General features: G+C 29.2%; 9 protein-coding genes across 9 annotated transcripts; 5 read left to right on the forward strand and 4 right to left on the reverse strand.

Moving 5' to 3' along the window:
• The first annotated feature begins 20,761 nt into the window (after positions 1-20,761).
• Positions 20,762-23,897, forward strand: LOC114183343 (jasmonate-induced oxygenase 4-like). The gene is made up of 3 exons (XM_028070341.2): positions 20,762-21,462; positions 22,960-23,293; positions 23,498-23,897. Exons 1-3 carry the CDS (start codon positions 20,780-20,782, stop codon positions 23,753-23,755), a joined length of 1,275 nt encoding a protein of 424 aa, XP_027926142.2. The 5' UTR covers positions 20,762-20,779; the 3' UTR covers positions 23,756-23,897.
• A 4,748-nt stretch (positions 23,898-28,645) lies between these two features.
• Positions 28,646-33,279, reverse strand: LOC114184333 (myb family transcription factor PHL6-like). Its single transcript, XM_028071644.2, has 6 exons — positions 32,357-33,279; positions 31,166-31,251; positions 30,120-30,159; positions 29,969-30,026; positions 29,781-29,850; positions 28,646-29,130 (listed from the first exon to the last, which is right to left on the reverse strand). The coding sequence occupies exons 1-6, from the start codon at positions 32,466-32,468 to the stop codon at positions 28,780-28,782; spliced, it is 717 nt and encodes a 238-aa protein (XP_027927445.1). The 5' UTR covers positions 32,469-33,279; the 3' UTR covers positions 28,646-28,779.
• Positions 33,280-33,425: 146 nt separating this feature from the next.
• On the reverse strand, positions 33,426-36,771 carry LOC114185858 (PHD finger protein ALFIN-LIKE 2-like). The gene is made up of 5 exons (XM_028073799.2): positions 36,435-36,771; positions 36,311-36,343; positions 35,427-35,649; positions 34,294-34,414; positions 33,426-33,935 (listed from the first exon to the last, which is right to left on the reverse strand). The coding sequence occupies exons 1-5, from the start codon at positions 36,523-36,525 to the stop codon at positions 33,681-33,683; spliced, it is 723 nt and encodes a 240-aa protein (XP_027929600.1). The 5' UTR covers positions 36,526-36,771; the 3' UTR covers positions 33,426-33,680.
• A 3,896-nt stretch (positions 36,772-40,667) lies between these two features.
• LOC114185556 (uncharacterized) lies at positions 40,668-43,109 on the reverse strand. Its single transcript, XM_028073361.2, has 3 exons — positions 42,756-43,109; positions 41,934-42,343; positions 40,668-41,277 (listed from the first exon to the last, which is right to left on the reverse strand). The coding sequence occupies exons 1-3, from the start codon at positions 42,918-42,920 to the stop codon at positions 40,836-40,838; spliced, it is 1,017 nt and encodes a 338-aa protein (XP_027929162.1). The 5' UTR covers positions 42,921-43,109; the 3' UTR covers positions 40,668-40,835.
• Positions 43,110-56,807: 13,698 nt separating this feature from the next.
• On the reverse strand, positions 56,808-68,286 carry LOC114184254 (E3 ubiquitin-protein ligase APD2-like). Its single transcript, XM_028071540.2, has 10 exons — positions 68,004-68,286; positions 67,587-67,693; positions 67,353-67,481; positions 67,134-67,227; positions 66,051-66,125; positions 59,628-59,707; positions 57,998-58,144; positions 57,856-57,925; positions 57,457-57,781; positions 56,808-57,180 (listed from the first exon to the last, which is right to left on the reverse strand). The coding sequence occupies exons 1-10, from the start codon at positions 68,269-68,271 to the stop codon at positions 57,105-57,107; spliced, it is 1,371 nt and encodes a 456-aa protein (XP_027927341.2). The 5' UTR covers positions 68,272-68,286; the 3' UTR covers positions 56,808-57,104.
• A 28,176-nt stretch (positions 68,287-96,462) lies between these two features.
• Positions 96,463-99,150, forward strand: LOC114183596 (GDSL esterase/lipase WDL1). Its single transcript, XM_028070669.1, has 6 exons — positions 96,463-96,668; positions 96,985-97,062; positions 97,788-97,928; positions 98,084-98,160; positions 98,525-98,668; positions 98,754-99,150. Exons 1-6 carry the CDS (start codon positions 96,558-96,560, stop codon positions 98,968-98,970), a joined length of 768 nt encoding a protein of 255 aa, XP_027926470.1. The 5' UTR covers positions 96,463-96,557; the 3' UTR covers positions 98,971-99,150.
• A 14,253-nt stretch (positions 99,151-113,403) lies between these two features.
• LOC114184010 (GDSL esterase/lipase WDL1-like) lies at positions 113,404-116,084 on the forward strand. The gene is made up of 6 exons (XM_028071235.2): positions 113,404-113,571; positions 114,412-114,489; positions 114,899-115,039; positions 115,127-115,203; positions 115,317-115,460; positions 115,563-116,084. Exons 1-6 carry the CDS (start codon positions 113,461-113,463, stop codon positions 115,777-115,779), a joined length of 768 nt encoding a protein of 255 aa, XP_027927036.1. The 5' UTR covers positions 113,404-113,460; the 3' UTR covers positions 115,780-116,084.
• Positions 116,085-118,641: 2,557 nt separating this feature from the next.
• Positions 118,642-121,821, forward strand: LOC114183471 (GDSL esterase/lipase WDL1-like). Its single transcript, XM_028070495.2, has 6 exons — positions 118,642-118,906; positions 120,248-120,325; positions 120,625-120,765; positions 120,906-120,979; positions 121,189-121,338; positions 121,469-121,821. The coding sequence occupies exons 1-6, from the start codon at positions 118,796-118,798 to the stop codon at positions 121,674-121,676; spliced, it is 762 nt and encodes a 253-aa protein (XP_027926296.1). The 5' UTR covers positions 118,642-118,795; the 3' UTR covers positions 121,677-121,821.
• A 573-nt stretch (positions 121,822-122,394) lies between these two features.
• LOC114186034 (GDSL esterase/lipase CPRD49-like) lies at positions 122,395-132,856 on the forward strand. Its single transcript, XM_028074032.2, has 6 exons — positions 122,395-122,605; positions 131,013-131,090; positions 131,773-131,913; positions 132,015-132,088; positions 132,172-132,321; positions 132,411-132,856. Exons 1-6 carry the CDS (start codon positions 122,498-122,500, stop codon positions 132,622-132,624), a joined length of 765 nt encoding a protein of 254 aa, XP_027929833.1. The 5' UTR covers positions 122,395-122,497; the 3' UTR covers positions 132,625-132,856.
• Positions 132,857-144,179: the final 11,323 nt, after the last annotated feature.

The raw sequence follows: 144,179 nt of genomic DNA on the forward strand, positions 1-144,179 counted from the left end.
TACTATAATAGTATTATAACTATTATTTAAATTTGAAAAAAAAATGTGACACCAATCTAAAATCTCCTGTGAGAATCCAATAAAATTTTCCAGAAAACTCTCTTTCACAAAACATTTTTTCTTTTATATAAATCGTAACTCTCAATAACATTCTTTTTATATTCAAATTTCTGATTTAGCTTTTATCCTTTTAAAGATTGGAGACCATAAAAGTATTTTTCTTGGTGAATACTATGAAAGCTCCCGATCAATTTCTTTATTTAGATAAGTCGATTTTTCCCTTCCTTTAAACTTCAATGTGATATGTGTATGAAACTTTCTCTTAGTTGCATGTAGTGTTTTATGCCCAAACTAAGTTTATATTGTACTATAAATTGAATGGTGTGATCCAATCGTCAAATGGATGTTTTTTGGTGTGGATAGAGGATTCTTTGAGGTGTGGGCTGTGTGAGACATACTAGAGGCATTATGGGAGGTTATCAAACAGGCAAGGGAAGGTAGTCAATTATTTATAAATTTAATTAGAATTGCATGCATGAATTAAAATTATAGTGAATATTGTTTGAATCTTGAGAAGAGATTGAATTGTGAGTATGAGTGATGAAATAGAGATAGATAAAAACTATTTTTTTAGAAGTTATAGAAAGAAAATGTTATGGTCATTGATGACACTCTTAGATGAAGAAGGGAACTATTTATATTGAGTAATATGGTAATATATTGTAGAAATGGAAATGGTATTTGGAGGGTTGGGTTATGGTTGAATCTATTTTTTCATAAAGGTTGAGTTTTAAGTTTGATAGAATTGCTATGTGATATCTTTATAATACGACCTCTTTATTTTATTTTATTTTCTTTAAAATCTTAAAAAGAGGTGACGAAGACAATTATGATAATTCAAAGGAGAGTTTTTATGGTATTGGATAAGAGAATCGAAGGAGAGAAAAATATTGTGATTGAAAGAAAAACACTATGTAAGCCAAGAGAAAATGGGGTTTGAAAGTCTATTAGTTTTGTATTTTATTATGTTCTCAATAGTCTTTTTGAAATTCTTTATCATAGAGACATGATTTCACCATTTAAAAAATAATGTAGTCTTTAGATAAGCTTACAAAAATAACAAAAATCTAAAATGAATTTGAAAAATTTATCAACAAAATATTCATCATATAATATTTCCTTTTCCTACCATCTCATCCCAACCTACCCTTCTTGTCATCCCACAATTTTTTTTCCCTTCTTCCTCACTCTTAAGAACTATCACTCCTAAGAACTATGTCTAATATATCTAAAAGTCTTACATTATTCGGAAGTCAAAATTTTTAAAACATTTTCAAATACTTTTAAAGGACAAACGATAAAGATACAAAGTTTCAAAGCAAATAATATTTTAATTGTGATAATGGACTCTAATTTAGCAAACTTGAAGTTGAAACATTAATATATAAATAAAAAAAATATTCAAATGTGAATAATAATAAAAATGAGAAAACTCTTAATGAGCAACATGTATGGAAACATGTTGAGACAACATCTACATTGGTACCTCAACAACCTTTAAACTCTTTAGCTTTTGAGATCTAGATATTGACACCTTCAAAATAATAAACACAACTAATTTATAATTTATAATTTATAATTTATAATGAGAAATAGTGTTATTGTTTACAAAAAATTTCAAATATATTTGAACAATTTTTTCTAAACAATATTTTTTATATTTAAACAAATAGTATATATTATGTTTATAAAATGTAAATATTAAGTTGTATTTGATTAAAATAAAAAAGAAAAATGTGAACATATTATACAAGAATGAGTGTACAATTAAATTGATTTCCTCCATAAATAAATGCTAAGAATATATTTACTTTATGATATAAAAACATGCTCAAATAGCTTTATTAATTATTATAAATGACGATTATACTAATTAATAAATCAAGAGGATTTATGTTGGACATTAAATGAATTAATAAACTAGAAACTTGTTAATCTTGTGAAAAAATACAAGGGTAATAAATACTCGTCTTGTAAACAAGTACTAGTCTTGTTTATAAGTATGGTCTCATCCAAAAATATAAAACAAGGCTTAAAAGTATTGTATTAGATCGACATGTACTAGTTTTGTCTATAAGTATCAGACAAAATCGTGAACTCCTGATGTTTATGTAACCGATTAAATAAGAGTTAAATATATTTTTGGTCCTTTAATTTTCAGTAAATTTTAGAATTAGTCCATTTCGAAATTCTGGATTAATGTAGTCATTCATTTTTCGAGATACGTAAATTTAGTTCTTTTAATCAAATTTTGTTAACTTTATTTGACATTCCATAATAGTATTTACAATGAAAGATTCTGACATTTCAAAAAATTAAATCAATGTATTTCCAAACATGAAAAATTAAATTAGTCCAAAATTTTAAAATAGACTACTTTCAAAATTTAATAAAAATTAAGAGACAAAAACATATTTAATCTATTAAATAATAATAGTTAAATAATAATAGAAATTTGAAATTAAAAAACAATTAAATCAAAATTAAAAATGACATTGACTTGTCTCGAAGATCCATCCAAATAAAGACTTTTACGAATAATATAAATATAGACGATTACTCTCAAGCTATTGACTACAAATACTATTGTTATTCTATGACAATATTATTATCTTAATATTTTTGTAGGTACCCCAGCTCTCAAATTGAGATCCAAAAACCAAGACCTTTGAGAAAAAAGACCCAAAAACCAAGATCTCTGAAATCAAGAAGCAATCATAAGTAGAAGACTTACATAATGCCATCATGGTATTATAAGTTCATCTAAATCTTGTTTTCTTTATCTGCTAAAAACAATAATATAATTTCCTTTTATAAGTACTTTAAAACTTTATTAATAAATACTTATTATTAATGTAAAACATATATTATCATATAATTAAATATTTGTATATTGTGAGTGTAATTAATTATTATCATGTAAAACAAACTTATTATATATTAGGTAGTCATGTTTATTTGTTTACAAGTATATATAAAAAAAGTTATTGGTAGACTAGGAACAATCTGATTTAGGTGTAGCATATATGAAATAGAACACGTAAGTACAATTACAACGATGACCCAAAATACAAGTCTTCTTCAAAAATATCTCTAGGCCTTGTCTAATATTTTTAAAGGTTTTTTTTATTTCATATTATTTTCACCTTTTTTTCTCATTATAATCACTTTAAAGATGAGTATGCCAGTGTTTTTGAAATATTACATTAGTTGACCATTTTCGGTGCACTTTTACACATTTCAGGTTTCAATCAATTTAACAGAGAATCTCATAGTATATTTTAGGTTTAAATTCTTCCTATATTCTTTTCAAAAATTTCAAATAAGTTTTAAGATTAATTTTAGTCTTAATTAAGTTTATATTTTTGAAAATGTGTAATAATTAGGCCGATTTCGTTAGTATGGTGTTAACGGTATTAAGGATGTGTCACGTGTCAGCTCCTCATTTTTTTGAATTTTTTTTTATTTTTTAAAATCTTTTAAAATTTTAAATTTTTTTAAATTATTCATGTCACGTGTCACGTCAATATTGTGTCACATGTCAAGTCAGTAAGGTGACACGTGTCAAATCATTGTTTGAATCTCAATTTGGTCTATATATTTGTTATTTTGATTATATTTCAGTCCATTTTTTTTTAATTTTCAATTTCATCCTCTTCAAATTGAGACCAAATTTAACTTTTATATAAATTTTATGATGATATTTTTATTAAACATTTTAATAATATTAAGTTTATTTAAATTTATATTTTACATTAAACTTTACTTATATTTTGTTTTAAAATTTTAAAATATTTATTTTAACATGTTACAAAATTGTTTTAAATAATTTATATACAAATGTTAGAGTTGGTTTAAAAATAAAAATTTATAAATTTAAATATAAAATTTTAAAACAATTTTGTAAAAAGTTAAAATAAATATATTTAAAGTTTTTAAAAAAATGGACTGAAATAATAAAAATAACAAATATATGGACCAAATTGAGATTCAAACAATATTTGACACGTGTCACCTTACTGACCTGACATGTAACACAATATCGACATGACATGTGGCATGAATAATTTAAAAAAAATTCAAAAAATTCAAAAAAAAATTCAAAAAAAATCAGAAAAAAAAATTTAAAAAAAATTATAAAAAAATGAGAAGCTGACACATGCCACATCCTAAACACTGTTAACACCATACTAACATAATGAACCTAATTGTTACACATTTTAAAAAGTATGGACCTAATTAAGACTAAAAAAAATCTTAGAACCTATTTGAGATTTTTGAAAAAAACATAAAACAAAGGAATATTTTAACCTATATTTTATATCAAATTTAGTATAAGCTGGTGTACTACATGTCACCTGTGTTATGAAATTGCCACCACTTTATTTACAATGGTTTTTACTAAATCAATGTAATTCATAGCCATAAAAAGGCAGTTTAGAACTAGTGAATTTTCCTCCTTTCTCATTTTCTTGTGGTGTTGTTTGTGAGTGTTTCTGGTAGTGTTAGAGGTTATATGCAGAAGCGGGACCTTTGAAGGGACATAGGGGTGTCCTGTCCCCCAAAATTTTTATATCTACATAATTTAATTAATATATAATTTTAAATATATATTTAAAAATTAATATTTTTATTATATTTAATATATTTTTATTCTATTTATTTTTTCATATTTTCAATTTTACCTTTTTAATATTTTTAAAAATAAAATTAATTATTTTATTAACATTTTATTTTAAGTGATCATTTATTTAATTTAATCATTTTTTTATTTGACTATTTTTATTTGAAACTTAATCATTATAAATAAAAATTAATTATAGTAAAATTATAAAAATTATTTGTATTTATTTTATAATTATAATGATAACAATAATTATAATTTTATTATTTTTTATTATTTTAAGAAAAGTAAATACAATATTTTTATCGGTTTATATAAATATTTTAAAATTACTCTTTTGATTTTTATTTTCGTTTAAAAATATAAAGTTAGTCATCTAGTTTTTTTTAATTTTAATTTGATCTCGGTTTTTGAAAAAATGATACAATTTGGTTATTTTTCGTTAAATTTTCTGAATCAAATCAAAGTTTTTTAATCAAAATTGAAATTGTGAATAAGGATGATTTGTTTTGTTGGTGTAACTGACATAATCTTAGAGTCAGTCATGATGAAAAATCTTTGCTCCGCTTCAAAAAATTTAATAAAAATAACCAAATTGCATCAATTTTTAAAAAAATCGGACCAAATTGAGTCAAAAAAAACTAGAAGAACAACTTGACATTTTTTAATAAAAAACGGACCAAAAAAATAATTCAACCAAAATTTTGACATCCAAAAATATTGGTCCAAGATTCGCCAATGGTTATATGCTAGTTTGTATCGGTTGCTGTGAAACTTTTGTTGTGTTGAGTGTTTTTCACCAATTGGATCCAAATCTGTCATTGAGGGTTGGTGATCCTTATCTTCATTGCACCATTGAAATTGAAACCATTGTTGTTTTTGGATCTTAGTCATGATAATATTGTATGAATGTCTTTATTGAAATTGTTTGTTGGTGTAATTTTTGTTTCCACCAATTTACTTACACGTCAGAAAACTAATCTTTGATCCCTCGTGTTTTGTATTGTGTTCCTAATCTTTTGTACTTTTTTTATTGCTTAAACTTTTGTTTTCCATTTCATTTTTCATATTCGATGTATCTGTTTTTCTTTGCTGTACTTTTTATGCATATATCGTTTGAGAAATGAGATTTGTTAGCTGTATATATAAATTTTATTAGGATAGACTTGAATCTGATTCTAATATTATTAAGAGATAAATTTAAGTTTAATTTAATTTTATAAACTTAATTTATAAAATAAGATAATTTATAATTTAATTTCGAAATAAAATATATTAATTTTTGTAACAATTTAAAAATTTAAGACATATTTAGCTATTACATAAATGTACTTGAAATAAAAATAAATACAACTTATGTGACTGCAAATGGGTAAGTTAGTGTGTCGCGTCATACCCCATCTTGTCATGCAAATTTTGGAACAGCGAAAACAAATGTTTCCCACGTGACAACAATGTCAAACTAGTTGCATTGGATTTTTTTTATCACATGTCGGCACAACTTTTAGTTTCTATGTCCTCTCATGTCCAACTTCACCGTACAAATTAAAAAAGATATATAAATACGATATAATTCTTTTTTATCCACATAAATACGAAACGCTATTATTTCATTGTACATGATCAAATGATAAAGTTAATACTTACATAGTATTATTTTTAAAAGTTACAATAGACTCTTGCATTTTATTTTATTTTTATATTGTATACAATTTTAGAGTTACAATACTTCCAAAATAAAATAAACACATTATAACTGTGGAAATGTTAATTAGGATTAACAGAAACAGTTGAACAGATAAGATAACTTAATGGTAAATATGAAAGGGAAAGTGTGAATGATTGTAAATTCAACTTTTTTTACCAAAAAAAAAAAAAGAAAATAAAAAATTGGTTTGATGAGTTTATAAGAAAGATCGTAAGTTCAACTTATTCACTCAAAAATTTTAGTAACTAACGATAAACAAAAATAAGAGAGATAAAAACTTAAATCTCATAAATGTTAATTTAATTTTTAAAAATTTAATTTTTATTTTTTCTTCTCAAAATACTTCGAAACTTGTTTAAATAGTTTTTATAAAAATTTACAAAATGGTATGAATATTTGTAAGACATTAAAATTTAAACAATGATAAAATAAATTTAAAATAAATATTTTTTCATTTATTTATATTAAAAATAGGTATTTTGAAAAGAAAAATACTTGAATCGTTATAATTGTAGTTATTTTGAAATATAAAATTGAAACATTTTTTTTTGTTTATTGGTTAATTTTCAAGACAACTTAATTTATATAAAAAATCTAAAACATTTACTTTAGTTACATGAACTCGTTAAACTCTCGAAATCTAATTTATACAAATATTTATCCTTGACTACTATACATATATAGAAGCTAAGTGCGAAAATAAAATATATAGAAGTTTTGTTTGTTTGTTTATAATTTTTTATCCTTATAAAGTGGAATAGCCTGTGGAGATAAGAAAGTGCGTTGGGTTCTGCCGACTTATATATTAAGCTATTAAAAGTCCTATTTATCTAAGTGGGACGCTTTGCGTTCTTAAAATAACTTACAAAATTCAACTTATGTTTCTTTGATCACGTGTTAGTAAATCAATCATATATTATTTAGATATTTTATAAATAAGTTTTTATCACGAATGAAGAATTATTGGCTTTCGTTATATCTTTAATACAACCTATATAAATTAGAATCATTACAATATTAATCCTAAAAATAGTATTTTTTAAGATATATATATATATATATATATATATATATATATTATTTTGTAATATGGAGTTTAACTTCAACTAGTATTTATTTTTATATTTTTTATTTTTTTATTTAATTTTTTTTATTTGAGGATTTTATTAGCATATGAACATCCATTTGAGACAAAACTCGTTCTTCGTTTTATTCCCATCTTAACTCCAACATATGGTATATTTACATTTATAAATTAATCATCCAAGGATGTTCAACATCTCATAAAACTCTTCTTGATTGTATAAATGAATTGTTTTTTTCAAATTATTAAGAAATTACATGAAATTTGATAATTGTATTTTGGCTATTGTACTGTTAGAAATTTTACTTTTAATGAAGTATAATTACGGATTTGGTTCCTAATTTTTTTTTTAGTTCAATTTAGTCTCCATGTTATTAATTGGTTCAATTTAGTACCTCAATTATTTAAAAGGGTTCAATTTGGTTTTCTCCATTAAGTTAGAAATTTTTTATTCTTTTTAATTTTTTGTAATTTTTAATTTTTTTCTAAAAATTTATAATTTGTCACGTGTCAGGTTACTATCGTGTCACCTGAGAGTTTACAGTCATGACGCATGATAGTGGTAATAGTTGTTTTTAATTTAGTCATCTATTTAATTTTTTTTTTCAATTTAGTATTCCTATTTTTTAAAACATCCAATTTTGTCATTTCCAATTTGAGATCAAATTAGTAAATAACTTTAATTACAACTTATATATACATGTTACAATAATTATTTTTAATATATACATCAAATCACTTCACCTAAATACTCAAATTATTTCATTTTTTACACTTTTACCTTTGTAATTTTTTACACTTGAAATTTTTGCACTTGTAAAAAATAAAATAATTTGAATATTTAGGTGTAGTGAGTTGATGTAGAAATTTAAAACAATTATTTTAATATCTATATATAAGTTATAATTAAACTTATTTATTAATTTTGTCTCAAATTGGAAAGGATAAAATTGGATTATTTTAAAGAATCGGACTACTAAATTGAATTAAAATTTTAAATTGAAGACTAAATTGAAAATAATTATTACTACTGCCACGTGTCATGACTGTAAACTGTCACGTGGCACGAAGTAACTTGACATGTGGTAGTTTATAAATTTTTAGAAAAAAATTAAAATTAAAAAAATTAAAGTTTCCACGGCTTTACATGTGTCCTGTATGGATGCGGTGCAGGACACGACGTTAACTTAAACTTAACCGGAGATGACCAAACTGAATTCTTTTAAATAATTGAGTACTAAATTTAACCAATCAATAATATGGGAACCAAATTGAACTAAACCAAAAAATTAGGAGACCAAATCAGTAATTATACCTTTTAATAATTAATATGCGTTGTACATATTATTTATAGTATTTATCTTAGTTATTTATAGTTATTTACATTTAGTTAGGCTCAATAAAAGTGTTCTAAGTTCAGTTGATCTTTTAAGACTACCTATGGTAAAAACTGACATGAGCTTAAATAAATGGAAACCATATATGGGTTCTTAGGTCTTAACGGGAACCCTACATGTTTAAAATTATAAGGATGGTCATAAGATGCCAAATTAGAAATACATGCATATTTGCCTCTCATCAGAATAGAAATACCATGTCCTAATTCGATAATAAAACTACTTCATTACAACCTTCCGTCAATACCAAAATGAAAATAGATATATTTTAAACTACAAAAGGATATTGATAATACGATGCGATACTTGTTTGTCTTTTATCGATAACAAAGAAATATTATTAAGATTGTTGCCAACAAATGATATGAGAACGACCATTGTTATCAAATTATTCATATATGTGGTTGTTCATTTTTTTCTACCATATATATATTTATAATTTTTTTTATATACGCATATTGTTTGTGCCTTCTCTATCAGGTTAAGAAAACATGCTTACGTAGCTTTCATTATTTTCTTTTTGTAATAAAATGGCTTCAAATACTTTACAACAGATAAGGTAAGGGATTTTATTTTTGAAAAGTTATATTTTGACTCCCACAATTTGATTTTCATTTTGTATTTTCTAAAAATAAAAAAGGAAATATTAGATTATGATTGCAATGAAAAAAAATAAATAAATAATTTTGACAAATTATAGTTTTTTGTTTGTGTCTGGTAAATTTTAGTTAAATTAAGTTTACGTAATATATTGTCAATGGAATTTCTGTTATAGAAAGTAATTTAATTAAGATTACATGGATGTTAGTATGAGATTATTTATGCATTTTGTGTTCATTCCAAAAGAAGACATAATCTAGTCAAATAATATATATATATATATATATATATATATATATATTGTATTTCTTTTGATCTTTATAAAGAATAATTTTTTTGGACACGTTGGAAACAAATATGACTAAGATCACATTACATGTGATTTTCATGTCACTTATCCATATTTGATTTATGTCATTGAGTAGGTACAACTGTGGTCATTGTGGTTTAATCACGTTGGGTTATGATGAAAGTTGGAGTGACTCTAAAAGTAAATAACATATGATTGTGAGCCTAAAGATTTTTTGTGATATAAATTCATAAATGAATATGAAGGGGGGAGATGATTAAAAATTTTATCTTTAATAATTAACATGGGTTCTACATATTATTTATAGTATTTATATTAGTTACTTACATTTAGTTATACTCAATAAAAGTGATCTAATTTTACCTTAAAAAAGAAAACTTATATGGACTTAAATAAGAGAAAATCAGATTTGGCCCATTAGGAGTTAATAAGAATCCTAAATGTTTTTTTTTTTTTTAATGAGAAGATGGTCTTGGTCCCAATATGTCAAATTATAAACACACCTATCTTTGTCTCTCCATTTCATAAGAGGAATATCATGTCCTGTTGAGGAATATGATGATTGATTTAACTGAGAAAGATTATTGCATCAAAAAACTATTCTGCAACAACCTTCTGTCAATACCAAAATGGAAACATATATATTTTAGAACATAAAAAATATTAATAATCAGATGTAATGTGTGTATGTGTGTATGCTTGTTATTAATAAGAAAGAAATATTATTAAGATTATCGCCAAGACTTTCATGTTGTTAAATCATGTGTATGTGTATATGTTATATAACTTCCTCATCATTCATGAACACTATTAAAAAAACTCATCTTTCCTACCAATTTTGATTTGAATTTTTTTTTTAGAAAATACTTAAAAATTTTGTTATGAAAAAAAAAATGCAGAAAATTGTTGTTAATATTTTTGCAAAATATTTTGTATAAAACACTTTTCACAACAAATTTTGTAAGAAATACTTATGAATTTTATAATTTTGTAAGAAATAATTACCATGAAGGAATTATCTACCAATTAAAACTCTTAAAAAAATAGTAGAAATCAGTTTTTTCTTACAAATTTTTTTAACATATTTGTAAGAAAAGTTTCATGTAATATGAGAATTTTTAGTAGTGGAAGATAATACATTGTTATAATTTTTTATTTTTATTATTTATTATTAAAATAATTATCTACATATAATATAATATTATTTCATCTTCACATAGAGTGTTTAAATATAATATGCTAATTATTTATCGACCTTAAGGATTTCATGTTTTGAAAAATACTTCAAAAGATGTTGAAAAATATTCTAAAAAATTTGATAATGACATTTTAATACGAAAGGTGTCTTATAGTTAGACAAACTAATTTTCATGTCTCTAATAAAATATTTTATATTAGTACATCTTTTACCTTTTATTTATTTATTTATATATATATATATATATATATATATATATATATATATATATATATATATATTAATAAATAAAAGGGGCAAACAAATAAATTAAAGATAAAAACTATTCAAACATTATTAACAAAACTCTGGTCTTAAAACAAATAAAAGTATCAATTTGCATGATTAAAATTAATAAATAATTACAGATAACGAATTATAAAGAAATGTTGTTGGTAGGGGCTGATCTTCATTGGGACACAGGGGTTGTGGTTCACCCAAATATTGTTTTATATTTATATAAATTATATATAATTTGGTTAAATATGTTTTTTGTTCTTTGCCTTTTAGTGAAAATTGGAATTAGTTATTCTTTGAAGTTTTGAACCACAATTTAGTCCTCTATTTTTAAAAATGCGAAGATTTAGTCCTTTAACCAAATTTTTTTGTTAAGTTTATTTGGCGTTTCAAACATGTTTCATGATAGCATTTGAGTTGTTTATACCATTTGACACATCCTCGCTTCAATGTTAGCTTTAATATTAGTTGAGAAATGCGTTTGAAATGTCAAATAACCTTAACAAAATTTTGATAAGATGACTAAATCTATGCATTTATAAAGTTGGAAGAATAAATTGGACCAAAGTTTCGAAGATGTACTAATTTCAATTTTTACGAAAAGTTAAAAGACCAAAAACATATTTAATCCTATATAATTTTTTTTTTAATTTTAATATATTTTATATATTCAGCATCCTCAAATTTTTTTATACATCTATGTAAATAATTTGGCACCTCTAAAATATTTGTCAAAGATATGCCAATGGTTGTTGATGGGGACAAAAACGAGGTTCCAAAAACAAACTATTGTTTTTCAAGGGATCTGAAATCTAGTTGATAGTCTCACGTCAATAGGGATGACAACGAATCAGATCGGGTAAATATAGTGTCTATCCGCAATCCGACCTGCAAAAAAAAAATATTCACCCGCTACCCACTCGTTTACTCTTCGAGTACTTGTTTAAAAAATACCCGCGAAATTTTTTAAAACTCTTGGGTACCCGTGGATACCCGTATATCTGCGAATATTTAAAAAAAATTATAATTTTTAAAAGAAAATTTAAATAAAATTATGAAAAAAATAAAAAATAAAATAAAATATAAATATAAATTACATTTTAATTTTAATTAAATTTAATCTAATAAAATATAATTTTAATTTTAATTATAATTAAATTTAACTTAATAAAATATAAATTAAATTTTAATTTTAATTTTTGCGGGTAATGATTATCCACAAGTACGGATAATATGATATCCGCACCCGATCCGTTTATAAGTGGGTATTAAAATATTCGCTACCCGTTACCCGCGGGTCGTTGATACTAACTATCCACAGCGAATTTTATCCGCGGATATCTGCGAGCGCAAGTATTTTTTTCATCTTTACATAGGAGTAAGGATGACAAAAATACTCGTGCACGTGAGTACCTCACGATGTATAGTTGACACCCGTAGATATTTATTATCTGCGGGTAATAGGTAGTGGGTATTTTAATACTCGTTTATAAACGGATTAGATGCGAGTATCATACCATCTATACCCGCAAGTATCCGTTACCCACAAAAATTAAAATTTTATTTATGTTTTATTAAGCTAAACTTAATTAGAATTAAAATATAAATTATATTTTGTTAGATTAAATTTAATTAAAATTAAAATTTAATTTTATTAATTTTTTTATATATTTATTTTTGTAATTTTTTAAAAATTTTATTTTTAAAATTTATAAAATATTTTTTAAAAAGATATTTGCAAGTATCCATAGGTACTTGCGAGTTTTAAAATACTTGGAGATATTTTTTGAGCGGGTACTCGACGAATAAACGAGCGGTTGTGTGTGAATTTTTTGTTGCGGGTCCAATTACAAATAGACACTATTTGTGTTTGACCTGACTTGTTGTCATCCTACTTAGGAATCAAGACTAAAACCAATTTTAATACACTTTTTTACCTCAACCCTTAAATATTCCTTTTAATGACAAAATTGAGATGGAACAAGCTCCAAATTCGGATGTGGTGATTGATGAAAATATTATCTCGATGAATTTGAAACTGAAATTCAACACTCAGAAATTATAAAGGTAAAAGAAAAACTTAGACAAAAAGAAAAGAAAAAGAAAGATGTGCATGTGAGTGATAAAATGAGAATATTGAAATGAAGTCTTCCTATCTTTATGTATTATAAGAGTAAGTTTAACTATAAATTTCCTTAAAATCAAATTTAAGAAATTGGTTACGTAATAAGTATTTTTTCTACTATAAATTTTTTTAATGTCTATTTACTTGCATTTAATTAGTTTATATTTATTTTTTAAAACTATTATATTAAGATCAAAATTAAATACGACTAGTCTTTATAAGTGAACTTTTTTTAAGCATGGCCTATTTTTGTGCTATTATTTTTGTGTAATATTATATTAAGCTTAGAATTTAATTATCTATTAGAAACAAACTTTTGATTTGAAGCTTATAGGATAAGAGATGTCTTCCCCAAATTGATATTTGAAATATTATTTTCCATTCTATTTACATATTATAAGAAAATCACTGAAAACAAACAATTTAAATAATAAGTAATTTTAGAGACTAAAAGAAATTATTAATATATTGATTAATTTAAATATAACTTTATAAATTAAAAATTATTGATATATAAAATAATATATATAGGAATAAAAAATTATAATTAAATTATGAATTAGAGTCTAAATCAATTTCTAATATTAGATAAAAAAATATTCTAAATTAATTTCTAAGAATTTTTTAATAATAGAAACTAATTTAGATTCTAATATATAAATTAATTATAATTTTTTATTTATAAAAAAAAGTATTTTAAATATAATAACTTTTAATTTATAAAATGATATATAACTTTGTGAATATAATGACTGATTATTTTGATATCTAAATTACTATTTAATGATTTTTATTGTAGTGACAATTTTAGTATTAAAAACACGTCTAAACTCGAAAGTCTTCTATTTCATCCAGTTTCCTCTCTTTCTTTTATATTGTATACGTATTATTATTTCCATATGTGTCAAGTTATTTGTAAAATACTTGAGCTATTTTCTTTGTCAAAATAAATTGTTTCTACTTCCGAATTTTAAGTTAGGACAAATGTTTTTAAAATTAGATTGATTGTTAATTTGATCGAGTTATTGGTGGAACTAATGAATTAATAATTGAATTCTATAAATTGTGTAAATTTTTTTATATATACTAGCTAAAACATACGAACTATGATTATTTATGTTCAAGTTTTCTTTATAATAATAAAAACTAATAAAATAATTATTATAAAAATAAATATAAATGATTTTTACAAATTTATTATAGATGATTTTTATTTATTTTATAGGTATTTTTTTATTATAAACAGTTATTTCGGTTTAAAAATTGGTTAAATTGAAAAAAATGTTAAATTAGGAAAACAATCACTTAAAAAATAAAATTAAAAAAAAGTTATTTTAGATTAAAAAATATTATCGAAAAAGTAAAATTAAAAAAAATGCATTGTTCATCATTCAATTAATGTGTGCCACATTGGATAGGGCAAATATTTGAACATATCCACTATTCAATTCATTTAATTTTTTTTTTTTGGTTATCTTGAATTTAGATTTTGTATTTCTATGTTAAAGTTAGTCTCATTTAACCCACTTTGAAATTGATTAAATTGGTTAGATCAATTGATTAAGATTTTGAAATTTTTTATATTGAAAATTTTAATTTATAAACATCAATCTAGTTAAATTTTTACAAAAATAATCGAAGGCCTCAAGTAAATCAACAAGTAAAATCACGATAAATTTATTTAACCTAATCAAAAGAAATATATAACATAATTTATACATAAGTATAAGAAACTGAATATTGAGTTAGATTAATTTGGACAAAACATAAGTATAAGATAGTAAATATTGAGTTAGATTCTAGATAATTTATACTAAACTTGTTATCCAACTTTTGTAAGAGTGCATTAATTTGGATTGAATTAGGTTTAACTCAATTATAAATAAAATTTAATACAATTTAACTAGGTTTAACTCAATTATAAATAAAATTTAATACAATTTAATTAGGTTGAATTTGATCAAATTGAATCATAAAGTAACTTGAAGACTATATTAATTTCATATAGTAGAACTTGAATTCAAATCCTTCTGTGTAGAGAAGTGACTTTGATAATCCAAACGTGTCTTTGAAATTAATTTATTGTATGAATCTTGAAAATAAAAAAAGTCAGTGAAAATAAGTATGACAGGCTAGAATTCATTAAGTACAGTTAGATGTCAAAACTCACCTAAATAATAATTTCCTTATGAATACATAGGCTACTCAAATTTGGCAGCACCTATATATAGAAGAACAACAACAACAAAACAAGAGATAAATCATAAAATTATATATCCATAAATGTAAACATCTAATTGCCAAAAAAGTTTTTTTTTTAACTAAAATTGTTGTATTAGATTATTTGTAATGATATGCAACAATTAAAAAGTTGATTTTAATTGATAGAAATGAATAGAAATATTTTTTTTTTTGAAAATATTAATTAAGAAATAATTATTTTTTGAAATAAAAATATTAAAAATGATTTAAAATTTAAAATTTAATTAATTAATTAATTAATTTAATTAATTAAAAATAATATCTAACTTATTTTTCTCATATCAATTTTAAAAAGTTAAAATATAATAAAATTAATTTACAAGTTAATTGATTGAGTTTGACAATATTTACAAAATTAATTATTAGATATTAAAATAATTTACTTCATATATATCAAATTTTAAATTATTTGATATTATTGTTTTATATTATAATATTTCTTATTTTAATTATTTATTGTATCATGACAAGAGATAAATATTTTATTTAAATTTATTTAATTATGTTTTGTTTTTATAGACCTAAACACACACATATCTCTTGAGGTAACATTTTTTTACCGTGATTCTCTCTTCAGTTCTAGATGTACCATATCTTCCTATTTCGAAGTCTGAGATGTTTTTCTATATCCAAAATGTTTGCAAAGACACACACCGATGTTCAGATAAGTGCGTAAGAAATCAATAAATATAATATTAAATACGTAAATTTTATAGTTTAATTACTCATAAGGTATTTATTTTGATAGAAATATCTCAATCTGGTACATGTTTTTAAAAAAATGTCAATTGTATCCTAATTTTTGAAAAAATATTTTAATTAGGTCTCTTTCATACGAGATGACTAACGTCGTTAATAGCGTGCCACGTGTCATGGTTTTTAATTTTTTTTTTAAATTCTTTTAATTTTTTTTAAAAAATAAAAATAAAAATAAAAATGTCACGTGTCAGATCTCTAGTGTAACACGTGGGATTGTCAGTGTTACGTGGTAATGTAATGTCAGGTGTCAATGTCACTATCAGATATCAGTGTATTGATTTCAATTCAGTCCTCACATATGTCTTTTTGATTCAATTTAGTCCATATTTATGTGTATCTGATTCAATTTTGTCCCAATTTTTTTAATAATTAAAATATTTTTGTAATCCATTTTTTATAAGATTAAAACTAATTAAGTATAAATAAATTTACAAAATTAAGTATTGATATTTATATTGTTTCTCTTCAATTTCAGACCAAATTTATTATTTGTATAAATGTTATATTAATATTTTTTATTAAAAACAAAATTTTAACATATTACTTTATTAATTACTTTTTATTACGTACTGATACACATAAATAGGGACTAAATTGAATAAAAAAAACATATATGTGGACTAAATTGAAATCAATACATTAATATCTGATAGTGACACTGACATGTGGCATTGAATTGCCACGTGACACTGATAATACCATGTGTCATACCAGAAACTTGACACGTGACATTTTTTTTTTAATTTTTTTTTTCAAAAAGAATAAAAAAATCAAAGAAATAAAAAAAAATCATAGACTGACACGTGGCACGTCGTTAACGACGTATATCCATATGAAAGAAACCTAATTGAAACACTTTTTCAAAAATTAGGATGCAATTGACACTTTTTAAATACTAGTATCAGATTGACATACCTCTACCATAATAGATACCATAGAAGTAATTAAACCTAAATTTTATCTAATGAAAAATATTATTTATATCTGTTGAGATTTTACCTGGATGTGGCTGGATGAGGTAGGTTAAGAGGGGGTTTAAAGTTTTGTTAACTTAACTTATTTGTCTAATCTTTAAATCTTTAATTAACCGTATTAATCTTGTTTTGGAAAGTCAACTCAATATAGGTATAAATTGTTGTTGTAATGTATGAGATATTTATACCGAAATGATGTCGTTTTGCAAGGACGACCTAATTTTGATTTCATATAATGCATGTTTTTATTTAATTTATTTATACATAAATATTAATAAAGTATTTATGATAATCAATTATATTTTATTTTTATTAGAATTGGTAGAGTGAATTGGTTAGACTAACAGAGAACGTTCACATTAATATATTTGTTTCATCTTTTATATATAAATAAGTATGTATAAATTTTAAAAATTAAACAAAAAATCATTTTTTTTCAACTTTGCAATTCTAAATATAGAAGTAAGTATGTAACATAAGTGTAACGATAAAAGAAAAATAAATAATATAGTTTTTAAATTATATAAGTAAATAAAAAAATACAATTATAAAAAATTAAAATAAATAAAATTTACATAATTTTAAATATTTAATATCAATAAATTAATAACACAAATATTTATGTGTAAATAATTTTACACAATAATAAAATATCATAAAAAAAGTGATGCATAAGAAATACAAACAATATAAACTTAACTGTCCCATCAAAGACTGATAAGCAAAGTTGTGCTGGAATACATTGTGGTTCCAGATTTTTATGGCTGAAAATTGTAAAAAAAAAAAATTATTATTCAAAAAATAGGATTAAAGAGATCCGAGCAAAATAGAAAAAAGTGATGAAGTAGACATTTGAGCTGGCATATATTAATTCTGTCATCTATATCCTATGTCGACAGAAACAACCACAAGTACATTATTGGACACCCTCTTTTTCTGTCACATTGTCAATTAATAATATCAACAATTTTTCTAAAAAACTTCAATTAAAATTTTGATTTTTTTTTAAGTAGAATAACTAAATCCGGAAAAGAAAAACATAGGAAGAGAAAATAATCAAAATTTCAATTTTGACAAACATATTGCATTTAGTAATTCCTTGACTTTGTTTGGTGTTAGGTCTCATATATACTATTATTATATATTATTATGGAAGACAATTCTAATCAAGCTTGATAGGACTGAAATTACGGGTAAACTTCCTTTCTAGCATATTTAACACATTTCTCTATTTCTCATCATATATTTATTCATAAGACCTGTTATTTAATTCACACGTTTTGTGATTTTTAGTTTCTTAAAGCAAAATAAAATATAAAAAATATTATTATAATAGCATTTTTAAATTTTGTTCCTAAAATCAAACCTATTACATTTTGCCTATATATATAATAACTATTTTTAATTAATTTATTGTAAGTTGAAAATATAAAATTACAATATATAAAATATTACATTAATTAAAGATAAAATTAAATTATAATATATAAATAATGATAAATCTCATATAACCAGTTTTATTAAATAATTTAAATTTAAACAAAACCGTAATACAATATCACATTCAAAATTGAATTAAACTTGAAAATATTATTTTGTTTTTATCAACAATTATATAGTACAAATTTTGACTTATTAGGACGTCATCAAATTTGTTAGAAACAATAGTTAGGTAGCAACACACAAACACAAACTTTGTTTTCGTTTATTTCACCATGTTTAATTAGAATACAAAAAGTGTGTAGTTCCACCTCCACGGTACCTTAAAAAGTAAGTATATATTAGTTATATAATACAGACCACAACTTTTATATTTATGTTTTATACTAAATGCCGTCATGTTATTTTCTGTCCCGATGTAGCATGTTTTCCATATGTTGTTAGACACAAAACTAATACACCAAAGATATTCTTTTTTTTTTCTTTTCTTTTTCAGAAATCCTACATATTTTTTCTACTGTATGGTTGGGGTGCACCAATTTCAAGTCAGTACACAGTTTTTTCCACATACCAAGCGGTATCCAAATTTTCAATACAAAAATTAAATGACCTGTTTATGACAAAAATAAAAAATCTTGTCTTGTATATAAGATAGGACCACATGTATAGGTTAAATATGATTTCAGTTTTTAAATTTGATACAAAATTAAAATTTATATATTTTGCCTCTTGAACTTTAAAAATAAGATGAAGATATAATTCTCTTAATCAACGATGTAAAGTTTATTTATTATCAAAAAAGATTTCAATGGTATAAAAGTCATTTTGAAATCATTCAAATGACACTTTGAAACTATTGTATTAAAATTCAACACAATTAAATTATAAGGATTATATTAATGAATGATAACGAAGAATCATACAGATTGTGTTTATTTTAGGAATGTCAAAAAAATCCGTATTCATGGACATTCATGGAGAATGAATATTATAAATGAATACTCGCGAATAACGGGTATGAGTATTTTTAATACATGCATATTAATGGAGTGAGTACGAGTATCATAGTATCCGTACCCATAAATACTCGTACTCGCTATACTCTAATTTAAATTAAAAAAATAAAAGATATGATTAAAATATTAATATATTGATTTTGAATGAGTTATTTTTTTATCAATTAGTTTTAAAAAAATTAATTTCTTTTTAAACAGTCATTCAACACTATTTAAATGAGTTATTTGAACTTTGTTTAAAATTTATGAATGTTATGTATTATATTTTATTTGAATTTACAATTAAAATATGTTGTTAAATATTTTTTTTTATTTTTTTTTGTAAATATTTGTTGGTACTCATGCATATCTGTGGATATAAAAAAATTATGCAAGTACCCGCATAACGGATACCTGACTGATATGGATACGATTACAGCGGGACAAATTATCTAGCGGGTAGGATAAATGTAATCCACAACGAAACATGTAATCCATTACTTGTTTTTTTACTTGTTAGATTCCCGTGAAAATATATTTAAAAATCAATAAATATTTTATAGATATTTAAAAAAGATAATTTATAAATTTTAAAATTAAATATAAGTTAAAATTAAATAAATATATAAAATACAAATTAAATTAAATTTAACTTAACAAAATATAAATTAAATTTTAATTATATATATATATATATATATATTTATAAATATAATTAGTATGATACTTACACTTATTTATAAATAGAATCATTTATTATCCATAGATATTCTTTTAAATGATCTATTTACTATGAGAATATAAATATTTGTTATAACTATTTAATTTTAAAGTTTGAATGTATGAAAATTTTGAAAGAGAAATATAAAAATTTATGTGTATGGACATGAGAGTGAGGTAAAGGCAGCAGAGCAGGCACAACAGAGACAACTCAATTTCATCACGGCGCCGAAATAATGTATATCATATGCCATCTTATGCTCTCTTATCTGTATATATACCCTTCTCTTACTTCCTCTCAACCACACTACACCATAAGCTAAGACCAAAAACACACACTCATACGCACTTCTCACAATTCTCTCCAATCCCTCTTAGTTTTTGTGCTTTCCTACTCTCTCAAAACATGTTGAGTTGCCAAGCATGGCCAGAACCAGTGGTTCGAGTCCAAGCCTTAGCAGAAAGTGGCCTCAGCTCTATCCCCTCACGCTACATTAAGCCACTCTCCCAGAGACCCTCCACCAACACTCTTCCCTCTGCTCAAACTCATCACCAACATGACCATGACCATGCCAACATCCCCGTCATTGATATGGAGCAACTCTTCTCGAAGAACGAGAGCGTTCGAAAAGAGGGGCTGAAGAAGATGGCAGAGGCTTGCAGCGAGTGGGGTTTCTTTCAGGTGGTGAACCATGGCGTTAGCCATGACTTGATGAAGAGTACCAGAGAACTCTGGCGTGACTTCTTCAACCAGCCTCTTGAGGTGAAGGAGGAGTATGCAAACTCTCCCTCCACTTATGAGGGCTATGGAAGTCGCTTGGGAGTGCAGAAGGGTGCCACCTTAGATTGGAGTGACTACTTCTTTCTTCATTACATGCCTCTCTCCGTCAGAAACCAAGCTAAGTGGCCTGCATTTCCATCGTCCCTCAGGTATATATCAACCGTTACAAGTCCCACATCAGTTAAAAATGAAATCATTACAGATACAATCATATATAAATAAAACATCTTTTCAAAATCTCTTCACGTTAGTTCTCTGTCTGTTTCATTCAAAGTAAAAACAGACTTGTTAACATAAAAGAGTTTTAGTATAAGAACTGAAATGATTTTGACACATGCAAAACTATGGGGTTGTACGAGTCATGTTAAAGATGTACTTATTTTTAGAATATATACTTTTTATGCATGTTTGTCTTCTCTCTCTTGTTCCTTAACATAGATGATGTCTACTTAAAAATAACCCAGGGAGAGCTCATTGCCAAATTATCCCAGACATTATATAGACTTGAATTTATAGGTAGCAAGTGATGTAGGTTGCTTGTTCAAACATCCTAGACTCAAATTAAGAATTAAAGTATGCGGGTACATATATTCCTTGCTACCATGTCTCTTCTTTTCTTTTCTGTTTCCAAGTTATAATGTTGCTATTTGTTTGGTATGATGCGACGCAGTACTTATATTTGCTTAATGTTAGTTGCTAAATGAAGGTGTACCCAACTAATTAAAGTGGTGTTGTTTTCATTGTGTAAGGGTACTTTGTAGGCAGGCATAAATAAAAGTGGGATATGAAATTAATATGAATTTGGACAGAGCCGTGATAGACATGAGTGAATCTCAACTTTATTAATTTTTTTTATCTAGTGGAAATTCAATTTGTGTATAATAATTTGAGGTAAAGCTTTGTTTTTTATGAGGGTAAAGCTGTTTTGACAAGTTCAGCCTTGAGAGTTTCTTCACAGGGTCTAGATACATGATTAACGTATAATTGTTGAACACCTTTTTCAAATGTAAGCACGTAGCACACTTGACCTTTGCATGTAAAACGTGTGGCAAGGCCAGATCTCTGCAGTTTATAAAAGAAGATTGAAAAAAAAAAATGGGATAAATAATAATTGTTGGGAAGCGTGGCACTGTGTGTTTCTGAATGCATCGATTAAAACTCTTATTCGCCACCGTTTCGGTCCAATGGCTCTATCTGAGAAATAACGCCACATTTAAAATATGACCTACCCATTTCAACTTGTGAAATGATTCATTACACTGTCTTTATCTTTGCAATTTTTATACACGCCACATGATTCAAATACACAATATTTGATGACCACAAGTTTAAAGTATGTTACACTGTCAACTAACAATAAAATGTTTTCTTTCTTGTTTTGTTCATGCACTGTGAGTAATATTTTTTGCTACTCTTGGAGCTAACTCACGAGAGGAACATAGTACATATTGTAGACAGGGTTAATTGGGACCCTATTAAGTATGGTAATGGTACATAATGAGAAAACATATATTGTTATTGGTTAAGGGTTTGTGTCTGATATAAATACATGTAGGACCATTTCCTTGGATGTCTTTACATTATTGATGATTCCAGTTGTTGTCAGTTTGTGAGGATGCTGTCTAATTCTGTTTGTGTGGTGCTAGGAAAGTGATTGCTGAATATGGAGAAGGAGTGGTTAAGCTGGGAGGAAGAATACTGCAAATGATATCAATAAACCTTGGTTTCAAAGAGGATTATCTGCTTAATGCATTTGGGGGTGAAAGTGAGATTGGTGCATGCTTAAGGGTGAATTTCTATCCAAAGTGTCCTCAACCTGACCTCACTCTAGGACTCTCCCCTCACTCGGACCCTGGTGGCATGACCATTCTCCTACCTGATGATTTTGTTTCTGGCCTTCAAGTACGCAAAGGAGATGAATGGATCACTGTTAAGCCTGTTCCAAATGCCTTCATCATCAACATCGGTGACCAAATTCAGGTCCTGACCCTCCCTAGACTCTTCAAACCTTTTACCAGTCAAGCTGTTATTTCGTGACCAATTTACCTTTGATTACTTCTTCTTTCACACACTATTCCACTCACATTACACATGTATGTTTGACGAAATAATGTGTTTTTAGGGCATAAATATATTTAACAAAAACTGATAATTACAAATGTTGAATGGCATGTTTAATTTCAGGTGCTGAGCAATGCAATTTACAAGAGTGTAGAACACAGGGTGATTGTGAACTCAAACCAAGATCGTGTGTCCTTGGCCATGTTCTATAACCCGAGGAGTGATCTACCGATTGAACCAGCGAAGGAGCTTGTGACAGAGGAGAGACCAGCCTTGTACTCAGCAATGACGTATGATGAATACAGACTTTACATTAGGCTAAATGGGGCATGTGGGAAGACACAAGTTGAATCACTCACTTCCAAATCCTCATCACAATAAGATATTAGTGTGTTTGCTTTTTCACTTTTCCAACTTAATTTCCCATGTTCAAGACCTTGTTTTTATGAAGTTAATAACTTTTAGCTGTTAAATGTAATCTCTTGTTTTTGTTAAGTTTATCCAAAGATGGTATGAGATGTGATGACTGGTGTTAGATGGGTAGATAGATAAAGATGTGTGATGTTTTAATTTTGGGGTGCAACAGTTGAAAAACTTGAAGAAGAGGTTGAATTGAAAGTGAGAGTGAGGTGTTGTTGCCTTGGTGAATTGGGGAAAGAATTGAATAATGGAAAGTGGTAGTGGAATGGTGAGTAGTATTATGGGTGATAAGAAGGGAAAAAGATAGCACCTTTGATGGGACATTATTTTTCCATCTAATTCATTTAGTTGACACCTTTCCATTTATGCACGTTTCAACTAAGAAACCTTATTATAAACATTAATTAGTTTAGGCACGTTGCAAATACCAATTAATTAATAATAATCACATTTTTAAATAATAGTTGGAGCTATCAACTTTCTAACTCAATATTGCTCTTAGGATCGCAACCGGGTGGCTACGTTACCCGCTACCTAACCTGTTGTTCTAGAGGATTGGTTTTATTTTATTTTATTATTATGTTAGATACGTGTGAAAAAATATTTAATTTTAAATAAAATTATTTAAAAACAAATCTTTATAATATAATTTTAATTAAATTGATTCGAGGAAATATAAATTTGGATGTTGCAACTTTTAGCCGTCCTAATTACCAATTTGGAAACGCGTGACAACTTCTGTGACTTTTATATTTCCAATTGAAACTTATATGATTATGTAAAATGAGTAGGTTTGGCTGTGTCCTATGAAAAACATTTTAAGTGTTTAAGGATCTTAAACTTTCTATATGTTGTCTTTTTTAAAATATTGTTTGTCAAATTGCTTTTTGCGTAATACACGTCTTTTGAGATACAAGATTGCTGGTAAATTACTTTTTGTCACTTGTGATAAGAACAAGTAATTGATTTTAACTTCTCTCCTACGTTTTTTTAGTATAACTCAATAAAAAAAAATCATAAGAACGTCAAAAGTTTTGGATTTTGGATTTATTATTTTAAATCCTAAATTAGCTTTTAAAATATAAAATATAAGAAAATATATTCTATTTTCTGAAAAGCTAAAGTGTAAACTTCTTTTATTAAAATGTGAATTTTGTTAAAATTATATATATATATATATATATATAAATATTAAAAAGTAACGAGTAAAATCGACATAAAATTAAATTTTATAACAACTTTTCATTGATGACATAAATAATTTGGAAAAAAATTATTAAGTAAATAATTTTTAAATATAAAAATTTAATTATTAAAATATCCAAGTGAGAAGAACATACATGTTGTATGTTACTAATTAAAATAAGGTTCAATTAGTCAGATGATACTTACTTTTATTTGAATGTATCAGTTTGATATCCACTTTTAAGAAGGTGTCAATTAAGTCCCAACTTTTGAAAAGATGTCTCAATTAAGTCATTTTCAGTTAAGAATGATTAACACTGTTAACCATATTGATATTTAAAATAACTTACAAAATTAAGTATTGATATTTATATTAAAATTTAGTGGTAGAAGTCATGAACTAAGTTGACGGCTTTAGTAATTTTTGTTTGAAAGGGACCTGATTAAGACACTTTTTCAAAAATTTGAACTAGATTAATACATTTTTAAAAGCGGATACCAAACTGACACATCTGAATAAAAGTGGGTATCATCTGACTAATTAAACCTTAGAATAATTTTGTGTTGTAAAGTATTATCAGCGTATTGAAGGTAATATGTAATAATACTTAGTTAGATAGAGTGATAAAGGAATTAAAATTTGAAAAAAAATGATGATAAGAATAGATCTAGAGAGAGTTTAATAATTTTTTGGAGTAGATATGAATTGAAAAGGATGTTTGTTATTCATGAGAATGCAGTGGAAGAGAAGAAATAGAATGTTGGTATGTGGTGGTTGATGAGTCAGCGCCATGGAATTGGATAGAAAGCTATAAAAGAGAAGATGTGTCTTAAATTCACTTGTTGAATCAACAAATTGAGTCAAGATGCACTAGTTCATTGTAAGTGATAAAGCTAAAAAAAAAGAAGACTAATTTGACTTTAAATATGTTTAGGTGTGAAATATGTTTACACTAGTATTTTTTTTTGCAAGGGAAAGTATACACAAGAACCACTATTATGATATTATTATGATGAAATAGATAAAAGATTAAGATTTAGAATGTTTTGTGTCGGATGTAAGGTAGTTGAAGAAAGGATCAAAATGATATTTAAATAGTTAACTTCTTAAGTAGAAAGAATTAATACAATATTTGTAAGTTGGATGTTAATGAATTTATGTCATCATGAGAATTTGAATGACTTAAAAGTACTCCATGATTTTTTTTTTTATATAGAAAACATTTAAGATTAGAAAAATCAACAAAAAAATATAATAAAGAAATTGTAAGTTTGGATAAAGAAAAGTAAAATCAATACATTTTCAATCTTTTAATATTTAAATAATTTAAGAACAGTAGTGATTTTAAATATGACACTTCATTATTTTATTAAATAAAAGTCAAATTATAAATATACTTTTTATTATTTGAGTTTTTTATAAAAAAATACAATTTTTTATCTTTTTAAAAAAATTTATGTGTCTTTTCACTAAATCTATTTCATTCTTTATCTGTTTGCATATTAGAGACAACATCAATGATCCTTTATGAAATTTTTAAACATCCAACCAATTGAAATTAAAAATAATACTCGAATTTTTCATGTTTTATGGGATTTTTTTTTGTTGCAAAATTGTTGTTAAATTTTGCAATACCTTTTTTTGACCATTTTTTCTAGGAGTTTTAATTCAGAGAGTTTATTTCTTCGTGGATAATTATTTTTTATAAAATTATAAAATTCACAAGTATTTTCTATAAAATTTGTTGTGAAAAATGTTTTATACAAAATATTATGCATAAAAATTAGTAGTAATTTCTTGCAAATTATTTTTCATAACAAAATTTGTATATATTTCCTACGACAAAAGTTCTAAAACAAAATCAACAAGAAATATGTGTTTTTTTAGTAATGATATTAAGTTCACTTTTTACTCATTTTTTGAAGTTAGTTTAACATTTTGAGTTGCATGTGACATCTGATCAAATGTATGTGACTCAAAATATGTGCTCACATCTCTAATCAGGGTTTTGTTTGTGTAGTTATAGCATCATATGATAATTAGAGCCTTTAGAAGCAACCTTTTAAGTTAGAGTTTTCCTACTCCAAGTGAGGGAAACTAGTAATCTTTAAGTGCATGATTGTCCTTGTTTGTATGAACTAATGAGTGAGTATTGGTTTCAATTGAATGATAAGTTTGATTCTTTGACCTTGGTTGAGATAAACTTATATAGGATGTATCATTTTGGTCAATTTGGATTATCTAAAGCATTAAGAACTTATGAGTATTCTTTTTTTTTTTATTAAGAAACATGTAAGAGTGCCTAGATGGACAATTGGTTGATATGATGGGGTTTTGATTTTATATAGACTCATTAGGCGAGCAAGTCACTCGCTGAATGAGAATTAAAATTCTAAAATCTAGTGAGCTTTAATGGTCTCCCTCGCAAGGTAAGTATGGTGAAATCAACTCCCAATGGTCTTGGTCATTGGAGAAGTGAACCCTCCCTGAAGGAAATTAGATTTTGAAAATTCAAGGTAGGTAGAGACTTGGTCGCTAAGCGAGTTTGAGCTCACTAGGCTTTAATGTCAAAAATCTATTAACACGTTTAGTTTAATGATATTGTAACTAATATGTGAATTGTTTGAATATGGTCATTTCTAAGGAGAGATATCATATTGTATAGTTAGTGTATATACTTTGATATAGGGATTACATGAAGTTATCCTAACTCTAATAAATTTACAGACGCATATAGAGAATAAAATTTAGGTGGTGAGACTTGAAAGAAATTCCTTGTCTACAAGATCAGTATAAAATAATGACACGATCTAGGTGATTGATATGAACTAACTTGTCATGATAAGTTAGGCTATATGGAGCCGAGGGTATTATTTTTCTACAATCCACCGTGGGATCACATGATAGGTGCAAAAATTCATTTTGGTACGACAAATTATGTATATGTATCCAAAACTTGAGTCGAGAGTACATGTCTATTTTGTGAATGCCTAGATTGAGATTGTAGTTATTGCATTGATAAATACTCTAACATATTATGTATCTACAAATCTTACCAGCTTACCCTTTCTTTTAATTAATTGTGATTTTTTCTCCGGCTATGATCACATTATATGCGTGAGGAAAGGAAGGTACAAGTGGTAGTAGCATACAATAGTAATGTTGTACTTAAAAGTGATCGATGAATATATATATATATATATATATATATATATATATATATATATTTTATACAACTTAATATCACTTATGAAATGACTTAATTAGTAGTACTATACATCCAATTGAGTTATTATAGTTAGGTTCTAGTTTCATGTTTATCAAAATACCATACAAACTTTGTCTGATTTATAAAAAACTTAATCTAGTACATTATACTTTTGTTGTCATCCTTAAAAATAACCTAACAATCCTAAATAATATGATATCATTTAGTGAATCATTAAAAAATCTTGATACCACAGTTTCTTTTATCATTTTTCTTATATCTCAATCCAACACATGAGCCTAAAATAACTGTTAGAAATTATTGGCCATTTGTAGAACTTTGTAAGGCGCAAATTTTCGTTTTATTAAGAAGCAAACAAAGTACATTATAGAGTTATTCCAAAACCAGAGTACTATCAACTTCATTCTACCCATCAACTCCAAATACAAACATGATATAATTCTAGCCAACCCCAAACTTTTATTTATTTATTTTTTCCAACACCATATTATACAGATAAACCAAACATTATAGTAAGATCAACATCATGATTCTTTTATTAGGCAAACACATATTATTAACATAGAAAACTCAAAATAAGAAAGTGGGATCCAAAGTTGATTGGCATGCTGCTGCAAGCTGACTCCAAGGAAGATTCCATGTTTGGTTGTAGAATTGTGGTGGGGTGGATGGTGCATCTTCAAAACTTGTCGGAAAAACACCCTCTTCTGAAATCCTTTGCTTTTTCACTGTTTCATTTTCTTTCTCACTTTGTGATTTCAATGATTCAGATTCCTGAGAAAGAGAAGGCAGAGGTGCAGTTGCAGAAGAAGCAAAAGGCTTGCATGCTTTTCCAGTTATTGTTTGGTTATCACTGCTTTGTCCAAGTCTCTCCATGTACCTTCCTTGTGCTTCACCTTTTGCCTTCATACTTCTCTGAACCTTTAAACCAATTCAACAAAATAAAATAGAAAAATCACTCAACAAATTCTCTCTATTTTTGTTTTTCATTCAAAGAAAATGAATGATTTTCATAAGTTAAGATGTTTGGTAACTTCATCATGGGTATTTCAAGAAAAAAATCATTTCAAAGACATAGCAATATATGAATCAAACTTAAATAAAAATAAATATGATTTTTAATCTAAAACCTTAAAGTAATAATAGATCTATGATCTTGATATTTATATGAAATTTAATTTTTTTATCTTTATTTAATATTAATAAAAGTATAAGTTCTTCTACATTAATATTTCTCTTGAGGGATCAACAAAACTAACATATAACTTATTAAGAATTCAAGTGTTATTAAAAATTCAAGTGTGAGTTTAAGTTTCATGTTAGTTAGAAATGAGAAAGTAGAACACTATATAAGAATAAAAACTCCTAAACTCATTCTCTTAAGATTTTGGGTTAAGAGTGACGTCAATAGTTCATGTGGTTTGGCTCATGTTTTATTGGTGTTTGTTCTCTTCGGTGAAACTCTCTTTCTCTGAAACCTAAGAAGACTTTTATACCAGTGACAAATCTTGCGAAAAAGGCTTAAGGGTTGGTAAGAATATTTTGGTAAAGTGAAGACTGAAAAGAAATACCTGTGTTTTTTCACTCAAGCGATTTTGCACCTCTGATTGCATCTGAAGCAGTTCCTTTAGTTGAAGAGCACTGCTAATTACAAACATTAACAGTAAAAACATAACTGAAATGTTGAAGGATGCAAAACTGAAAGTTGAAAAGGTAAGAAAAAAGAAAATAGTGTTGTTGAATAAAATTACTAACTCACGATATAGAGCTAAAATTTGGAAGTATATCTGATATGCTTCTCTTCTCAAGTTTTCCTCCTTCATAGATAATTAAGGAACTTGTTATGAATTCACAGGAATTTGGTGTTATTTGGAACTAAATTAGCATCAATACTCAAGGAAGAAACTTACTTGTGGGGGATTCTGGAATCAATTTGGAGATCCTGTATTTCTGAACAAATCCATGTTCAACTTATCACATTTCTGAACAAATTCTAACGTTTTACTGTGATTTTTCAACTTAATTATCTCGTTTCACTTTCTAGATATGAATTATGGCCTTTGAAGTTAAAGTTTCCTAAACATATATGTGTTATTCAACATTCTAGCAATTTTTTTTTATTTATATTGAATTAAATATAATTTTTTCTCTATATTATTTTAAAATATTTATGTTTTTTTGTTGAAAATAATGTAAGATACTTTTAATAAATAATATGAAAAATATTTATCACGTAACAAATAGAGTTTCGTAATGAATTATAATATAATATTTATATGTTATTTAAAAAATGTTTTAGATGTTTTTTTACGAAATACAGAAACAAAATAAATATTTATTTAATCTAAACTGTAACACTATCTTTCAAAATAGTTTAAGAAAAGATATTTAAACATCAATTCTTTTATTCTTAATTAGCATCCATTTTGCTGTTCAAAACTGATTTTTTTTTCCAAATTAAAAGAAAATGTAAGCATGTTAAAATTAAAATTGTGAATGGATCTCAGTCATTCGAAGAAGTAAAAGTAAATATAGTTTTTTTAATATTTCTTTTACTTTCAATTTCAAAGTGTATTAAAATTAAAACATTTGTTATTGGTAAAATTGGTTTGAGATTGTTTATTTTGGAAATTTTTTATAATTGGTATAATTTATTTCTATTTTGTGAAGTGTAATTTTTATTATGAATTTGGTGTGATTATTTATATTTTTAATTTAATTTAATTTTTTAATAAATTTTTATATAATAACAAATACTTGACTAGTTTTAAGATACAGCATAGTTAACATATCATGATATATTAATTTCTGTTGAAAACTAAAATTAACTTTAAGATATGGATATAGACTAATTAAAACATGATGTGTGTAGCCTTAATTTTAAAATAAATTTATTTAAAAAATTTAGTTGAAAAATGAAATTGGCATTAAGGTATTAATATAAAGTAATTAAAACCTGCAAGTGGCTTTTGACATGATAAATGTTTAGCTCTGAAATACCCATAGCCTTCATTCCTTTCAATATACCTTTTGGTGTTGCCCCTACACCAACAAATCAAATTACTGCCATTTAACAAATTGTCGATGTTTTGACATAAAAACACTCATAACTACCAATTTCTCTCTAACTAAATATTTCATTTCACTAATTTTATGGGTTATCACTCCAACTAAATTATGTTATTAAGTGTTTTTTTTAAAGGGTAATGTTAAAAATCCCTTATTTAACAAAACGAACACCTTTTAAAAAAAGAATAAAAAAGTGATTTTTAAAAATAAACAGAGAATATATTTCCCGTCTTTAAAACACAATGGTAAAATGCAAGAATCGTGATATTAATACCACAGAATATTGCTCGTAAGTATACAAAGAAATTAACAAAAAAAATCATATAATTTAAAGAAGTTTAATAAATTCATTTCTTTAAATAATCCAAACACAAGAAAAATCAATCAAAATTTTAAAATATTGCACGAAAACTTGAACCTGAGACTTTTTAATCAACAATAAAAGTTAAGGTTGATTTATAATTGACAAAGATTACTTATTGAGCTTGATTACAGATCAAATTCTTAAGAATATTATATATTATCACATTCTCTCAACAATTTTATCTAATACCTTTTATTTCTTTCTCACTCAACTAAAAACTACGCAATTTTTTTTTTTCTGTCCAGTGACCTAAATTGTCTGTTTCTCCTCATTATTTCTCTTAACCATTATTATTTTTCTAAAGACTAGCGAAAGCTAAAAATTGCTATTCCAACATTAATGGTTAGGCCATCAACAAAGGATTCATCATTTGACAGATTTCATAATTAAGAAATCTAACAATAAAAGAATCGTAAAAACCTTAACTTGTGTTCGACTATTTTTCATTTCACAAACAAGTTCCACACTTTTTTCAAGTTGTCACAATCTGGTTCGACAGAGAAGCAAGTAAGGTTTGATTGAAGATTATTTTCACCAAGAATCAAACTTGAACAATACCCAAAAGATTGAACCTTAAATTTAGCATATTATTATCCAGTTGTATAGAAGTTCATGGATAAAGTTCCAGACTTTTGCACCATTATTATATGATAATGATGATGATGATGCATGGTATTATTAAGAGACATTATTGTGATGCAAAGAAGGACTTACGATCAGGGCCACCTAGTCTATTTACAGCCACCACAAAGCGATCATGGAGTTCTTGTGTCCAACGTAGGCGTTCTTTGGCAGTGGCAGAGGCACGTGAACGAGAGGAACCCATGGCTTAACTTTTGGGGTCTAAGGCCCAAGCAAAGGGATTGTAAAGAGGAGGATTATAGCAGAGAAGGGTGCAACAAGGACAAAACACAGAGAATTAACCAAGGTGGCGATGTCAACTAAGCTGCATTGCATTTTCCTTAGATTCTGCTAACTGTCTATAGTTGTCCAGAAACTCCAACTCTCAAACTGTCTTAGATTTCTGGTTTATTCCTTTGTCCCTTGGGAATTATTGAATTGCTGGCGAGAATGCCTATGCTTCAGTCAATGTCTTTCATTACACGTATAGTTTTCCTTCCCATTCCATTTTCATTACTGCCTGTTGGTTGCTTTAATACATTTATTCATGAAATAGAAAATAGTGTTTGATTGAAAATTTAGAAATATTTTTAATAAAGAGTAAAATTATAACATCTGGGAATTATTGTCTGTCGAAAACATAAACAGATGGATATGAAAAAATGGTGGTGACATTGGTTTTTTCCTCTTCTTTTTGCTACACATGGATCTCTCTACCCTTTCAGTTTGATAAAATTGAGACCAAATTAAAGATTTCAAAACATTATTATTCCATAAGAAAGTTTTTTTTTTCTTTTTCCATAATACTAGAACGAAAAGCTCTCCTAAAAATATTCATTCTACAAGATCACACGCTTAAGAAATCATGCAATACCCACACGTAACAAAAAGCATTTCGGGATGTTAAAATAAGCTCATCTCAGAAGCAGGAAAACTAAAAGCTCCTTTAGAAATCCATTTCACTTTGGGTCCCGCCTTTTAGGAATAGGTAAATAGAAAGAGACAAAAATTTGACAGAAAATCGAAGTTTCAAGTCTTATTCACACATAATTCAGTTTCTTTTTCGTTGAAGTCGTCTACGATTGAAGCATTCCACACACACAATCTTTTCATTAACCCATCATGCAACAACACAATTTAAGTTGGATTAGAAGAAACTGTGTGGAGGAGAAAATGCTGTTTTCTGTGATATAAATTCAAGCAATATTCAACTAAATATAAACTAATCATGAAATTAAAATCTGTCACGTCCTATGCTGTACTGTGTATCATACACCAACCGTTCATCTTGGTAAAAAGGAAAGTTGATCCCTAATGAATTTAGCCATTACATGAAGTTGTGTAAGTGATGTAACAAAATTACAGTATCTTGTAAGCCACGAAACAACACTCACCTCACATGCACCCTTTTGTGAGTCTAGGGCCTGCCACGCCTCAGGCTGCATGATGGACATTTATACTGCTTTATGCCCTCAGCCTTTGCAGGGGTGACCTTAACACACTTCCCATGGAACCACCTCTCACATATGTCGCAGCAAATCCAAAACTCATCCGCGTTGTAATTTCCACCACAGCTTCCACACAGTGTTTCGTTGTGCTCGTCTTCATCCTCCTCGTAACCCTCATCCGCAGCAAACTTCGGGTTGCTTTTAACTTGTCCATCATTGGCTCTCTGCATATAAATGTATAGGAATGTCATCAGATATGGAACATGCAACATTGCCTCGCATGGTTTTTGCATATACTGGAAGACAGCAGCTTCAACAAGTTGTGCAATATCATACAAAAACAGACATCATGGTACAGATAGCTTCAACAAGTTACGCCCAACACACTCTTTACTAATTGCTAATATTTATTGGAAACTACTTAGTCTTGAGTGAAAAAACATTACATAAGAAAGTGTGAAATGCAAGAAATGCATTTTTTTTTATTTCTAAAAAACTTCATCCAAATGCAAAGAGTGTATGTAAGAGAGAGTGTTGCTACTCAAGAAAAACTTAGCAACACTAGAAAAGAAATACACTAACCTTGGTGCTTCCCCGAGACTTGCTTCCGCTATCGACAGTGGGCTTGTCCTTAATTGGTTTTCTTTCAGTCACAACTTCAAAAACGGATGGAAGATCATTGATCAAACTAAACAGACGTTTCCTGCCATAAAGAAATGGGTCAACCATCAATAGAAGGAATCATAAGCAGCAAATGAAAAGAATAAATTACCACAATAAAGAAATTCAGTAGAAAAGCTCTAGTAATAAGTGATTGCAGAAATTTCTAGTTGAAGGGAAAGCCATTAGAGAAAAACGACAGTAGTCAATCCCAGATAGCAGAGCAAAAAGCAGAAATTAATTTTCAAAGTACTACCAACCAGAAGTGCTATAACAGTATAGCAGTTCACAGAGCAGCTATTTTTTCAAGATATCTGATTTTGTCAAACAGCCTCTACACAAACAATAACTGATTATATAAGCGATTTATATGTGATGGGGTATTTCTGTGTTTTAATAGGTGTAATATCAATTGGTATTCTGCCAGGATGACAGACTTACAAATGCTCAAAATAAAAAGGCACTCAAAGTTTAAGATATGTTCATCATTAATAGCAAAGAGTCATATTTTAAAGATACAAACATTACTAATCTATGGCTGGAAAAATATCCTAGGTCATAAAACATACAAAATTGAAACTTAAATGAATCAAAATCAAAAACTTAAAATGCTGACAAAATAATATATTTGTAAGTGTGTGTCTAGGTGTGATCGGAAGGTGATTCAAACTGCCGATGTCATCATATTTTAGATATGTTGACATGCAGAAACTTTTATGAGGATAAGCAGAGCAGTAACATGGCCACTCACTGAAAACCTCAAATTCATTTTTTTTTTCTAAGATGTTGCTGGAGGGGACCTGGGCTGCTCTTGCTGGTCACGTAAGATTGTATTAAAAATCTTACTGCAGAACAAGGGACGCATGCATAAATCTATAAGGCATCAGATCACAACAGACATTTGAGAAATTTGAATGTTGATAATTGCTTGAGACAATCATCAATCCCACCAACAACATCGTAGCCCATAATTTCAACATTACACAAAGGATAGACAGCCACATTGAACTTAAATTGTCACCACATACACGTATATCCATCACACTAGATCTTACCTTTCATTGCGGTTAAGACGAGCCCCAAGGTAAAAGGCCACAGAAACCAACCACGAGTCACTGTGCACAGCAACCAGAGAAAGCCAGTCCCTCCGGTTCATTCCATCCCTAGCAAAATTGATTCCAAGAGCCGGCTCAGGGAGCTCTGGTGGAACTTCCTCTGCTGGCAGAGTTACTTCCCAGGCTTCATTCGGGTGTCCATACAGGCACAAGTTATCCTTATCTTAAAGAAACACACCAAAGACTTTAAATTTAATAGAAGGACACAACACATTATTAAATCATTAGAAAACCCCAATTTAATGGGAATCAAAACCCAGCAAAAAGGAATGTGGTTGCTGCCATCTAACCACACTCAAACATCAGAACATATCAATACTACCTCATTCAATATTCCCTCAACAACTAACCGCATGTTTGGATTCACATTGGATAAGCAGAAATCCAAAATCATAGTTGAAATACCAGTGATCAGTTAACAGATTTTGAGACTAAAAATCAATCTCGAACGTTTAGCTTAATTTTATAAAGTTCCACGACTAACTTGTTTCTACAATAAAAACATCCCAGCATAAATTAATTTCACAGTAAAATCAACAGTAACCAAGACGAAATTCATACAAACCCAGTTCTGCAAAAAACTCACCCACACGCACAAGAACTCACATTCCTCTCATTACCGCAGACCCATGTCGTTTTACTCAAATTCCGAGCGTACAAATTCTAACGTATTCACTCCAACCAAGAATCCAACCAAGAAACTAATTTTGCAAATTCACAAACAAGACGAATCCCACAAAAACAACCAAGTAAAGTGAACACGTAAAAAAGAAACCAAACTATAGAACCAACCCAAGAAAACCCAGATCCTAATCACCCTTTACCTGGATCGCAGAGTCCGTAAAATTCATCAACGTCTGAAAGAAGAAAAGGGCAAAAAGGTCATCAGCAAGTGGGAGAGGGAAATGGAAGAAAAAGAAAGAGGCATTGGAGAGAGAAGAGTAGTACCATGAGTGAGAGCGCGAATAACAGCGGTTCTTCTGGCGCTATAGTCCTTGAAGATCTCTTCAACGGTGCGCGGACTGGAAGCCATGTCCATAACCCAATTGAGATCTAAGCGAAAGCGCTTGGAATTCGGGGAAGCTAAATGAAATTGAAGAGAAAGACCATGGAAATTGATCAAAGGGGTGGAGAAAGAGAGTAAAAATACAAACTTGAAGAATGTGTGTGTGTATATGTATTAGTATAAGTAGTACTCAATAAGGCTAAATTGCTTCCTCTTCCACTATGTTTCACACACTACTCACCCTTGCTTTCCACTAAAAAATAGGTTTGGTGAGAAATTAGGTCTAAAATAATTAATAGGTAATTCGGATCGATTTGGGGTCATAGAAATTAGGATAATTTTTATGGAGCGAATTCAGGGGATAAAAATTAGGATCAATTTTATGAATTAAATGACTTTAAAAACTATTTTTTCCATAAATATTAGAATAATCTTTATGCGTGATATGATAAACAACGCTGGTGTCGTAGAGGTTACAACAATCTCTGTGGATTAAAGCAACATTCGTATTGAAGAGAGTTTCGGTTGAACTGAGTTCAACCGATTCAGTTTTTATGGAGCGAGTTCCGGGTCACAGAAATTAAGACCATTTCTGTGGATAACCTTCGTGTCACAGAGGTTCCAAAAATATTATTTTCCTAGTAAATTGAAATTTGGATTTGGTTTTGAAAATTAAACTTCTGTATGGGTATACTAGTGCTTTTTAATGGTTTAAATATAGTTTTATCCTTTAATTTTATGTGAAAATTAGAATTAGTTCTTCTTTGAAATTTTTTTGTTTAATTTAGTCGCTCAACTTTAAAATTGTGTGAATTTAGTCATTTTAACTAAATTTTGTTAAATTTATTTGATGTTTCAAACGTGTTTCATGATAGTTTCTTAGCTAATATTTAAGTAAAAATATTTCAAACAGTATAAACATCTCAAATGCTATCATAAAATGCATTTGAAACGTTAAAAAAACTTAACAAAATTTGGTTGAAATGCTTAAATTCACACAGTTTTGAAGTTGGGTGACTAAATTTGGTCAAAGTTTCGAGGAGGAGACACTAATTCCAATTTTCACTGAAAGTTAAGATATCAAAACCATATTTAACCTTATTTAATTTATGATATAAATTATGCTTTTTTATATTTTTATATAACTATTTCCATGTTTTATATATTTACACACTTATTACATAACGTATACTTGTTTCCGAAATATATTTAGTTAAAAATATATAATGAATTATAAATGAGAGGCTTTAAACTTTGAACAATTTTCTTGTATAAGCTTTTATTTAGTATTTTTGTTAAAGGAAAAGATAAAAATAAGGTTAAAGTCGAAAATTGATCTATTTAAGTCAATTAAGATTCCAATCACAAATTTATATGATATTGATTGGATAATGAATTAATTGATTGGGTGGAATGGTTTTTCTCTTTAAATATTCAATTTAATTTGTAAGCACTTGACTATTTATGTTCATGTTTCTTTTAATGGTGAAACACGAGTGGAAAAAATAGTCAGCTATCCTCTCTATAAATAAATAGAATAGTTATTTTGAGAGTGTTTGTAGAAAGGAACAATTGTTAATTGAATGTTATTAGAAGTTTTTATTTTTATTTATAGCATTTTTAGAACATTTTCTTAACTTTTCATTTTTATTTTATTTTAAATTAAATTTCAGTTTTTCAAAAAGTATTAGTGATTGAAAGATGACATTGTATCATAATATATTATTTATCATAAATATAAATACGATCTATATTTATTTTATACATATTAAACTCTTGAATTGTGTGTATTCTCTCAAATTTACTTAAGAGTTTTAATGATAAAAATATGTAAGTTACAAATATTAGATAAATTCTTAACAAAATTTGCATTCAAAGTCCATTTTTCATCAAAATAAGATTGTTGGTCCAATATAGAATGAAGTGAAAAGAAAAAAAAAGGAGAAGTAAAGAAAAACTCTTGGTATTTTTAAATACCTTATACGTCCAATAACTTAGAATGAAACATGTACAAGCTTTGAGTTCTTATGTGCTTAATTGAATATTATCATATTGTTAGTTGATTGTAAATTTAATATTATTATTTGCGATATAGATGTAAGATTCAGCTGGTGTCTTGTGAAAAGTTACATAAAAAGAGTAGTTACAAATTTATGAGACATAAAAAAAAATGTTATAATCAAATTTTCATAAGTAAAACTCCTAAAATTGCATGATAAAGAAATGTAGTTTAGTTTGACTAATCTTATTTTTCATTTTTCTTAGAAAACTTTTGGAGGAAGCTTAATTCAAAAATATATTATCATTTATAACAAAAAATTAGAGTTTTATCTTATCTTTTTATTTTCTTATGAATTATATCTGAATATTGTTGAATACAAGGAACTTAGTATAAGTTGTTATCTTTTATTGGTTTATAAAATAATTTACATTTTATGATTCCTTTTCAAATAATACAAAATAAAAGAGCATAATGTTTAATGTGAAGATACTCTTAGAGAAAAGTTCATCAAAATCCAATTATTTTTATTGAATGTTTTCACAACAAAGTTATAAATTTGTTTTAGTAACAAATCATTACCTTGATTTTCCATAACTTCCATATATTTTAAAGTAAAAATATTAAGAAATTTTCGGTAGCACTCAAATTATAGAACATTTGATTGTTAATTTATGTAAAATGTAAAATTAAATAATTTGTTTTAAATAAAAATAATTATAACAGATAAATAGATGGAATAAGATATTAGAATAATGATAAGATAAACTATAAAAATAAATAAAGATAAAAGATAAGACACAAAGATAGATATAAAAAAAAGTTGAATATGCTATAAAAGATAAAGATAAAAATAAATACATAAAAGAAAATATACAAATCAATAAATAAAAATATAATAAATAGAAAGAAAGATAAAAAAATAAGAAATAAAATATATTAAAAGATGTTAGGGTTGAAAACCACCTCTCAAATTACATAAAAACTGCTTCAATAAATGTCGATTATATCATCAAATCATTACATTATTTTAATATTTAATATTTGATTCTTGAGGTAAATAAACCCGAATTGATTATATGTTTAATTCCTTATAAATCATAAAAATTATTATTATATATCAAGAGTTTAAATTAAAAAATGTGTAATTAAAATCAACTTATACTAACATTAATTGTAATAAGGTATTTTTTACAATGATATAGGTTTAAAAGCACTCCATGGCAATCAAATCTTAGTTAATTGATAAAATAAAAAGTGATCAGATTAATACAGACATTAAATATAGAAAGAAATAATATAATTGAAATAAATATTTTTAATAAAATTAAATAAAATATTTTCATGAATTTGAGTTGTTACATCAAATCAAATAATAACAAAAGAAAAAAAAAAATTGTCACTCAGCCTCACCAAGAAAGTTACTTCTTATAATTCATGGTCAAAAAATGTTAAGATCGCCAAAAGATGTGTAGAACTTCTTATTATATCTTTATTTATAAAAATCATGGACACAAAAAAAAAAAATTGAGTTTCTCATCTGTTTTATCTAACTTCTAACAAATCACAAAAATTGATCTATTTATTAACAAAGATGAAATAAAAAAGTAAAACAATTTAAAATAATAACAGTTTACAAATTTAAATATATGTTCAATAAATATTAAAAATACTTCATTTCCAGAAACTAATAATAAATATTTCCAAAAATATTTTTAACCTTTTATTTCGTCATTCTTAGAAATCATAATTAACACGATTCATATAAAGTATTGGTGAATGATGATGTGATATTTCATTTCATTGGTATACAAAGCTTTATCAAGTTACATACGAAGTCATAAAACCATTTTCGTGCCATGCATGTGCAATACAAATGAAAAAAAAAAAAAGTACGCACAAATACCATTAAAATTTGTAGTAGATACTAAAGTTCTGACCTACAAATATTCGTTATAACACTATTAATAAAATAATACTAATTATAAAAAAATCATTTAAAAATTTTCATAAATATCTATGAATATCACAATGGAATAATTTTTTTTAGATAGTTGAAACGATCTAACGAGTGAAACAGATATACAAAGAAGAGTATTATTCCCTATGAGATGAAATCGTGGAAGGAAAGTAACACAGAAGATGAATTCTTGCAGGCAATTTTCACACACACAAGTGAACAAGTAGTTAAGAAAATTCCCACTACCAAAAACCAGAGAAGAAATGAAACAATTAACAAATACCATCTTCTACCAAACTGTTCTAATCGGAATTCCAGTTCACAGTAAGTAAATAAACCAAGTATGAAACAATTGACATCTTACTAAGTTAGCTAAACCATTGCTTAAGGCGATGTCAAAAATCGTTTCAGGCCACTTTTCTGTTCCGATGTAAGCCTCGAAGGAAACTTGATATTGAACTTGATTCTCAAGTTTCCCTTCCTCGAAGGTTCTTTCGGAATCGGCATGCCCTCACCTTTCACAACTTCTTCATATGTCGGGCTAATCGTGTTGGTAACCGGAATTGTCAGATTCCGACCATCAAGTGTTGTCACCTGAGCTGTGTAACCTGTTAAGGCTTCCACAAGAGAGATTTTCTGGGTAAGAACAAGATCATTGCCATCCCTCTTGAACATACCATGAGGCTTCTCATCGATTATGAACACAAGGTCTGAAGGGATAACTCCTCTTTGTTCATTTCCCTTTTCGGGAAATGTTATTTTTGTTCCTTTCTTCCAACCTGGCTTTATCTCAATTGTCAGAATTTCCTCTACTGTCGAGGGCCTCCTGCAAACAACAAAACATGATCACAGTAATATCAAAGATTTCGAACACAGTTTCACAATTCATCATACATTCTTTTGTGTCCTAATTTCACTAATACCTGTGTACACATGGATCATCACATCAAGCAATAAAAAGAAAGAAAAACATACAGTCACATACTCACATTTTCAGCTAAAATGCTTACAATCAGCACCCGTGAGAGTGATAGAACCACTGAAGAAAATTTCTCCAAGAGTTAAATCATGTTACCTAATTTTAATAGCACACTCATTAGCTGTTAGCAATGCAACACAGATCACAACTGAGTTTTGAGTCAGTGTGGAAAACTTTGAACAAAGGTCTGCAACCACTAGCAAAATACCCACCTTCAATGTCTTAGCATGTGACCATTTTCATGGGAACGTGACATGTCAAATATATCATCAACCAACAGAATCTAACCTACCACTTTGACAGTAGAAAATGGATTACTATAAACCTAAAACACTGTAAACATGCAGTTGTTCAATTTCAAAGATATCTAACAACCGACCCAAGTGATCAGACTAAAGCAAATCATCAAACTTACATGAAATTTGATGATCTGATTCCTTGCAATAACACACTGACATGAACAAACTATAAGACATGCAAATGAGTAAAAGTAGAGAACTTACCCACTGGAATCGTTAACATCCCTTGAAATCTTCATTTTCTTGGTAGTCCCTTTATACAAATCCTCCAAACTACAATGCAATGTTCTCTCAATGGGTGCCCCTTTTCTAGGCACAAGGCCAGAGCCCTCACCAGCTGCATTCCGAAATTGAGCAAAAATATCTTCACCAAACGGGCCACCCCTGGAGAATCCACCTCGGCCACCCATGTCCCCCATTCCACCACGACCAAGGGGGCTCGTAAACCCGAAAAACTCAGAAAATATATCATCAGCATTTCTGGGATTGAACCGGAATGTTGTCGGCCCACCGTCGCTGCCACCAGGAAAACCACCGCCGCCCGGCGGCACCCCATTCAACCCCTCCTCACCATACTGATCATACACGGCTCGCTTCTGTGGATCACTCAAGACCTGTTTCACAATTCAAATTAGGAAAAGGAAAACCACCTAACCCCACCCACCTCAGAAAAACTTTAAATTGGAAAACTTTCAAATATCAAACTACCAACTGATGCTGTAAACCAAAAACCTACCCCAGCCCCAATCCAGGACACGCCACGAACTCAAAATTGAAAACCCTTGAAAAAAAATTGCAACTTTGCACGAAACAATACAACATCAAATTTGAATAGTGTTCTCATACACTAACTAAACAGTTCAACATTCAAATTAGGGCAAAACAAGAAAACCCCTCAAATTAATAACAGTTTCCCATCCAAACTCATCATCAAAATTACAACTTTTAAGGGGGAAAACAAACAAACAAACTCAGATTACTTAAAAAAAGTACAATTTTTGAAAAGGGTATACTGAATTGACATACATCATATGCTTCCGAGATTTGCTTGAATTTAGCTTCAGCGTCTTTCTTGTTGTTAGGGTTCTTATCAGGGTGCCACTTCATGGCCAAGCTTCGATATGCTTTCTTAATATCCTCATCTTTGGCGCTCCTATCTACTTGAAGAATCTTGTAGTAGTCCACCCCCATTTTTTCTGTGCTCTTTGTTCAGTGCTATGAAATTCGAGAAAGAGGGGTTATCTGGTATCTGTTTTATACAGGAAAAAACAGCATCATGATGATATCACGTTCATTTCCTTCAAATACAATACAGAGAGAGAGGTACTGAGAGGAATAGATGTCGATATTCTTGCTAGTCACAAACCAGATGTGTCATCTATTTATCATTTCTCATTCATTTATATAAGTTTAATTTAACCTAGCTAATAGTTTTTTCTTTTGAAAAAACTTGGCTAATAGTTGAATGACCGATCTGGTAGATTTATTCCTCGAAATTAGGACCGTTTCATATTATAAAAAATATATATGTTTAATCTTTTAAATTAAATGATAATTAATTTGGTTTTTACTTTTACGATCCAAAAAAAATGAATTGGTTGTCGATTAATAATATTGAAGTGTAAATAAATTTTTGCTTCAATTTTTTAATATTTTTTATATTTTTTACAATAAGTCGTTTGTAATTCCTCTAATTTATATTTACACTAGTGAAAAAAAAGGTATTTTATATTTCTGTATATTTAAAAAAATATTAATCATAGTAATTAAAAAAATAATAATTTTATAGAAGGTAATTTTAGTATTTAGATAATTTCAAAAAATCTAATTAAGAGTATAATAAAAATATTAAATATGTATTATTATATTATGTGTATTAATTTAAAAATATAATTATAAATAAATAAATTTTAATAAAAAAAAAGTAATACTAAGATGTAAGTTAAACATGCTTGTATAGCTTTTTAGTAACATTATCTATTTATTGTCTTTCAATATAACAATTATGTTTCCATAATTTTATTTAAAAATAAATAAATTAGCTTGACCAATACCTAATATGTCCAAGATAGTTTCAAGTAGGATTGGTCAATTATTTCTTTTCAATCCATTTTAAAAACTTATTAATTATCATACACATGTCATAACTAATGTGACTAAAAGATATCGAAAATCTTCAAATTAAAGTCACTTAATGTTTCAATTTATTCCAATTCTTTTACCATCAAATACACAATTGATTTTTTATTGTTTTTACTTAAACATCAGCCACCACATCTTCTTTCTCATACTGATCAAACAAATAATATAGAATTTATGAATTAGTGTTATAAAGTTTATGTTTTCTAGTGCTAAATGCAAAATTGAATACTATTAACTCTAAGTCACGACTTAGATTCCTTTCATGTTCTTCTAAGTAACAAAAGGCATAAAAAATCCTTTGTTCTCTTTCATCAAAATACATTCAATCCTTGATAGGAGATATAAAAGGTACTTCAAAAGATTGAATTCACTTAATGATTGTCAAGACATGTGTATTAATCAATCAGTCAGTGATTGTCAAGTACTAATTAATTACCTTTTCAACTTAAGAAAGTTTTTCTCACATCTAGACTAATAGATAATTTTTAAGAGTTAGTTGTGTTAAAGGAATTACTAATTTAGAGAAATTTTAAATAAATTTTCTATGACAACATGCTAATCATACAAAATTTTTAATCTTCGTGATAAACTTAGTATGCTCCCATTGAAGAACTATCTAAACTTTACAATGATCTTTTACAAGTCCCTAAATTGATATGACATGTCTTATAAATGAACCTCGAACACCTAAAATTGACACTTTTATAGTTTTTCATACAGTTATTTCTAGAGTGACAAAACGGAATAATCCAACCTAATATATATATATATATATGGGTAAGGGTGGACTAGTCTAGCACAACAAAATAGACCAAAATTTGTAACCCATCCTACCAAATGACAAGCTAGTACGTTGGTTTGTCATATTATATATATATATATATATATATATATATATATATATATATAATATTTGTGAGTCTTAATGATTTAAGTTACAATATCATTTCATATTTACGTCCTTAAAAGAATATAATATAGAAAAGTTAATATTTTAAAATATTTTTTGTGCATAACATCATGGTGCATTAGGATTTTTTTATTTTTATTTTTAAGGAAATAGGTGCCAGCATTGTTTTACTATCATAAGTCATGCATCTTTTTCAATAAAATTAATAATAAAATAATATATCATTGCGGCATTTCACAACTCTTTCATTAATTTTTTTAAACAAAATAGGTTTGAAACTTCTTAAGCCATACACGTAATCATGGGATCAAATCAAACTTATATTTTTCAAAAGAAGCATATCTTTGCTAAAATAAAGAAGTCAGAGGTACAAAGATTGAAAATTATGAGTCAACTAATGAAAAAGCCATAGGGAAGAACTTGTGCGAGCTTGTATGGGAACATATTACATTTGGCAATGATAGGCTACACTATGATGATCGGGTAACTTGTTATTCGGGAGCAGATAATGTTATAGGTGAGCCAGGAGCAACATAGTGGCGGAGAGTGGAGACTAGTTGCATGGGACTTTTATAGATACTTTTATTTAAATTTCATGTAATTTAATTACCGTTTTGGAATTTCAAATTGTAATAGAGAATTATGAGTATTTTCTTTATTTATAGTGGATATTAAATTGGGAAATGGATATATAATAAACGAGGTATTATTATACAATTGGTTATTTTATTTATTGTTTTAAGTAATATCCTACGAGGATGTTACAACGATCGCATTAGTAGACACCTCTATCATTGCCAAATGTAATATGTTCCCATACAAGCTCGCAAAAGTTCTTCCTTGTGGCTTTTTCATTAGTTGACTCGTAATTTTCAATCTTTGTACCTCTGACTTCTTTATTTTAGCAAAGATATGTTTCTTTTGAAAAATATAAGTTTGATTTGATCCCATGATTACGCGTATGGGTTAAGAAGTTTCAAACCTATTTTGTTTAAAAAAATTAATGAAAGAGTTGTGAAATGCCGCAATGATATATTATTTTATTATTAATTTTATTGAAAAAGATGCATGACTTATGATAGTAAAACAATGTTGGCACCTATTTCCTTAAAAAAATACAAATAAAAAAATTCTAATGCACCATGATGTTATGCACACTTTTAAACGTAAATTTACGAGTTATAATAAAAGGTGGTAATGACCATCGATATTATTTTATTATTTTTTTTAAAGAATGTGGGACTTATGATAATAAAACGAAACTACCACATATTCCGTAAAAAAAATTCTTAATGTGTTATGTACACTTTAAAATTTATGAACAAACGACTTATGCTCCCACTTGGTGTCCTATCAAGTGTAAAGAGAACATATTTTGGTCTATAGGCTTTTATATGCTTTATTCCATGGATAGCGCTAAATAGTCTCAATAGGCCTCTAGAGCTGAAGTCAACCATCAAGACATAATTCACAACGATAGGCGACCTATCAGATGTGACATGTCAGAAGGAAGCAAACTCTATATGAAGTCTTCACAATAGCCAAGTAGATCCGAGATCTAACATAGCAATCGTTGGACCTCCACTCCTTATGGCTAACTCAGGTCCAGGTATAGGACCCCAAAATTAAAATGTATGCACTAGCCTAACATGTGTAGTGTGTGAAGGGAGCAACCTAAGACTACCCAAACCCATACCTACAAAACAACCAGAAAATTTCCAAGCAGATATAACAATTGTCTTCTATCCTAGGATTCAATAATTTCATAATACAATCCCATATGGGCATATACTAAATAAAGGACATTGAATTAAACAGAAGGCATCTAGACAAACAAAAATAGATACATATGCATAAAATAAATAAATAAATAAAATAACTAAATAAAAATAAAAATAAAAATAAAAAGAGAAAAGGAAGCAAATATTTGAAATAACAAATTACACAAATAATTAATAGGATCAGCTCTCAAAAACGTATTCAGTGGAGTCGTCATCTGTCACAACCGAGATCGCGACAGAATGGCAAAAATTTTAAAAAAAAACAGAGGAGTCGCCACCCTAATTTATTATGAAAAACTATAGAAAAACCTTAAAAGAATGGTCTTTAAAACCAAATTTGGATTCGGGAGTAAGTTACGTGTGGGGAAGGTATTAGCAATCCACAACGCATGTCTTAAGTCTGTTCCCTCTTTAATTAAGTTTGCAAAGTATTTGATGCTTAAAATATTTATTGTTCCCTAAAAAATTAAACAAAATAAAAAACATACAAAAATAATAGAGATTAAAAACAAAATAATTTTTTGTTTTTTTTTACCCGAAGGTTGTACCTCGCTCCTACATATTTCCATTTGGAAAATCAAGATAGCATAGTTCTTTTTTTTAAGTTGTTTGATATTATTTTTATATTTTTATGTATATGTGTATTTTATTAATATCAAGACAACCCGAGATTCTACATGATAAAGATTTAGTTATTAAGCAAATCCGAGATTTGACATGATATTTAAAATGATTTTATAATTTTTATTTTTTATTATTACTTATTAAAAAAAGAAAGAATTAAAAGTCTATGAAAGAGTGTTTTGATTATCAAGCAAGTCCAAGACTTGACATGACATTCAATACTTATATAAAAGAAAAATATAATTTTTTTATTTTTTTTATTTATTATTATCTTTTTTATAGAGAACTAAAGCCTACGGAAGAAACCTTATTATTTATCAAGATAAAAATAAAGGGAAAGAGAAAGATTGAGCACATCAATGACAAATCCAAAATCATCTAACATGAGAACCCCAAACACATTTAATCATACAACAGTTCAAACGATCATACATTTAATATTATAAGATAATCATGAATAACATTAGGAGAGAAGAGAATTTACCTTAAGGTGACCCTTTTGCGCGTGCTCTGGTAATAAAAAAGGAGAGGGGTTTTTAGATTTTTTTTTTCTGTGTCTTGCATTGGAGAAATTTTGTGCATATATAGGCACCTTGGGATACCCCTGAAATCCTAGTCTTTAATTATAATAAAATATACGAGGAAGGAATTGGTCCTGATGAAACTAATTATTAACGAAATATTGTCTATAATTACTAGAATCATATTTTCCGTCACATAAAGATAGTGATCAAATCATAACATATTATTCATACAATTGATTCTAAGTATTATCAGGAATATTTTCTTTTAACTATTAAATTGTACTATTCCCTAAAAGCATTATTATCAGGAATATTTGCTTCTATTTTTTTAAAATAATATCTTTTCTGACTGACAATGAGACACATCACATCAGCGTAAATGCAAGATATTTATTCAAAATATTGTACTCTTCTCTAAAAACATAAATCATAAAATGTTCAATGTTCTTTTTTGACATGTCATGTGAAGAGTGTAAATAGCAAACCGTGGGGGTGAAAATATGTATAAAACATTTGGGCTCATGAAAAGGGTGTGATAATTAAAAACAAATTAGATTCTCCCCTCTTTTCCTTTTTTTTTTCCTTTTTTTTTTTTGTTGTTCTTTTTTCTTTTCTTCATGGTAGAATTAAAATTAAAAACCTAACAATTTTTATTTTATTTTTATTTTATTTCTTATTTAACAAAACAAATGCATTCACCCGGACAAAATTGGGTGTTGACAATAATCAATTGCCTCTTCAACTTAAGAAAGTTTTTCTCACATCTAGACTAATAGATAATTTTTACGAGTTAGTTGTGTTGAAGGAATTACTAGTTTAGAGAAATTTTAAATAAATTTTCTATGAAAACATGCTAATCACACAAAATTTCTAATCTTCGTGACAAACTTAGTATGCTCCCATTGAAGAACTACCTAAACTTTACAATGATCTTTTACAAGTCCTTAAGTTGAGATGACATGTCTTATAAATGAACCTAGAACACCTAAAATTCACACTTTTATAGTTTTCCATATAGTTGTTTCTAGGGTGACAAAACGGGATAATCCGACCTAATATATATGGGTTAGGGTGGACTAGTCTACCACAACAAAATAGATCAAAATTTTGTAACTCGTCCTGCCAAATGGCAGGCTAGTAGGTTGGTTTGTCATATTTGTGAGTCTTAATGATTTAAGTTACAATATTATTTCATATTTACGTCCTTAAAAGAATATAATACAGAAAAGTTAATATTTTAAAATATTTTATATTTTTATTTTAAATTATAAAAAAATGGTTTAGTGGCCTGCACGACCTGTCTTGCCTTTGGCATTCTAATTTGGCAAACTAGGTGAGCCAAATCAAAATGGATTATTGTTACCAACTTTGTCACCCCTAGTTGTTTTTCTCTTAAAATATTCAAAATAATTCTAAGACGGTTTTTTTTATCTTCCTGAGAATAAGAGTAAACTAATATATCATTTATGAATACTACTATAAATCTATATAAAAAAGAGAAAAAATCTTAATTATATGATCTATAAATATTACAATCTTAAATATTACAACTTTACTCTAGTTCATAACATCACATAATTCCATTGAATAAATAAATTGAACGGTGTCTTAGACCCTAACAATTGTTGCTTGAGTGAGTTTAAGTAAAACGCTAAAACTATGTCAATGGAGCTCAAGTCGTATGGTGTCACTTGACCTTTAGTTTGATGCTTAAGTGATATAACATGAAAGAAATAAGGAATTGGTTCATTCTTCCTCACTCAAACCATTAGTAGGTCGCTTGAGCTATAAGTGATGTCACCTAAACAACATAGCGATGCTTAAGTGATAATACATTTGTAAGGTAGGAAATAAAAAGAAAACATATGAGTTCTTAATAACCTTATCTCTTGTGTGACTACTTGTCACTTATGGGATCATTTATCACTTGAGCTTCACTAAGAAGAGGGTTTCTTGCAACCTCTTTCTTGCTCAAGTTTTAGCCTTCAACTTAAGCTTTATCTGATCACTTAATTGATAGTGCTTACACTTCACATTGGAAGTCCTCACTTAAGTTTCTCTCAAGTAATAGCTTCATGCTCAAATAAGATATGCATAAACATCCAACATGTAACAAAATGTAAAATAAACTCCCAAACCAAATTCTACCAAATCCAATTCGCATAACAAATTTTAAATTTATATTTGAACTTAATTTGACTCATATGACCCATTCCTAAGTTTAGAAATCTATATACATATCAAAATCCATCATATTTAATTTAAATGATCAATCCACCAATTTAGAAACGATTATAATGACATATATTACATCGGTTCATGGATTAACCGACGTAATAGGCTTTATTTTCAAGCATTCGCAGCCCACTATCATTAGGGTTTCTTTTGCTTCTCACCCACTCTCCTCTCCATAATTCTTTCTCCTCTCCAAAATTCTTCCCGTTGTAGGTCATCCGTTCATCCGCTACTATGCCTTTGTCGCTTTAGGATCGACCTCTCGTGTGCACTGTTCCAGTAGAGCACGACGTCGTTACCACTGCTCGTGTGTGAGGAAACCATTGTCACTACTGCCACTTGCTCTTTGAGGAGACCGTTGTCCTTCGTGACCACCATTTTTATTATCGCTTGCTCGTGAAGGAGATTGATGCCCTTCGTGACCACTGTATGTGTTGCCACTTGCTCTTGGAAGAGATTAGCGCCCTCCATGACCTCCACCTCCATTACCGCTTGCTCTTGCAGCCGAAAGGACTTCTTCAAGGAGAGGAAGAATGAGAGATCTGAGTCGCTTGGATATGCCTCCAAATGAGGGATTTCTCGCATCACCCCAACTTTAATTGTTAGATATGTCTTTAGATGGAGTTCTGAGTTTGACATATAGCGAGGGGAGTTCCAATCCATCTTCTCATTTATTCCTAATCTCATTCATGTAGGCCATTCACCTAATCAAGAGTAATTGGAACAACCTTAGCCTTGTTTCGAAGTTCTCTGCTCCTTGATCGAATGAACTTGGCTCCGTCGGCGTCAGAGATTAGAATGAACTCATTGTTGGAATTGTTAATGATGTAAACAAAGGTACCAACCAAGGACTTGGCGACCTGTTTGGAGCCCAATTTTGCAATGGCGGAAAGGGCGTGTTTGGAGGTAGAACATTTTGACGAGCTTGAGTCAGGGCTCACCTCATGTCATCCAAATGTGATTGCTTCGTAGATTTAGGGAACAAGATGTTTGCTTTGCATTGACTCATTAGACTTAGATCTGAAATGTAATAATTACTCTTGTTTGAATGAGAATATAAAAGAAAATGCATCAGAGTGATGAATTATTTCACTGTTTGAAATTATAATTTAAAGTTGAAGAGTGCTTAGTTAAAGATGAAAAGGTTTAGATATGAAACCCAACTCAAATGGTATACGTTTGTTCGAGGATAAAATAGATTGATGTTATAAAAACTTTAAATTGAATCCAAATATTACATCGATTATGTATATAACCAACAAAATACGTTTGTGACATTCTACATCGATGACATCTATATTAGATCAGTAATCAATGTAATAGCTTGAAAATAACCGATGTAAATTATGTATTTTGTAGTAGTGTTAATGTCATCGTTTAAATTGTTAATGGAAGGTAACTAAATTGAACAAAATTAACTAAAATTGTGACTAAATTAAATATAAGACACATGAAACTGATACATGACAATGATATTAACTTGACACATGGCAGTGACATTGGCTTTACACATGACACAAATAATGTCACGTGTCACAATGTTAACTTGACACGTGAATAAATTTTTTAAAATAAAAAAATTAACAAAAATTAAAAAAGTCACGAAGTGACACATGACGCCAGTTCACCCTCCATTAACAATTTAAATGTCGTCACAACCAAATTGACCATAATTTACAAAAATTAAGACATTTCTTTAAAAAAATAGACGAAATTTAAGGACAATGATCTATTTAAGCATATAAATTAATTACAAGATAATTTTCCTTAATTGGAAGTTACTTGTTGTCCAAGAGCTAGTAAGAGAGAGAGAGTAACATGAGTCCACAAAATAATCTTTCTTAACTATCCAACAAACTAAAAGATAAACTATTTAAATAATAGAAAATTGAGAAAGAGATTTGAACAAAATCACTTACACTAAATTTCAAATTATAAATTGCAAATTTTTTGAGATATAAATGATCCATTACAATTCTACTAGTGTATGGTAAATTTTAATTTTGAAACAGGTAAAAATTGGAGTAAGAAAGTTAGAAACAAAAGATATGATGGAAGGTAGACAAAGTTTAAGAAAAAGATGACGGAAATAGAACATATTAAGAAAAGAAAGGGTAATAAACCTTTGGTCCAAAATTCATAAAATTAGTGCATTTCACTTATTTAAAAGGACGTAATTTTTTTTTTTTGGTAAAATTGGAGTTAACCAGAAATTAAGAGATAAAAATATAATTTCATATATTACGATATTTTTTAGATATGTTATATTATTTTTTTTTCTTATAAGTGTCGGTCTTATTTAAGTTTAAATAAGTTTTATGTATTTAATGTATTTAATTATTTGTTAAAATATTTTATTCCACTTGGTAACTAATTTTTTCCAAGATCGTTACCCTTTGATCGTTCTGTTAAGGGACTGATATGGTTGCTATGTCTTCATTAACCTGTTATCTGCGATGATTTTATAGATTTTAATTTTAAAATAAATAGAAACGATGTTATCACATATTCGATTCACATTGCATTCTTACCATTGAACTTTTAAATTTAAATTTCTTTTTGGATATTCAATAAAATATTTTTTTTAATAAATATTCAATTAAAATACCTAATACTTTTAACTTATTCAAACTTTTTATTTGTAATTATTCCAATTTTAGAGAAACTTGCTCAATACGTTTTTTTACTAGTACGTTAATTGTTATTCACATTTATTTACCGGTGTAAACGATTATAATTTTTTTCATAAACAGTGTTTTTTTTATGGTTGCACAGTTAATAGAATCGGAAAAAAAATCTAATTTTCTTGATTTAAACTATTTTTGCTCTCATTCAATTCTTTTAAAATTTATTTTATTAAAAATTCAATCTATTTAAAATCTATTTTAATGGATATGGATTTTAATCTAATTTACATTTTGTATAATTTATGAATTGGATATCCATTCTCTAAATCAAGATTTTCAAATATGGATAATCCAAAAAATTCAATCCAAATTTTTAATTTAAATTTTTAGTTGGGTTAGGGTAAAAGTTGAGATAGACTAGGCTAAATTTAGACTCGAACGAGCATTGCTTGATGACCTGTATGGACCGGCCAGGCCTGAAGATCCTGAAGTGTCGGGCGGGACCGACGAACAAAACGGGCTAGGCGAGCCTGACGACTCAAACGAGTCATCGGGCCCCACAACCTGAACCGGTCGGGCGGGCCAAAAGACACGAACGTGATAGGCGTGCCAGACGAATCGAACGAGTTGGTCGGGCTTGACGACCCGAAAAAGACAAGCAGACCCGATGATCCGAACGGCCCGAAGACCTGAATGGACTTGGCCGGCTCGACAACTCGGATGGGTCGTGCTCAATGACCTGTACGGACCGGGCAGACTCGACGATCAGGACAGGCTGAGTCAGCCCGATGACCCGAACACGCTAAGTTGGGTCGATGACTTTGACGGACCGTGCCAAACGACCCGTATGGACCAGACAGGCCTAACGACCCTAACGGGCCAAGCAGGCCCGAAGTCTCGATTATGTGAGGTCGGGCCGATATGATGACTTATCCGTGTCAGGTCGGCACGACGACTCAGACAGACCGAGCCGACTCGACGACCTAGACAAGTGAACTTGGCCCGATTTGACGATCTGGACGGGTCCTAGACCTGGACGGAGTTTTTTTTGTCCTGTGGGCTTTTTTGGCCCTAGCCCACATGGGCTTGGGCATAGACCTGTCAGTTGGGCCAATTAACAACTCTAGCGGAATTGTATCGTGTCGGCCTTAAGGACACAAGTTTTAGAAAATTCAATTTAAATTTCTTTTTAATAATATTCTTTGGATTTTGAACTCATGCAAATATTTAGACTGAATTTAAATTTGAATCCAAATATTTGGATCTGGATTTAAAAAAAATTCCAAACTAGTTTTGCTGAAAAAATGAATTTGAATCGAATATCTGATCAAATTATTTGAATTTAAAATAAATATTGATTAGATCATTAAAAACCAATCCATTATCACCATTAGTACTTAATCTGTTTTTCTTTTTGAGCAACTTTCCTAAATAATAATTTCAAAGGATGTCATTAAGCAAAATAGAGCTTTAAAAGAAAAAAAAAAAAGTTTCAAATTTGCTTCGCAGTTTAAATTTACCGAGTGAAATTTGTCCACAGATTAGAGAAGTCAAGTGGTCAACTTTAGTGTTTGTATGTTATTCATTTTTGTAAGAAATTTAAAATAATTTATAAAAATATGTTATTTAGGTATTTTTTAGAATTTTTTTTATGGATTTATAAGAACAATTTAATTATTTAAATTTATAGAACATTAAGTTTTATCTATAGACAATAATTTGAAATTTGTGTACTTTTTTTCCCTTTTATGGTAAGTCTATCGTTTCATATTTTTGTTCTCCGGAACGTAATAGTTCAGTATTAGTTCAGACAATTTCAATCGTGTAATATTGAATCGAAATTATTTGTGTAGAGTGAAAAATAATTTAGTTGAATATTTTCTTTTTCTTTAAAGTTTAGTATTACATTCAAAGTTGCTTTCACATCTATTAATTATATATATATATATATATATATATAATTTATTGATCTAAAATTACTTTATACTTCATTTATATAAATCACAATCAATATAATATATATTTTTCAAATATATTAAGATATAAATAATTTCAAATGTATTTTTATGTGTTCTTAAGTGTCTCTTTTAATTAAACGTTTTTATCTTTTAATAAATAATAAATAGTTTTTTTCATCATTTACTAGAACAATTAATTGAACAACATATTTTTATTCAAAATAATTAAATAATTTGTCCACTAAAAAAATAACTACTATATGCATTATTTTAATATCATTCTTACAAAATTTTATATATATATATATATATATATATATATATATATTATTTTGATATTTTTTAATATTATTCTTACAAATTTATATTTAAAGGAGAGTACTTATATATTTTTTAATTATTTATGTTATTATACGAAGGAAATTCTTCTTTTTATTTATATTATTATGTGCACATTATTTTTTAGTTTTACCTTTTAAAGAACTGTTATTTTAAACTAAAATAATTATATTATTATTTTTACTCTTTAAATGATTATTAATTTAAATTTAAATAATTATTTTATCCTTTTATATTTTTAAATAATTTTTTATTTAAATTTATTATCTTAAGAGGATTTCCTATTTTTTTTTTCTACATTTTAAAATACCAATTTTACCCTTTGATAGTTACTTTTACATGTTCTTTATAAAATCGTTTATCTATGCTTCTTCTCTTCTTCTTTATTTATCAACAATTATTCTCTCATATTTTTTGATATATTTCACTTTATTTTTAATAAATATAAATTTATTTTATATATTAACTTAATAACATTACATTATCATCACCTACTAATATAATGTCATATATATTTAAAAAATGCATAAACATAGACGCGCGTTATCACACTTATGTTTACGCTAGTTATATATAAAAACATTTTTGTCCACATCTAAAAATTTTAATTTGACCTTTTATAATATAATTATTTGTTAAATATTTAAAAATTATTCGTTATTTTTTCATGTTTTTTATAAAATTATCTTTCGTCTCTTTTATTTTGTATATTGATTTAATAATATTATAATATCATCATCATCTAATCACCTAATAATAATAATAATAATAATAATAATAATAATATAATAGTATCGTACATATTTAAACGTGTATATGTAAGATTTATTCTTAAAGAATCATACATCATTGGACATTTTTATTATAAATTAAACTGTTATTAAATATTCTTATTAGTTTTACTCTTATTTAAGACCGTGTTCTTTTCAAGGTAATTACTGTTTATAAGAGATAGGAAGTGATGATTTAGAGAATATTTTGTGTTCTTTTTTGTAGAATTGAAAGCGAGGGAAAGTGTTCATTTGCGAGATGGGTATCCATTTTGCATCTCGCTAGTGAAAAGAGATTTGAGAGTGATTTGAAGCACTTTACTATTATACCCTCGTCTGAAGAAAACTATGATGAAGCACATGGCACAACAACGGCACAACACGGAGGGGAGAACGAATCTATAATATTTGGATCTGGATCTGTTGCAATTGGAATCATATATGTTTTTAAGAAAGAAAGTGTAACCGGATCTGTTTTTGGAAAGAAAAACTGGAATAGGATAAGAAAGAAATAGATCTGATTCTCTTCACTTGGATGCATTTGAACTTGACTAGCTTTGCATGCATGTTTTGTTTAAGTGGTTAGATTTTCATGTAACCTAATCCCTTCTTTTCTATATTATTTAAAATTAAAATATTAAATTTTTCAAATCAAATATATTATAATATCTTTTTTTCAATTAATAAATATTATTAATAATTTTATTCATGATAAAATAAAATATCAAAAATTAATTAAAAATTTATCTAAATATCATTTTATATTACTTTCAACACCAAAGATAATTAGGTAATCTGACTTTTTCATCTATTAAATTATTAATTTTTTTTAGTCACATCAGTCAAATTCTTCACAAACTTTCACAAAAATTACTCTCAAATCCACTTTACTATCACTCCCACATCCACAAAAAAGAACAACATAAACATCACATTCTAATCAACCTAAATCAATCATCTTCCTCTCCCTCAAATTATCACTCACATAAGAACACATCCTAAATCTTCTCTTTCGTAATTTTACTTTATTTTTCTTTCATTCCTCTAAAATCAAAGAACTTAATTTCATTCTCTTCTTCCCTTTTGTTCACGTATCTACTTTCCTCTCCCTAATTCTATGTCAATACACCATCAAAGCAAACACACCGAAGGATAATGGAGAACAAAATTGTTTGAAATATAGGCATACCTTCTTAGGTTTTGCTGCAATGGCCAATACCACCCTCACCACCAGCAACATTAAGTAGATCATTAATGATTGGCAATACAATAATAATCTGTAATTGAATACATGAATAGATGATTCTGGCGGCAATCATCCAGTGGCTACTGCAACATATATTATAGAGGCAGTGCAATGGCCAATATATGATCCTCACCAGCACCCACCATTTGCTTCATCATTCTTAATGATTGCCCAGAAAATACATCTTTTGTGTCTACTCATTTAATCTCTGCACTCTCATCAAACAGTGAAAATCTTCCTAACCTTCTTCATGTTCCTACGACAAACAGGGCAAGTACCAGATGCCTCTGCTATCCTGCATATACATGCAGCACCACACAAGAATAATCATTACCCAATGCATTCAGCTACATTAATTGTTTATATACATATCTAGTTTAGACTTTAAACTATAGCTCTGACACTATGATAGAAAGTTGATTTTAAACCTAATTTAACTCTATAAAATCGATTTGTAAAATGAGATTTACATCTACTTCTATATTATAAAATTGTCTAATCGATGGACTTTCAACAACAAAGATAAAAAATTAGTCTGTAAAAATTCACAAGCAAAACAAGAATGAAATACCTGGTTCCACAAGCAAAACAAGCCACACAGTGGCCACAAGGAAGAAAGAAGCAGTCCCTGGGAGCATCAAAGCAAATAGCGCAAAGACGCCGTGTACTGTTGTTACTGCTTTGACCATCACCTGGAAGAAAGTCAAGATCCTGCTCGTCTTGTGGCAAGGAACCATATGATGAACCCCAACTTGAAACATCATCATCTTTCTGAGAAACCAGAGCTGCTCTCTCAGGTTCTGTTCCCCCACTTCTGTGTCCTGCTCCACCTTCATCACCATACTGAACCTTGTTCAATAAATTGAAGGACCAAAACACAAGCAAAGTCAATCCCCCTGCACCAACATGTAGCATAAATAGTAAGATAAAGCCGTTTAAGATTGGTACAGAATATAAAAACATAACTTACCAATGCCAAAAATATAGGTTACCCATCTTGGTCCATAGGACAGTTTGATATACCATTCATTGGATGCATTCTGAACCAAAGAAAAGTTACATGTTGTAATCATCACAATTTCTTTGAAGTAAGTAAATGATAATAATCTTGCCTGTTGTGGAGCAGGAGTAACTAAAACAGCTGCACTTCCTTCAAGAAAGAAAATATCTAAAGTGCATGGTTTGTTGATAAGAGCACATCTGTAGTAAGCATTTGTTGTATTATGCAAAGAGGATCTTACACTCAGCTTTAATGTCACCTTTTCAATAAGAATACACAAAAGGTATTAGTTAACACATTAATACAATGCTTGATAGCATATAAGCCTATTGAAATCATAGTAATTGGGGAAAACTAATAAAATCTGGTAAGATTGCTTGGATCAAACTCCATCTTTCCCATACTCAGAACACTCTGCTCCAGAATTATAATTACTTTTACATCATTGTGCTTCTTTTAATACTAAATTCTCATAACATGAGATCCTTTTAAAAATTTCCTCTGATGATGCTTGTTTTGTCTCCTTCCAACCCCTTTCACATGGCCAAAATCCATGTAATCCACTTTTCTCATTGATTCCTCTGAGGTCTTTCATTCTACATCTCCAAATTATCTTAATAAATTATTTTATCATCTTTTCCTAAATAAGAGTTGTATCAATACTTTCTCAGAAACAATCACTCAATAAAATGTCCTTTCTTAATGTATATGGCTACTTATCTATCTCAATACTCATTTTTTTTATCAGGTCAATATACTCATATTTTTTTTTATCAGCTCAATATACTCATTTCATGTCTACACTTCTATCTTTTCTTTTTCTTTTTTCTGTAAGTTAAATATCTAGTAATCGGCCACGTATTAATACAATAAAACATCCGTTTGAGATTGATAGGTACTTTACCATTACAAATAACTATGTATTTTTTTTCATTTCAACCACTCAACTTATATTTTATGTAAGAAAATTTCATTAATTTTTTCAGCCTTTTGCAATATTAATCCCAAGTACTTAAACTTAAAAATTTGTGTATAACATCTCCAATTTTTACCTTCAAGTCTATTTACCTCTTGCTTCTTGTTAAAATTACTATGCAATTATTTTTACTCCCACTTAAACACAAACCCTTTGATTCTGATGTCTATCTCTAAATCCCTATATTAGAGTTAAATACTAAGGTTTTTCCCATAAGTATTTTAAGAGCAAAAATAAATTAAATTTTCTATATACTCAAATGATCTCATGTATAGTTAAAATTATGCTTTTAAAAAATTAACATGAAAATTTTTCTGCATATAAATTTACGAAAAAGCTCCTTTTATTAAAAATAATATTATGAAATTTATCCAAATATAATATTAAAATAAAATCCACTTCGTATAAGAATAAATAAAATCAACTTAATAAGTTATAATCAAGAAAGTAACACCATTAACTTTAGGAGATGTTTACACGAACCTTTCCCATAAAAAAAAAATTAAGTTTTTTGTAAGTTAAAATTAAATTATATACAAATAACTTGTAAAATTTCTTTTGACTTTTTATTTTAAACTTATACATTAACTACTTTTAGTTTATAAAAAATATATTTTGTTTTTTGTAAAAGTGTTTCGGATATTCTTAATTTTGAATCTATTATATGTTTTATTACTCAGTTAACAAGAGGTCGTGCCAACTAATATTAGCTTTATCTTTATGATTATTATGTGCACAGAAGTATGGTTTAGGATCAGAAAATTACATTCACATCCTCATCCAAATTACCCAATGCCACGTAATAGCCTGATGACTGGAAAATTTCTTGGGTAATCATACCACTTCCTACAAAGAAACAAAACAACATCGGCATAAATATTGCTTTTTTTTTTTTTTTAAGCATATAGACTACGAGAAATTCATTAGGATAGACTTTAACTAAGCTCAGATATCATGTTAGAATAAGATTTTAAACTTAATTCAATCTCACAAAATTAATCTATAAGTGAGATTCGCACTTTAATTATAAATTATGAAATTGGTTCGTAAGACTTCAACAATAAATCTCCCTCGTTGAATTGCATCAATCTTATTGGTTTCGTCATCATATATGCGGTTTGATTTTTAGAATTTCAGTAACTAAGTTAAACTACTCTATTATTTAAGAAGTGGAACCCTCACATATTCTCATGAAATATACACGATTCTTGGATAACTGTACAGTGGACTTGTTATGTTCCTATTTTCTCTTCAACTCATTTTTTTTAAACATTTTTTTAAGCCAAACACATTTACAAGCATCAAAGTTGCTGTTAAGCAACTATTATTTGTTTTCTTGAGGGCAGGAAACAATTCCATGTCCCATCATAAATGCAAATTCAAATGTACTTCTCCAATCATGTTACTAGTATATTTATACAAACTATAAGTCTTAAGTTGATTTCTCCTTTCTTATAAAAAAATCTCAATCAATTGTTTCTTGGTAAATTTTTTTTTTTATTGTAAGTAAGTATGACATTGTGAGACTAGACATGAATCTATTTCTCAAACTAAAACCATACGTCAAATTATAGACCTAGTTACAATTAACCAAACAAGACTTTAAATGGAGTTTTATCAACCCTCATTCATTCTTCGTCCTTAGACAATTTTGTTCCTAACAATGTTAATTCTTCACAATATTATTATTCCCCATTCCAAACCCTTGTTAACACTTCATGTGCATATCTTGCAAGTGAAAATTTCATTTGAACACTATTTAGAAGAAATCTTTCATCTTTTCAAAGTTAGACATATCAAAGTCTAAGACCATTAAACTTTTAAACGTGTCACACATGGTTCTATCGTTTATAGTAAATATTAAATCATCAACATAAATAATGATTATTAATATCTTATCTCCTTGTGATTTTGTAAACAATGTGTGTTTGTTATAACACCTTTCAAAATCTTCAAGTGCAAACTAGGCTTCAATTATATTGTACCAAAATTGTGTTGCCTGTTTAAGACCATATATGTCTTCTTCAACCTATAGACTTTCTCTTATCCTCCTTTCTTTATAAATCCCTCGAGTTACTATACAAACACTTCTTTGAGCTTCCCGTGAAGAAAAACACTCTTCATATCCTTTTTCCACCAACATTGCTTTGTATTTATCCACACTCCTATCTCCCTTAAGTTCATTTTGAACACCTGCTCCATTAGGTTTAATTCCCTTATGTTGTGTTTGGATGAGACAATTTAATAGAGTAATTCATTTATTTGGAGAATTTGAAATTCTTTGAAGTAAAATTACTTGTTTGGATGAGGAAATTAAAAGGAAATTGAAATTGAAAAATTTAAAGAAGATATTTCAAATAACTAAAACAATAGAATTTGAAATTAACTAAAAAAAGAAAGAAATTGAAATTCCACTTCTTTTCACTCCATTATCACTCCACTCACAAAGGTTAAGTTGAGTCGGGTCGTGATCACATGTCTTCCAAATAAAGAAACATAGAGTTAGCGTGTGGAGATGCTAAAGATATTCTAGTTGTGTCACATGTCTTGTAATAAAACAAGTGTCTATAATTGTTTATTATTGCCTTTTTATGGAGGCAAATGATTACTTATTTTCCTTTATAAACAATTCATCGATTGAAGCATGGATTTATGGATTTGAAAGAGTTTTGATTTTATATCTTTACAACAAAGAAACACAGGGAAAACAAAATATGAAGATGATATTGTTTTATTTTAATTTTAATCATGTATGTTGACAATTGGTCTATTTGTGATGCTTAAAAACTTTCATTATGGTCTTGACTTCAACTATTTTGAATGTGGTAAAATTTGACATGTTTCATATAAATTGGGTTGGAAAGATTTATTATAATTTTACATAATATCAATAACTAAATGCATTTTATAAGGTACAAAAGTAATAAAAGCATGAAATATTTGATGCAATTTGCTACAATTTTTCTAGGGATTAGCCAAAGATAAATTATTTCAATTGGTCAGGGATTAGCTAGGGATCAGTTTGTTACAGATTAACGAGAGATCTGCTACAACTACTTTGCTAAGGATTAGAGAGGTAAGTTTGCTACGGATCAACGAGATATTTACTACAACCACTTTGCTAGGGATTAACGAGGGATTTGCTACAACCACTTTGCTAGGGATTTGCTACAAATAGTTTGCTAAAGATTAGGTAGGGATTTGCTACAATTAGTTTGCTAGGGATTACCTAAGGATTTGCTACAACTAGTTTGCTAGGGATTAGTTAGAGATTTACTACAACTAGTTTGCTAGGAATTAGTTAGGCATTTGCTACAAACATTTTGTTTGGGATTAGTTAAGGATTTGCTACATCCAGTTTGCTAGGGATTAGCTACATATAATTTAGCTACGGTTTAATGTCCTCATTAATCCTTCGCTAAATCTTTTTGCGAGGGATCAACGAGGGATTAGCTCGGGATTATTTCACCCACAAATCTGCAAATTTGTTGTAGTGTGATGAAGGTCGAGCTGAGTCAACCTGGGACGAAGGTCAAACTAAGTCAAATCGTGTCAAAGGTCTAGTCGAGTCACCCCATGCCGATCGATGAACCGAGTTAGCCAAGCCGAGCTAATGGATGAACCGAGTCAGCCAAGCCAAGCTGATGGACGAGTCGAGTCGGCCTAGACCGAAGGTGGATCTGAGTCAGTCCGAGCCAAAGTCGAGTCGAGTCAGTCTGAGTTGAAGTCAAGCCGAGTCGGCTCAAGTCGAAGGTCAAAACAGGTAAATCGAGGTCGAAGGTGGAGCTAAGTCAGCCCGAACCGAAGATTGAGTCAAGTTGTCCCAGATTGAAGGTCGAATCGAGTTGGCCTAGACCGAAAGTTGAATAGAGTCGACCTAGGTTGAATTTTGATAAGTTGACCTGAACTGAAAGTTGAGACGAGTGATCCTAGATCGAAGGTTGAGATAACTTTAACTTATGTCATTGTCATTATCTTTCCATTTTAATATATCTCGTTTGATTTCTTCCTCTGCTCTACCCTAGTCCTCGTTTGATATCTCGTTTGAACATGAGTCGACCTTTTCGAATGTTACAAAAGCCTCTAAATTTTCATGGAAGAAATACACCCAAGTTTTACCAGTCAAATCATCGATAGAACTTAAAATGCACCTCTTGTGCAAAGTCGGCTAGATGCTGACATATATTTGAATGCACTAGCTAAAGTTGCTTTGTAGCTTTCCACAACCTCTTGCTTGGTATAGGCTTTCTATGTTGATTACGGTTAAACAGGTCGTGCCTATCTTCTTTAGATACTTCAAGGAGGATAAACCAATCACCATCTTCTTGCAAGAAAGAGTTCTTAGTTCCTTGTGATTCAAGTGTCCAAAACGACAATGTCACATGATTGTGAGCTTCTTTATTTGAAGCAACTTTAGCTTATAAACATAAAAAATATTCTGATACCATAGATATTGACTGAGATTTTTAGCAGTTATTATTTACTGTTTTAAATAAATTGTAATTGTTTTCTATTATGCACGTTTACACACATTTTAAGTACATTTAGGATTTTAATTTTAGTGTTATTGCAGTTCCTATTTTTTAGTTTATCAATTGTAAGAGCTAAGCCTATAAACTTGACTCCTTTCCATTATGAAAGAAGAGAGATACATAGCTGTAGTGCCTCTATTTCCAAATCATTTCTGTGAGTTAACAAGAAGCTATCACATAAAACTCTATTTCCACTCATTTTGGTTTGCATAATCAATCCTCCTTGGATGAAACACTTTGCAAGTTCCATCCAAAATAAAAATGGCTAACCCCTTTTCTTTTCAGGTGTCCTATGCTTAATAGATTGATTTTAAGCTCATGAATATAGTAAGCATTATATTACTGAGTTATCCCATTCATTTGTATCTTTATCCTTCCTTTTGTTGCCTAAACCCTAAACCATGTCATTCCTAAGCTTCATTGTCCTGCAATATTCTACTTTCAAATCTAGAAACCATTCTTTATTCCCTGTCATATGGTTACTGTAGCCTGAATCGAGATATCATATTTCTTCTCCTTATGTTTGATGAGGCTCTTCATAGAACATAAACAAAAGCTCCTCTTCTTCATCCAACTTAACATAATTTGTTTCATTTTTCCGGTAAAGACATTCATAATGAAAGTGTCCCATTTGAAAGACTCGGTAATGGCTTTATTTAGAGGTTGTCTCCCTCTACCTTTGTCACGTCCTCTATGTTGGCAAAAGCAATACAAGTCTAAATGCTGAAGCAAGATTTTGATGATGATAAAAGAAGCCTGAAAGCCATCTGGAAGTCAATATGAAGACCATGTGTTGTTGTGTTTAAAGCTATCTTGTAAAATGTAATTAGAATAGTTAGAATCAATATTGCACAAGGAAATTCTGGTATTTCTCGAAAAATCAAAGTGATAATCGATTATCACTTAGGATAATCGATTATCCTGAGCTGAACCAATTCTTTTTCAAGAAAGCACTGGAATAATCAATTATCACCTCTGATAATCGATTATCTGTTCAAAAATTTGTTTTCCATAAAACACACTGGAATAATCAATTATCACTAGTGATAATCGATTATCTTGGTCAGTTGGGCGCGACTGTTCAGCTTTTTGACCTAATTTCTGGAACCTCTATTTAAGGAACCTCAGAGTTACTTCTCACTTACCTTTTTGAGAAGCTAGAGTGCTAGTGCTGTGACTGCAAGAGAGTTATATGAGTGTTCTCAAAAGAAGCTTTGAAAAACCTAGTGTGGGTAGAACGATAACTTTTCCTGAGAGGTGTTCTAGGAGATTGAGTGCTGCTGTTGTTGCTAGGAAAGCTAAAGTCAAGGTTCTATGTGTGATTCAGAGAAAGGTGTTCATCTCTTGTGTGTTCAAGAGAGGTGTTTTCTTTTCTTACTCTTTTACTATCTGATTGTAATATGTTATTTGTTAGTGATTTAGTTAATCTCGTTTTTGAGAGATTAACAACTAGACGTAGAGTCTTTTGATCCGAACCAGTATAAATACTTGTGTTCAATCTTCTTTTCTATATCTTTATTTCATCTATTATTGTGTTTAAAGAAATTAATATTTGATTTAATCAATAAATTTTGGAAAAATTTTAAAGTATTAATTTTATTACTTAAAACCAATTCACCCCCTCTTGATTTTTGTCCAAACGCTTAAACATTCCGCTGCGCGATACCACCACTCTAAATACATTGTGACTCCTATCTTTGTTGGGTTTGTTTTTTTAAGTTACTTTCAACCCATGTTCCTCCTCTTGGTATCCGTGCATCCTTTGTTCATGCATATAAATAGACTCCTATGCAACTAATCTATGCTTAAAGTACTATATCATTGGATTCCTCTATTGCACAAACAAAATAATTGTACTTTGCTCCATTGTCTCACCATTTGACTTCATCTTATTCACCAATGAAGGTGCGTCCTAAGGAGCTGTCTACTTCTCACCTTCTTTCATAGCAAGAAACTCAAACTCCCTTGCAATGCTTGAAGTTGTGTCTTTTCTACTTTTTTGGAGCTTTGATACTTTTTTCTTTGAGTCCAAAATTGTCCCTGATGTTCCATTGTCAAGAATTATTTATTGGATTTCTCTATCAATCGCCTAGAGCAAGAAGTTATTAACCTTCAGATCTTTGAGTTTGGCCTCCTTCAAATGATTTTTCTATGCCTCACTCATTGGTCCTGTCCCAAGTATCAGTGGAGTAATTCCTTCATCCACCAGGCTCCACATCTCTTTGCGCCTTAGAAAGTTCTTCATTGTCACTGACCAATAACTATAATGGCTATCAAACCAGGGAATAGTTGGTTGTACAAATTTCTCTGAAATCTGATCTTTTTGTTTAAGTGTTTAACTCGCACTCTCACTCATTGTGTTTACTCACACTTTATCAGGAACTCTTTGGAACTCTAATACCAATTGTAAAAGTTTAGGTACTAAGAGATAGCAAAAAGAATAAATCACTCTTATTGAATTCAGAAAACAAGGATTATTTATATCCTTTTCACAAAAATAGAAAACCAGAATAAACCACGTTTACATACCTATAACGTGATTCTTAAAATATAGAACTGAATACTTATTCTCCCTAAAACCTAGGACTTGATAACTCATAGCAAGTCAAAGTTTAAACCAACAAAAATATATAACAAAATATCTTTATAAGTCTTACCATGAATCACGTTCCATGACAGAGTTGTGTTAGGTTCTGTTGGGTTTTCCAGCCACCGAGTGAAGGTCTCCGTCCCTGAACAAGCAAGGGCATTACAATGACATGTCACAAAATATAACGCAGCCATGCAAATTTTGGTACAACACATACACATATAGAGTAATAACTACGTGTATACGCTCATGTTTCGTGATAACTAAAACCAGGGATATGCTGCGACACTTCATGAGCAAGTTCTGTGTCTATTTTACTGGTGGTTCAGGATTTGGTATTATTAATGAATTTGTAATCACCATAAATTTTTTAATACCACTAGCTTTTTAACATTTATGCTAAATATTTTGTAATAATTTTTAAGGGTCTGAAAACAAAAACATAATGGAATCTGTCAAAAAGGGTAGAACTAACTGCACCATTCTCCATTAGATGGAAAGATCACACAGCCCCTTCTTTTGAAATTAAAAAAAAATGATTAAAAAGTTTAAATTAAGTAAACAAATAAAAATATTAAATAAGTACTTTAACCAGGATCTTATGAAATTACAAATTAACTATAAAAAAATTGGAAAATTAAATTTTGACACCATTAATTATTTTCTCTTATTTCTACTTTGCAACTCCTTTTTTTACTAATAAAAATAAATATAGACAAAATTTTAAATAAAATAAAAGTATTTAGAATTATTAAATGGAAATATAATAAAGAGAGGGGTGTCAAAATGGTAAAAAAAAAATTACACCACAACACCTTCACAATGTGACTTAGAAATATATATATATATATATATATATATATATATATATATATCGGAACACAAACATTAAGAAAGAAGGGCCTAAATAAACTGTAGTACTAAATTAGACTGCGAAACCAAGGGAGTTTCTCAATTTTACTTTTCCCATTTAGTTAAATTACTAGATAATATCACACAATAAATTACTAGATATATATATATATATATATATATATATATATATATATATATATATATATATTACATATCTAACATGTAGTTAAACTCACAAAATTTGAGAGGTGAAAACCACAGTGAAATATGAGGAATAAAGTTTGATAAGCCATACCCTGCGCAACTATAAGGAAAACAGAAGAGCTCGTAGAACTAACGTGATACGAAATATTTATTGCACTCCCTGTGTTTAGATAAAGTTTCCATTCCTGTGGAAGACATAACAAAGGAGTAAGAAGGACTTTTCCAGTATCTGAATTCAGAATCATGTGAAGGAAAAGATGAAACTTAAAATGGAAAGGGAAAGGTAATAAGAAAAAGTACATTAACTTACCTTTTCTGCGCCAGAGGGAAGAGACACATTAAGAGTCTCGCCCCAAGTGCTAACGATATCAAGTGGGGGATACCCATATGTACCATAAAGAATGGCCCCGGCTCCATGGTTTGCCATCAAATTTTCTACCTAATGCAAAATGAAAAAAATAAAATAAAAAATTCCACATTACCGATGCATTCACCAGCTACAATTCCAAACACAGGTAAATAAAAACACAATGGTGACTCTGACCTTCACAGATTTCACGAACAGAGAACTTGGTTGGAAAACTGTCGAAGATGTTGGACCAAGCACGATCGTCATGGACCCATAAACCCCCAGTATCATAGTCATCGACACTGTAGCTTTCAATATGTTCAGAAATCAAAAATAAAATAAAATAAAAAATACATATGATTTTGCTAACACTTCATATAATTGGGAGCGATTATGGTCACATTAAGTCAATCAATTTATCATACGTAAATTTTAGAGTTTACTGGTAATGTAATGTACCATTGTCTAAGTGTAGAATTAAATTAATACAAGAAGGTTTTTTCTGAACTAATTTTATTGTTAAAATGTAAGAAAAATAAATAAAAGATTAAACCATGAATGCATTAAAAACTACGATAACAGACTCAACACTCAGATTTAAGATTCCGTTACCGAATAACCAAAAGCTGAAGACCACGGCGAAGCAGGAACACGTTTCGTCTCTAAAAGAGGCGGCGGAGCCACCGCAGATACTCCAGTTGCCTCTGCTGGAAGTGCCGCGCGCGCGCTCCGCCTCGCGTGACCGGGCCGGCGGCGTGTGAGAGCTGGCGGACGCCGTTTCTTCCGGCGGTAGCGGGGTGATGGAGTGAGGCTCCGGCATTGTGGTAGAGAGAGAAGGAAGAGTGGTGCGATGGAATGAGTAGTGAATTAATTGGTGCATAGTGAAGTGAAGCGTCATGAATCTTCAACCGTGGGTCTTCTATTGAGGTTTGGTGGCGGGAACGGTAGTTAGAGCAAGGAAATTATGGTGGTTGCAAACAAATCTCACTCTCGTTACTTGACACAAAAGTTGATGCAGCTCTTTGCGATTCAAGAGTGAGGTTTGACTTACATAACCTCGTGCTTTTGTACATTACACCTAACCCAAAGTCTTTGGATTTCACCAAAACGATGACGTGTTCACCATTTGGGGGAGAATAAAAAATATATTTTTTAAATCTCCTAAATTTTGTGAGAGATGAAAACTATTGTTTTGTTTAAATAAATTGGATAAAACATTCGTGACAGTGCATCATTAGAGAGACAGCTTTTCTGGTAGAAAGCAGTGTATGTGTGTGTGTAATGATACGACAAAGATCTTTACATAATTGTGTAATCATATAATTTGTAATGAGTATTTTTGATTTTATAATAATAATTTTCTAAATTTATGTTAATTATGATTTATAATAATTGGCCTGTAACTTTTTTTATAGCAATAGTGTATGGAAATTAAAATTTACTTTTAGCTATCAATGAATTGTAAAATTTACTTATGATAAAAGTTAAATATAAAACGAAAAATCTTATGAGAAATTTTATTTTAAAAAACAAAAAGTTAGTAGTGTTTTACATAAATTGAAACTTTTCTAGCCAAAAACTTAATGAGATGTCTTTGAGCTTTGAATTCAACTGGGAACAAAATTATTCTTATGGAGTATGACAGAGCACCGAAAGGAGAAGAACCTATAGATGATGTTCTACACTCGAGTCAATAAAAAATAATAATGCTAGTATAAATTACTATAAAAAATATGAAATTAAACGATATTCTATATGGTGAAGAGACATTGTTATTGTTATATATATAGACCTACAAACCTTCAAGTTCAAGATAAAAAATTAGTAATAGTTCACCAATTATTTCTTAAGGAATTGTTATAGTTAAATTATATTGAAGTTATAAAAGAAGATACTCAAGTTGTTAGATTTTATCTTTTATATAATTATCAATTGATCTTTTGATAATAATTTATTTATAAAATATTCGAGTTATTTTGAGTATTTTAAATACAGAGAGGTATATTTAAGTTTTGAATCCAAATAATTTTTATTAAGCATGTAAACAATTTGATTTCTTTATATTTTTTAAAAATAAATGATTTTAATCATAATTCTAAATTTTTTTAGCAGAATTTTTTATATGATTAACATTTTTTGGACATTTTGTTTAAATAATCAAATTTAACTTATTAATGCGTTTCAATATTTGTTTATAAGTCAACTTTAAATATAAATCTGTAATATTTCATTTTAATAATATATTACTACTAATACTAATGCAAATATAGGATTTGACATCACCTAATATGTTTCGTTTTTTTTAAAAAAATGAAATATATAATAATGTGGTGATATTTTAAAAATTATTTATACGACTATAGACATAGTTTAAGAAACTAAAGCATATATCCTAACGAGATAAGTATAGATTTGATTCTTTAAAGAAATGAGACCAATTTCGAACCGAAGCTTTATTTATTTCTACCTCTGTTTCTATATTAAAAATTTTCATTTTTTCTCATTTTAAACTATTGAATCTAACAGTAAAAATACTTTTCATTCAAAAGCTATGAACAACTTTTTGATTCTGCAACCCATAAACTAAACAACTTATTGTAAAATCATTGAACATTTTTATAAGACAAAATCTATATTAACTTTTTTGCATTAATTAGATAAAGCAAACAGAAAAACGAGAAGGAGCAAAGATGGGTAAGAGAATGATAATATTTAATGTACAATTAATTTGGATATATATAAACTCATCATTTCATCAATAGAAATGAATGAGAATTAAGTATCCAAATGTCTAAACAAGCTAATAAGAAGAAAATGTTGGAGAAAAAGTAAAAACTTCCTAACATATTTTGCATGAAAATGTGAGAATTTATAAGTCTTAATCTAGTTTTCTATTGCTACTCTTTAATTTGATGATGAGACAGAATGTGATATTAGAATTTGAGATTCATCCTGAGTTTGTACCACACTCTCTTACATGCACCCACAAACATCCATCCAATTATCTCCAGAAATTTGGTAAATCTTCTCATTCTATGTTTCTTCTCAGTTTCTCTCTTTTGATCTTTTGTCGTTGAAACGAGTACTAATGTAGAACTTTTCGACATTTTAACCTGGCAAAATAATAATAGTAATGATTGGAGTTTGGTGAAATTAAGTGCAAAATGATCAAAAAGAATTAATCTTGCTTTTTGATTTCCTCTAGTATCATGTGGTTGTGTGTTTTTATATGATGCATTGACATTGTTATAATCAATGTAACAGATATTGTTGTTCGGTTTTAGAAGTTAGTTTATTTTAACCGCTGGATTTAGTGACCTAATTATGGAATTTTTATCTGTTTGTTTCAACATTACACACTGTATTTAGTGTATTATAGTTTCCAATTAATTTGTATTTAGTTTATAGAATAGTGATCTAATTATTATATAGATAAGTACATAACGTGTTGATTTGTTACTCTAATATATCCACACACATGTATATATAGTCAAAAGTTTGTCAATAACATGAAATAGTATTTTACCTCATGGATTACAAAAAATAATTGTTAAATAGATGAGTAAATAATAATAAATATATAAATTTAAATGGAATTTGATTATTAATAAAATATAGGGTTAAATATGTTTTCGGTCTCTTAAGTTTAAGTGAAATTTGGAATTAGTCTCTCTTCAAAAATTTTGACCAATTTAGTCCATAATATTAAAAAATGCGTGAATTTAGTCATTTTAACCAAATTTTGTTAAGTTTATATGACGTTTCAAGCACATTTCATGATAGTATTTGAATTGTTTACACACCGTTTGATACATTTTCGCTTCAATGTTAATTCAAATATTATAATGAAATGCATTTAAAATGTCAAATAAACTTAACAAAATTTGGTAAGAAGGACTAAATTCACGCATTTATATAGATTGATATAAAGTTTCGAAGAGAGACTAATTCCAAAATTCATTGAAACTTGAGGGACCAACAACATATTTAACCCTAATATATATATATATATATATATATATATATATATATATATATATATATATATATATATATATAGGTTAAATATGTTTTTGGTCCCTCAAGTTTTAGTAAATTTTGGAATTAGTCCCTCATCAAAACTTTATACCAATCTATATAAATGCGTGAATTTAGTCCTTCTTACCAAATTTTGTTAAGTTTATTTGACATTTTAAATGCATTTCATTATAATATTTGAATTAACATTGAAGCGAAAATGTATCAAACGGTGTGTAAACAATTCAAATACTATCATGAAATGTGCTTGAAACGTCATATAAACTTAACAAAATTTGGTTAAAATGACTAAATTCACGCATTTTTTAATATTATGGACTAAATTGGTCAAAATTTTTGAAGAGAGACTAATTCCAAATTTCACTTAAACTTAAGAGACCGAAAACATATTTAACCCTATATTTTATTAATAATCAAATTCCATTTAAATTTATATATTTATTATTATTTACTCATCTATTTAACAATTATTTTTTGTAATCCATGAGGTAAAATACTATTTCATGTTATTGACAAACTTTTGACTATATATACATGTGTGTGGATATATTAGAGTAACAAATCAACACGTTATGTACTTATCTATATAATAATTAGATCACTATTCTATAAACTAAATACAAATTAATTGGAAACTATAATACACTAAATACAGTGTGTAATGTTGAAACAAACAGATAAAAATTCCATAATTAGGTCACTAAATCCAGCGGTTAAAATAAACTAACTTCTAAAACCGAACAACAATATCTGTTACATTGATTATAACAATGTCAATGCATCATATAAAAACACACAACCACATGATACTAGAGGAAATCAAAAAGCAAGATTAATTCTTTTTGATCATTTTGCACTTAATTTCACCAAACTCCAATCATTACTATTATTATTTTGCCAGGTTAAAATGTCGAAAAGTTCTACATTAGTACTCGTTTCAACGACAAAAGATCAAAAGAGAGAAACTGAGAAGAAACATAGAATGAGAAGATTTACCAAATTTCTGGAGATAATTGGATGGATGTTTGTGGGTGCATGTAAGAGAGTGTGGTACAAACTCAGGATGAATCTCAAATTCTAATATCACATTCTGTCTCATCATCAAATTAAAGAGTAGCAATAGAAAACTAGATTAAGACTTATAAATTCTCACATTTTCATGCAAAATATGTTAGGAAGTTTTTACTTTTTTTTTCCAACATTTTCTTCTTATTAGCTTGTATAGACATTTGGATACTTAATTCTCATTCATTTCTATTGATGAAATGATGAGTTCATATATATCCAAATTAATTGTACATTCAATATTATCATTCTCTTACCCATCTTTGCTCCTTCTCGTTTTTCTGTTTGCTTTATCTAATGAATGCAAAAAAGTTAATATAGATTTTGTTTTATAAAAATGTTCAATGATTTTACAATCTGTAGAAATCATTTAGTTTATGGGTTGCAAAATCACAAAGTTAGTTTTAGCTTTTGCATGAAAAATATTTTTAATTTTAGATTCAACCGTCTAAAATAAATAAAATGGAAACTTTTTATATAGAAATGGAGGAAGAAATAAATGAAGTTTCAAATTGCTGTGATATTCAAGTTCTAAACATGGAGTTTCTTTAAATATTAAAATAAAAGTTTTACTATTTACGATAATCTCACTCTTAATTCATCTAATGGAAGTTTAGAAGTGCCGTAATACTGAAATCATAAGTAAAAAAAATGTAAAAAGAAAATAATTTTAAAATGAATTTACGAAAAGTCATCCTACAAGAAAATATTCATTAACAAACCAATTTTAGTGAAAAAAAATATTAGTCACTACTACAACTAATTTATATACCAATTTACAAAATAAAAAACTTATTGGTTACTAAAATAGTAATTATTATGAATAAAAAATTATAATTGGTATTTAAATTAATTTTTAAAATTTAACTACTAAGGTTTTAGCTGTTAAAGAAATTTTGTCATTAAACATTAGTGGTCAAGATTTTTTTATCAAAAGAATTGGTTTACAAATTAATTTCTAATTAATTAGTGATTAATTATAATTTTTTATTTATATTAGTAATTATTTTAATAATCAATAACTTTTTTTTATTTTATAAATTGATATTTAAAGTTATCACTAATAACTAACAATTTTTTATTACTAAAATTAATTGTTAATAAAATATTATTTTTAATATCAGAACAAAAACAAACATTGTATGCGTTTCAGAGCATGAACAAAGTTTTTTTTTTCGTTTTTTTTTTTTTTTTGTCTTTGTTTTATCTAAATCATTTTTTGTTAAATGGTGTGACCGTTATAAGGATTGTTGTGGTTTTATTTGTTGGGGGCTAAATTTTGTCTTCCGTATGTGAGCCCAATCCAGTGTTTGATCTGGGTAAATCATATTAAGGGTGCTTCTTCCTTCCTGCACCTCTATGTTTCCTTCCTGCACTCCATAAAATTGGTAATTTTCAAACTATCTCGCATCAAAATATAATAACAAATTTTACTCCTCCTTATTTTTTATATTTTTTCGGATTAATGTTTTGAAAGTATTTTCAGATTTGAAAAATGCTTTTCAGAACATTCAATCTGAAATGTAAAGATTTTTTTTAAATAAGTATTTTAAAATGCATTTTTGGATGCAAAAATATTTTCCAAAACAATCTTTTTAGAAAAATTTTATAAGTGTTTCAGAAGGAATTTTTAGATAAAAAATACATTTTAGAATACTTTACCTTTCGAATTATATTCCGGAAACCATTTTTCAGATCCAAAAATACCTTTTAAAACATTCAGTTCAAAATATAATTTTTTTTTTACAATTCATAATATGGAAATTTGTTCCTAATCGGATATTTCATAATGTAGCCCAAAACTCACACCCACCATCTTCCCCTTTCTCGATTCCTTCATCACCTAATCTTCTATTTCAATCTATATCCGCTTTTATTTTATTTAACATGTTAAATAGATATAAAGATATTAATTTAATGTAACCCAAAAGATTAACAAAACACGAGTAAGAAATTGAGAAATACAACATTTTACACAAGAGGAAGAATATTGAAATAACTATTATTTTTACATCGACAAATAACACTGTTTAAAAAAATTCCGAATCTTGATTTTTTAATATACCAATGAATTGAAACCAAATAATTTCAACACAGGTAGGGATGTCGGCCAAGGTACAGAAAATTCCTAATAATAAAATAAATTAAACGTGTTACATACTTAAGTTTAATTTATGTTAATGCATGCATTAACTTATTTTAAACGTTATATCTTTTTCTAAAATTTATACGAGAATTCATAAATTTAATAGAGTTTGATATTTTTACGTTAAAAATGAGTTAATATTTGAATTTTGTATATTTTTTATACAACCAGAAATTTAAAATTAATCTCCAAGAATGAAATGAAAGTCATTCTTTATATTATTTGTCTATTCAAGTTCTATACTTATCAGAAATGATTATATTAGAGTAATAATATTACATATCATGAATATGTTCTAATATTTAACCTATATAAATTACATACCCTTAACTTAAATGAAATAAACTAAAATTAATATGGCCACGTACATGTAAACATTTCTGGATGTAAATGTTCTAAAAGTTCACAATAAAATTATAAACTCATCTCAAGATCAGACTAGTATTGTGAAATGATTAATAAATAGAACAAATAATTTTAGTAATTGATCCAAAAATAAAAGGTTAATTAAGCAATATATATATATATATATATATATATATATATATATATATATATATATTAAATTGAGAGATTTTTTTTAAGCAAATATGATCTAATGTACAGCTATCTCTTTTCACATGGAAGTCTAGCTGTAAGCAGTTGAATAAAGAAATCAGCAATTATTGGTTCTCTTTAGACAAATAATTTTGATTCCTCAAATTAACCAGATTAATTCAATTTATAAGAAAAAAATAACAAGTAAATGAGAGAAATTGAATTTGTTTTCTTGAAAATTTCTTATATTTGAATTTTGTAGATATTAAGAATAAATATTCTATTAAAATTAGTCAATAAGATTTTTAATAAAAATTGATTATTGATAAAATCTATAGATATTTTACATTCATATTGTATAAAAAAAAAAAAAAAACTTATTACAGTTCAAGTGTGAAAGACTTATTATTGTATTGAAGATTTTGAACCGAGAGTGATGTAAGTTTTATTACATAATTAATTTGTAATTTGTCGATTAAAATCTCTCTATGTTTTTTTTATTTCAAATTGTTCAACAAAACTATTATTTATTCAGTTTCATATGCGTTTTACGGCAACACAATTATTTTAGTTTCTTTGAAAAGTAGGTTATTGATATGAAATATTTATCCTGTTGTGTCCCACAGTGGCATTAATTATAAAATACAGAAAATATACGAGAAAAAGACAAGATATACGCGTATATGATAGAGCAATGATTCTACGTGTGATTTATGTAACGTATGCGTGATAAGCATGTTTACATATGCAGATAATAGCATATATGACGAGGTCTTTTGGATTTATATATCTTACACGTGTACTCTTATCTTTAGATTTAGATTCTGAGTAATAATTTTTAAACTAATTCTTGCATTTTCTGAATATATATATATATATATATATATATATATATATATATATATATATATATATATATAATTGTCTTTTTTTAAAATTTCATAAATAGTATAACTTGTATGCATATTTTTATAATTCAAGTCCAAAAAATTGCGTTAATATGGTCTTAAATGTCTGTACTTGGTTACAAGGAGAAAAATTACAGTTTTTAAAACCATAGATAATGGTTCATGTATAAAAATAGACTTTCGACTAATAAAAAATATATAATTTCGATTTTAAAAATAATGTTTTTAACTAGTAAAATGTATGCAAAGTATCTAATTTAGTTTCGCCAAGTGTAGTGGTCTATTAATTTGATCGGTGTTTACTAAAAAAAAAATCTTACAAATTTAAAATGCTATACCATTATATTTATTTTCTTCAAAATATTAGAAAATAGCATTTTAGATGTGATAGTAGTTTAAAAATAATGAGACAAATATTTTAATATTAAAAGATTTTAGTATAAATAGTTTTGTTATAAACGAATTTCATTATTTTAAAACACATAATCTCTCTATACATCACTTATCTAGAGTTCTCTCCCTTCTCTCTAGAAGTTATCATTCTCTATTAGCCTGATTGAAAATGTGAGACTGTAAGAGTGATCTTCATGGTGTCATTATTTGTGTGCCTGCTAAAGATATCATATCTCTTCTGATTTTAATTTTACTGATAAACATATCATATGTTTTATTCTCTTTTATTATTATTATTATTATTATTATTATTATTATCAAATATTTTGTTTTATGATGATACATATTAGGCTTTATTTTTTCCCTTATATGATGATACCATGTTAAAAGTGGACTTTAAACCTAACTCAACCCCAGAAATCTTGCTAGGATAGACTCTAACCTGGCTTTAATACCATGTTTAGAAGTGGGCTTTGACTCAACCCCACAAAACTGACTTGTAAGGTGAGGATTGCACCCACTTATATATTGCGAATTTGCCTCATATCTAGTTGCTGTGAGCAGTGGCGGATGTTTTAAGGAGCAGGGAGGGGCCATGGCCCCCCCTCCCAAATTTTTTAATTTTTTTATATTATATGTAATTTAGAAAATTTTAATGTTTTTTAAAAAATTTAAATTATATGTAGTTTATATTAAAAAAATATGATTTTTAAATTAGGTATTTTTTTAATTTTTTATAAAGTATAACATTTAATAATAATAAATGATAAAACATAAAATCAAATATAATAAAAATTAAAAATATTTATTAAGATACTTCTTTTTTTATTATCTTTTTGAGTTTTTTTACATATTAGATTTATCTATTATTCTCACATGTTTTTTTTTCGCTTTTAAAAAAGAAGTTGGATACAAACTTATTATTTTTTTTCTTTTAATTTCATTTTTTCTCTTTTACTATTGAAGAAAAAAAGGAAATTCTCATGTCTTACTTCATCCTGAAATATTTGTTTAATAGTTAGCATTATCTTTTATCTCATGAGTCTTATATTTATTTTTTATGAATATAGAAGTAAAAGTAATGTATGATGTGTTTTTCATAACCGATTTTGACTTATGACTTTATTATCATAGATTTTTTTAGGAATTCTCATTTTTTATTAGATTGTAATAAATTATTTTTTGATTTTAATCATTTTTAGGAACTCTCAATCTTTTATTAGGTTGTGGTAAATATTAATGAAGAATAAGATAATAGATTCATTATTTTAAAGTGATAAAAAAAAAGCTACATGTGAAGATGAAAACAAGACTAATTCAATTTTTTACATATTCTGAAACATAATACTAATAATCATATTGTTCAATTAGAAGATCCTTTTCTTAAAGTTCAACGAGTTACATAAGAAATTTTCTATTAATTATTTAGAAAGGTTTTCATATTTATATTAAAAGAAATAGCTGAAATTTTTAGTTTTTATTTAATTATTGATGAGTTTAAAAATCTGAAAAAACAATACTTTAGATATGTGTGATTTGTTTTGTAGTTACGGTTATATTAAATTATGTATTAATTTTTATTGTATAGTGATAATAATTAAAAATATAAATTGAGTACATTTTTTGGCTCCTCCAATATTATTGGGCAAGATCCGCCACTGGTTGTGAGACTTCCAACACACCCTCTCACGTCGAGGTATATTCATCTCATGCGTGGGACTAAAAATTAGTGGGTGATTCGTTAGCGGTCCGATAGTGGGTGGAACAGAATTTCCAAGAAATCTCGTTAGGATAGGCTCTAACCTAGCTCTGATATCATGTTTAGAAGTGGACTTTAAGCCTAACTCAACCCAGTCAGGAGCAAGGCAATAAAAGAAAGAATAAAAGAGAGAAAAATAGACATAGAGAATTTAACGTGGTTCGGCGTACAATGTGTATGCCTACGACCACGACTACACTAGGAAGTATTTTTATCTCCCTCTCAAGGGTGAGTCCATTCAACCACATTGGTACACTCCCCCTCCAGCGGAAGCATTCCCAACCATGAGTACTCTTTTTCTACCCTTTTACGTACCGCCGTTCGTTTCTTAATGGGACACACTTACCTAGAACCCTTGTCAAGAAGACTTTCGATACTAGGACCATACTGCACTCCTTTGAGCCGGTTTTAACCATAAGCTCTGATACCATTTATTTTGAAAAACCTTCTTTCCTTTTGGAAGCTTGGTTAAAGACCATGTCTTATTCTTCTGAAGAGACTTTATCTCATCTTCCATTGCTAGCTCCCACTTAATAGATTTATCTCCTTGCATAGCCTTAGTAAAATGCTCTGGCTCACTAGCATCAATCAATAACAAGTAATGTAATGAAGGAGAATACCTTTGTGGTGCTACAATTGTTCTGCTAGACCTTCTAGTCGGTAATTCAGGAGTTACCAACTCTACTATTTGTTCAAGTTCTGACCCAGACTCTAAGTCAAGCTATACTTCTGTATTTTTCCTTCTGTTGACTACATCACTTTCTGAAATTTCTTCTAATGATACTTGCTCTAGCTGTTTATTTGCATTTGCAAATTCTGCAGTCCTATCCTTATAGAACATGTTTTCATTAAAGTAACATTTCTACTTCTGATAATTTTCTTGTTTTGGTCATCCCAAAACTTGTAGCCATACACATGTCATATCCATAACCAATGAAATAGCATCGCTTTGACTTAGGGTCCAATTTATCTCTACTATTAGAGTTCAACAAAATATAAGAAGCACAACAAAAAACTTTCATATGTGAAAGGTTTACCTCATTTCCAGTCCATACTTCTTCAAGTAACTGATAGTCTAAAGGAACTGATGGTCCTCTGTTTATGAGATAGGCTGTTGTGCTTATTGCATCTGCCCAAAATACTTTGGGTAATCCTGACTGAATTCTCATACATCTTGCTCTCTCATTCAAGGTTCTGTTCATTCTTTCTACCACACCGTTTTGTTCTGGTGTTCCTGGAACCGTCTTAATTATTCTAATCCTGTTCTCTGAACAAAACTCCTTGAATTGACTACTGTCATATTCTCCACTATTATCAGACTTCAAACATTTAATCTTCAAACACAGAAAACACATCAGATTTATTTTTAAGAAAATAAACCCATACCTTTCTTGTAGAGTCATCGATGAAGGTTACGTAATATTGTGAACCTCCAAGGTATTTCACTAGAGCTGGCCCCCAAACATCTGTATGCACTAGTTCTAGTCTTTCAACTTTAGACGACTTACTTATTTTGTAGAAACTAACCTTTTTTTGCTTTCCAAAGATACAATGTTCGCAAGGTCCAACGTCAACATGCTTCAAGTTAGGTATTTTACCTTTTGAGACCATGAACTTCATTCCTTTCTCACTCATATGCCCAAGCCTCTTATGCCACAAAGAGGAACTGTTGCCAACTTCTGCAACTGATATCATATCTTCATTTACAATCATGTAAAGAGATCCTTGCTTCTTTCCACGAGCAACAACAAGATTACATTTCATTACCTTCCAATGTCCATCTCCAAAGGTGATGTAATGCCCCTCATCATCCAACTGCCCTATAGATATTAAGTTTTTCTTTAAGGCAAGAATATGTCTGACATTATTTAAAGTCCACACACTTCCTTAGAGGTTCTGATATTAATATCATCTCTTCCTATAATATCAAGAGATTTCCCATCTGCAAGGTAGACCTTCCCAAACTTTTCTGGAACATAGTTAGATAATAGTTCTAAGGAAGGTGTAGTATGAAATGACGCACTTGAGTCCATAATCCATGAGTCAATCAGACTATCTAGACTACATAATAGTGCATCTTCAATTTCATCAGTTGTTGCATTTGCTGATTGATCATCATCTTGCTTGTTGTTGTTCTTCCTTGGAGCACTACATTGATTTGTAAAGTGACCCCTTTTCTAACAATTCCAACAAGTGATATCATTCTGGAATTTTGGTTTTGATCTCCCTCTAGACTTTGATCTGCCTCGGCTTTGATTACGACCTTTCTAGCCACTTTTTACTTTAGTTTCAGTACTCAATGTTGAACCAGAACTAGAACTAGAAGATTCCCTTAAACTCTTCCTGCGAACATCTTCGAAGATCAAGTAACGGATGTTATCAAGCTTCAACTTACTATTACTTGCAGAATTACTAACTGTAGTAACAGTTGCACTCCAACTTTTCGGAAGAGATGATAATAAAATTAATGCTTTCACCTCATCATCAAATTTTATCTGCACTGATGTCAACTGTGCAATAATTGTATTAAATTCACTAATATGATTAGTAATTGAGTTACCTTCACCCATTCTTAGGTTGACTAGCCTGCGAATCAAATACACTATTGGCTGTAGATGGCTCCTCATACATATTTGACAACACCTTCATCAAATCTACGGTTGTGTTCTCGTTCATGATGTTGAACGCAACATTCTTGGCTAATGTCAACCAGATCACACCGAGTGTTTTCCAATCTAACAAATGTCATTCTGACTGCTCCATGTCGGTTGGCTTCTGCCCTGTTAAGGGTATATACAACTTCTTCTGATACAGGTAGTCCTCTATTTGCATCTTTCAGAACCCGAAGTCACTGCCATCAAACTTCTCAATCTTCACCTTCCCTTCTTCCATTGTCATTGCTCTTGTTGCTTTCCTGCTGCTTTTGACCAAAGCTCCTACTGCTTTTGACTAAAGCTCCTGCTGTTTTTGACCAAAGCTCCCACTACTTCTTTAAACTGAGATTCTCAAGAAGAAAAAAAAAGGAACCAAATCTTTTTTGATGTGGAAGATCAGACAATACTGCAACCACCGAGCATACTAAGAAAAATGGCTCTGATACCCCTTGTTAGGTCTATATAGGGGGTATCACAAGAGAGATACAACACCAATGATACTTGAGTCCAACCACATAAGACATTGACACTACTCTCAACTCAAAACCTTAAGACAATAGGTTTATGAGTCTTTATTCTTATATAGTGCTCTACTTTCTCATTTCTAGCCAATGTGGGACTTAGACTCACACTTGGATTCCTAACAAACCCCACAAAACTGGCTTGTAAGGTGAGGATTGCACCCACTTATATATTGTGAATTGGCCTTATCTCTAGTCTATGTGGGACTTCCAACAATATTGGACAAGTTTCTAATAAATCAGGAGGCAAACTCTCTTTGAGTTTTTTTTTTTTCACTAAACACCTTTTATGTGCATTTGTACGCATTTTTTGTACGCATTCTTCCTTCTCATGACTTATATATATCTAATAGAGTCTGTTTGGTGTGTATGACTAATTTATTTTGGATGATTGGTTTTTGTGTTGAGTTTTTGTGTGATTATGTGTTGATTGGGATAATTTAGAATCTGAGAAATTGAACAAATTGGTACCCTCTTTCATATTTAAAACCATTTTGAACGAAAGTATTAAGGAATGAGTACCAATTTGAGCAATTGAATAGGTTCAAGATCCTCCAAAAATCACAAAATGCACATGTTGTCAACTTATACAACATTGAACCGTAGTAGTGTGGCATTGAGCACCAATTTGTGTTGCAAGTTTGTGAACCATTTTTTATTCAAGGCATTGGGCGCCACTTTTTATGAAGGTTTTGGCATTGAGCGACAGAAGGTGTCGCTGAGCGCTAGTATCGTTGTTTGTTATAGTTTACTCTTTAAATGTTTATAGTAGTTTGTTGGTTGATATTATTTATGTATATGACTTTTATTGTAAGTATTTGAAGTGAAAATGTTGTTGTGAGCCATGTATGATGATGATGATAATGATGATGATGTTTAAGGAATTTCAAGAAGAAATTCTTTGTGGTGATGGTTGTGGTTAGTGTATGCCTTGACATGAGGAGGTGCAATAAGAAGGTATTTTGAACTTTAATAACTATTCACACTCAATTAGAGCATCGTAGGTTATATGATGAGAGTCACAAAAGATCTTATTCATTGGACTTATTTGACTTACCATGTCTCTGCTTGGGTAATAACCCCTTGAATTCAAACTATCTAGAGCCTAGGAACCACCTCATGTGCACAACCAATGAGTCTGACATCATTGCCATGTACCTAGATAATTGAGTGTGTCAACTGTTTGTGTATATATGTATTCTCGTATGTTAACCATGCATAATATTTAATATATATATATATATATATATATATATATATATATATATATATATATATATATATATATATATATATATATATATATATATATATATATATATATATATATATATATATATATATATCACCATCTATTACTCTAAATACTCTTAATTTAGTTTATATACTTAATGCATTTTTATTTTTCATTCCATTTATATAAAATTAAATATAAATAATAAAATTATTGTTATTGTTGCTATGCAAAATTAAATATGAATAATTTTTATAATTTTGTGGTAAATAGTTTTTATTTATTTTGTAAGTAATTTTTTAGTTAAAATAATAATTAAATTTAAAATAATAATCAAATTGAGAAGAACAATTAAAATTTAAAATACATAATTTAAACAAAAAAATTATAAAATAATTATTTTAATATTGCAAAAAATTATTTAAAAGATAAAATTAAAAAATAAATTTGAACACAAAAAAGGAGAATTTGTTTTGTGTCACTATTAGAACTTTTATATTTCATTATTTTTTCTATAAATATTTTGTAAAAGTTTCAAAAGAATGTGTCCTTTTTTATGGAAATGTTTATAGAAAATTATGTAGAAAACCTTCACGGAATATAGAAAAATAAACTAAATCTTTAACCTAAAAAGAAACTCCATTATTTATATAGTTTGTTTTCCGTACGAATTAAACTATGGCCACATAGTACGATAAGTGGTTGTACCTCTAACTTAAATAATGGAGTATGAGATCTGGCTATGAAGCTCAAGTGATTGGGTGGTGTTGGTGAGTGGATTTTGATTAAGATGGAATTTTAATTATTATCTTTTTATCCCTACTTTTAATACTATTTTAATACTTAATCAAATCATTATGGTCACTCATAAAGGAATATGACTGGGAATCCACCTAATATTCCTTTCAAATATGAAACCAATAATACTTAATTAAATTTTAATTACTTCATAATTTGAATATTTTTTAATTGTATTTTATTTTATTGATTAAATATTTAAAAGTTTATATTTTTTAATTGAAGTTTTGTTGCTTAGTTTTTTTTAGCAGTAGGATGATAGGATAATTATCTTATTCCGCTATTTTTTTAATTTTTTTTACGTGTTAAAAAAGTGAGATTTTATGTTTAATATAAAATAATATAATAATTAATATGAAATGACAAATAAATTTTATTATTTTTATTGAAAATATGTTAAATAACAGGAGATTGATAGCAAAAAATGATCGTTCCTTATTGCTGTATGACGATTTTTTTATCTAATATATTTTCAATTAAAATAATAGAAGTTACTTTTTATTTTATATTATTCATAATATTACTTTATTTTAATCATGAAATATTTCATTTCTTAATGTATAGAAACAAGTAAAAAATATGACGAAACAAAACAACAATTAAATGATTATGTTGAAAAAAATAATAATAAAAATTCAGTTGAGATAGATAAACGACAAAATTTTAATTAAAAAAAGTACAAAAGTGTAACATGATAGATAAAAGAAAATAATAAAGGCTTAATTAAAAATGTAAAAATTTATAAGGAATTTAAATTTAAATAAACAAACTAATAGTATAATATAATATAATACTTATACTAATACTAATAATATTAATAACAATAATTTCCTAAAGGCTAATTAGAATTTGCGACAAAAAATGACTAGGAGATAAATATTCGTAAATTCTAATAATAATACAAAATTTGGTTTTGATGTGCTGTTGTTCTGATCATGTTTTGCTCCTTCGAGAATAACGGAGAAGTGTTGACCAGAAATCCGATTAATCACACGTTTATATTGACTTATTTTTAATTTATTATTTTGATCACTCTTGGTTATATTATATTATTAAACATAAAATATAAAATATAAAATATAAATAAAAAAATTTCAAAATACCGTTTATAATAATAATATACTACAACAAATAATTTTATCTAAAAAATATTACTGAAATAATTTTTGAGAAATTAGCTGTGTAAAACTTTTATAGAATTAGCTGAAATAATTTTATTTATAATTTATTAAAAGAATTAGTCACTGGTTTATCAAGTAGATGAATTTAAAGATATCAATAAAAAGAAAAATCAGAAGTTTAGGTCTATTAGTTAAGAAAAATATTTTATTTTTGGTAAATTTGTTCATCACAAAACATTTAAATATTCGTTAAAAGAATTTGGAAGGAATTTTGTGGTAAAGTGTAACGTGGTTATAGAAACGCTTATCATGAAAATTTGTAATAAATATTTTAATTAAACATAACGTCAAATATATAATTATAAAATCTTTTACTAAAAGAAAATATAAGTTTAAATATTAAATATTATTGTTGGCTAAATTCAAAGTTATTAGTCGATTATAATATAAAATATCACTCTTTTCTTAATTAAAGTTTAAAAGTATTTTTATTTTTTTAATAAATAAATATTTGTGTTAGTTTTATGGATCAATATATTCAGATGGACGGATAGGACAAACTGATTCTAATACAACGAAACTTTTTTTTTTTTTAAGTTGAAAAAACATAAAATTATTTTTAACTTTTTTTGATAAATAAATATATTTGAAACTTTTTTTTTAAGTTGAAAAAACATAAAATTATTTTTAACTTTTTTTGATAAATAAATATATTTGTTAGATTTAAATTATTATAGGCTAATGTTGGACTATTATTGGTTAACTAAAAATTGTTAAAAATAAATAAAATTAACTTAATAAATAAATTTAATGACACTTAATTAATGTTAATTAAAATAAATAAATGTAGTAAAATTAATTAAAATAAATAATATTATTATCAGCATCCCCACATTCATCCCCTTCATAGATATTAATCTTTTTTATTTATGCACATCTCCTTTGTCTATAATTTTAATCTTGATATGCTTCTTCCATATTATTCTCCTCCATTCATACTCATCTCCTTTCTCTACATTCATCTTCTTCCTTTACATTTTTTTTTATATATTTTATTTTTATTGAGCATAGAGGAGTACGAGATTTTTTTTTTAAATTTAATGTCATTAATGTTAACCAAACTAACACAAATTAAACTAATATTAAAAATGTATTTTATTTAAAGTTGGTTGACTATACTAAATCAAACAAAATTTAAAATAACATTTTGATGCTAAACTACTTTAATTGAAAAGTTAATTTAAGAATTAATTTGAAAATTAATGATGAATTTTTGTGCATAGTTTTAGAATTGCTTCTGTGTTCAATGAAAATTCGACACTAACAATTATTCAATATGAATTGGCCGACACTAAATGTCTATTTTATTGTAACGTTTTTTCATCATAACATAATTAAAAAAGTAACATTAATGTTGATCTTATTGTGATGGAAAAACTCGTCATAAAATGTTAGTCATTTAAATTAATTAAACTTCACCTTACATAATCCTTAATATACAAAAATATGTAGCTTGAAGAGGAAACACAGTCGTTATAAACAACAATGTTATTTTATTTTAATCTTAAGTTTGATGGTAGAATTGTTGTGGATCACATGGTCCACTTTGGAATTCATCTAAATGTCATTTTTGTATTATTGGTTTAGAAAAGTAGACATTATTTGATTTGAAATGGAAGATGTGGTATCGATGAAGATGGTGGTGTTGAATAAATGTTTTTAACATAAATAATGTGATTTTTCTTTCTCAACAATTAAAATCTTTAAAACCTTTTTCTTCTACAGTTAAATTTCGCTTTCTAAAGACGTATTTTTCTTCTTTAGTTCCAAACTGACCCTCTACTTAAAAGACGAAATCCAATATCATTAAAATCAATCAACAGTGATGGATTTGTTTTATGATATTATATGTGAATATCTTGAAACTAAAAAAAGAAAAATTGAATGGAAGAGAAGAAAGAAGTGAAGTGAAGTGAAGAGGCCGCATCGCAGCGCTATGATTGTGTGGCTATATCCTTTCAAAACTACCAACAGATGTTGCACTCTGCAGCGCTTCGCAACACAAACAGACCATAAACTCACCACAAAAATGTTTCATCCATATCCATCACTTTCGTTACACATGTTTCTTCATCGTCCATTCATCTATTTCTTATCTTTTGCATCATTGCGCTAAACAAGTGTCTCAAGCACGGATAATAACATGGATGTGGCATCAGTTAGAGTTTAATTATATTTATATATACAACTACAAAATTATATTCAACTTTTTTTTTCTCTTTTAATCTCCTTTGAATAATAAGAATATTTCTACGCTAAATTAGTGTATAGAATTTTAATGTCATTTTTTTATTTTTTTTTTTAAATGGAGCCATTGTTGAGAAACATTTTTTTAAATTATTATCATTATCTTAGTGTAAGCTTGGTCAATATTAACCTGTTCTAATTAAAAAATAATTTAAAAATTAATGTACCACACAAATCTAATCGTATTGACTAATTAGTCTCCGACTTTTACTTATTAAGATCAAATTTTTACCAACTCGAATCTGAGTGAATTAATGAATATTAAATGAGTTTAAAAGAAATAATGAAGAATTGTATATAAGAAATCCTTTAAATAGAGCAAAATAAAGGAAAAAAATTAATGAAAAAATATTTTCAAGTCACCTAACAAAATATAGACATTTTAGTAGTGGCAAAACTTGGACAAAAATTATAGGGATTATAATTTAAATTTTTTATATATAATTTATTAATTAAAAAAAACATTTTATTTTTTTATTTAAACCATTTTTATACCGTAATTCACACTTTTCAATTTTTAATCTTTCTAATTGATTGAATTCATGTAAAAATGGGTATTCTAATTTATATTCCAAGATTATTCAACTAAATCATTTTATGAGGTGAAAAACATAAAATTCCAACATTTTATAATGTAAGGTTATACTAATTTGAGAAAAATATAATTAGGATTCATGTCAATCTCATAAAAAAAATTCTTAAAATCAAGTTAGTTTTCATACTAATTTAAGAGAAATATCATAATGGAAGAACAATAAATCTGACCTACATAAATGATATTAGGATACAGATTCAGGAGATCTTGTAAGTACATGTTATTCAATCTCTCTATTCTCCAATCTTCATTTCTCAATCTGTCTTTTGTAAGGTCCACTTTTCGTGCTGCCCTTTTCTTAAGGTTGCCCCTAACCTTTGGGCCTTAGGGCTGGCCCAAAAAGGGAAAACTAACCTAAATCTGCCCAAAACTGTAATCCTGGTGCTTTTTGCGTAAAACAGATTTCCGCACACCCTTGAGCTGCTGCTGCCGTCTCTGCTAGGGTTTGGTCCTCCGTTTCGTTCGAGTTAGTTCAATCCCGTTGCTCCTGCACGTAAGTTTGTTCCATGACCTTACACCCTCTCTAAAGCTATTTTCGTGTTTTATGTTGGGGTTCACTATAGTAAACCTAATCTCCCTTCTGTGCCACTATCTTCAGCTCTTCAATATGCTCGTAGGGCTGCTGTAGTGGTGGGCTTAGGTGTCAAAGTTATTTGCTAGCTCATTCTAGGTAAGGGAAGCTAGGACCCTCAGTTGCTGGTGTTTTTTCGCTGTTTCGTCGATTATTTCATGTCTGTATTGGTTGGTGGTCATTGTGCCCGATTAGGATTGATTTAAGCATGTTTTGGTTTTGGCTGTTGTACGCGAAAATAGTGGCGGGTGCTAGTTTTCTCGCCCAAGCGAGCTAGTCTCGCCTAAGCGAGATTATTAGAGGCTCGCCCAGGATTTTGTCACTCGAATTGTCGCCTAGGTGACTTGCGTTCTTTTTGAGCGAGGAGTGCTCTCGCCTAGGCGAGATGGGATTTGCCTAAGCGAGAGGATCCCTCTCGCCTGAGCGAGCCCTGTTAACTTGAGCGAGGTAGCGGGCAGGTTTTTATGTTGTTGTGGAGTGGTTCACTGATGTGTGGCTTGTTTATTTGACCCAAATGCTTTACTAGAAGGGTTGCGTGATGATGGCATGATTAATATGTTATATTTGAAATGGAAATGGCATGATATTTGAGTAGGTATGAATTGGAAAGCATGAGTTGTATGAATTGTTGATTTTACATGATATTTATGTTATGGGAAATTCTTGATTGGTGGGTGGAACATGTTTAAAGTATGGGTAGGGCATAATTCCATGACTCTTGTAGTGAGAGATCTTGGTGGCGCCTCATCGGTTGGACGTAATTCCATGGACCCTCTTAAGGGGAGTCCTTGGTGGTGCCTCGACAAAAGGACGTAATTCCACGGGGGGTCGTGGTGGTGCCTCAGGGCCAGGGCATAATTCCACGAAGGCCACGTGGTGGTGCCTCCTGTAAGGGTATAATTCCGTGAAGGCCTCGCAGTGACGCCTCACTGCTAGGACATAATTCCACTGCCACGTGATGGTGCCTCGATATGCGTATCCGGATAGTTAAATCTTAGGGTTTTATATGGATGGGTATTTCACATGGGGGTGTCTGCTATGTATGTTTGAATATGAATGGTATGTTGAGTACCTGGTATGATGACTTTTCGTTAGCTTATCCTTTTGCTTACTTGTGTGTTATGTGTGGTCTCTTCCTTTGCAATGATCATCAACCTAGTTGATGTGAGCAGATGTGAGAACCCCTGGCAGTGGTGATGGTAATAAGGATGCTGCAACTTGATGGATTGGACAGGTGTTGGACCCACTGTGGGGCCCATTACTGGAGGATTTTATTATTTATGTTTTTCTTGTCCGAACAAGGCCTAATATATTTATTTGTTTTCTTTTCAGTATATTTTCTGGTTGGGCCATGTGGGGCCCTTTTCTTGTAATCTGGGTATATCTGACGTATTGTATATCTTCATACCCTAAACCCCGTACTATCTGAATATTCATGTATGTGATGTTTTATTAATTGAGGTTATTCAATTTTTGGGATGTTACATCTTTCTTTTTATTTTTACACTTTATTAATGATTTATTGTGAAAAAACTTTATGGTCAGATATAAAATTTTAATTCCTTTATTATTCAAGGTCCATCAAATTAATTTTTATTTTATTTTTAAATATATAAATAATTTATATATAAATAATATATATATATATATATATATATATATATATAAAATAAAATTTAATAAAAATAATATATAAATATATAATTTAAAATTTAAAAATTATATAAATATATAAAAAAATTAAAATTAAAAACCATGGGATCATGGCTTCCCTTGATCATAAGAAAGTTTCGTCGTTGCATTCTAGTAATATAAAATTAAAATGAATATGAAAACGAAAAAAAGATAAATATTTCACATATTCATTATTATTTTTGTATTTAAAAATTAAATATAATCCATACTTATATTTAATTAATAGATGATTGTCCATAAAAAAATATTTTGTAGCGATATTCGCATACATGAGTTTATTAACATAGAGTGAAGAAAAATATCATTCTAAAATACATTACATTGCCTTGCATTGGTTTAAGAGTTGCATGTGCATCACCCAAATTATATTTATATATTGGGAATATGAGTGGAGGTATTTGAGGTAAAGGAATATTCTTAGTTTTATGACTATATTTAAAGGGAGATTGAATCTCGACATTAGCTAAGGAAGTCATAGGTTAAACTACCTGAACCAGTAAGTTCTGCTTGGTTAAACCACCACCAGTAAGTTCTGCTTAGTTAAACCACCTGAACCAGTAAATTCTGCTTTAAAAGTTATGAAACTATGTGCATACGTACATTAAATTAATAAACTTGTCAGCAATTCCTCTTAAAAAAAATATTATTTTGTAACATGTGTTTGTTGGAGCAATGTAAGAAGGTGATAAAGAAGAGGCTTTTAGCTTACTGGAAGCAAACAATATTCAATCATATTTTTCAACAATTTGAAATATCTAATTATATGCATTATAAATAAAAATACATATTAAAATTTTCTTAACCTTTAATATTCATAAAAATTAATTGGGAAACAAAGAAATATATAAAATTATCCATTACCAATCATGGTAAAAAAAGATAATAATATTAATCATCATATAAAAAAATTGTTTGAATTCTTGAAATATGTGATCTTAAAAGTTGAGATAGAAAAACAGAAACATTATTATTATATATAACAAAATAAGTGTTCTTGATAAATTTTGATGAATAGATGATCTTGCTCTGCATTATAAGTTTCAGCAGGTGAGATGGGGTCAAAGAATCTCTCCAGCAGATGCGTTTATTGTATCTTTTTAAGTGAATTTGAAGTTTCATGATCACTAATAAGACTAAGTTTGTAAGGGAATAAGAGATGATGAGAGTTACTGCCATTTTCATTTGCCTTTTTATGAGGATGCACATGTTGTCTAATGCAATTGTTGGGTGCTTGTTCTTGCCTTTTTGTCCTTTACTATGATCTACTGTAACATGCTTAATTAATAATTAGTAGTTCCAACATGTTCTTAACTTGTTGGAATTTTTCTCATTACTTTCACTTCATTACGTTGTTGGTTCATAAATAAGTTTAAGACATCTTCACTATATGTCAGTTTAGAACAAACTTTAACACCATATAATAAACAATTAAAAAAAAAGTGATTTCATTTAACTCTTATTTTTCTTCTTCATTTTTTGTTTTTTTTTTCCCTCTCACTTGTGTGTTTGTTATTCCTCTATTAAAGATAGTATAAGGTACAAGTGACATGCATTCCTGATAAAGAATTAAAAAGAAGCAACTCCATCTCAATTATTGTACAATAATATTTCCAAATATGAAATATGAAAAGAATAATTTTACAAATAATTAGCGATCCATTTCATCTTGTATATATTGCTAGATGGGAATGTTGACTTATGGTACTATGTCACCATTCATCATCATGTGATCGCATAACTTATCATATAAATAATGACTCTTTGTACTATATATCAATTAGGATAATGATTCATCATACTTAATTATACTTAATCATATTATTAGTATAATGTGCGTGGTGGTTCGAGAAAAAAAAATGAAAAAAAAATCAAAATCAAAATCAAAATCAATTGTATTATAAGTATAATGTATTTGAAAAAGTAAGCATATCCTTATACGTAGGAATATATAAGGATTACACCAAAATTTGTTAATATAGTTATGACAAAATACCATCTAAAATAAGTGGTAGATAATAGCAGTTCAATTACATTTACTATTATCAAATGCTTATTTATTGTATCTTCAAAAAACGACAAAAACTTAGAGTCAATACACACCAATATATATATATATATATATATATATATATATATATATATATATATATATATATATATATATATATATTTATATATATATATATATTTCAAATCATGTGAAGAGCTTTTGAATAATATTTCTTTATCCTAAAACGAAAAATTAATCCATTCCAAGTAGTGTTTGAATCTTGATATCGGTACGTTGATATTGGTAGATATACAACATTTTGACTATCATAATGAACACATAAAAAAAATATTTAATGGAGATTTGTTTTTACATTATTCAGAGTTAAAATCTTTACTAAATCATTTACCCAATATTACATATAGTCGAATAATTACACAATTAAACTCCTAACTTTCCTATCGTCCCTTCAAATACAAAGTCTCTTTCACAATGACAATGTTTTTAGTATGAGTATAGTAGATAATTGCAAACTAGTTATCCAATAAATTGTAGTTCCAAATAATGTGAAAATACATCCATAAATCTAATTTCTAATGTCAATACAGTCTATATCTACAAACGTTTCCAAAATTTATCTGTCAATAGATCTTCAAAAAATATTTTGCAGTGTCAAAATAGGTATTAAAAAAATTTTAATGGTACCATATATATAAAATATACTAAAATTTAAAATAAAAAATTATATACTAATTTATATGTGTTGAAAAAATTTGGGGGGCCAAAGCGTCCTATGAACCAAGCTTTGGCGCTATTTTCTATTGTCTCTCAACGAACATAAAATTGATTTCTAATAAATTAATTCTTATAAAGTTTTTACAAGAAGGGTTAAACAAATAAAATAAAATACTATTGTACATTTGTATTATGTATTTTGCACAAGTTATCCTTAAATATTTAATGGACTTATCGGGAATTAGTGTTGGACGGTTGAATTTCTGCACAAAAGACAATAATTTCAATTCATATATAAAAAGACAGAGTTGCAAAGTATTTGATTCAATGCAATAGTTAGTGTAATTTGAGAACAAACAATGATAGTCGTCCATTGCATTACATAATAATCACACTCATATGAGTCGATTTATTTATTACAATACAATATATCAACACAATTATATTGAGGAAGAAAAGGAATCAAACAATATGTTGGAAGTCTCACATCGACTAGAAATAAGACCAATTCACAATATATAAGTGGGTGCAATCTCCACTTTACAAGCTGATTTTGTGAAGTTGAGTTAGACTTAAAATTTACTTCTAATCTGATATCAAAGCCATATACCCCAGCTTGAAGAAGTGTGTTGAAAGTCTCGTATCGATTTGTGAAATTGAGTTAAATTTAAAATATCAAACCTGAAGGGACAATCATATATATTTTTTTGTCTCATCAGTTGATTTTCCTATCATTATAAAAATATAACTATTTAAAAAATAAACTATACTGCCAAGTTTGATTCTTCAACTTAGAAAACATAACAATATTTTCGATTCCCACGTTGTCTGCAGGCTTTTTTGTTTCATTTAATAATTTAGTAGTAAGCAGTATTGGGAAACTATTATGTAAATGTTTACAACATGTTTTTGTCATCTGTTGTTTTGTACTATTGCTTAACTACTGGTGAGAGTAGTAGGAAAGATTAATGGTTTTGTTTTTTGGTTTTAGACCTTTTTGTTATAGAAATTCTTTTAGATACTATTCGGTGGATCGTTACTTGATCATGGTGATATGCAATTTTTAAAATCATCATGCCTTCCATGTCACACCAAAAAGAAAAAGATTAAGAAACTTTTCTTTTTGTCAAAGATGTTGTGCTTTCGTTTGCACTGATTTCGTAATAAAAACTTGAAAGTGACAAAAAGAAAGAAAGAAAAATAATATAAGATATAATGAAGTAGAAACAAAGAAATAAAATAATAAATATTGACATACGATTTGTATAAATATGAATAATCATTACTTTTTCTCTGATTAATTTGAGATATAACAGGGTGAGGCCACTACTAGTACGATTTTTTTTTTTAGGCTTTTTGATTTATTGTTGTGAAGGATAAGATATTTTTTGGACAAATATAGATTGTTTGTTGATTATAACTTTATTTAAAATTTATTTTTTAGATTTATTTAAGACTAAAAAAGTCATATTATCATGTATAGTTAGATTCTAAAGTTTTGGATATTTAATTTTTCTTATTAATGACTATAATAACATGTGATGTGAATACTCTTTACAATAAACAATTTATTAATTTTTACCATTTTTTATGCGTAAATATCCAAATTAATTCTGAAAAATGCGTACACATCTGGATAAGTTGTTCAAAACTTTATTTATTTACATATAAATATTCTTTTTGTATTTAATTTATACAAACTTTTTTATACTTGATATCGAAAGACTTAAACACAAGATAAATTTTCAAACGCCCGTTTATACAAACTTGTCTTTTAAAAACTAATTTGGTACTCATTCAATTTTTTTATTTTTGTCTTCTTTATTAAATTTATCACGTATATCATTCGTTTGAACAAAACGAATTATTTATTATTAACTTTACTTTTCTATCTCTCACGTGTTAGAAGAATATAATTAAGAATGTTCATTTTCATACTTAATGATTGATTAGGCGAGAGAAAGAAAAATTATGAGAAAAATCTGGTGACGTGTGAATACAAAGAATTAAGAATTGCAACATAAAGAACGTAAAACCACATTAATGAGTTAAAAAAAAAAAATGAACTGATTCATGAGTGGTTTATTAAAGAAGAAAAAGTCATTCTAGAATAGAAACTTCAAATAGACTTTATTAAAGTATTTAAGCATTTTAATAGGTGCCTTGGCTAGTTCACTCACATTTAGATCTGTCAATATCCTTGATTTCATCAAAATAATTTTCCATTTTTTTATTCAACTTAAGTAGTCCTTTCTTTTTGGCACAATATATGATTAAAATTATGTATTATATATATATATATATGTATATATATATATATATATATATATATGTATATATATATGTATATATATATATATGTATATATATTAAAAAAAATCCACTCAAGTGTTTTTAAATACGAAATATCACTTCAAGAGGTAATTATAACTACAAGTAAACAATATTTTATTCTAAAATGAAGTTAAGCAGGCATGCGATTATTTTTAAATAAAAGTTAACTCTTTTTTAAATTATAATTACTTTATATGCAAATAAAAAATCGTGTAAAATATATTTTAATTAAATTCACAATAATTCATGTTTTTTACTACTACTACTATTATTATTATTATTATTATTATTATTATATTATTGTTGTTGTTGTAATACTGATAAAATTCAACGCACACGTGATATGTGGCTCCATCAGCAAGGTAATTAGCACATTTTAAAAGAGAATTAGATTTTAGAACTGTATCTTATGCCCAATTATTGCATCCAAATAATTGGTCTTCTATTTTCTTATTTTGAAATTAATATATTTAGACTACTTTAGCATTTGAATTACACAAAATCAGTATTTATTTTTTATACCTAAATTTTATGATAAATAAATTATTCAAATATATAAAATATATGTTATAATTAATAATTGTAATAAATAAATAATTTTGGAAGTTTAAATTTATTTATGTTAATGATAAATAACTTGTGTTATTGTATGATATTATTTTAGATTATTACTACTTCTGTAAAATAGTATCGAAATTTAATTTAAACCGTAGAATCTAACACTAAAAGATTAGAAAAGGGAGTGATAAAAAGCCCCTAGGAATACTATGATTCAAGTTTAAAATTTTGACGTGAAAGAATCATGTTTAAATTACGGAGGGTTGAATCGGACACGGTCCATTACTTGCCAGATGTCTCTTTACAAAATTCATGCATATTTTTAAAAATTTATAAATATCCACAGATATTTATATTTTAAAAAAATAAGTTATAAATTTTAAAAATAAATTTAAATAAAATTACTAAAAAATATAAATATAATATAAATTAAATTTAAGATAATAAAATATAAAATAATTTTTAATAGCAAACTTACATAAAATCATAATGGAATACTTAATAGAAAATTATAACATGAAACTGAAAAAAGATATAAGGGATGTCTCTATCATAATTTTAATGTTTTAAATTATTAAAGTTCACTCTAAATATTATTTTTGAAATAATTATTACAAAAATAAGCATTTTTAATATATAAATTTAGAAGTTATATATATATATATATATATATATATATATATATATGTTTTTTGATTTAAGAAATCATTATAATTTTGTGATTTTGTTATAGTTTTTAATGTTTTTTTATGCTTATACATTAATTCTTCAAATAATATAAACTCTATATTCAATCGTGATTGGGAATCTTTTGAATAATTAAATAATACAAAGTTTTTAATAGAAAATAATAAATATTAACATGATAAATAATGTTTTATATGATATTTCACCTTGAAATAGAAGAAAAAGATAGAAATAATTGATATGACTTATACTATAGTGGATTGAATTGAATGATAAGAAAGTGCAACTTGAGGATAAAACAACAGACAAATGACAGCTGCGCATTAAGGTAACTGCGTAACGTGGCGGGGACAAGTGGAGAGTGAGAGAAAAGGAAGAAGAATATTCACAATTATTCCTGCTCTATAAATTCCTCGTCCCAATGTCGTAGGAGGAGTGTGCTGTGTTTCTTGTTTGAGAGTGAGGGTTGCCAAAAAGGGAGAGAAACATAAACATATTTAGTTTCTCATTCTCTTCATTCATGGCAGGCCCATTGAGACCTCAGATTGTGTTATTTGGTTCTTCTATAATTCAAATGAGCTTCGACAATGGTGGTTGGGGTGCCATTCTAGCTAACTTGTACGCCAGAAAGGTCCTTCTTTTATTCTCCTTCATCGTTTTCAAAACTCTACTTTGTATATTCTGTTTCTCACATCATAGCTTTTTCTCCTTCTTCAACAAGCCACACCACAATTTTGTAATCATTTTCTTCATTTCTCCACCTAGTAAATCATGTTCAGAAGACTCCTCACACTTGTCTATAAAACTGTGAAAATGATGTGATACTGATTCATCGTATGTATGATGTATGACTTTATATATATACGTAGGTATCTGTATGTATATACTTTTTTGTCCTTATCGATGGTGAATAATGAATCTGAATTAAAGAATGTTATGGTGGCTAGGCGGATATCGTCTTGCGTGGATACTCTGGTTGGAATTCAAGAAGGGCATTGGAAGTTTTGGATGAAATTTTTCCTAAGGTACTGCCAAAACGCCATCTTCATTTTAATGCCTCATCACAAGATTCTCTTCTTTAAATCATTTTTCTTTTCAATATATATAAATATTCTCTGCCATTCATAAATGACATGCAACATCTCTCTTGTCTTGACATGATCTGAGGAAGGGTGGATCCGAACATTTTTTATATATGTGAGGTTAAAATTTGGAAGATGGGTTGTGTTTTTTGTTTTTGATAAATAATTAATTTTTATGTGGTCCTTAGTATTTTTGGTTAATTTGATTTCCTGAATTTGCTTAAATAGTGCTTGTGAGGAAAAAAGAAATTATTAGAGATAAAAACAAAATCTGATATTATATATCATGAACCAAAAAATGTTTAAGTCAAATTTATAATAGAAAATGATAGTTTAACAAAGTTTTCTCTTACAAATTTTGACAAATTACCAATTTAGTATATTGTATAAATTGTTCGCTATAATTTTAGCTTTTATGTTAAAAGAGAGAGAGAGAGAAGAAAAACAATAAGGAAAGGAAAATGAGAGAGAGGTAGAGGAAAGAAGGAAGACAACGAAGAGAATCAAAGCAAACAGAATAATAGGTTTCATTTTCAGCAAACCTCATTCACTTATTTTTTGAAAATAAAGAAAAAAAGATAATTAATTAATTTTTTTAGAATTTTTAATAAAATGTGTTTCATTTGTTTCTCCTTTTAATGAGCCTTTTGTTATTTTGTTGAACATAGGATGCTAGTGTACAACCATCATTGGTGATTGTATACTTTGGTGGTAATGATTCTATTGATCCTCACCCATCTGGCCTCGGTCCTCATGTGCCCCTCCAAGAATATCTTGAAAACATGAGGAAGATTGCTAACCATCTAAAGGTAATAACTTAGTCTACCACATCAAACATTAGAAACATCTTCAGAATAAAACAAAATTATTACATATCGTACCAAAAAAAAAAACATTACTTTTGTATTTACTTGCAATATTTGATGGTGGAACGTTTGACACATGTCAAAATATGTTTGTTCAGAGTCTTTCGGATCATATCCGTGTCATATTTCTCACCTCTCCTCCCATTAATGAAGAACAGCTTCGCAGAAAGCTCAGGTACATGATGGCGACACTTGAACATACTTGTTGAAGTAAAAGTCACACACATCATTTTTCTTCTTCTTCTATTATACGATGTGCATTACATAAAATCACATAAAATAAAATGTTATTATATTTTGGAAATTTACGTGGGAGTCTAAATTTTATATTAGGTAAAAATAAAAAAGTGGATATTATATAAAGATAAAGACCCATAAATCTATTATCTTAAAATTTTAGATTAAAAATGGTGTTAATGTTTTATGTAATTGAACTCATGTGTTGTTAGTACGTGTCTTTCGTGTAAAATTTTCTTTGTAGACCTAACTGTATATACTCCACATGTTTTGTAACGAATCTTTGGGTGCATTGAACGCAGTGCAACGCAATCAGGAAGAAGCAATGAGTCATGTGGAGTATATGCAAACGCATTAATGGAACTTTGTGAGGAGATGAATTTGAAGGCTATTAATCTCTGGTCTGCAATTCAGGCCAGAGAAGATTGGTTAGACGTTAGCTTCACGTAAGTGTATATATATCATAGTTTTCTTTTTTTTTCATTTGATCACACAGAAGTGAGGAAATATAATTTGTGTGTGGATGGTTAGGGATGGAGTTCATCTGTCAGCAGAAGGAAGCAAGGTGGTGGTGAAGGAAATACTAAGGGTTCTGAGGGAAGCAGATTGGAAAACCAGTCTGCATTGGATGTCGATGCCGACAGAATATGCAGAAGATTCACCATACTATCCTCCCACTCCTGATGGAACAAAAACCATAAATGTTTCTCACATTGTCTCCCGAAGGTGTTTGCAGTGGGATATATAACATATTATGTATTTATTTTTCTTTGATGTGTTGTGTCAGTGGAGCCATTGAAAGTGATATTTACCTACCCTTTACTTTGTGTGAGCGTTTTTATTATTCTATTCTAGTTTTTGTTCTGTAAATGTGTTCCTATTGTATTAATCAATTTAAAATTCGACACGATTTCCTTCTGGTTTTCAACTTTCAATCTCATGTAGAGTATACACTGTAGAAATATAAAAAGTAAAATAAGAAAATTTCGATCACTTTATTATAGAATAGAAAAGATTATTATAATTTGAGTATGTTTGGTAGAAACCTTGAAAAGCAGTTAAGAATCAAGTGTGGGAATGATGAGTCTGTGAGTAATCTAGTGCTATATATAGTTAACGCAGTTAGTTTGTTCTTTGACAGCGTCCTTTTCTCAGTTGCAGGACCTAACACTGTCATGTGAGAAAGACCAAAAATTAAACAAAATAATGCATTTTGTATGTTGTGTGTGATAAGCCTTTGTACATATCTAAATGTGCATGTACGACAGGATCATGGCCACCTGGGAATAGATAAGTTCTCTTTTCCATGGTGTCATGGAGTCGGCAGTATAAGGTGTGGACCTTAAAATACACATATATTTATTAATTCTTCATAAAACAAAATGTCATAATAGAATTTAATGTTGTGAGTTTTCATAAATATTTCTTTTTAAAACTTCAGAAAGGAAGTACCGAACACATATTAAGAACTAAAATTTTCATTTATCAAGAAACATAGCATAAATGCATAAGGATTAGCAAACATAAGCAAAAACTAGATATAATCCAAAAATATATCTAGTATACCATTCACATTCATAATTCAAATTCAATTGTATCTATCTCTATACTGATATCAAGGAGATTTGTTACAACCTGTTGTTTCTTGAATTATTCGTATTAAATATGTCCACAGACTAACACATATCACAAATAAATTTTAGTAATATAACGTTATCATGTTAGATCGTTCTTTATATAATAATGCTTCACTCTACATAAGAATCTGCTTTACTTTTTTATTACTTAATATTTTTATTTAAGTGATTTAGATTGTCAATAAGGTACATCTAATTATGATAATGAGTTTTTTTACTTAATATCTCGACTCAATCAAATTACTATTTTAAGCATTTAACCTTTCGAATTCAAATTCAAATCATAATTTTTAATTCAAATAACGTATATTCCATTCAACTCAAATATTCAACCGCTACTATTTTAATCACACACACACACACACACATATATATATATATATATATATATATATATATATATATATATATATAACATTTTCAATATTTTTTTATTAAAAATGATGTTATAACATATTATATTTTTATTAATTGTTAATTCATGTTTTGTTATTTATTACTTTTATCATTAAATTTTAATATAAATATCAATACTTAATTTTGTAAGTATTTTTTAATAATAAATATCAATATAATATTTATATAAATAATAAATTCTGTTTTCATAGAAAGATAATATTTCTCTATTTTGAACAAAAAAGGTATTGGGACTAAATTGAATTAAAAGGATATACGTGGGATTAAATTAAAACACATAAACATATGTAGGGACTAGATTAAAACACATAAACATATTTAACATTATTAATAATTTTTTTTCTGGAAAGAACCTGAGACTCTTTTTCAAAAAATTGGAATACAATCAACACTTTTTTTAAAAGTGAGAACTAAACTGATACAACCGAACGACAGTGGATATCGTTCGACTAATTAAATCTAAAAAATAAATATAATTTTATAAATTGAATATTAAAAAATATTCATATATTTTCATACATATACAAAGTGTAGTTTATATCATAAAGTTATATTTATCATAAAAGTATAATCCATAAATAACATTATCAAATAGTGATAATGGTAGGATTTTTAAATTCCAGAGATATAGGATAATGGATCTGTCATGTGTTCCATTTTGAGAATATAAAAAAGACAACTCACAAGATGTTTTGCTATTTATTTATTAATTACCTGATAACTGATAAGAGTGCTTACATATATCTCAATATGATTTGTTTGTGGTGGGTACCAATCACATGATTCATTCATAGTTTTTTTTTTTTTCAATTATTTGGTCAATCCTCTAACTATTCTACAACTTTAGGATATTCCTATTCTTCAAGGGATATACCACCATAGCTAACTTTGATTCTTCAGATTACAACCATTTTGAATCTAATAAAAAAATACACACCTACTTACGTCACAATCTGTTTTTAATTGCTTTTCGATCCACCGTTTTATAATTTTTTTTTATAAAGTCCCAATCACACAATCTGAAATGTAACATGGGTTTTGACTCCGCTAAAATAGATAACTTTTAAAACAGAAAATAAGAGATCAAGTTACTTAAGTTCATCAATCCAACGGTCACTTTTGTTCTTGATCTCTAACTGATTTTATTGTTGATTATAAAGTAGAAAAAAGGGTACTTTTTTAACTGATTATAAAGTGTGGTTTTAAAATGGTTGAATGATTAATAGTTGAAAAGTTTTCAGACCGGCAAAACAGGGTGGATTTGGAATTAAAAGCTTAAAAATTATTTAAGTAATTAAAAATATTTTGAATACTTATTTATAAGTTCATATATAAACAAATTTTAAAAATTAAAAATTAAAAAGAAAAAAATAACAGGTTAATCCACCATTAATCATGTCGAAGTAATAGATAATTCGATCATCTATTCTTTGACACTATTCTTTGACAGATCAAGTTAAAATGGACCAGACTTGCCACCTTTAGATATAGGACATAAATTTTAAAATTGCTAGAAAAATTTGAAAATAAATATTATAAAAAAAAATTAAATAATAATTATGTGTTACATCAATTGTTTTGCTACATTTTAAATGAAAAATAAAAGTGTTGACCCTTCACTAGAAGTTATAACTTCTTACTTATTAATTATTGATATCTTATCAAATTGATATTCAAATTGAAATCACAAGTTTAATTTTAAATTTAACAATTACTTAAAGTGAATTTTACAAGTTTTATCAATTAGCTTATACGGGAGCTTAGATAACTTGAGTTATGATTTCTATAGAAGTAACGGCTTAGAGAAATTAATTAAGAATTACATCAATTATCCTATCTCGTAATTGGAAGTGAGATCGCAAATAAATCATTACACTTAAACCGTAATACTCTCTTAAGTAAAAAAAACTGTGCATTAACTATAAATTATAATTTTTAACCCAATAAAAAATGTTTAGTCCAACACATATTTTATATTGTATTTGTTACTAAATAATCCATGTAAAAATATGTCATATACAATCATGATTTACATAAATTACAAAATTAACCCTTATAATATCTATATTTCACATCAATCATTCTTATAACCAATATTAACATCAACATACATTTTATATTGGTTACTTTTTACAACAAATGTAAAATATATAACTGAAATTACAAAAAGAAGTTTTCTTCACTTTTCCATGAATGTTTTTTACTTCAACAAGTTTATCTATTGTGTAGAGAAATACTTGCGATATAATTAATAATTAAATTAACACTATATTAATGTAATTGATGATAAATGTGTTTACATTTTTTTAATATAATTTGTATAAAAAAATTATTATTAATCAATTAGGTATTCCAGTGGATAAAATCTCAAATTGGTTGAATACATTGAATGCCCTTTTGGCCTTTATATAAATAAATATAATAATGCAATTGTACTATGGTACAATATATTATAATTCAATTAATATATTTCTCCCACATTTTATGCATTTAAATTAGAAGATACATAATTAGCAGAAACAAATTGTACCAATTCTTATTTTTCTCATTCTGAATGTATACCAACTCTGTCATCACTATATATATATATATATATATATATATATATATATATATATATATATATATATATATATATATATATATATATATATATATATGATGTAATCTCCCTATTTCAGAAACCTCAATAAGTGATGTTAATTAGCATTGCGAAAATTTAGTTCGAAGATTGTATATCTTCAAGTGGCCTTTAATTATTAGTATTTGCTCAATGATTGTATATCATATTAGTAATTTTGATTCTTCAATTTTATAATATATTTTCAAACCAATAAAGGGACAAAGAAAATGAACAATATTAAAAGTACACCAGCTAACATGTAACCGACTCTGATAAATTTATCATTCTATTGGGTTCAATAATACAAAGATATTTTATGTTTTATAGTTCTGGAAGTTCATCATTCGTTGAAAATCGATTTATTAGGAATCTGCCTAAAGTATAACTATCAATATCTTAAAATTTCACTGAAAATGGCACCATCAAGCTTCAAGCATTGCTTTCAAATACTTGTAGGGTTTGTTTTTACGTTTGATTGTTTAAAATGACGCTTAACGAATTCTTAGGTTTTGCTGGGATGATGTAATTTAGAATGATAATTATACAACGATGACTTGTTTGGATAATTAGAAACAAATTCAAATTTAAGGAATTTTGAAAAGTATTTTAAATGAACAAAATAGAGGAATTTCAAACACCCTTAAAATATAAGAAATTTGAAATTTCATTCATTTTTTCTTCACTATCACTACACTCATGAAAGTCGAGCCGAGTCAACACACTCTGAAGGTCGAGTTAAGTATGCTCGCACCGAAGGTCAAGTCGACTCGACTCACACAAAAGGTGGAGTCGAGTTGGTCCTGGACGAAGGTTGAGTCGAACCGACCTGGTCTAAAGGTCGAACCAAGCTGACCTAGGACGAAGGTTGAGCTGAGCCAAGTCAAAACGAATATTGAGCAAAGCCAGACCAAAACGAAGGTCGAGCTAAGTTGGCCAAGGCTGAAAGTCAAGATGAGATGGCCCAGACTGAAGGTTGAGCCAAACTAAACCAAGCAAATGTTTTAGCCGAGTTGGTCTAGGCCAATGGTCGATCCGAAATGGCCATAGCCAAAGGTCGAACCAAGCCTGCTTGTGCTAAAGGTCGAATCGAGCCAGCTTGGGTCGAATGTCTAGCTGAGTCGGTCCAAGCCAAAGGTCAACACGACCTGACCTTGTCTGAAGGTTGAGTCGAGCTAGTTTGAACCAAAGGTCGAGCCAAGTCTGTTCGGGCAAAAGGTAGAAACAAGCTAATCCGACAGAAAGTCGAGCCAAAACTCGGGTCGAAGGATAGAGTTGAGTTTGCCTTAATATAGAAATTAAATTGTTTTTTCCAAACAAGAAATTTGAAATATAAGATATATAAATTACTTCATCCAAACAAACTATTTAAGAAATGAAGGGAATCCAATTGTAAGTAATTCAAATAGTATATATTTTAATTTATTGAAATTGTTAAAATCCCTTATCCAAACACAAGGTTAGGTCACAAACATTTTCCTTTTGTAGTGTAATAACAAACTAAAGACATTTATTTAACATTCACGTCATTGTTTTTGAACTCCTTTGTAACAAGTTGTTCAATTGATCCAACACGAAAATTTATACATGTATATTTAATCATAAAATTAGAATTTAGAAAATAATTTGTAGGTGTAGGTCGATATCATCCCGGCCCAACCAAGGTACACATGCGACCGACATCATCCCAACCCAAGTAGGGGTCGACCTCATCCCGACCCGGTCGGCCCGGTGGTAGCAAAAGGAAATCTTCTTTGCGACCCAATTAAGCCCAACAACCCAACAAAATATAACAGTCCAACAAAGCACCACAGAAGAATTGGCAAGATAAGAAGGTCGGGTATATTGTTTAGTGACTACAAAGAGGGATGCCTTTCCTACTTTCCTACATACACCTCATATCGAATCACTATTTGACTTGAGCGTTAGAGTACCTACAGGTATCCCACTCTCGGAGTGGAGTTCACGCAGCAAGTAGATCCAGGGAGAGTCTGGAGAGGAGTGGAGAGAGGAATCGACACAGGGTTCTTGAGATCGTCTGATTCCATACTAAAACAGATCCAATCAAGTACAAAATTAAAGCATATGAATGGAGATTTTGGTTTCCTTGTTAAAAATGGTATTTAGTTAAGTTAGGTATTGGACTACCATCACTAGTACAGTAAGAGCTTTTGGTCCCAGTTGTTTTTTATATTCTGCCCCGGTTCCAAAACCGAGGCATATTGGGGCGAGGCCAAAAGGGATGGCTTTTGGCCTCGGGTGTGGACCGAAGTCGTAAAGCGTTTCTTTGCCTCGGGTCACGCCTGAACCGAGGCCTGTTCTACGCAGCGCTGCACGCGTTCTTGGAGACCCTCAAACCTTTCTTCTGAAATGGGATTGCAGTAGATTCATGGAGACTCTCAACCAAGTTCAACAAAACCCTTAACGCTGCAAGAGGTTCAATGCACGGTGCACCAGAGTGGAAGCCTGTACCACAAATAGAGCAAAGAAAGAGAAGTGCTTTGCTGTTGCTGCTCATATATGGCGATGTGCAGCAAAGGCTCATGAATCTGGTGAGAACCACCCAACTTTTGTTCGGTTCAGTGTTGATTTTCGAAGTAGATTGAATCCACCTCTCCCTCAGAACTATTTTGGGAATGCTTTGGCCAAAGGAGCGACGCGCCGTACCCTCCCACAACCTAGAACTCCCTCCCTCCCCCACCAACAAACCCCACCCACCGGTCTCTCCCCACCTTGTACCACTCAACCGACCGAATCCTGGCGACTCCGCGTAGCCAAGGACCCCATACCCTGAGCCTTCTTCCTCAGCACGTGCTTCAGAATCTTCCCCGTCGGCGTCTTCGGCAGAACCTCCTTGAACACCACCGTCTTCGGCACCATGAAGTGCGTCATCCTTTCTCTGCAAAACTCCACCACCTCCTCTTCCGTCGGCCGCCGCTCCAACCGCTCCTTCAGCTCCACAAACACGCACGACGTCTCCCCCCAGAACTCGTTCGGCCGCCCCACCACCACCGCCTCTCTTACCGCCGGGTGCGCATACATCACAGCCTCCACCTCCACGTTGCTCACGTTCTCTCCCCCACTTATTATCATGTCCTTCGACCTATCTTTTATCTCCAAATACCCATCCCCAAATCGTCGAAGACCAGAAATTGGAGGTTGGTGTAGAGAGACGATGAATAGGGTTCGCAAATCGGGAATTATAACATGCTTTATGGCCTCGATTCAATTAATAACCGAGGCCTAAAGCCCTTTATTGCCTCGGTCCATTATAATACGGGACTAATAATACTGACGTTGGTGGCATTTTTGAAATTAGGGTTAGCGGGTTGCCTTATAGACTTCGGTTCTTTTGTAACTGAGGCCTAAAACTCCTTACTGCACCGGTTTTTAGTTGACCCGAGGTAATATAGTTGGACGAAATTGTAAAAATGTCACCGCCTCTTTATAGGCTTCGGTTCCACTATAACCAAGGCCTATAAGGCGAAATAAAATGTCAAATTTGCACTAGTGTATATCAATTAAAGATTTATTGTTTGTTTGTTGTTATTTTGCTATTATTCAATTATGTGTCAGTGTGTGTTTTCTGAATGTGAGCAAACATTAAACAAAGTAAAACAAATGTGAGAAAGAGAAAAACGAACCTCAAAAGAACAAGAGATGGTTCGGGGCGATCAATGAAAGAAATGGAGGATAGAGGAGAATAATATGTTTCGTGAGGAGAGGAGAGACAAAAATAAGATATTAAAAAAATTAAGATAAGTCGCTTCCGATTAATAATATTTCACAAAGTATATTAAAAAAAACACTTATTTCACATTAAGCTTAAACGAAGGTGATATCATCATAGTTTTAATTTGAGACTATCTGGAAATAAAGCAACTTTTGAAAAGTTGACACAAGTCAGATATAACGTTTAAACCTGTTAGATAAGCAGCACCGAGAGAAATGGGAAGATTTTAGGTGAACATTTTGGTCAGGCAAATTATCTGAAACGTTGCTAGTGGTGGATGATGTCATTGCACTAGTTATGCACTGGATAATATATATAGTAATGCTTTCACACATTACAAATTTTTATATGTATTTGATATTATCTTTTATCACTTTTTACTTTTTTTTATAAATATAAAAGTTCACTTTTTATGACTATTTTAACTTTTACCATCAATATCTAATGAAAGTTTTTGTATGTCAAAGAATTTTTTCCTTTCTTTTTTATTGATTCTCTTTCGAACTTGTTGAGTAGTACATACTCTCTTTAATAATAAATTTGATTCTTTGGTTGGTAGAAAAGTATATAATATGAAAATTAATTAATGTTATCTCTATATAATATTACGATTTTTTTTATCAGCAAAATATATAATATTACGATGGAAAATTTATCTATGTACCAAAAGGAATAAAATGGGCGACAAATACATTAGTCTTTGGAGATATTAAGGAAATTGGAGTTATTTTACAAAGTTAAACCTTCTATTTACCTATGTGGCCACAATGATATGATTAGTGAATTTTGTAGTGTTTAATATTTATTATTTTGGTATAATGCGATTCCTTATTTCATATATATATATATATATATATATATATATATATATATATATATATATATATAAACTAAAATATATCAAAATAAATATACTTCTATAAAACAAAAATATATAGTAATATTATCTGGAAATTTTTTTATAATTAGTGAAATTTATTAAAACGCCGAAAAGGAATGGACTCACCGACTTGAGTATAGAATATTGAGAAAATTATTTACCAATCACATGCTTATGACTAATTCAGACTAAAATATTTTAAGAATAAAATGAAATAACTTTTAGTATTATAAAACAATTATTTATATATAGTATGGAATCTTGTTATTAGATATATAGTGTAGAATTAACAATTATAGGTACGATTTTACTTACGTAATTAATTACTATTTAATTTGTATTTCAATTAAACAAATATATATTTGTATTTCAATTAAACAAATATATATTTGTATTTCAATTAAACAAATATATATACATTGATAACATGATACACATGCTCTATATATTTCCTTAGCAAAAATTGTAAAAGCAGAATCCTTCATACTTATCAACATCTAAATGTATTTGTTAACGTTTTAAAGTGTAATTTTGATTAATATAGTACTAAAACAACACATGTCAGATGAGAATTTATTTTCTATTTTGCTACCAAACGCATATATTAATCAAGTGATGTTATGTCTATTCGATGGGTAATCTTAAAATAAAAAATCGAATGTCATTATTGGGTTAGGAATCCAAGCGTTACATCGGATAAAAATAGAAAGTAGAACATTATATATTCGATGGATAATTTTAAAATAAAGACTCATTGTCTTAGGGTGTGTTAGGATGAGACAATTCAAGAGGGTCATTCATTTTTTTGAAGAATTTAGATTTCTTTATAATGAAATGCTTTGTTTGGATAGAGAAATTAAAAAATATTTCAAATGCAAACATTTTTTTGAAGATTTCAATTAGCTAAATTAGTAGAAATTCAAATACCTTCAAAATAGGTGGAATTTGAAATTCTTCTCACTCAACCTCACATTCTAGACTCTATGGTGGAGTTGTCAAACGGGTATGACGACTCCGTCCGGATCGTCGAGCTCGTCCATGTCGTCGGGCTCGTCCAGGTCGTCGGGCCCGTCTTGATCGTCCAGTCCGTTCGGATTGTCGGACTCGTCTAGAGCATGGGGCTGGACCGGACCATATTGACGAACTTGGCGGCACAATTGTCCAGTATGGGTCGTTAGGCCTCTAGATCATCGGGCCGACCCAGCCTGTCTGGGTTTCCCAGTCGGTTCAGCTCGGGTGGGTCGTCGTGTCTAACCAATCCGGTTGGGTAGTTGGGTCAGCTCGGCCCATCTGGGTTGTCGAGCATTTTTCCAAATTTATCATGAACTCAAAATATAATTAAGCCTAAAATAAATATTGTTAAAATTAAATTTTATCTCACAATAAATTCAATTTTTTTTTTCCAAACAAGAAATTGAGATGTAAGGTATTTTAATTTCTTTATCCAAACAAGTTATATATTTAAAAAATGAATGGAATTTAATTACAAGCAGTTCAAACACAAAGCATTTCAATTTCTAAGCATTGTTGAAATGCTCCATCCAAACACAGGTTAAGGTTTTGGGTTGAGAGTGGTATCAATGTCTTATGTGGTTGGACTCAGGTCTCATTGATGTTGTATCTTCCCAGTGAAACCTCTTTTGTAAATCTAACAAGTGGTATCAGAGCCGATGGTTAAAACCGACTCAAACAAGTGCAGTCCCTGTATCGAAAGTCTTCCTGACAAGAGTTTCGGACTCAGGTCTCATTGGTGTTGTATCTCTCTGATAAAACTTCCTTTGTAAATCTAACACATTACATTAACTAATTAAGAAAAGAAAATCTTATCACTATTTACCATCATTTTCAACTAAATAAATTGATTTTTCTTAATTACTCTATATATATATATATATATATATATATATATATATATATATATATATATATATATATATATATATATATATATATATATATATATATATAAAGCTTTTATATTAACATGTAGTGCATCACTTAAACTTGACACGGCCAAATTTATAAACAAGACATTATCTTTTGCTTACAATTGTTAGGTAATTAATTGACAGTGTAAAGCAGAGCATTAATATTAACACATCTTTTACCGATTAACAGTGTGCTTTTGTCGTTTGGTGGAGCTGTCAGTGGAGTTGTCATCGACATGCATTACTAAACCTCTTTTTCTGATATATAAGTTTTTGGTGCAGAAAGATCACTATATTTAAGAACACAGTTATAAATATGTGTTTGTGTGTGTGAATATCACCAAAAAACATATGACAATGTTTCTTTTGATTTAAATCACTGTAGACAGTGGTCATGTTTCCATGTTGTCGCCGCCTGCAAAGAAGTGTTATTTTTTGTTTGAATGTTAGGTCGAATAATTTGTTTAAAGATTTAATTGTGACCTAAGATGATAAGATTGGGTGTAAGTATAAAATTGAACACTTACACGAGAATGTGACTACATATTAGAAAAGAAAGCTTATCACAGAAAAGAATGCTTATCAAGTGCAATTATTGGAGCCAGAGACAAGAATATTCAGGTATCCAATTATGGAACATTTTAATATTTGTGCTCGATTGAATCATGAAGTGGCAATATAATACGACATGATTGCAGATATATAGCCAATCGGGTATCGCTGCCGGGTCAAATTGTCATAAGAAATTTGAATTTACCATTCAATTAGGTCAATTCAAAGAAAACAAAAACTCCAATAATGTTTATTAAAAACACTTCAAATAAAAGGGTATAAGAGTTCTGAGTCACAATTCTTTCATTTTTTTTTCTTTTTTTGATATAGTTTATGTAAACTAGGGTTTACATTTTGAATATCAACGCTAAAAATGATCGATAATTTAATATTGTACTAATTAAATATGTTAAGAAAATATCATGGACCACATATATTAAATGACATGTGGTTCATGTAACTTAACAATATTATCTCCAATAAAGAATGTTTATGATATAAAAAGGTATTCAGAAAACAAAAATAAAGGTAATTATGAAGTTTATTAGTCCAATGAATCGTACTAAATGAAAAAAAAAAAATTGTCAATAACTAAGTTGTATCATATCCATGTGACTCCCAAATAATTTTGAAGTTAATTCATATTATAAGTTGTTTAAAATTGTAATTTATATTTTAGGAATAGTAAAAACATATAGAGACTAATTAGTAATTTTACTCCTTAGGAGTGACTAAATTATTTAAAATTTTAAGAATTAAAGTATAAGATACTTTTAAAATATATTTCAGAGAAATTATAATATAAGAGTTGACACAATAAAGATGTGAAGGTAAAAATACTTAAAATATAAAGATTAGAAATATGAGTAAAAGAATTTGCTCAAGTAAATATATACATACCGAAGAATTTGTTCACTAACAAAATAACATTTGCCGATAAGAAAAAAAAAATATATAATTACACTTAATGGGTATGACATTAACAAGAAATTGTTTGTATTTAATGATAGAAAATGACAAAAGTAGAATACAAAAGAGTGGAGTTACCATTCAAACTAAGGTTGTGCACTTTGCTAGTTCCCCAAAATTTAATACCATTTGAAAACAAATCAAGTAAAGAAACATATTCGAACTTACCTTTAATAAAAGGGTTAAGTATGTTTTTAGTCCCTGAACTTTGGCTCAAGATTGGAATTCGTCCCTGGTCGAAACTTTGATAAATTTCGGTACCTAAACTTTAAAAATAAATGAATATAATCCTTTTAACCCAATTTTGTTAACTCTTTTTTAGGTTTCGAACACATTTCTCAGTAAATATTGGAGTTGTTTACGCCATTTGACACATTTGTTCAATATTTACTGAGAAGTGTATTCAAAACCTAAAAAAAAAGTTAACAAAATTGTGTTAAAAAGACTATATTCATTCATTTTTAAAGTTTAGGGATCAAAATTTATCAAAGTTTCGACCAGGGACGAATTCCAATTTTGGGTCAAAGTTCAGGGACTAAAAACATACTTAACTCTTAATAAAATTTTATCTACTTTAAATTTATTCTTTAGTGTCTTCTAATTTGTAGCTTCAAAAATGAAAATGAAAAATAGCCGTTAAAAAAATTAAAAATTTAAGCTTTACAAAATAGTGGTTTCATAAAAATGAAAAATAAGTTAATTTTAATATATATATATATATATATATATATATATATATATATATATATATATATATATATATATATAACATTCAAACTAAAACATATTTATAATTTTTTGCTAACTTTTAAACTCTATTTCCTTGTATTTCTAAATTGAGTCTTTACACGTTTGAGTCACTGTCATTGACTTTTATAATCTCCAAATACTCGTAGAAGGAGTTTTTTACACTTTTAATAAGTTAGAAAGTTAAGAAAATTAAGTAGAAAAATAGCTTTACCTAACTTAACACAAGTTGCCACCATTTAATAAGTGGCTTTAGTCTAAAATCATTTACCCTATGCAAAGAACAACAATCCTAGTTTTGACAGCCACAGACTTGAGATAAATTCAGATCTAAAACTCAAAGTATAGTAATAAATAAGTGTATAAATAAATAAATAAATAAATAAGAAGTTAATTTCTTTACTAAATAGCTTTAATGGAGTGAAATATACGTAAATACTCATTATGGTTTTTAGAAAATGAATACAGCCAGTATATTATAATATATTGAATTACCTATACCCATAATATTTTTTAATAAAATTAAATGAAAATAGTGATTTATAATATAATTGTTCCAACCCTCGTACAAGAAACAAACAAAGATAATGATTTATATTATTTTTAGTTAAATTATAAGTCTACTGCAATTAATAAAGGTTGATTGATTCTGTATGTCTCGACTTACGCCATACAAGGACGAGGATTAGAATTTGATTATGAATGAAGACAGTTAAAGAATAATGTGTGGAAGATTCTATAGGGTGTTTGTTTAAGCTTGGATGATTGTTTCGGCATGTGAGCTTTTATGATCCTATTTGCCTAAACTTTTTAAATAAGAAATCAACAATTTTTTTTGAGTTTTTGGTCATTAATGTTAGCATTATACAATGATTTTATGTTTTAATTTGTTAAACAAATGTATTAGAAGAAAGAATGCTCTTTATTTTTTATTATTATTATTTTAGAGACCCATACATTACTAAAAATTTCATATTTTCTACTAATTTTGTTTTGTATAATTTTTTTATAAATATTTTGTATAAAACACTTTTCGTAACAAATTTTGTAGAAAATATTTGTAAATTTTATAGGAAATAATTATTTACGAAGAAATTATCTACCTATTAAAATTCTTAAAAAAATAGTAAGAAAAAAGTTTTTTCTTATAAATTTTTTTAACAAATTTGTAATAAAATTCTGATATAATATAAGAATTTTTAGTAATGATAAATGAAACGAGGTAATAAATATATTAATTATGTATATATCACACTTATATCAGTTTTATATATGGGTGTGATGAGAACAAGTATTGGCATCAAATGTAAACAATTTGTTTTTTTAGAGATAAGTGGTGAGTAACGAAATCTGGTATATCCTTGAATGTGTAAATAATTTGTTATAGCATGTTGACACAGATTCCTATGTTTGAGCCTTTAGTATTCTCCAACACAATGAATGAGCTCGGAACATTTATTTTTGTCTTTTAAAGAGATGTTAAGTATAAGTGTACAAGTGTTGGACCCTCAAAGGAATATTCAGAATCCAATTATGAAGCAATTTGAATAATATTGTATTGGGAGTGTTCGAGGCATGGAGCATGATGAAATGGCAATATAATATGGCATAAGGTACTGTTTTGGTGCCGACCAAAAACGTGGCAACACCAAATCTGCATCTATAAATTGGATCTCATTGTGAGTGTTATTTCATCATATATGAACAGAGTGTAGTTGGTTTGTTTAGAGGAGTCAAAGAGTTGAGAAAGAAAATATGGTTGGCCCCATGAGACCTCAGATTGTGCTCTTTGGCTCCTCTATAGTGCAGTTTAGTTTCGACAATGGTGGTTGGGGTGCTATTCTAGCCGGTTTGTATGCTAGAAAGGTTTTTTTCTTTCTCCTCCGTTTTCATTCTCCAACCACACAAACTTTATATATTCTTCTTCTTCATCTTATACTTTTGATGTCTTTGTTCAACTAAGCTTTAGATTCAATATACACTAACAAACTCACTACTAATAGGTGAAAACCTTTAGTTACTACTAGTATAAACAGACGCAATCGCATATGTGCGTACACGCATTTTTTAAATATGCGTAATATTATATTAGTAGATGATGATATTGTAATGTTATTAAGTTAACGTATAAAATAAAATTATATTTATTAAAAGTAAAATATATCAGAAAAGATGAGAGAATAATTGTTGATGAATAAAGAAAAAGAGAAGAAACATAGATAAACGGTTTTATAAAAAACTTGTAAAAATAATGGTCAATTTTCAAAAAATTAATAAATAATTATATTTTAAAGAGTAAAATTGATATTTTAAAAAATGGACAAAAAAAAGGAATCTTTTTATATATTGTTATAAATATATGATGGCTAATTGGTATTTAAAGAGACTAAATACAATATAGGTTATATATGTAAAATGTAATTTTACATTATTATACATGTATATTTGTTCATTTTTATGATAATTGCACTGAAAGTTATATTTATAGTTTTTGATTTTTCACAAGACAAAATATACGTATAATCAAATTTGTCCTTCCGCTATATTATTAATAAAACAATTTGAGTAAAATTAAAAGACAAGTAAAACATAAAAAATGGAGGTAAATATTATATATGATCATGTGTAGAATATATGCGATGAACTTGTTTGAATGTATAGTTTTTCTCTAAAATCCTTGTTTTTATCTCACGTTGACATGGCCAGGCGGACATAGTACTGCGAGGATATTCTGGTTGGAATTCAAGGCAAGCTTTGGATGTTTTGGATGAAGTTTTTCCCAAGGTACATACAAAAAAAAAAAAAAAAACATCTTCAGTGCCACGTAGATTTTGTTTCTATACATCTTCTTTATTCTATTTTCTGTTCATTAAAAACATCAAATTCCAGTAATGGCACCATTGAATTGATCTGCTGCATATTATAGCAAATGAGAACCTGATATCTAAATTGTCTTAGGTTTACACAGCATGGACCTACATTCAGCAATTTCAATTTTTCTTTTAATTTTATTAATACAGTATTAACTATTAAGTATTTCTCTCCACACACCAAAGCAAAGGTTATTGTTTAATACTTTTATTTATCTGCGAATCATGTATGTGAAGTAAGAGATGTTGGTTTAGATAATGTGTGATGAGTTCTACTTTTGGCGATTCTCAGTGAATAATCTTAGTTATTTTCTTGAACACAGGATGCTCCTGTGCAACCGTCATTGGTGATTGTGTACTTTGGTGGTAATGATTCTGTTCACCCTCACCCTTCTGGTCTCGGTCCTCACGTTCCCCTTCAAGAATATCTTGAAAACATGAGGAAGATCGCTAACCATCTTAAGGTATAACAACTTAAGACGTCAAAAATCTTTTCTTTGTAACATTTGATGCTGCAATGTTTGACACGTATATATGAAAATATTTGTCAGAGCATCTCAGAACATATTCGCATTATCTTTCTCACATCTCCTCCCATCAATGAAGAGCAACTCCGCAAAAAGCTCAGGTACAAATATATACTCTTCTTGTTATTGCTTATAACATAACTTTCATTTTTTTTCTGACATTGTACTGCACCACACAAGTTTTGTAATGAAATTTTGGGTTGACTGAATGCAGTGCAACGCAGTCAGGAAGAACCAATGAATCTTGTGGAGAATATGCAGACGCACTAATGGAGCTGAGTGAGGAGCTGAACGTCAAGGCCATTAATCTTTGGTCTGCAATTCAGACCAGAGATGATTGGTTAGACGTTAGCTTCACGTGAGTACATATACATATATATATTCACAAAAACAAGATTTTTTTTTTTTTTTTTTGAGGACTGAACATTAAGTGATGTGTTACATTATTAATGTTGGTTAGGGATGGAGTTCATCTGTCGGCAGAGGGAAGCAAGGTGGTGGTGAAGGAAATATTAAGGGTTCTGAGGGAAGCAGATTGGAAAACCAGTCTGCATTGGATGTCGATGCCGACAGAATATGCAGAAGATTCACCTTATTACCCTCCCGCTCCTGATGGAAAAACCACCATAAATGTCTCCTACTGTGTCTCGCGAAGGTCTCTGCAATGGGATCTGTAGAAGCTTTATATCAATCTGCAGTTACCATTGTATGAGTGTATGAGTAATTAAGATGATTTTCTAGTGAGTTTGAATCCTGCTACCAACAAACTGCATCGCGGTTAGTGGAATATGTTGAATCTCTTAACTATGTTCATAGAGATTCAATCCTAACCATGTGTATAAAAAAAAGAGAGATTATATCAACTAGGTGCAGAACAATATAGTAAATGCACCTCATGCGTTTATGAAAATGCGATTGTAAAATGGTATTGTAATATGTGTGTTAAAATATATACATATATAATATAATTTTTATTATAGAATTACTGTTCCTTGAAACTTTTTACACTCGAGAAAAGGAGAAAAAGAAAGAAGTGTACTAAAATCTACAACACTGATATATAAGAAAAAAAATTAATTGGAAAAGTGCATATGTAAAAGGGTATAATTTATTTGTTTTTTTTCTTCTAGTTAGCTCTTGTGAATTAAATCTATAAAACTTCATGTGATTAGAAATTACACTCTTATATACTAGGAACACAACAAGAACTGAGATCGAATACATGCATATAATATTAAACGGAACTTATATATGTTCTGTTAACTCAAGATGTACTCCGTCACAAATCTCAATCATGAAAAGCCAAAAGCCAATGAACTGTAGCTTAAACACGCTGATAACAAAAAAAACACACACACACACAAATTTTAAATATATATATATATATATATATATATATATATATACTTAAGTTTTTATTAAAAAATTATTTTATTAATTATTTGAAATACTTTTATTTTTGTTTTAAGTATTCTGTTATTTATTTTTTTTATCAACAAGATGAAATTGTAGTTATTTTCATCTTTATCTCTAACTTGTCGATTAATTTATTTTTTTTCTCTTCAAATTGATGACAAAATAAAACATAATATTTAAATAAAAAAATATTTTAAATACTTTGTAGAACAAAAATTGTTTATGAAAACTTAATTAAAAAATCACAACTTAAAAAGTATTTAAAACTTAAGTTTATCTAAAATATACTTATTATTAAGTTTATCATTTTTAGAGATGAGAGGTTCAATTGTAAATCTGTGAAGATTCTAATCTATTGAGATCTTTCTCATTCATGAAAGGTCCATATTTAAATAAAAATGAATAAATGTTAATTTTTTTTAAAATATTAGTAGTATATGGTTTGATGTTTACCCATGAAACAAGTTTTCGTAAATATCATGTAAAAGATATTATTATACAATATGTAGTTTTTAATTTCAATATGGGATAGAATTTTTAGTGTCCCTTTATGTTCTAAACTAGGCCTCAACATCAACATTATAATGTTTGGTTAAAAACTTGTATAAATTGTACCGGATGGTGTATTTTATAAATTATATATTTTTATACTAAAGTCATTTTTTATAAGCTTAAACGGGGATTGAGTGAGAAAGAATAATGAAGGAGTATATTAAATTTAAATTGTTTCTTTAGTTTGTGGTTGTTTAAAGAGTTGTCATGAATCATGGGAAAATTTCAAGATCAACGATTCTTATGTTACACTTCGGTTTTACACTTGAATTTTGAACTCAAGAAAGATGATACATTACATTCTAACAAAAGTAATTAATTGTTTTATCTTTTGGTTATTTCTCTTCTAAATTTGTATAAATTTTTCAAAATAATAATCATTTTATTTTGAAACATGATTGAAAATATTTTTGAATGATTAAAACATTTATTTTTACAATCAATAATTATTTGATTTGTTTCCAAAAATTTTGCATTAATTAACCAATTAATTCGATAAATTATTTTGAATTTTTTAACTATCAATGAATTGTTTTTATTCTATTAATTTTGAAATCTTTTAAATTGATATGTTTGTAATTAATAATTATATTATTAATTTTAAAATATTTTTTATCAATTAATTGATTTCATTATTTTAAAGTTTAAGCATTAGGTTTAAGACATTCTAAAAAGTGTCATTTATTATTTTTGTTAACAGAAAATCTACCATTTACATTTTTCGACATTATCTAATAATATTTCATTTAAAATTGAAATTGATTTTTTAATTTTATTTAACTCAATATTAATATATTATTTAAAATACATTTTATTATATATATATATATATAACTTAAATACATTTTCATCACAAAACTAATTAAAAGATTGTTATTTAATTTTATAAAATAAAATACTTATATTAAATCTAATTATACTTTTTTACTTTTAAATTAATTAAATAAATGTTATAATTTTTAAAAATTAAATAAATTTTAATTTTTTATAATTTCTCATAATACCCTAAATATTTTAATTATTAATTTAATTTAATTTAAATTAAATTATTTGAAAAATTAAAAATTAAAATATTAATTTAGATGGAAAATTAATTTTAAAATACAATTCTAATAAAATTGCATACTAATAAATATGTATTTCTGAATAGATGAATTATGTCAAAATATAAATTAAAGAAAAAAATAATTATTTTAAAAATAATTTCAATTTAATAGATCTAAATAAAAAAATAAAAAAATATAAAATTAAATTGTAAATAATTATTCAATAATTAATATTTCTTTTATTAATAATTTTATTTTAATTCTTTAATTATCTTTATAGAGATACTCAAAAAAAATTTATAATAATAAATAATAAGTTGAGTATAAACAGATTATGCATTAAATATGTGTACTGTACAAAATTTTGTGAATGTCCATTTAGTATATACTGTATCAGACATGTATCCACTGTACATTTTTTCTCTTTTTAATCATATTCCAATTTGAGAATACGACCCGAGTTTAACGGGGCAAAAGTTTTGGCACCCACCCGTCACTTGTGATAAGTGCATAAAATGCAGTGTCATTTGAATCATGGCTCATCTATCAGTTACGAAACCTTGCTACCATTCGAGTCTTAGTCTCAACAAGAACGAGCACGTTCAACCAAGATTCAAGTGTGAGTCTTAGGGGTTCGGATCCGTTCCAATTTCACCCCAAAAGAAGAGAAGAAGAAGAGATGGTGGGACCAGCAAGACCCCTGTTCGTACTCTTTGGTTCTTCCCTGGTTCAGCTCAGCTATTCCCAGCAAGGTTGGGGCGCTATTCTTTCTCACTTGTATGCTCGTAAGGTATGTGTGCATGTACCTTTCACTATGGTGCTTTCTGTTTGGGAGTAAAATTGTGCAAGACTGTGACTTTGACTTGTGATGTGTGACTATGAATTGTTAAGTTATGATGTTCTTCCACGTAACCAAGGGTACAACAAATGATGAGTCTGTTTGAGAATCAAAACTAAGGCTACTTTTTTCTTTAATCCAACCAGAAGCCTTTAAAGATGAAATCTTTGAGAGCATATCAGCAGAACGGACACTATCTCAGTCTGATGTACTAAGTAATGGGATTTGGGATTTGTAAATACAGTTGTTCTTAGTCTTGGGTAACTTTTAGATACATACATGATTTTGGGTGTGTTTGCATTGCAACTGACCTCACGCAGAAATCTTGTTTGTGCATTGGAGAGGGTAAAACTTCTGCTAAAGATTAAGGTTATTCTTGGAAATTTAGAGTTTATGATTTAAGGTTTAAGACTTTTAATAGATCTCACCAAGTGAATGTTGTAGTATTCTGTTTCTGTTTTTGCTTCAGATTTTATTTGATCAGACGAGCGTGGAATTGAGCAAATGAATTCAGTGCTGCCACATTTTCAGGCACTCAATCAATACATTTGTTTATAATATTAGGATGAGGATTAGATGGCTGACATTTCAGATTTGTGTTTTTTAAGTGAATTGAGCTCAAATCTTCATATGACTGTTCTGCAAAATTTCATTTAATACGGTTCTCATGCATTGACCCTGCGGATGAATATTTTCTGTGTTCTGTTAAGATTTTCCATGAAGGTGGATGGAATCTCTACTTTTTGTTATTCTTGGCAACAGGATGAGACTATGTTGAGAATTGCGGTATTTTGGTTGGAATTTCTTTGGATAAACAAAAAGGGTAGTGTTTTATTTCAGACTAAGATTGCAAGCACTGTGACAGGGGTTCTTATTTGGGCAAAGAAAAATGTCATTTACCTATTAAAGTTTGGTGATGTGAAAATATGCCATATAATGCAGCTTCTTTTAATGTCAAGAAATGTTAAAAAGAATAGATGAACCTAAACTGTTGATGAATAATTTGCTGTCATATTGAAGAAATTTTATGGAAGTGGCAATCATACTTTACTTACTCATCATCCACCAATCATTTATTGTTTCGGTGCAAGACCTTGATATTATTAGAATAAGATCCAACTACAGACCAAAAAGACTATCAAATAGATTAACATGATATCACAGCATATAAAATGTCTTAATTTATTTAAATTTCAGCCAGTAATTGAATGACATTATTGCTTTTATTTTATATGTTTTTGGGTACACATTGGATTCTCAATGAGTTTAACTTTACACCTTGATATGACATAGGCTGATGTTATTCTGCGAGGATATTCTGGCTGGAATTCAAGGCGTGCTGTGCAAGTTCTGGCCGAAATTTTCCCAAAGGTACCAATAATCTTTCTCATATTTTGATTCACATTTCCTCTTCTATCTTCATCTTCAACGTGAATCTTTTGTCCTTCCATCACGAATGTTAAAAAAACTGCTTATTCTATTTGTGGTCATTGAGAAAGAAATGACACCTTGGAAATGGAGAATGGTACTTAATGATGTGAAAAATCTTGGCACAAGATATCCGCATGTTATCTTCTGAATTTTACAGCGTATTAAAATGAACTACTCAATTATCAGAATTCATAGCGTTTTTTCTAAGGTTCTGATCTGTGTCATCTTCTTTAACATAGAATGCCACTCAGCAACCATCATTGGTTATTGTGTACTTTGGTGGTAACGATTCTCTTCTTCCTCATCCAAGTGGCCGTGGTCAACATGTACCTCTCCAAGAATACATAGAAAACATGAGAAAGATAGGTGCCCATCTGAAGGTAAAGCAACACATTTCTCCTTTCTTATTACCACATGAAAGTAACCCTTCACCCTTCAAGTATTTTTACATAATTCCCATCTTTTTACCTTTTAATTATTACTATCATGTTTGTTTGACACAAATCCTTGTGATTGCCAGAGCCTTTCAAAGAAGACTCGCATCATATTTCTCACTGCACCTCCTGTTAATGAGGCAAACCTTACCGGAGACAGGTTTTCGTTTCAATCTAACTGCTATTCCATTTTAATAAATTCACAAAAGATGAAAGACAGAGAACTACATACAAAGAATTGATCCATAGAAGTAATGAACTAGACTTGATATATATTAACATTCTTATTTCCTTTGATTTTTCTTTTCTTTTTTTGGAACTTATTTCTAAATTAGACTCTGATGAGCAAAATTTTGGACTTTAAACCAGTTTGCTGCCGGGTCAGCAATTAAGAACAAACGAATCTTGTCGAATATATTCAGAAGCACTTTTGGAGCTGTGCCGTGAGATGAATATCAAGGCCATTAATATGTGGTCTTTACTCCAGAACCGGGGTGACTGGAGAGATGTTTACTTCACGTAAGTATGCATTCTTGGTTCAAATCTTCATAACCTCATTGTGTTGAGTAGTTCATTCATAGTGACATGCACCTTAATAGAGGAGATTCAAATCTTCTCATCCTTCATTTTTTTGAATGGTGTTTGATAGGGAGGATGGAATTCATCTTAGTGTTGAGGGGAGCAATGTGGTTGTAAGAGAGATATTGAAGGTCATCAAAGAAGCAGAGTGGGAACCAAGCCTGCAATGGAGGTCAATGCCAACTGAATATGGAGAAGATTCACCTTATGATCCAATTGGCCCTGATGGAAACAATGTCAATGTCAGTTCCCTCTTTGAAACTCTGCAATGGGAATAGAGTTGAAGCAAGAATCACAGAATAACAGGAAATAAGAACCGTATACAAACTAAAAGTTTTTTGTTCTTAGTTCACATATGCATCGTTTATCACTGGATTTTCTCACCTTGAGTGGAATGAAATGGTGACTATAATTGCACTTTGATTGAGCCAATTGGCATTGCAATTGTAGGACACTAAAAGAAGAACCCTTCTAGGTAAATGAATTCTAGGACATTAAACTAAGTCGATTATTTTAATCTACGTAACGTGTTTCACGATATGACAAGATTTTAATTAATCTATGTAAACCTATTAAAAGTTTGTTCGAAACAACTGTAAAAGTTAAATTATTTAATATTTAATTATGTACACAATCAATTATTATAACGATCATAATCAAAATCAATCTTTGTTTATTGAAAATTTGTTTGAAGATAATTAATTTGTTAAGAAAATCACAAATTGCACATTTTCAAATTCAATAAAACAACTTAGTTTCACTAATTTTTGTTACAAATTTAAAGTACTGTATCACACGTTGAACTAGTTTTAAAAACAAAACTTTAAAAATGTTCAGGTGTTCCTGTTCTAAATTTTGAATTCCTTGTACGCATGTATAAAATTGTACCTACTCCTTTTTAAAATCCTCTAATGATTGGTCTTTATTTAGATCTGAGCTGGCTCCCATTGATAGTGCATTGCTACCACATGATTTTGGTTTTGGATGATTTTTTTTTATATAAAAAGCCTAAAACGCGGGTAACTACAACGTGCATATATTCTCAGCAACATCGTATTTGGTTTGTGTTTGTGGTTGAGAAAGTGAAAGAGGAAGAAAGATGATAGGACCATCGAGGCAACAGTTTGTGTTGTTTGGTTCTTCCATTGTTCAATATAGCTATTATGAAGGTTGGGGAGCTACTCTTTCTCACGTTTATGCTCGTAAGGTATCTCCTTTTTCTTCTCTTAGTCTTCAAATTATTTTTTTTTTGTTTAGTTAGTATTTTGTTAATGGAAGAGTTATAGTATGTTTTTGTTGGCTTTTTTGTATTTCAGTGTCCCTTTGACTAGAAAATTGTAAAATAGGGTCTGTTAATTTTTTTCTTTTTTTAAATTGGGTCAAGTCGTTATGGAGAATGATGATGTTAGGGTGAAATCGTCTTCTCCAGACCAGTTTTGCTTTTTTTTTTTTTTTTAAAGTAATATCGTTGTTTTGAGAACGACTTTTGTTTAATTGAAAAGTGAAGTCGTCCTCTAACGTAACGACTTCACTTTTTACTTTTTTTTTTCAATTTCAATTTTAATTATTATTAAAAAAAATTTCAAAATTTTCACTTTTTATTATTTTCTTCTTTAAATATTTCAGATTATTTTTTTCTTTTTTTTTTAATTTAACAATTTTGATTATTTTTTTATTTTTTAGTTTTGATTATTTTTTTAAATTTTTCAGTTTTCGTTGTTTGTTCTTTTTTTTAAAAAATTTATCAGTTATCAATGCTTTTTGAATTTATAATTATTCTTACATTAATTGGAAACCGGTCCAGTAAAGGACGGTTTAGGTTTCATAAAATAAAAATCAGTCTTGGTGCGCACGGTTTTGGTGGTTTCATTAAATAGAAACCAGTTCTGGTATGCACAAACCGGTCCTTGTCATCACGGTTTTGCCATGAAACTAAAAAAATCAAAATTTATTATTTACGAAAAAAAATTAAAAAAGTGAAGTCGTCATGTATGAGAACGACTTCACTTTTTCTAATAGCATAAACCGTCCTTTCAGAGGACAACATTGCCTTTAAAAAAAAATAAAGAAACTGGTGGGGTGGAAGACGACTTCACCTCCAATGTCGTCCTCCACCCTGACGACTTAATCCATTTTGGCCAAAAAAAAAAAAGAAGAAGAAGGAACCCATTTATATAATTTTAACTTCCAATCGACTCCAAAATAAAATAAAAAAAAAAAGCTCTTTTTGTTGGATGAAAGAAGATAATTGACTTTGATCGGTGTTCGCTTCTTTTATCATACTCTCGGATAGAATTGTGTTTGATTCCTTCAAATATGATGGCTTATAATATATGAGTTTTTATTTAGCATAACGAGCTTAAATGTTAAACTTGAGTGGTGTATGTCATGCATAATAAACTATACATGCATTGTTATATATTTATATCAATAGTTAATTTTGTCATATAGACTAAAACTAATCATGTTATCTTTTTGAGAAATAAAAATTGTGAATTGTTTTTAATGGACAATATTCAGCAAAACTAGTTTATTACTCAATATACAATCTTTACAACAAAAAAAGTAGTGCAATGTTAGTAAGGATAAAATTGTAAATTTCTTCAAGGAATTATAGAGCATAAACCAACATTTTCATGATACATAATTATTAGTCTCATATATATACTCAAAACAAGTTATTGAGTTATGATTAGGGATGTCAAAAAAATTCGTACTCACGAATATCTGCGGATAAAACTTGTAATGGATAAGAAATGAATATTGCAAATAGATACTTGCAGGTAATGGATACGAGTATTTTTAATACCCGCATGTTAATGAGACGGGTATGGGTATCATAGTATCTGTACCCGTGGATATCCATATCCTTTATCTTCTAATTTAAATTCAAAAAAATATGATTAAAATATTAACATATTGATTTTAAATGAGTTATTTTTTATCAATTAGTTTAAAAAAAAATCATTTCTTGTAAATTGTCATTCACCACCAGTTAAATGGGTTATTTGGACTTTGTTTAAAATTTATGAATGTTATATATTGTATTTTGTTTGAATTTACGATTAAAATATGTTGTCAAATATTTATTTATATTTTTTTTTGTAAATACTCGCGGATACCCGTGAATATCCGTAAATATTAAAAAATTATGCGGGTATCCGTATAACGGATACCCGACACATATAAATACGAGTACGAAACGAATATTTATCCAGAAGGTAGAGTAGTACGGAAGAGCTACTATCTACATCCAACCCACCTCATTAATATTCCTAGTTGTGATGAGCTTACTAAAAAACTAACTTTTCAACTTTTTATAGTAATATTTTTATTTTTTTTATTACTTAATGTAAAATTTGGATGAATACCAATTTAAGAATTATATACAATATCTTAATATTGAATGTATTACTCTGTCTTTTGATGAAATTGTTTTTTCTATTATAAGATAGATTGGTGAGACTTTTATTAGACTAAAATGTATTTTATGACTTAAAAATCGTTTTAAGCTTTACTATTTTTTAATTAGTCCTTAATTTTATTAAAATACAAACGTTTTATCTCTTGTCGTTACTTTTATGCTATTGAATAATGACACAATCAAAGGTTTGACATATAGCATAATTTGATTGCCTGACGGTGATACTTAATAAAGCAAGTTTATCCAAAAGTAAATAAAAAATAATATATTTAAACAAAATAAAGAAAAGAAAAGTATAGAAGCCAAAAGTAAAATAACTAAATCTATGCGAATAATAATAAACCTTTTGTTTTATTTGGGTTTTAAGAGACAAACTTATCCATTTACGTCACACCGACAAGATCAAGAGTGCACGCAAACTCATTGCAAAAAGAAATTTCTGTTTCTGAAAAGGGTTGTTGAGGTGAAGGAACCATTTATGAATAGAACGCTAATGTATGATATAAAAATATGCAAATTAATAAAGATTTGGTTGCAAGGGGAAAGAGTATTAATGTGAAAGAATAAGCACAATTATTAAGGAGTAATATATATATATATGATGGGAAAAACAACAACAAACAATATATCAGAGAATGTAACAGATATAATTTCTCCTAACTTGCAAGAATTTATGAGGAGCAATAATCAAAGAGCAGTAATAATAAATCATCAAAAGCACAAATAAAGGCACCAAGATTTTTAACGTGGAAAACCCCTCAAATCAAGGGTAAAAACCACGAGTCGTCCAGACCAAAGAAATAGCTTCACTATGATCAACAAGAGTACAAAAGAGTCTCAATCAATAGCACAAATTAGTGCCAATACCCAACCAAATAACAAAGCAACAAAGCTTTCAAATAGAGAAGAACAAGAGAGGAAAACCTCTAAAAATAACGCTGCAGTGCGAAATTAATATCTTCCAACTCAAACCTCGTATCAACGATCCAACCGGTCAGACTGAAGAGCAATGAGTCCCGAACCTGCTGTAAAAATTTCAGCGCGATCCAACGGTGAACGAACCCGCAGTGCCGAATTTACGGCGACAGCTCTATGGAAAAGGTGAACAGAATTTTCCCTCTACCTCTCCCTCTATGTGTTAGGGCTTTCAGTGTGTTCTGACTCTATTGTTCTACCTCTCTCTTTATTTTATAGCCCCCTCTCCACTAGGTTAAATGAGACATGGGCTTCTCAAGTTTTAGGCCTTTTCTCCACATAGGAAGGGAACTCAATACCCAACAAATCTCTCCCTCACAACTATGTGGAGATAACCGCCAAACCGGCGATCTCACAACAAACTTCAAACTTCCCTCTTGACAATGCTTTAGTCATCATATCAGCACCATTATCATCTGTATGAACTTTTTCCAACTCCAACAACTTAGCATCCAAAGCATCACGTATCCAATGATACCTCACATCAATATGTTTGGATCTAGAATGAAAAGTTAGATTCTTAAGAAGATGGATAGCAGTTTGGCTATCAACGAGCAATGAATAGTTATCTTGCCTAAAACCAAGCTCCTGCAAGAATTTCTTCAACCATAACAACTCCTTGCATGCTTCAGTAATAGCAATGAACTCTGCCTCTGTAGTAGACAACGCTAAACACCTCTGTAGTCTTGATTGCCAAGCCACAGCTCCCCCTGCAAACTTTATCAAATAGCCCGAAGTGGACTTTCTGGAATCAATGTCCCCAGCCATATCTGAGTCTGAGTAACCCATCAAAGTAGGTTTATCACCTCCAAAACAAAGCTTCATATTAACTGTACCATGAAGATACCTCAAAATCCATTTCACAACATTCCAATGCTCTCTACCTGGATTTGACAAAAATCGACTAACTGTACCAACAACATGTACAATATCTGGTCTTGTACACACCATCGCATACATCAAACTGCCCACCGCAGATGCATAAGGAACTCGACTCATATTGGTCTTCTCAACTTCATTTGAAGGACTCTGTTTAACATTCAGTTTAAAATGAGTAGCAAGAGGAGTACTCACAGCTTTAGCATTTTCCATCTGGAATCTCTGCAACACCTTCCTAATGTATTGCTCTTGTGATAGATAAATCTTCTTTTCTCTCCTATCACGTGAGATATGTATGCCAAGAATCCTTTTAGCAGCTCCCAAGTCTTTCATGGCAAAAGACTCGCCAAGTGTCTTCTTTAACCTGTCAATTTTGGAAATATCTTTCCCAACAATAAGCATGTCATCAACATATAATAACAGGATAATAAAGTCATCATTAGAAAAACTTTTAACAAAGACACAATGATCAGAAGTAGTCTTCTTGTAACCTTGCTCACACATAAAAGACTCAAACTCCTTATACCACTGCCTTGGGGCCTGCTTCAAACCGTATAAACTCTTCCTTAGTCTACACACATAATCTTCCTTGCCTTTAGAAAGAAACCCATCAGGTTGCTTCATGTATATCTCTTCCTCCAAATTACCATGAAGGAAAGTTGTCTTCACATCCATCTACTCAACCTCCAAATCAAGAGTAGCAGCTAAACTTAGCACAGTTCTGATGGATGACATTTTCACCATAGGTGAGAAAATCTCATTGAAATCAATACCCTTTTTCTGTCTGAAATCTTTCACCACTAATCTGGCCTTGTACCTTGGAAGTGTAGAATTTGAATCTTGTTTCACCCTGAAAATCCACCTAGTTTCCAATGCCCTTTTGCCCTTAGGCAATTTTACCAAGTCGTAAGTGTGATTGTCATGCAAAGATTTCATCTCATCTTGTATTGCATCCAGCCACTGTTTCTTCTCTTCACCATCCAAAGCCTCTTCCAAACACTCAGGTTCTCTACCGTCAGTCAAGGTTATGTACTCATCACAAGAATACCTTGTAGAAGGTTGTTTTTGTCTATTAGACCTCCTGAGTTGGACTTGAGGTGATTCAAGTATATCACCAAGATCATCATCATCATGTTCCTATTGAGCATCATCAATTGGAACCTCTACTCCACTTCCAAACTGTTGGTCATCAACATCACCATGTTGCTCATTGTCTTGAGCTTCTGTTTCAACATTCTTCAAATTGTGAGCGGATAACCTCATCGTATTACCATCAGTGAGATTATTGTCTTTCTCGGGTGTGGTCTTCTCCACCTTATCAATGTCTTCAATGGTCTGGTCTTCCATGATTTGTACATCATGGCTTCTAACAAGCTTCTTCTCAACGGGATCATAAAACCTGTAGCCAAATTCATCCCCACCATAGCCAATAAAGATACATTGCCTTGTCTTTTTATCTAACTTGGATCTTTCATCCTTAGGAACATGAACAAATGCCCTGCAACCAAAGACACGCAAATGATCATAGCTAACATTCTTACCAAACCAAATTTTGTCTGGCACCTCAGTATTCAAAGCAACTGCGGGACTGAGATTAATAACATGCACAACTACAAGCAATGCCTCTCCCCAAAAGTGCTTAGGCAACTTTGCTTCCGAAAGCATACATGTAACCCTTTCAACCAAGGTCCTGTTCATCCTCTCCGCTAGACCATTCAACTGAGGAGTTTTAGGAGGGTCTTCTCGTGTCTAATACCATGCTGCCTGCAATAAACATCAAAAGGTCCACGGTACTCACCACCATTATCACTACGGATGCATTTCGGCTTCTTGCCTGATTGCCTCTCAACCATAGCATGAAATTCCTTGAACTTTTCAAGTACTTGATCTTTCCGTTGAAGAGCATAGACCCATAGCTTCCTGAAACAATCATCAATAAAAGTAACAAAGTAAAGTACACCACTAAATGACTTTACCTTTAATGGGCCACAAACATCAGAATGTACCAATTCAAGCAATTCTGACTTTCTTGAGGGAGGATGCTTCTTAAAAGATACTCTGGTTTGTTTACCAGCCATGCAATGAGAACATTTCTCCAATTCTGCATTCCTCAATCCCATAAGCACATCCTTTTTAGCTAAGCAGTTAAGCCCTTTTCTCACTTATATGACCAAGCCTCCGGTGCCACAAAGATGCCTCCATATACATAGCATTCACACTGTCTTTAGCAACCAAAGCTTTAGTCTAATACAATTTAGATTGTTTCTCCCCTCTGGCCATAACCAAGTTACCTTTAGTGAGCTTCCATTTACTAGAACCAAAGTGATTGTCATAACCACAATCATCAAGCAACTGCACAGAGATTAAATTAAAATGGACATCCGGAGCATGTTTTACTCCTTTAAGCAACAACTGCACTCCCATGTTGGTTTGCAGGCAAAATCACCAACACCAATGTTTATAAAACCATTATCTTCAACATATTGCCGAATAAAACCACATACCTGTTGGTGCTCAAAGTCCCATTCTTCTTCAGACATAGAATCTGGCTTCTGTGTAGTAATGACCAGAAGATGCAATTTCTTAACAAATAATAAATCTTTCATCTTGCCCTTCCACAAATGATAATTTGTACCATTCAAAGCAACCATATTTGCATTTGCCTCCATCATTCAAGCAAGTAAATATAGCCCAACCAAGAGCTTTGATACCACTCTGATGGGGAAAACAACAACAAACAATATACCAGAGAGTGCAGCGGATATAATTTCCCCTAACTTGCAAGAATCTATGAGGAGCAATAATAAATCACCAAAAGCACAAATAAAGGTACCAAGATTTTTAACGTGGAAAACCCCTCAAATCAAGGGTAAAAACCACGAGTCGTCCAGACCAAAGAAATAGCTTCACTATGATCAACAAGAGTACAAAAGAGTCTCAATCAATAGCACAAATTAGTGCCAACACCCAACCAAATAACAAAGCAACAAAGCTTTCAAATAGAGAAGAACAAGAGAGGAAAACCTCTAAAAATCACTGCTGCAGTGCGAAATTAATATCTCCCAAATCAGACCTCGTATCAACGATCCAACCGGTCAGATTAAAGAGTAATGAGTCCTGAACCTGCTGTAAACATTTCAGCGCGATCCAACGGTGAACGAACCCGCAGTGCCGAATTTACGGCGACAGCTCTATGAAAAACGTGAACAGAATTTTTCCTCTACGTCTCCCTCTATGTGTTAGGGCTTTCAGTGTATTCTGACTCTATTGTTCTGCCTCTCTCTTTATTTTATAATCCCCTCTTCACTAGTTAAATGAGACATGGGCTTCTCAAGTTTTGAATATTTTCTCCACGTAAAAAGGGAGCCCAATACCCAACAATATATATATATATATATATATATATATATATATATATATATATATATATATATATATATATATATATATATATATATATATATATATATATATATATATATATATATATATATATATATATATATATATATATATATATATATATATATATATATATACACACACACTTGTGCGTTGTATTTTTATTTGCAAGACATGTTTATAATTTCTCATCTAAATCATGTCATGAAATTAAAGTCTTATTATTAAAAAAAAACATTTTTTAATGCTTTTGAATTTTCCTCTTTCATAATGGTTTTATGAGGACAATAAGTATGATATTATCTCAACCATGTTACTTAATATACACAAATGTACTTAGAATATTTATTTTGAAGATTTGGTTATCATATGTACCTACAGAATTTATTTGTAACATGTACTTTAATCAAAATTTATCATTTTCTTCTGCAATGTAACATTTAACAATAGAAATTTCTAAAGTACAAAAATTTTTCACACGTTCTTTCAAAATCTTAATTTAACATCAATTATACACCACCATCATACAATATGATAAAACAAGTAGATCATGATGTAAAAAATAGACTAAGAAAAAATCATTTCACAAAAACCAATTTCAATTAGCATTCAATTTCGTCAAACATTAATTAGTTAACAATAACATATAAAACACCAATAATATTTGATGGTTTCAAACAAAAACCTAACTCCAAAAACATTATTAAATTTAAAAAAAAAAATCACAACTTCTTCACAAAATAAAATAAAAAGTCGGGCTTACAATTTATTTTTTTATAATTCTTAAAAAAAAATTACTTATTTTGATAAATTAGAAAAATTGCATTAGAATTATTGAAAACCCTTATAGAACAATATAATTGAACGAATTTATACTTATAAATGCATTTTGAGAACTAATAATACATTGTCATAATTTATGCATCGTACGAAGGCTGATATAGTTTTGAGAGGATATGCTGCATGGAATTCAAGGCGTGCTTTGGAGGTTTTGGATTCAATCTTTCCCAAGGTATGTTCATTATCTGAGTGTTAAATTCCTGTGTTCAAAAACATTTTCACCTTTTTTTAAGCTCAATTTTCTTACCCTTCTTCATAAATAAATGTGAACTTCCCCACCCAATTTTTTTTTTTTATATGAAAAGTTTAAATAAGTGAACCTCAGCATATAAATGTTAAAGGTAAGATGAATTTGAAATGTTGCACACATGATATCTTGAATAGAACTCATCTTAACAATTACAAAAAAATTGTATAAATTATTATTTTATATATTACTATGATTTAATTTGCCACAATTTACACGGTAAAACCGTCTTAAATGTACATTACCATTAAACATATTATTCGGTAAACTTAATTATCACAATTTTCAAAGTGTTTTTATTCATGTATATTCATTTTCTCCATTTATTTTAAAATATTTTCAAGTTTTAATGAAACTTTATTTTTCTAATTTATTTTGTAAATTAATTATTCTCTTTATTTTAATAAAATGCATTTATTAAGGGAATGGTTGATTTTAGTAAAGTTATCTTAAAAAGTAGCGTTTTATTGTTCAAAATATCAGGAAAAAAAAACTTTATATTGCTGTCATGTGAGTAAGATATTTCAACATTTAGCTTTGCTAAACGTGATAACAATAGGATTATTAATTACATAACATTGGTATTACCATGATTTTTTAACAAAAGGAAGCCAAAGAACAACCATCATTGGTGATTGTGTACTTTGGTGGAAATGATTCTTCTATACCAAATCCAAATGGCATTGGTCCTCATGTTCCTCTAGATGAATACAAGGAAAATATGAGAAAGATTGCTACGCATGTGAAGGTAAACATTCTTTGTTAATTTTTATCATCAAGTTCTTAGCTACCTAATGCACAAAACTAGGTTTTCTTTATTATATTGATAAGTTTCATAATGATTCACAGAACCTTTCTGAGAAGACTCGCACAATATTTCTTACCACTCCTCCCATCAATGAGGCACAAATCCTTCACAACATGTAATAAATTGGTTATTTATTATATTTCTTTTACATTGCGACATGATCTTAAAAGGATGAATAAATTGTTGGAGTGAAACCAGTGATCCACAGGGGCAGCTAGAGAGGACAAACGAAGCTTGTAGAATATATGCAGAAGCATGTATGGAGGTGTGTGATGAGATGAATGTCAAAGGCATTGATTTGTGGTCTGCTATTCAAAAAAATGATAACTGGGAAGATGTATGCTTCATGTAAGTATACATATATAAATGCTTTCATTTCATGTGCCCCAATTGAAAAAGGTTCAATCTTTTGATCAAGTGCTTTGGTTATTTCTTAGTGATGGAATTCATTTGACAAATGAGGGAAGCAAGATTGTATCAAAAGAGATATTGAATGTGCTTAAAGAAGCAGAGTGGGAACCTAGTCTTTATTGGAAGTCAATGCCAAGTGAATTTGGAGAAGATTCACCTTATGATGTTGTTGGACCTGATGGAAAGACAACTTATAATTTGTCTAACTTTATCTACCCTGATAATGACATGTGGGACTAGACTTGAGAACATGTTGGAATTCACAGTATGCTCAACAATAGTTGCCAAATCACAAACTTCAGTGTTGGGGCGTATGAAAAATGACATTCTTTGTTCTTGTATTTTTCAATAATAAACGGGTAAGAATGATTTTACCTTGATTCCAACATGTAATTTTATTAGGCCAAGTGGGTTTTATGATGGTTTTTGTTGATATCAATTATTCATCTTTCTTTCATTCAAGTTGTTTTCATATCATTTGTTGGATCAAGTTTTGTTTCTTCCTATCTCCCTTCTGGTAAACATCAAATAGATGTGGTGATATTTTTTTTTAGTAAATTATGCCAAATAAGACAAAGCTATTCTTTTTTTAACCAAAACTAAAATAAAAAGTTAATTTAAAGAGTGAAATGTACTTATTAAAATTAAGAAATATAATAATATTATAATTTAAATTACTCATTTTTATAAATTCAATCTTAATTTTTAGTTTTAATTAAATAATAAAGGGTTAAATATATTTTTAGTTCCTAATTTTGGACGCGAAATTAAAATTCGTCTCTATCCCAAACTTTGAACATTTTGATCTCAACTTAAAAAATGAATAGATCTAGTCCTCTTAACTAACAACGTTATTTTTTTACCTATTAAATTATGTTTCGGGTTGACATTTGAGTTGAAATGTATTAAATTATCTAAACAACTCAAATGTCAGTTTGAAACGTCGTTTAACGCGTCAAAAATTTAACTTATATCTATTTTATTTTTTAAGTTTGAGGACTAAAATGTATCAAAGTTTGAGAAGAAGATGAATTACAATTTTGCTTCAGATTAAAATTATATTTAACTTAATAATAAATATTTTAATTTATTTTACTAGAAATATTAGTTAATCTTAAAAACTATTTACAAAATTATACATACATATATACATACATATATATATATATATATATATATATATATATATATATATATATATATATATATATATATATGTTGCAACCAAAATCGTGACGGGACGGCAAACTAAAAATAAAATTTGAAAAAAAAAATAGAGTTTGGAATCGCCACCATAGTTTATTCTTGAAAATTATGGAAAAATAACATAAGACAAAGTCTGCAAAACACCAAATTCCGAGTCTAGGAGTCAGTTACGTGTGAGGAAGGTATTAACACCCTACAACTTTCTTTCTAAAACTACCTTTTAATTAAACGTGCAAAAAAGATGTAGTTTTTTCAAAATATTTATTTTCCCCGAAAATAATAATAAATGAACACAAGAGAAACAAAAATAATTTTTTGATTTTTTTGACCCGACAAGTATTAATCTTCGTTCTTATGTATCTCCATCCATAACAGAATCAGGATTACATAATTATTTATACATCTTTAAAAAATTGTTGATTTGACTTTTTTTTTATATATTTGAAAATAGTTTTATGTTTTTTTTATATTTTTAATTATTTGAAAATGAGTGTCATATGACGCAAGCGGTTGAATAGACACTAAAAAGTAAACAATTTTTTTATTTTATTTTTTATATTTTTTGATGAAAAAAAAAGAATTTTAAAAATTGGTATTAGACAAACAATAAAATAAATGAGAAAAACTATTTTTTGTTATGATTTTTAGAATAAGATAATAGAAGAAGGCCAAGAATAGGTTTAGAAAAGAAAAACGTGTAATATTAAAACAAAATATAGTGAAAATTTGGAAATGTATAATTCAAAAATATTAACACTGACATACCTTTTAAACTTTTTAGTTCCTCTTCTTCTTTATCAATTCCCTTTTTTTTCCTATAACTACCTCCTTTCTTCTTCTTCTTTTTCCTACCTCCTACCTCCTCTAATAAGAACTTTGCTCTACTCCCAAGAGAGATAAAAAGGAGGTGTGATTGTGTGAGTAATAATGAGAAAGATAGAAGTGTAGAGAATATTTTTTTTGTTTCCCGATTCTTTTTCATATGATAGACTCACACATTGCAATATCAATGCAATCACAGTCTTAATTCTAATGAACAATATAAGGAATAAATTGATCATAATAGCAACACATTATGTTAATCAAATCTCAGCAAATCAGAGCACACACAGTAATATTGATTCTAATAATTAGAATAAACATTGCTTCTGATTATTAGAATCATATCATTATTTTCTCTATCAGGATCAAAAGGTTGGAAATGGCATAAAATATGTTGGATTGTTGATTTCATGAGAAGGAGTGTGATAATTAAAAATAAATTGGGTTATTCCTTCTTTTCTCCTTTTTTTTTCTTTGTTTTCATATCATTTTTTTTCTTTTTTTAGTAAAATTAAAGTTTGAACAAAATTTTATTTCACCTTTTTCTTATTTACCATTAACTTTTTTTTTTCGAAACAAAAGAAAAGATAATACTCATATTTCATTACAAACATAACAAAATCACCTGGCTCCACCCTATCTTCTTCCTTTTCTTCACCTTCACTTCACGATTTACACAGATAACCTATCCCTGAGACCAAATACTCATCATCATTTCCAACATTGTCTACTTTGTATGGTAAATCTAGTTTTTTTTTGCCATTTTGACATAGAAAGTCACTCACCAGAGTGCAAGCGTTATCGATTTCGTTCTCACCTTCTCTTTCACTCTTTTCTGTTATGGGCCCTAGATCGTGAACTGCAACTACCTCGTCGTCAACGTCGTCGTGGGACCGAGCACCACCACATGATTAGTAGTGTGGACCCAGCAAAACAATGATTACTGCGACTCGGGGCACCACTAATCGTTACTGCGACATCGCAACTGCTACTGTCCTCACCTCCTCCCAAGCTCGTCGATATTGTCCGCGATTGAAGGCACCGCTAGCGCCAATAACACCATCCTTTTTCTCCTATTCTCTTTATTTCTTGTTCTGAAGTGTGGTATTGTGTTGTGTATTTTGTAATACCCATTAGAGAGGTTAGTAGTGGAACCAAAGGACAGGTGGTAGTCCATGATGAAGAGGGACAGGTGGCACCAAAGTTTGTTAGGCGCAGTAAGCGATTCGTGAAGATACCTGCACGATTGAAGGAGTAAATGGGTATTTAAGGGGGGGGATTGAGGAATTGTATGGAGGTGGTTATTTTCTTCTTCTCTGGAGTGTGGACCTTTACCACTGCTTTGTCTTTTCCTTCTCTTTTCTACTGTTATTTTTCCTTTTCCGCTTGAGGAATAATACAAGGAGGGATTCTTACTTCAGATTCTAGTTTTTTTTTTGGTATAATTGTTTGTTTGTGTTGATACAGTTTAAGGCAGCCATAACAATTGGTGCTTTCATTGAGCTCCAATGGCGGAGAACACTCGTCTCAAGGACTTGCAATCAGAGATGCGGAAGGCCTTCGATGCTATTGAAGCACATAACCAGAGCAATGTTGCCATGGGCTCTCGCTTGACCAAGGTTGAATCCCACTTATCTGCCTTGCAACTTTCCTTAGATTCCATTGCTCACTCATTAGAGAAATTAACGTATGGGCCATCAGTTGGAGCATTGGACTCATCATCCCGGGTTGCCTCTCCCTCCGTTGTTGTTCCTCCTTTACAAATGCGTCACCCCATTGCATATTTCTCCAAGAAATTATCTAGTCGTCTCCAATAACAATCTGCTTATGTTCGAGAGCTTTATGCCATCACTGAAGCGGTGGCAAAATTTTGCCATTATTTAATTGGTCACCACTTTGTGAATCGCACAGATCAACGTAGCTTGAAGCATTTACAAGATCAAACTATCCAAACTCCAGAACAAGAAGCGTGGCTTCCAAAACTCTTGGGTTTTTCTTATACCATCGAGTACAAACCAGGCCCGACAAATGCAACAGCCGACGCCTTATCTCGTTCTTTTCACATGGCTATCTCTATTGTCCAGTCGTATTTAATGGATGATATTCATGCCGCTTTATTGACCTCTCTGGCCTTCTAACAACGAGTCGATTTGTTCAAGGCAGATCCACAAGATTACCCTCATCCTTCTTTCCGTGATGGCTTATTATTTATACATCATAGGGTATGGATACCTAATGATACGCCCCATGTTATTTCCTTGATCCTTCAAGAATTTCACTCTTCCAGAATTGGGGGTCATGCGGGGTTTTTGCAGACATATACTCGCATTGCAGCTTCCTTTGCTTGGCAAGGCATGCGCCGTGATGTTCGAGCTTGGGTTCGTGCTTGTCAGGTGTGTCAACGTGCCAAACACATCCAAACTTCGCTAGCTGGGTTGTTAAGTCCCTTACCCGTTCCAAATAAGGTGTGGGAAGACATTGCTATGGATTTTATAACTGGGTTACCAGCATCTCGCGGATATTCTGTGATCTTTGTGGTTGTTGACCGTTTGTCCAAGTATGCTCATTTTGCTCCCTTGAAAACTTCGTTTACTACTATAAAAGTTACTGAAGTATTTGTAGCTAATGTGGTTAAGTTGCATGGCTTTCCCTATTCCATCGTTTCTGACCGGGACAAGGTGTTCATTAGTTCCTTTTGGCAACACCTTTTTAAGCTTCATGGAACTTCATTGAAAATGAGTTCGGCATACCATCCTCAAACGGATGGCCAATCGGAGGCTGTTAATAAATGCCTTGAGATGTATTTGCATTGTTTCAGCTCTGAACAACCTCATCAGTAGGTTCAATTTTTGCCTTGGGCAGAATTCTGGTATAACTCGTCTTTTCACACTTCCATGGGTATGACTCCTTTTAAGGTGCTGTATGGTAGGGATCCTCCTTCCATTATACCAGCATCTATCAATGATGACACACCCTGGGACCTTCAACAACAATTGCAGCAACGTGATCAACTTCTCACCACTCTCAAAGCAAACCTCCACAAGGCACAAACTCGCATGAAACTATATGCCGATAAACATCGTACTGATTTACAATTTTCTGTGGGTGATTATGTTTTTGTGAAACTTCAACCTTATCGCCAACATTCAATTTGTTTACAGCGCAATCATAAGTTGGGCATGCGTTACTTTGGCCCTTTCAAGGTTCTATCCAAAATCGGTTATGTGGCTTACATGCTAGAACTACCACCCCAGGCTAAAATTCATCCAGTCTTTCATGTTTTAGTTCTCAAACCCTGTCATGGTGCACCGTCCGATCCAATCATTCCCTTACCCTTGCAACATTTTGATGACCTTGCGGACAAGGTCTCTCTTGATGGGGAAGGTAATGTAATACCCATTAGAGAGGTTAGTAGTGGAACCAAGGGACAGGTGGCAGTCCATGATGAAGAGGGACAAGTGGCACCAAAGTTTGTTAGGCGCAGTAAGCGATTCGTGAAGATACCTGCACGATTGAGGGAGTGAGTGGGTATTTAAGGGGGGGATTGAGGAATTGTATGGAGGTGGTTATTTTCTTCTTCTCTGGAGTGTGGACCTTTACCACTGCTTTGTCTTTTCCTTCTCTTTTCTACTGTTATTTTTCCTTTTCCGCTTGAGGAATAATACAAGGAGGAGGTTCTTACTTCAGATTCTAGTTTTTTTTTTGTATAATTGTTTGTTTGTGTTGATACAGTTTAAGGCAGCCATAACATATTTCTCCCTGTTTTTTTTTTTTGTTCATGGAGTTGGTAACGACAACTATAGCTCCAGTGGCTACGAAGTGGCGAATGACGACAACAATGAGTGTCGATGACAGGGCGTAGCGAAAGAAGGTATGCAATCTCGCAATGAGTGAAGACTCTTTTCAAAATACTGTTCTACAATCTTCAAGTGGCATCAGGGTTACATATTAAAGGTTTTATGTATCACTCCCTTACGTCTAATCCCATGTAATCAGACGTAAATTTTGATATTTACGTCTGTTGTTCAGATTGAACATGATTGAAAATCCTCGAAAAGGTGTCAAAACCTTGACTTAAAAGCAAGAAAACAAGGTGTACATAACTTAGAGGAGAGTGAGCATAGACACTCAAAATGAAGTTTAAAAACCAAGAGTGCATAGTTTCAAATAATAAATTGTGTTAATAAAAAAAGGGTGAGTCTGGGACTCAAAACGTAGTCTGTAGGTCAAAGAATGAGTGTAGGCTCAAAAATGGAAGGTGAGTTCAGGGACTCAAAATGTATTTTTTTTTTTTGAATGGAAAGATTGAGCACAAAGACTCAAAATGACTTTTAGATTGAAAGATTGAACACAAGGCTTAAAATGACTTTTTTGGATTGAAAGATTGACCCTTGGAACTCAAAATGACTTTTTGGATGGAAAGATTGAGCATGAAGACTCAAGATGACTTTTTTGGATTAAAAGATTGAGCACAAGGACTCAAAATGACTTTTTTTGGATGATAAAAGATTGAGCACATAGACTCAAAATGGCTTTTTTGGATTGAAAGATTGAGCGGGAGCACTCAACGTATCTTTTTTAGATTAAAAGATTGAGCACAGAGACTCAAAATTACTTCTTTTTGGATTGAAAGATTGAGCATCGGGACTCAAAATGACTTTTTTGGATTAAAATATTGAGCATGGAGACTCAAAATGACTTTTTTTTTTATTGAAAGATTGAGCACATAGACTCAAAATGGCTTTCTTGGATTAAAATATTGAGTCTGGGGACTTAAAATGACTTTTTTGCATTAAATGATTGAGCACGAAAACTCAAAATGACTTTTTTGGATTGAAAGATTAAGCACAAGGAGTCAAAATAACCTTTTAGGATTGGAACATTGAATATGGGGACTCAAAATTAAGTTTTGGATTAAAAGATTGTGCAGGTGGACTCAAAATGACTTTTTTTTCTTTGAATTGAAAGATTGAGCATGAAGACTTACTATAAATGTCTAAATTGAAAGGTTGAGTTTGAGAACTAAATATGAATTTTGAATTAAAAGATTGAGTGCGAGGACTCATTATAACTTTTTTTCTCTTTGTTTTTTTGTCAAAAGATAGAGCACAAGGGCTCAATATGAAGATTTGATCGAAAGATTGATCACGGGGACTCAAAATGAATTTTTTGGCAAAAGATGAAGCAAAAGGACAATGACTCAATATGAAGGTTCTATTAAAACCTCCATATTGAGATGGTGCTCTCGGTGTATTGTTTTGGTGCTCCTCCTCTCGTGTCATGGAATGGAGGTTTTTTGAAAGAAAAAGATCATGATCCTCTCTCGGGTTCTCTTGATTGGTGTCGATAGCGGGATGTGAAGTTGAATGAAGGTTGTTACGATGGATCTCAAAGCCCTTGTATGTGTTGTCATAGATAAAGGTGATGGGGTTGTCATGAGTAAAAAATGGTGATGTGAGGTAGTTAATGGAAATATTATGGAAGAAGATGATTGTTTTGGAAGGCTAAGTAAAGGCTATCTCCCATCTTTTGGTCTTTTGGTTGTGTAAGAGGAGAGGGAAAAGTGAGTTTGTTAGTGATGGGTTGTGTACGTGAGAGGAGAGGAAAGAGTGAGTGAGAAATCAGAGAGGGAGATGAGCGGAAGGTGGCCAGCGGAGAGAGTAAAAAGAGGGACACGTGTCAACTTCGAAATGGAGGGGTTTTAGGTTGTGTGAAAAGAAAATAAAAGGAGTGTGAATGTAAAGTGTTGGGTTATTAGTCCATATTTGAAAGGAATGTAAATATATTTGTTGATTTTTTTTTTATATTTTGCTTGTTATTATTTTTTTTTTACTTTTCTTGAATTTCTTAAATAAATTAAATATCTAGTTTTAATTGTTTTTTTAAAACAAAAAGTATTGATCCGAACAAAATTGGGTGTTAACACGTGTTAAATGATGTTTGAGGTTGACACTTGAGTTTGAATGTGTCAAATAGTGTAAGCAACTCAAATGTCGTCTGAAACATTATTTGACAAATTAAAATAATTTAACGCAGTTGAATTATGAGGACTATATTTTTTATTTTTAAAGTTTGAGACCAAATTATATCAAAGTTTAATACAATGACAAATTCTCATTTTTGTGTTAAAATTTAGAGATTCAAAATATGTTTAACCTAATAATAAATATCTTAATTTATTTTACTATAAATATTAATTAATCTTAACAAATATTTACAAAATTATACATATATGCATATATACATATTTATTAAAAGTAAAAAAAAAAAAACTAATGGGTTGCCTTGCTAGTCTAATCTATAGGAACATACTAGGATTATTAGTCTCTTTGAACACATTCTTGGTGACCAGTGGTAGAGCGAACTAATCTATTTTGTCGCTCTTAATTTAAATATGTGTACTTTTGTTTGGAGTTTTTCTTTTTATTATTTCTCTTAAAGATTGAAGTGTACATATAACATTTCTAACTTATTAAATTTGATTCGTTTACTTGTTCATTTATTTTCTTCTTAATGTTTGAGAATAAATTTATCCATTATAAACAACAATTACTTGACATTACAAAAAGAAAAAAGATAGGTTTCCTTAAGTCCTTGATCCAAGTACTTGTGGGTATTCGTCGGGTTTTGATTTCATATAAACCATATTCTTGAAATGGTATGTATTGACCACAATGGACTTAGTTATATAATTATAATATAGAGAAGGATGAAATAAACTCCTCTTTTGTTTTCTTAAAAGTAGACTTAGAAAGAAAAGTAACAACATCCACGAGTAAAAAACAAATCCCGGGATCGAAAATTTGAGGAAACTTCTCCCCTTTTTTTCTCATTACTTACAATAAAGGTTAAAATTTTCATAGATAATTGTCAACATAATAACATGAAATAATACCGTGCTTAAATAAAAAGCTTTTATTCTTAGTTCACATGTCTGGATCCTTTATCACTGGATATTCTCATATCGGGTGGGATTAAATGGTGACTATATTATAGTAAGGATTGTTTGTGTGAACGTTTAACAAGTAAGATATGCTCTCAAATTCTGTACTTTAAAATTGTTATTTAATACTGAAACAGATTACACATTTAAAGTTAATAAAAAACTAAAGTAACTGCTCCATTACTCACGCATAAAGTAATGGGATAACAAATTAATAGTTGAGTTAGAAAATAGTCTCCAGTCCCTAAAATATAGGTCCAGTTATTGACCTGGTTTATTCACATATTATAACTGCTAAACAATAATTAAAACTAATTAAAAGCAATTTAAAACAATTAACTGCTAATATTCCCTTCCTTAAACTAGATGCTTGCAAGTATCTAGTTTATTTCCTACGCTTCAACCATTCCCAGCATGCTTCTAAGTTTTAAAAATTATTCCAATTTGAGTGGTTTGGTCATTATGTCTGCTGCTTGGTCTTGTGTATTGTAGTAACTGAGATTAATCCTTCCATCCTTAACAAGATCTCTTAAAAAATGAAATCTAACATCAATGTGTTTACTTCTTCCATGAAAAATTGGGTTTTTGGACAGTTGAATGGCTGAATTATTGTCACATAACATCAGAATCTTATTTTCCTCATTGAAACCAAGAGTCTCCATGATTCTTTTAATCCAAATGCTTTGACATGCACAAAAGGCTGCAGATATATACTCAGCTTCTGTTGTGGATAGTGTAACTATTGGTTGCTTCTTAGAGGACCAAGAAACTGCTCCAGATCCTAAGAAGAAAACAGATCCTGAAGTACTTTTCTATCATCTGAGTCTCCAGCAAAATCACTGTCTATATAGGCAATTATACTAGTGTTTTCTCCTCTCTTGTAATATATCCCAAGCTCTATAGTTCCTTTCAAGTATCTTAGTAGTCTTTTAGCTGCAGTCCAGTGAGTCTTAGTGGGGTTGGCCATGAATCTACTGATCAAGCTGACCCCATACATCAGATCTGGTCTAGTTGTTGTCAAATACATGAGACTGCCTACCACTTTTTTTAAATAAAGTGGCATCCATCTTGGTCCCTGCATTTTCTCTAGATAATTTTGTTCCTGGAACAATTGGATTCTTGACAGCTTGCAATCCTTCATCCCAAACCGTGACAGTACATCCTGGGCATACTTCCTTTGACACATAAAAATTCCCTTTGAGTCCTGTAAAATTTCCACTCCAAGAAAGTACCTCATTTTTCCTAGGTCAGTCATATCAAATTCTGACATCATAGATTTTTGGGAGCTATGGCATAGGCTCACATCGTTTCCAGTATATATCAAATCATCTACATATAAACTTACAATTAAAAGTTTACCTCCTTCAACTGATTTGGTGAAAAGTGTGTGTTCACAGAGACATCTCTCAAAACCATTATGTAGGAAATAGGTTTCTATTTTGTTGTACCAAGCCCTTGGTGCTTGTTTGAGTCCATATAATACCTTTCTTAATTTGTATACCTTCTCTTCTTCATCGATCTTCATAAAACCAGTTGGTTGTTGAACATAAATTTCTTCATTTAGTTCTCCATGTAAGAAAGCACTTTTCACATCTAATTGAAAAATGCTCCAACCATGGTGTGCAGCTGTTGAGAGTATTATCCGTATGGTGTCAAGTTTCACGACTGGTGCGAATACTTCTGTGTAGTCCACTCCATATTGTTGTGCATACCCTTTAGCAACTAATCTTGCCTTAAATTTGTCAATTTCTCCATTTTCTTTGAGCTTTGTTTTGAATATCCATTTTACTCTAATTGGCTTCATTCCCTTTAGCAAGTCAGTTAATTCCCAGGTTTTGTTCTTTTCTATTGCCTTCATTTCTCTTTTCATGGCATCTCTCCATCTCTTACTCTTGATGGCTTCTTCAAATATAACTGGATCATCTTCTGTCACCAACATTACAACTGCAGTATCATCATCTGAAAGACCTTCTCCTTTGTCATAGTCTGCCATCCAGATTGGTTGTCGTCTGCTCCTTCTAGCCCTTCCTTCAACTGGTGCAGCTGCAGGAATATTTGGCTCATTATGGGCTTCTACTTGTATTGGGTCATCACTTGAAATTTTTGCATCTTGTTGTTCTGCATCATTGATTTCATTCTCTACTGATTGCTTTTTAGTGTTGCTCACTGCATCTCCCCAATCTAAATTGTCTTGATGGTTCTCTTGTTCATTCTTCTCCCAATTCCAATTTTTCCCTTCCTCAAAAATGACATTCTTGCTGATTATGATCCTGTTATTTATAGGATCAAGCAACTTGTATGCTTTTGATTCTTCACTAACACCAAGTAGGACACATTTTTTACTTTTGGTATCCAGTTTGATTTGTTGTTGATCTGGTGTGTGAACATGAGCTAGACATCCAAATACTCTGAAGTACTCTACTGTTGGCTTCACTCCACTCCATGCCTCTTCAGGAGTTTTATCTTGTACTGCTACTGTGGGGCTTCTATTGAGAATGTGGACACACCATTTTGTTGCCTCTAGCCAGTATATTTTTGGAACATTCCTTCCTATTTCCAGCCAAGCAATGAGTACACAGATCTTTGGGAGTTGTGATTGATGGCAACCCATTCACTATTTGTTTAGAGACAAGCGTTTTGAGGCCATCATAGCTCAAATGTCCTAACCGATTATGCCACAATTGAGAATCCTGCTCCAAGTTCACTTGAAGGCAAGTTGCCTTTGCTGACACAATAGTTGCTGAAAGAACAAACATTTGGTTGTCATTCATACTTACTTCCATGATTTGTCCTCGATCAGGATGAATAACAACACATTTGTTGT

The sequence above is a fragment of the Vigna unguiculata genome, chromosome 5, assembly GCF_037176805.1.
Source record: "Vigna unguiculata cultivar grain cowpea cultivar isolate G323 ecotype 2 chromosome 5, ASM3717680v1, whole genome shotgun sequence".
NCBI classification, from domain to species: Eukaryota; Viridiplantae; Streptophyta; class Magnoliopsida; order Fabales; family Fabaceae; genus Vigna; species Vigna unguiculata.

Bases quoted from the DNA above. Each gene is read 5' to 3' on its own strand.
- LOC114183343 (XM_028070341.2), top strand. From the start codon at position 20,780: ATGCCATCTTATGCTCTCTTATCTGTATATATACCCTTCTCTTACTTC. The intron at 21,463-22,959 runs GTATATATCAAC...GTGTGGTGCTAG, and splicing joins GCATTTCCATCGTCCCTCAG to GAAAGTGATTGCTGAATATG. The intron at 23,294-23,497 runs GTCCTGACCCTC...GTTTAATTTCAG, and splicing joins ACATCGGTGACCAAATTCAG to GTGCTGAGCAATGCAATTTA.
- LOC114184333 (XM_028071644.2), bottom strand. From the start codon at position 32,468: ATGGGTTCCTCTCGTTCACGTGCCTCTGCCACTGCCAAAGAACGCCTA. The intron at 30,160-31,165 runs GTTTTAATTACT...GGATTTGTTCAG, and splicing joins ATGTCAAAAGCCACTTGCAG to AAATACAGGATCTCCAAATT. The intron at 29,851-29,968 runs GTGAGTTAGTAA...TGTAATTAGCAG, and splicing joins CCAAATTTTAGCTCTATATC to TGCTCTTCAACTAAAGGAAC.
- LOC114185858 (XM_028073799.2), bottom strand. From the start codon at position 36,525: ATGGACATGGCTTCCAGTCCGCGCACCGTTGAAGAGATCTTCAAGGAC. The intron at 34,415-35,426 runs GTAAGATCTAGT...TCTTTATGGCAG, and splicing joins CGTCTTAACCGCAATGAAAG to GAAACGTCTGTTTAGTTTGA. The intron at 33,936-34,293 runs GTTAGTGTATTT...ATTTATATGCAG, and splicing joins AGTCTCGGGGAAGCACCAAG to AGAGCCAATGATGGACAAGT.
- LOC114185556 (XM_028073361.2), bottom strand. From the start codon at position 42,920: ATGGGGGTGGACTACTACAAGATTCTTCAAGTAGATAGGAGCGCCAAA. The intron at 42,344-42,755 runs GTATGTCAATTC...ATTGTGAAACAG, and splicing joins AAATCTCGGAAGCATATGAT to GTCTTGAGTGATCCACAGAA. The intron at 41,278-41,933 runs GTAAGTTCTCTA...TGTTGTTTGCAG, and splicing joins GATGTTAACGATTCCAGTGG to GAGGCCCTCGACAGTAGAGG.
- LOC114184254 (XM_028071540.2), bottom strand. From the start codon at position 68,271: ATGCACCAATTAATTCACTACTCATTCCATCGCACCACTCTTCCTTCT. The intron at 67,694-68,003 runs GTAACGGAATCT...TGAAAGCTACAG, and splicing joins CTTCAGCTTTTGGTTATTCG to TGTCGATGACTATGATACTG. The intron at 59,708-66,050 runs GTAAGACTTATA...GTTTCTTTGTAG, and splicing joins GTCATGGAACGTGATTCATG to GAAGTGGTATGATTACCCAA.
- LOC114183596 (XM_028070669.1), top strand. From the start codon at position 96,558: ATGGCAGGCCCATTGAGACCTCAGATTGTGTTATTTGGTTCTTCTATA. The intron at 96,669-96,984 runs GTCCTTCTTTTA...TATGGTGGCTAG, and splicing joins CTAACTTGTACGCCAGAAAG to GCGGATATCGTCTTGCGTGG. The intron at 97,063-97,787 runs GTACTGCCAAAA...TGTTGAACATAG, and splicing joins TGGATGAAATTTTTCCTAAG to GATGCTAGTGTACAACCATC.
- LOC114184010 (XM_028071235.2), top strand. From the start codon at position 113,461: ATGGTTGGCCCCATGAGACCTCAGATTGTGCTCTTTGGCTCCTCTATA. The intron at 113,572-114,411 runs GTTTTTTTCTTT...TGACATGGCCAG, and splicing joins CCGGTTTGTATGCTAGAAAG to GCGGACATAGTACTGCGAGG. The intron at 115,204-115,316 runs GTACAAATATAT...GACTGAATGCAG, and splicing joins CAACTCCGCAAAAAGCTCAG to TGCAACGCAGTCAGGAAGAA.
- LOC114183471 (XM_028070495.2), top strand. From the start codon at position 118,796: ATGGTGGGACCAGCAAGACCCCTGTTCGTACTCTTTGGTTCTTCCCTG. The intron at 120,326-120,624 runs GTACCAATAATC...TCTTTAACATAG, and splicing joins TGGCCGAAATTTTCCCAAAG to AATGCCACTCAGCAACCATC. The intron at 120,766-120,905 runs GTAAAGCAACAC...TGTGATTGCCAG, and splicing joins AGATAGGTGCCCATCTGAAG to AGCCTTTCAAAGAAGACTCG.
- LOC114186034 (XM_028074032.2), top strand. From the start codon at position 122,498: ATGATAGGACCATCGAGGCAACAGTTTGTGTTGTTTGGTTCTTCCATT. The intron at 131,914-132,014 runs GTAAACATTCTT...AATGATTCACAG, and splicing joins AGATTGCTACGCATGTGAAG to AACCTTTCTGAGAAGACTCG. The intron at 132,089-132,171 runs GTAATAAATTGG...GAGTGAAACCAG, and splicing joins GCACAAATCCTTCACAACAT to TGATCCACAGGGGCAGCTAG.